A 110,294-nucleotide genomic window follows, 5' to 3' on the forward strand; every position below is an offset into this window, starting at 1 on the left:
TTACATGTCAAGCAAGAAAACAATGGAGATCAACCCTGACAATGGAATCATTAAGGAGCTTAGGAAGAGAGCCGAGGAAGATAAGAATGACAAATCAGTTAGAGACTTGGTGCTGCTTCTTTATGAGACTGCTTTGTTGACGTCTGGTTTCAGCCTTGATGATCCAAACCAATTTGGTTCAAGGATCCATAGGATGTTGAAATTGGGGCTTAGCATCGAGGAAAATGAGACCGATGATGACGCTGACATGCCTGAATTGGAGGAGGAAACCAATGAGGAGAGTAAAATGGAGGAAGTTGACTGAAAGAGAGTTGTTTGCGGATGTTAGTAGATGGTGGAGTTCATGCAACAGTGGCTTTTCTGGTAGAGTTGTTCTTTTCTTAAAGCCCTCCTGTAGTTTCTTTAGTAGCATTATGGTTACTCTACTAGCTCTGTGCTTTAAGTTGTCCTCTGTTCTTGCTGGCTGATGCTATATTTCTGAATGATTACCCATTGTAATATATAATATAATATAAATGCATGTTGTGGGTTTGTGTTGAATCTTGTCTCCCTTCGAAAACAGACAAATTAGCCCAGTGGCTGGGCACAAGTGGTAAGCGGTTTGTGAATGTTACACGAGGTCCCGGTTCGACTCTCGTTGTGAGCGCCAAGTTCAAATAGCCCAGGGCCAGGCCTTATTCCAAGCAAGAGTCAGACTCTGCGGGCGCAATCTGGACCGAATCCGGATTAGTCGGAGCAGCGGCTCTGGATACCGGGTGGTCTAAAAAAAAAAAAAAGACACAAATTAATCTCAAGATTGTTCTTGTTGAGTTTCCAGTCCCACGTCCTGGAAAGGAAAATGTGTAAGTGATTTCATATCTTCGAAACTAGCATTCTGGGTGGAAAACAGAGGATCTGTATCACCTTGATTAAGATATCAGGAGAATTATTTGCTTAATTTAATTGTTAGTATTAGTTTTGCGTTGAGAGGAGTGGCTTTTTGTGTGTTTTTTCACCCTTGTGTTCGTGCTAAATTACTTCTTTAACTCTTTAATTAATTTCTTTGACATTTGGTACGCTTGAAATGCGACGCGGTTTGGTTGACGATTGTAAGTTCTCTGGCACGTCAATTCTGGGACATTTTAAGCTCTCGAAGTTTCGTCCTCTTTGTCCTTCCTTTTCTGTGGCCGTCGGACGAAGATCAAACTTTATTTTGGCAGTAGTTGGGGGATTTGAGGAGGAGGAGAATGCCTAACCAAGAAAACAAGAGTGATATCTTTTTCAATTCTGACGATGTGGGGAATTTTATATTCCGATCTTTTATACTTTGTGGATCACTACCGGTTTAGGTAGATAGGATTTTAGGGAATTTTGTTTGCGAGGGCCCATAGACTTTGTCTGGATGGCTGAGAGCTGTTAATGGATTGGGTCAGTCAAGAGCTTGTCTGTATAATGGAATGGGTCAGTCCGAACTCTAGTGGAAAAAAATCTATGGAACTTGAGTTTTAATTGGATTGGATAGAGTTTGGATGTTAATATTTGATTTATTTTTAAATATAAATTAAACATGAGTTGAGTTTGGGGGATTATGATTGATTCAAACTTGATTAAAATGCGGCTTGTATACGATTATAACAACAATAATAATATCTATAATTTATAATTATATATATTATAGAATAAATATTATGTATTTAATTAGAGATTGGGCCGAATCTGAATTGAACTCGAAACTCCCTTTTAATTTGAAGTCGTATAATTTAAGTTGAAGCTGCACTTGTCGGCATATCCTTGTGTAAAGAGAGAAGATGCAACGGTTGGTACTCCGAGTCGACGGCGGCCATTAAGTACCACATGAGAAAGCAAAACTCCAACAAAAGGAAGCATGCATGTCAACAAATCCCGCGGGGTGACAATTAAGAAATGATGAGGAAGCCTGAACAGACTGCACTATAAATTAAGAGAGGGGCTTATTCAAACATCTTTCAATAAGCTGCAGGTATAAGTGGCCGATTAGAATATAGGGAAATTAATTGCCATGGTTTCGACTCTGGTAACTAAAGCTCAGTCCAAAATGGAGCTTCCTTCATCATGAAAAAGCTTCGACCGAGTTTTGAACCTATGGTTTTGTATTTGTTTGTTGTTAGATATAGAGTCGGCAGCCCTCCCTGAAAGTTGAAAGTTTATATGCAGGTCCTTTGCTGGCAAGACTTCAGATACACCTTCACCATGAACGGCGCCCGTTGGTTCCAAGGCCATTTCAGAATTGGTGCAAACCACAGATCGACACGGATGGATTTGAGATCAATCAGTTTAAATTGGACCCAAAAAAATATTAATTAATATATATATATATATATTTTGGTCTTGCCATCATGCCATGCCGCCCACCTGGTACCATCCAATTATAATGGAAGTGAAAAAAGCATCTATTGCTAGAACAGGTGTAAGCCCCTTCGCCATTCATAGCTCTGAAGGAAAAGTTTCTTCAAGTGATATATCATTTGAGAAATAGTTTCAAAAGTATTTGAGGCATAAGCAGTTGTTAGGGCAACCGTTTATGTCGATTTTGTTCAATTTTACAGGATGTATATACCTTTTTTTAAGGTGTAATTCATTTTAATATAAAATAAATATAAAATAAATTTTTATGAATTTATACATGCAATGATCTAATCCTTACATTTTTTCAGCCGATCATAATCGTGAACCGTCCAGGATAGTCATGATTGTCCCTGCCCGATTTTCCGTTCAAAAAGTTTTCTTTCCACAACAATAATATCATGGACGACAGGACAAAAGTACGTACCCTGGATAATTTGAATTTTTGTACCAAACCAACTATTTTTGGGGTTGCCCTTTTCTAGGCTTCCATATTACTGACAATATACGTAAGTTAACTTGAGAAACATTAACGAAACCCCTGAATCGATGAACGAAGCTTGATCAAACTCACACATCCTCACCAAATGTGAGATACTTAACAGAGAAAAGCAGAAATCACAGTGCAGGGATAGATACGACGCAGTTTACCAAATGCGTGCCCTCCCCATGTAAGCATGTACATGCACGTAAGAAACTGTACGGACATGTCATGTCCAACATACCTCTTTGTTTCATCATTTTCCTTTCCCTCTACCATTGTGATTTGGGACCAATTTTCTTGAGGGAAAAAAAATAATCTATTTGGTTTTTCTCCTGACCATTTATGAATAGGAAAAATATCAAACACATTTATTTATTTTTTTAAAAAAAAAAAGACGGGGAACAATATTGTATAATTCCAAATGTTATAAGATGCTTTCGCTTGATATATCAATGGTTGAGATCATTTTTATTCCCAAAAGCACAATATACTCTCAATTTTATAGATGGAGACCAATTGTAATATACATCCCCGTGCGGTTTATAGTGCAGAAGATTTATCTGAGCCCAATCAATAACTAAAACGCCAGCTCATAAATTAAAATATCATTCCACATTTGACGAGTTGGGTATATTATTGTACTATCACCAATTGGACACAGGGTAAAATGAGAAGAAGTGCCCGTTGATCATAAATTAGCATGTATTCTTTATTTCTCAGAGTTCTCTTGCTTTCCAGAAAACATCAATAAACACATTCTCGTCCCAATTCCGCTATCACACGATTTTAAAAGGGAAAAAAAAAAATTCATCCGACGTGAATGGAAAAAAAATAAAACCAAAAAAAAAAAGAAAAAAGCCAGCATTCCCCAAAGACAGGTGGTTTCTTCACCATCATCACGAGCTTTTCCATTTACAGAGGTGAAGGATACGATAGCATAGCTCCCATATTTGACGAAGAAGATGGTAATGATTCATCCCCGCCTAGTGGTCCTTGATCATCAGTTTGGTCCCAAAATAGGTAGCTAGGACATTGCTGTGTTGTTTCAACCCATTGATTTAGCTCTTGCCTTTGTAGGCAATCCAGTGTTGTTATTTCTCCCTCCACGTTATTAATGTTACTACAAGATTGCACATGATCAATATGCACCATATTTTCGACGTTATCGATCAATGGCGGCAAATAATTAATTGAATCCAATCCAGGCGTAAAAGATGCTGGTTGGACCAGTACTGTTGATTGATGGTCTTGGTGATGCTGGTTCATTTGTGGCCAGATTGAAGAATTCAGTACTCCTGCCGTTTCTTGAAAGAGCTGATCGTGATCCGGCACCATTCGATCAGCATTACTACCATCACCAGTTAGTCCTTGTAGCACCGATGAAGAACTAGAAGTGTCAAACATGAATAAGGGTGGAGATGTAAATAAGGTATCTTGAATATTCTGTGGCTTCATTGCAAAGTCTTGTTGATTGATCAAGTCTAGCTGGTTTGTGTTGTAAGAGAAAAATTGGCCGGATTGCTGATGATCTGTACTAGTTGCTGAGATGTTTGGTGGAGCTGCTGCTGCTGATGGTTTGCGTATTTTCTTTTTGATCCATGAGTTCCAGTAGTTCTTTATTTCATTGTCTGTTCTCCCGGGCAAGTGACTTGCTATATGAGCCCATCTGCAAAATTCCACTCCTTGCTATCAGAAGCTAATACAAAGAAAAACTGTATCTAAAATAAACTGGACAGCACTGCACTCAAAAAAACAAGAAAACAAACGTAAATAAAATCATCAACTGATTTATAAATATACATGCGACAATGAGATTTACACAAGTCATCAAATGTAGGAAGGAGTTATCATTTTATATTAGGCAAATCCTAAGTTAGCTAATTAACTGGTTACTTTATTATTTTTTTTAAAAAAGTTTTGGTTACTATATGTTGAACAGGGATGAGGAGACACATTCTTCTGAGTAGGTAGAATCCCAAGGTCGAAGGAACTATGCATGATTGTGATAGTGTAGATTTTTTGCAAAGTGAGATACATTTTGAGTATTACTCCCATCCCATGTAATATTAGCATTTATTGCATGAGGAGAAATTAGGGAGTCAGAAGCAATCTCATGTAGTAGCTGGAATAAGTTGTATTATTACAGGTAGACTGAAGGAAAAAACCCCCGACGTAAATAGCACAAGTAAAGCAATATTCAGTGCATAGAATAGACATGTACTTTCAGCTGAAAACCTGAAGTTCAACTGTTGACATTGCCTACATAACGTCTTCCAAATTTAAAGTTGACAATTGATACCTTTAAACTACTCCGAAAGCGAACTTGTAGTGTCTTTTGGCACAATGTGTCTACATGAAAATATACGTTCTTGGAACTTCATCTAGAAACTTGTTCCGACACTTAATTTACAAGCCTAAGTTCATGAAGAAGGAACACAAGAACATTTCAAATCAAGAATGGGAAGTTGTCCGAGTGAAATCTGTGCTTCAAGTTGAAGCCAGTTTGCTCAAACCTGATCGTATGTGCAGATCAGTTCATCACAGATGAAAATGCCTCAAAGAATTGATGAGGTCTTCAACTGGACAGCTGAATGCCGGTAACATCTCAAACTAAAAGATTCCATTACACGTTATCTACTGTATCCTAGTTTAATTCATCAGAAACAATGGGGTAAAAACGCTAGAAATCTTATTAGCTATGTCAGAATTTGACATAGTTCCATTGTCAGAAGAAGTTCCTCATTTCTAGTACTGAAAGGAAGATCCTCACCATCATCATTCCTCTCATGTCCTCCTTCCCATCCCCTCCCTTCATTAACACTTCTTGGAACAAAAATTTACTCCATTAACTAAGATTGCAAACCGATGGAATAGAAATTACTAAGTTTACAAGTGATCACTAAAAACCTGTTTCCAACGGCCCCATGAAGGCTGATGATCAACTTCTCCTCTTCGGGAGTGAACCTTCCTCTTCTTATGTCCGGTCTCAGGTAGTTAATCCACCTCAAGCGACAGCTCTTTCCACATCTTTGAAGTCCTGGAATAATCAAATGTAAACATTACGTGACAAGAACCAAAACTACAGCCACAAGTAAAATGGAACATGCGAGCACAAGGGGAGCTGAAGAGAGACCAGCTTTCTCAGGAACTTCACTCCAGCAGCCATAGCCGTGAGTAGTAATGTATCTAATGAGCTTTTCATCTTCTTCAGGTGACCAAAGGCCTCTCTTCACCTTCTGCTGGTTGCAGCAAGAATGGTGCCCCATATATTCTCTCTTGTGCAATTAGATTCTTGTGATGTATGGATGGATGGAACGCTAAACAAAGAGAACCCTCTAATCCAGCTTTAAATATGTTGGATTGGGATTACTACTGCAATACAAGGGAACCGACATCCTCAGTGAAAAGAATCCCTAGAAAATGGGCCCATGTTCCCATCTAACCTTAAAACGACATTCCATCAAACCCTTCCTGTAATGTTAATATATATGATGGTCTCCCCCTCGAGTTTCTACGTAGACGTGTAGTAGTAGTAGTAGGAGTACTATTCTGTAACAAACTTCACGTACCTCATTTCTTTTCTGAACCATGCGGTCTGTTGGGTCATTCATATTTAGTCCCCTTTCCGCCATCCCCGCCCTTCCTAACCAACGTCTTCTTTCACATCTCAATCGCCCAGGAAAGAAAAAAAAAAAAGGGCATGCTCGTTCTCAAGGGTCCTGAATTTAAATCCTCTTTGCTCTTTTTCGCTCTTTAAATTCCACCTTTTCTCTACTGGGAAAAAAACCGCTAGTTAACCTGTTTCTTCAATAAATTTCGCGTTCTTCTTGATGGATTTGTCAAAATGGTGACGCTGCTTCCATTAATTATCAGCTCATCTGTCGAGATCAAGTTTTATGTCCCATCATAATGAAGTTAATAATACTCTCTGGGCAGGCTTTCACAGCTCTTACTGAAGTGTTGGCTGAGGACCGAGGAAAGCTTTCTACTTCATTTGAAATAGTATACTGATCAAGCTAGTAATGAAAAATTACTGCAGTTAATTAATAAAGTCGAAATAAGAATATTTAACGATTGAGTTCCTGCGTACTCTGACAATCCTAGCACTCAACAATTTCACATGCAAAAGAGAATATTGCACGACATTGTCTTCTGTTCGCCTGTATGGGCCTTCTAGACCTATCTAGCACTCCTATATACTGGGTAGAGAATCCATTATTAATTTGATTCCTCTATCAGGTAATCAATAAATGTGCAATATGGTAAACTTCCCATATATATATATATATATATATATATATATACATTGCTTCCTCCGAAGAGAATCAGGATCCCTTCTAATATACTTGACAAAGCCTAGCAACTTCTTCAGAGAGCTTTTATGCATCTCGATCCAAAATGAATAGCATAGTCAGAAGATGTGAAATTGCATAAATATCCCCTGACAATTTAATTATTTCGTTGTCGCCGCATGTTTTTGAACGATTATCATGTTTGTTAACAATAATCACACTGTAATAGTCAACTAATTAATAAAGCTATTAGTTCTGAAAATCAGACTACAAACTTCAATTATGTTTCAGTTCAATGATACACTCATGAGCAAACTGAGAATGCTTTCCCCATATTGTGCGGGTGTCCGATCGATGAGGACTATATCTTGTCAGTCATGATTCTTCTGGTCATTCATGATATCAAGAGTTGATTTGACGAGAAAAGCTTCAAAATAATTTAGTTGCTACTTTGTAGAGGACAAAATCTGGGACCTGAATGGATTTAACGGAAGTTTATCCTTCCTTTGTCTGCAAGAATTGGAGTTCAATCAAGCACTTCGGCTGATCCATCACTCTATTTATCTGTCATTTTTCGGCATTTATTTTGTTGGACTTTTTATTTGTGAAGTTTGTCGTTGAAGAGCTGCGAATGCAAATATTAATAACTAGCTAGCCAAAACTTAACGTCATCCTTTATTCAAGATTCGTGAATGAAACGTACCTTACGAATTACTCATCGTAGCTCATGCATCGAAAGTCTCGTACTCCAAATGGAACAAATCAAAGTTTCGCGTGATTTTTTTTTTTTTGCTGATAAATAAGAGATTTTGAATTCATAGTCTCTTTTTTTTTCCTTCAAAGAAATAAACTTTTGAAAAGCGGGGTAATTTCTATTCTTTTTTTATATATTTTTTTTTCGTCACACGGCCGCAGACGATATTTGTCGGTCCCTTAAGTAGAAGAGATTGAGATTGCGTTAAAAAGTGCCGTCCCCGGTGAATCCAAATCTTGTCCCCATGGACGCTGAGGAATATTGAACAGCGAATCACCTCTCAAAGTTTTTGCCGTGCCAAGGAGGAAACAGAAAAGGAAAGCCATTACATAATTTGTCGTCCCAAATAATTGTGGAGAGAAAAGAAAGCCATTACTATTTGCAAGTGTCCTCATAATTGAACGATTGTGTGTTCGTTAAGGCTACCGGTGGATGGATTTTTCGGCGGCATTTATCTTTCGGTTCATTAAATCATTAATTATAGTTTACAAAGTCTAGAGGTTGTAATACTACTCTTATTCCAAGTGTTTCGATGATTGAGATGCTTATACGTTTCAAAAGATGATTAATCGTACATACACTATCAGTGTATACACTATCACCATTAAATATATGATACATGTGCAAAATTTGAATTTAAAATTTAAAATTTGGTCAAATATCATCAATCCAATCGTGACAGTATATACACTGACAGTGTATATAAAATTTACTCTTAAAAAAATGAATGAAAAGTTGAATGATATGTCCTAATAATATAGATTAACCTAAAATGTGTGGGTGCATTACAAAATCACCACAGTCAATTGCTTGGTTGCTTGACCTATCTTATTCGTGCTTCGGTAATTGCTTTGGCTTTCAAATCTATTAGACATGAATGTTCTTCAAATTAAGTTGTCAAATATAATATTATCTACTTCGTCGGATTTGACAATTACATGTGAGTGTGAACAGTTAATTAATCAGTAGATCTAACGATTAGAGATTTGCAAATGTTCTTGGGGTCGCAGTGTTATGAGTAGATTTGTAAATGTTCTTGACCCATCTTATCCATGCTTCGGTTGCTTGTTGCATGTGCGTATGTATGATGTAATTTTTGCTATAGTGAAGATTTTATTATTTAGTAAACTTATGATGTTATTTATATCGCAAGAAAAAATAAAGTCCCTTATCCTACCAAGAGTCAAGAAATTGGATTTATTTTATTTTATTTTTTTGGGTTTAGACCCTGGAAAAATGATTCGAAGAGGGCGATTCCGTGGAACCCAGATAATACGGCTGCATTGTGCCATACGTAGTAGTAATAGTAGTTTATCGCAGACACATTTTCGAATCACTTTTTTTTTATTTACAAACATCAAATCATTATAATATTTTTTTTTTTTTACAAAAATTTTTAAATATAGCAATTCGATCGGACTCCATCTTCTAAGATCATTTCGCAAGTTGCTAACAATCTCTATCGTTCTCAAGGGAGTCCAGCTGGGAGTCGCCAAAAGAAGCAAGGTGGATCCTGAGAAGGTAAATCGCTTTCCCCTTGCTAAAATATCACCAACACCAAATTGGCCGTTCCCTATTCCAAAAGGTGATTTTTGGCTAAAACTGCTTTTAGTCACCCTTACAATCTTGAATAGGTGATAGCTAGTGTTGGCAATTGAAGGCCCTTGAAATTTCCATATAAGTGCAGCATAACACGAAACGAATTTCAAGGCTTCAGATTTTGAAACTTTCCACTTAATGAAATACTTCCAATTGGCAAGGTGGTTAGAGCATCACAAACGTACGTGCATGGTATTCCATTTACTTTCTCAGTATACACGCATACTAATACTATATTATTGAGCTCGTGTTTTACATGTGCATATGTATACGTATTTACGTCGACCCACAACAATTTAATATAGAGGAGGAAAGAAGAGAGAAAAGAATGATGAAATTGGCAAAGGGGGAGGGGGATCTGTTGATTGATGCAAATCATTCACCATATTTGATGTGAGAATTAGTGACTTTTGCTTGGGATGGATAGGAAGCTGAATTTGAAAGTAAAACTTTTATCATTTGAAAAAAGACTGCTAATGAGGAAATGGAAAAGCAGAATGATTATTCTTAGCTTTAAGGGGGAGCAATGGAGTGGGGGATTGGGCCTACGTACCTTGAGATTAAGAAGATAATTAGTGGGAAAAGACACAGAGACTATTCCCACAAAAGCAAGGCTGGTTAATTGCTCGTGGATGAAATGTCTCCACCAAGAACACATAAACAGCCTCTAATTTCATTCAATTATAAAAATCCCCCGTCCTCTATGATGCTACTGCATGTCCTTTTTTATTGCTTTCAATAATAGTGCGACTTAATCACATAACCCCTTTTTTTTTCCCTTCATTAGAAGTTTCTCATCTCTTAAATCTAATCACACTTGGACCCCTAATATCATGTTTGATTAAATTAAAGACAGAAGTAACATCACTTAAAACTGTCCTTATGCTTCAATTTTGACGTGCTAGCTGGGATTCCACCAAAGCTCATGTTTTGGTAGTATTGACACTAATGGTGCTCTTGAGGTTCTAAACAATTAAAGGTTTACATTTCCAAGAATATACTCAAGATCGATTTTACTACTGTCGTACTCTTAGATGACCTTGTACTTCTCCCTGCAGGATCATCATGAGGAGGACAACTCGAGGCTCAAATGTGAAGAAACCTTGGTAAAGTTGACGACGCTGCAACTAATGCTCTCGATCATGATTTACGCTAATAACGTCCTCAAGTGGTAGCTAATTAAAGATGCTAACTGCTGCCATAAATGGAAGCTCATGGTTTTTCTTCGTCAATTTGTCACCTCTTAACTACACAGACATCAATTCTTTTCTTCTTCTTTTTTTTTTAAATCTTTTACCTCCTACTCGTCCCCTCGCCCTTCCCGCTCGTACTTGCTAAGCCCAGAAATCGAATCCCGAACGTGGCAGCAATTAACAAATTTAAATGTATAGTTAATTCGGTATCCGAATTTCCTCTATTTTTCTTTTTTGGGGTTTGGTATTATTTAGACACCATTTGGAGTTGTCTTATTTTTGGAAGCTAAAAGCAGTTTTAACGTGTTTGGTGAGCATCAATCTTAGAATTTGCGAGTAGATCTTTTGGCCGTTAAAGCATTTTTGGCATAAGGGTAAAATTTGTGCTTTTAGAGTAACTTTTATGTTTCAAAAAATAAAAAGATTAATTTTATCAATTCTATTATAAATTTTAAACTAAACGAAGAGATAAATATATGTTTTAGAAATTCAAATTCACGTATTATCAAATTGAAAAAGTACTCGTGCAAATATGGGCCCAAACAATATGATTAAACACTTAATAAGTACTTTGATAAACAAGTCTACTAATTGAAGTGTTTTTTGATGAACCACCATAAGCTCAAACGGGCCTTAATGATAATGATCCAGGCTTGGGACAACGATTAAGATAATCAATACTCCAATTAGATTCCGAACCATCAAATTGCCGCTTCTGTCATTCGACTATGAAATTAACCACCAAAACTGGTTTATTGAAGTATGCGGTGTAGATTGTTTAAGACTCTCTCCGTCGACGGGTTAAAAGTTGAAATTCTCGCCGGAAGCGTAAAAAATTGCATTGCTGAAACTCAAAAACGAGGCTTCATTCCATCATATTATCCTTTTTAGAAAACCCAATTGATTACAAGTAGTTACAATAGTTGTAAATCTTTGTTCCTTGCTCGTAGTCGTGGATGGTTAATCACATTAGAACGGACTCTTAATTGTTCTCTATCTATCAAATGGGGTCTCATTTGACCGTTTTGGTTATTTTAGCAGAGAAACAAAATAATGGTCCAGTGGGCTTTGTTGGTGGAGCAAATGTTGCAGGCTAAGCCGATGATAACCAAAAAGACTTCGTCTAGTGTTTAGAATTTGTAAATAGACAACGAATTATTCCCGGAACCAATCCACGGCCTGAAATTGGCCTGGAATTTGGATCCAATTTCACAAGTTTGACTCTTTTGAGTCCTGAGAGACAAGGTCAAGACTGAAATAGAAGAAAAGAAAATGGAAAAAGAGAAACAAGGTCAGAACGATTGTCACTGCAGTGGAGCGTTGACCATTGACCATGTCCTGCCAATCTCCAAAGGTCCCATGGCCCCCACTTCACAGCTCACCCCCGTTATCCAAAACCCCCGAAGGATTTAGAGCAGGAAATCAGAAAAACGAATTCTACAACAGGAGGAAGGTCGAATGACGAAGAGATCGCATGGGATCCTAAGCTATGTATTTCGGGTCAAGGTCAATAGCTTCAAAAGCCTTTGACTTTCAACTCGTCTCCTTTGTACGCTAGTGCAACCAACTTGAATGGAGTATTATTTTTTCTTCGATACCGTAAATTTTATTTTACACCTACTTCATCTTTACAATAAACTAAAGAAAAGGTAGACCCAGGGGCCTTGAATGGAGTATTAGACTGTTATCTTTGCCTGAAACAAACTTGAGTTGATGTTTCACTCATGTTAAATTGCAGCAACTCCTATCACAAATTTGCCAAATGACTTTTGATGTTTCGCTCATGTTGTTGGCCACTGCTGTTGGTAATTGACATTAATCAACGTAAAAGTAAACAGTTTTGAAAACATGAATGACTAGAGAGGTAATTTAGAACCCGTTTGAATTTTTATTTTTTAGAATTTTTATAAGAAAAAAAATGTAATACAACGATTTAATGTATGTAAAGTAAGAAGGTAATTGAGAACGTAAAAAATTTTTGAAAAAAAATGATGATCCAAATGAGAAACAGCATGTGACGAAAACTATTAGGGTAAAATAGCAGGATAATCCACTCCAAGTTATTACTTACTTGGTGCTCGTGGGGAGATTGAAGCAAATGTTCAGCAAAGAAGTACTGATCCATGTGAGCAAATCCTTTTAACAAAATTGGTCATTCAGGCCAGAGAGGCTGATGAACTGGTGATTAGTAGTGTGTGATTAATTGACTGAACACTGTCACTAGTTGAGTATAATTTTTTTAACTTGAAAATTTCCCGGCAATTAAGTTAATCTGATTTGATTAGCCTGGATAACTCCTTTGAGAGATTACATGGTAAATTGACGCCGTCAAATTCGGTTGCGAAATATAAGGGTCCACCAAGTGATCATCATCATTGGGAGGAATAATTTATGTTGTAACTTCGTCTGGTCTATAGTGCTTTCCATGTCTATGGATTCAGCTCCCCAAAATCTGCCCTTTGCTGATTAATTTATTCTGTAGCTCAAGCCACTTCTGTCTGTGGTCTGCCAGATTGGTGATCTTGTATCTATGAATATTCCCCCCACCTGCTGATGCAATTATCTCTAATCTCTTTTTTTTCTTGATAAAACATAATTATCTTAATAGCTATAAGACAATCTTGATCAACCTTGTGCTTGTTTATCCCAATTCTTATACGTCAATGGTCGTAAAAGCATGGTGACAGAGGGAGCCTGTTATTTTGAACAAAACAAATTCACAGTTTAAGAGTGCCTCCCCACCGCCTACAATATAGTAGTATTTCAGGATAATCATATGCTATCTTGGCCATTAGTTTTTAAGTCATGATTAACCAATGAATCCGAAATGAGTTTTTTAAGCCATCGCCTACAATATTTGCTATGAGGCATTACCACAAGTGTGAAGATTTCTTAAGATGCAGCGATTCCATTTGTCAGTATTATGATTGAGTGAGAAAAAGAGTTGTGTAGCGATCATCAACAATAATTGTTGACTTCCAATTCACAATTTTGGAATATTGATTTTAAGTTTAGGAACATTATAGGGAACTAGCCCTTCAATTTAAATTTAATGACGTGGATTGGATTATTCAAAAAATAATAGCAGTCTACATTTTTTAATCAGTGAAATTAAATTGCATCATCCCTTTTAGAGAACTGTTCCTTAAATTTATAAAACATCATCCAATCCATAGTTTTAACAAATTGAAATCGCTACATTCTAAGTTTAAAGGACTCTAGCATCTATTAAGGTTTATTAGTATTAGTAATTTAGTATTGGAATGGGGCATTAGTTTAAAGTTTGTGCTACGGTTGAAGCATATGATATGATATCGACGGAGATTGAACCACTATATTAAGAGGAAAGAGGTCCAATGGGGTCTAAAGAATCTGACAGGGATCGAACTACCGCCGAATCAGGGTGCAACGATGCAATACGCACACATATAAATTTAGAAGAAATCATGTATAATGGTACATTGACGGGAGATAAGGTTTAAAATTCTTGAATTTTCACCCCCCACAAAAATTTAAAAATAGCCCAAAGGGTTGTTGGTTAAGCATGTGACATGATATGGTGCAACAATAAGTTCACGGCTTTAACCGTCGAGTACCTGTCGTCCAACTGCTAACTCCCAAGTCCGGATCGTGCGGGAGATGTTACAGGAATTGGAAGGCCTTGGCCATTCAATTCACTCAGTCAAAGTAGATGGACATTCCATCCCCGACCACAAGAAATTGACATCTCCTGTTTGGCTTTCGCTTTAGAATCTTTTTTTTGGCTAGTGCATGTGTAGATCTTTTTTAAGCAATTGAATTCGTCGTTACGCGAACACTGTCCATCTGGCAATAACAACGCATTCAACGCCTTGGCTTTTGTGACTTTCTGTGCTGATGAAATGTTGAAATTTGCAAATATCGTCTGCTAATTTTTACCATTTTCCTGAGTGTCTTTGTTACGTAGGATTTATATAGTTACTTGAAAGTCATTTAGCTGCCCGGCAAATTTAGTGACCTTTGATATTAGTGAAATTCGCCTATTGAAAGCGCAAAATTCAGAGGCGGGTCGTGATCAATGTTATTAATAACTTATGGAAAAGGAAACGAAATTTCAAATAAATTAAATGATGATTTCATGTTTGCAATAGAATAAGACCTATAGACACACGTACATTTCTGTCTGTTTCTTTTTTTTTTTTAAATTCGAAAACAATAGAGATACATTTTTTTTGTGGGTGATTTTAATAATTTCGGCCCCAATCACCACAACTAATTATGATATGTTTATAGATTATAAGACAATTTTTAAAAGAAAAAAAAAAGAATATAAGTCACTTATTTACCAATCAATATAATTTTTACACCCATAATTTAATTCGAAGACACGACCTATTGTGTCAAAATATGTACTTCAACAGCCAACACATTGCTATAATATTTAAGAAATGTTAAGGCATTTTGTCAAAATTTTCGAATTTTATTTTTCTCGCACGTGGTGCTGCATATATGGAACATTAAGCAATGTCAAAAAAATTATTTATATGTAATTAACTTCAAGAAGTGGCACTAAAATTCAACAAATAAGAAACGAGATAAATCATTTGTAATACTCACGAATTAATGACAAGACTGTCGGACGCTCATTGATTTCCTTACTTCGGAAAATTCAAAAAAAAAAAAAAGAGGAGAAAGAAAGAAAATAAGAAAACAAAGAAGTACCCAGTCAATGTCCAAAGTCGAGACAAAGAAGAAGAAGAAATGGTCTGATACCCGACAAAAACAAGAAGGCAATTCTCCATCCATTCATTTCACTTCTCTTCCCTCCGCTATCTCTCTCTCCGAATATTAACTGCCAAAACCAACCCCTCCATCTCCTTCTCCTTCCCTTTCTTCATTTCCCTGCATTTTCTCTCCCTATATCAAAATTCAAAACCTGAAATATAATCTCCACAGGCAAAACAGCCCCTGTAAGCATCATCATCGAGCATTCAAAAGATGCCGGCCACCGACAACCAGGGTTCATTCTTGAACCGCATCAGCATCCGCCGCAACCAGGTTGCCGACCCCAACCTCGAGCTCGAAGACCTCGAACTCTTCCAAAAACACGTAGCTGATCGTTTGTCCGACCTCCTCCCCGTCCCCACCCCCACCCCCTGCCCCGCTCCCGCTCCCCCTCCCGCGCATGCCCCTGCCCCTGTCTCCAGTACCCCCAAAAACCACGCCAACAACAATGATACTAACACTGACCAGCCATCCTCCACTTCCGTGGATTCTCCATCCGCTGACCACGGCCCACCACCGCCCCCACCCATGCTCTCCATCTCCTGGTTTCGCAAGCTCCTCGACGTTTTTCTCTGTTGCGAGGCGGAGTTCAAAGCCGTTCTCATCATGGGTCGTGATCCTTCCCAATTCTGCAAGCCTCCTCTCGACAAACTCATCCCTGATCTTTTAGACAGGGCCATAAAGGCCCTTGACGTCTGCAACGCCGTCACTCACGGCATCGAGCTCCTCCGTCACTGGCAAAGCCTCGCTCAGATTGCCGTCACCGCCCTCGAGCAACGTCCCATTGGAGAAGGCCAGGTCAGACGCGCCAAAAGGGCTCTCTCGACTCTCCTCACTTCCATGGCCTTTGATGACAAAGAAAGCAATAACAGCAGCAGTCACAAAGCCACGGAGCGTGCTTGGTCTTTTGGTCGCCGTGGTGGTGGTGGCGCCGCTGCAAATTACGGTCATAACCCCAAGGATAAAACTGCCGGGACTTTCCGGTCGCTGTCTTGGTCCGTGGCTAAGTCTTGGTCCTCTGCCAAACAGATCCAAGCCATGTCCTCTAATCTGGTGCCGCCACGTGGGGCGGAGGCAGCTGGGCTGGCGCTTCCGGTATATATTATGAGTGCGGTTTTGGTTTTCGTGATGTGGTCTCTGGTGGCCGCGGTCCCTTGTCAGGAGAGGACTGGGCTGGCCACCCATTTGCCCGTGCCCAGGCAATTGGTCTGGGCTCAGCCGTTGATTGGGCTTCAGGAGAAAATTGGAGAGGAATGGAAGAAAAAGGAGAAGAAAGGCACTGCTGGATTGTTGGAGGAGATGCAGAGGATGGAGAAGGTTGCGCTGAGCCTGGTTGAATTTGCTGATTCTTTTCAGTTTCCGTTGGAGGATGCAAAGGTGGAGGAGGTGGCGGTGCAGGTAGCGGAGATGGCAGACATTTGCCTTAAAATGGAGGAGGGATTGGTGCCACTTCAGCAACAGGTTAGAGAGGTGTTTCATCGGATTGTGAGGAGCAGAGCTGAGGTTCTTGATGTTATTGATCAAGTTGGTAAAATGTCCACACCAGTTCCATGTTGAGAGTGTAGGCAGGCACGTTTCAATTGAGATTTGAGCGTGTTTAGTAGATTCAAATGTTCTTCCCCAGTTGAATATGTAAATGTTTGTTGGTTCCCCGTTGATCATGAAAAGGTTTGATACTAGTTTTTTTTTCTTGAAAAGGTTAGCTGATTCTGGTTGAAGTGCTAGTACCATACTGATTGATCCCAATATTTGACTCTTCAGCCCTGACTGGGGCCTTGATGCTCTTGCTGCCACCTCCAACTTTTTGGTTCTTTTGGTGGTGAAGTGAATCATCCGATTAATTGTTTTTAGATACTATTAATGCAAGAATATTTCTTGTACTAGCAGGTATTAATAGATGGCATGTAATCTTTGTTCAATCCTGAAATTTGTGTTTTGTATCTGTGATATTATCCAGACTTGACAATCTAAACAAAATATCTGCACTCACAATGCATACATAAATTTATCCAATTTTTGATGGCACTAATTAGCCCAAATGAATCACCCTCCGAGTAGACTCGTCGTCATTCAATTTGGAATCTTGTGCCACCATGTATTCTTTCACTCAACCAAGAATAAAAAAAGGGTTTCATTTTAACATTAACTGAATTCTACAGGGAGCTTTAACTGCCCCTTCTCGGTGGATCTAAATTGGAGGCATCCTTGTTTTACGCACTGTTACTTGTTCATGACATTTGGACAAATGCTTCATAAAACAGAATGTACAGAAGCCTTGGCCAAATGGGATGTGCTAAACTATTAGGCTCTGTTTGATAACATAAAAAAGTGCTGAATCTGAATTTTTTCAGATATTCAGATGTTTTGAGCGTTTGATAAATGAAAATCCATTTGTTGAACTTGTTAAATAGTGCTGAACTTGTGTCTATTTTTTTCAGCACAAGAATCCTAACTAAATGCTTAATTCTGATAAGAATCAATAGAATTACTTCAATTGTCTTATCTTATCTACCAAATCTACCATTGTTTGTTAATTATGTTCAAAATTCTTTTCTAATTAAACAATCTAATATTCTCTATCTAATGATTTTCTATTTCTTTTTTCTCCCTTTTGAATGATTTTTACATCTTCTCCATACTCCTCATATAATATATTTCATCTTTTATATTAATTTGATTTAAAAATAAATATTGTCATTTTCATACCTAACCTTTGTAGCTAATTAAATCATAGGTTCTATTTCTTTTTTGGATGAAAAGATAAAAGGGCAAATTTGTCAAATTTAACTTATTAAGCATTCAGTTATAAATGTTTATCAAACAGTATAAATAGGTTTAACATTAAAATTCAGACATTCATATATTTCTTTTCAGTGCTTAAAATTTAGCAAATTAATTGTTTCAGTATTCAGATTTCATATTTCAGAATTCAGAATTCAGATTCAGTTTTATCAAACGGAACCTTAGTGTGTGTGTCTATCTATGTATGTATGTGTTTTTGTCATCCGCACGGTTGGAAAACATTTATGAAACAGTTTGCATGACATTCCACGTACATCTAATATCTTCTACAGTATTTGTTTTGATTCCAAAACCTGTAGAAAATTGAGAATGATTAATGTTTGTATCAATTGGTGCAGATTACGGCTGCAAACAAATCGAATAACTTACGAACCGCTCACGAGCAGCTCGAGTTCGAGTTCGACTTGAATTCGGTCAATATCGAACTCGAATTGATCAAGTCAAACACAAGTTTGAACTCGAGTTTAAAGATATTCAGTTTGTTAGCTCACGAGTCGACTCGATTATATATATATTATATATATAAATTTTTTTATTTTAATAGTAAAGTTATATATATATCTCTAATATTTTATTATTTATTTAGAAAAATTACTATTTTGGTCATTTTTAAAAAAAATTAATTATTTTTTTTTTAAAAAAAAATAAATTCGAGTTCGACCTCAAACTATACATTGAAAGTTTGTCGAGTGCGAGTTCAAACTTTATGAAACTAAATTGAAACTCAACTCGGTTAAACCAAATCTCGATTCGGATAGTTTTCACCCCTAATACAAATTAGTTTCAGAAACTAACTTTTGTGCCAATAGTTGCCATGAAGCTCATAAATAACGGACAAAATAACTAGTTTTGGATATGTTGGAAGTTAACCACAGGCAACGGAATGGCACAGCATGAACAAATTAAAGCAAAGGAAAACAACATGAACCAATTGGATATCCATTCATCATGATGATACATGAAAGAGGACGAGGATCCACATAAATTATGGCTGCTTCCCCTTCGATCCCTTTTTAAGTATATGTACTAGTAACTACTAAGTTCCGATGTCAAGGACTCTGTCTATCCGTCTGTCTCTTTGTAGATAACTAGGAGGCACAAAACGCGCTGCGCGCGTTGGGATAAACAGAAAATATGCCCACTTAGACATATGGATTCATGGAACAAAAATGTTTGTCAGTTAATAATTTGTGTACACAGCTAAATATAAATATACATGAATAAGTAGGAGGCAAAATTGTTTCACGAAAATAGGAATCCAAATCAGCTATCTTATCTTGAGCTTCAAATCCATAAGCTTCATTTCAAAATTTACTCTATGGTCAACCATAGAGTTAACCCATATAGAGTATATTTGACCTGAATCCTGATACATGATCCATATCAAAATTTACACCAAATTTCCCTTTATTCATATAGCAGTTGTATCCATGAAATCCTCCTTGCAACCGGGAGAATAACAAAGAGGCCCGTTTCTTTGACGTTGACATGAAAATGAAGTCATCAATAAACCTTAAAAGCGGATATTTGCAGTGGTACATGACAGCTTTGTTCTCATGGTGGATTGCTGCAGACAAAGCATCACGTGTATCTTGGTTGCCAAATGAATGTGTGGGAAGCTCCACAAACTTTCTCCAGATTTGTATCCAAAAACTTGTTCCTACTTTTTAACATCTCTTATGAAAAATCCAAAAGAAATCAAACAAAACTCCAGAAAAGATAAAACATCAAAAAGCAGCAAACAATCACAGCCAGATATTTAGCATAAGGGAAAGAACAAAGCATACAAGGAAAAAAGATGAAAAAATTAGCATTAAGACCATTGCATAGCAGCATTAGTAAAGCAAGGATCCAAGAAACACATAAAGGAGTAGGGGGGAAAGGCAATTCTCTAAGATTCCAACTCCGTAAAAAAATTACCTACCATCGAACAAGCGAAAAATTTAGGTAAAGCAAACCAGCAAACAACTGCAACCTTGAATTTTGGGCCATGGTACAATTTAAGAATTCAAGAGGGCTAACAAGAGTCAGTCAAGCCAATTTAGCCAACATACCGCTTTAGAACGTTGATGGCTTCTATTGTACCCAACATGCCAACTACCCCATCATATTTCCCAGAATATGGTATTGCATCAGTGCGAGAACCTGTTGAAACTGAAACTGGAGCAAGCTCAGTTTTGGAACCAGTCCTACAAAAAACCAAATGACGATTTGGGTTAAGTACATGTATAACAAGCAGAAGAGAATGAACAATGGATTATTACAAAAGAATTTTTCAATCAGATTAAATTTTTCCTACATTAACATCCAACGTCATTCTGCGAAATTGAGAATAATTCTTAAACCACCAGTTCACCCTATAAATATGAAGTTTGGAGTTGATGATACTTAAAGTTCAAAATTTGGAACTTAACATCAACAATGTAATTTCAATTATACAACTTTTGAAGGGATTTCATCTTTTATTGCTTGAAATATTCTCAGTGCCAATTATTCTTTCTTATGGACCATAATTCACCAAATATCTCTCAAATAATATTTTTAAATAGTTCAAAAGTAGTCAATCACTTTTCGAATTTTCAGTACCTTCTCTTTAAAAAAAAATTGCACAAAGAAAACAAATGGAAACAAATATTTCTTTCAACGTTAAAAATGGCAAAACTATGCATCACTTCCAGAGAATTAGACCTCTTAAATATCCTCAAGGCCATTTATAACCTGGCAATAGATAGAGAATGTAAAGCCAAATTGCTATGCACCATGAACCAATTTTTTTTTTGAATCGGTGAACCAAATTTTTAAGGCAGTCGGCTGCATATATTACCTTATCAGCAATTACAACTTTGTCTGGAATTTCTAATTTGGTTCCAGGTTTTGCAGTTATTGTCACTTTCCCCTTAAAACAAGGGGAAAAAGAAAAGAAAAGAAGAAATTAATGCATATGCCATATGGACACTAAATAAGAAATAACAAACCACTGTACAACCACAAATTGCCACATCACAAGAAAATCTTCAAGGAACAGATACATCCATAAAGCTTCAGAAACAGGGTAACAGGGAAACAGAGTAATAGGGAGACAAGTAGTTAGTTTGTATTACCTTCAGGGTGATACCAGATCCAAACCACCATCACCACTCATCTTTAGGCTGTCTAGTTCAACAATACTGGGAATAGACTTGATACGACTTAAGAAGTTGCCTACCTAAAAAAGTGAAAAAAACAATTAGCTATATAAACAATTCAACCTGTGGAGAAAGATAGGGGGCTAAAATCTCAACCTTCTTAAATTCAGGTCCCAATTCATAGTTGGGTTAGTTGGATTTTTCCTAGCCTCGTTGCAGACCACATAGCCGTCATCAGACAAAGTGTACAGGTCGGACTGTAAAGGTTAAATGCATGAATAAATAGCAATTCATATAGTATTCAAAACAGAATTCAATAGCATGATCAAAGAACTGATTGGGGGTGGGGGCTGAAAGTAAATGATTTTACTTCTTACCTTTGGTTGTTGGTAGAGAGGAGACTGAATGTGAAATGCCATATTGATAAACCTAAATGGAAAGAAATGAAAAATAAAGATGTTTAAATGAATATCAAGAGATAAGGTTAATGTATCCTTATTTTAGCGCCAGTAGCAGTTTCAAGTTGAAGAACTTTCACCCCATCTACTTCCTATTAATCAGACAAAATTAAATAGAAGAACAAATACATTGGCAGAATGCAGAACGGATAGTTAAGAAATAGAACCTTTGGATTTGGAATAATCTCCATCTTCAGTGCACTTTCTTGTACAAGTCTTTTGATTGCTTTCAAGTTCACCCATCTATATGATAGCAGAAATATATCATTCCATTGCATTTTCCATGAAGGAAGCATTGCCCACAGTGTTTGAAGCAAATAATATTTTAGCTTCAAATGAGAAGCATAACACTTACAAGTTGTTGGGATTGAAAATTTTGAACTTCCCTATCAACTTGAATTCATTCACCTGTAAAAAAAGAGGAGCAGCATAATCCTTTAATATCAAAATGATGCCTATGAAATTGTGTAACCCAAGAAAAAGATGTTACATCAAGAATGGGCTAATTCTGGATACCCTTGTTTAGTTGCCTAAATAGGTCGATGGATCTAACTCCACATTAAGTAAACAACCATACTGATTAACCTAACTGGTTATATGTAACGTGTTTATACCCCTACATACATCAATCCTGGGACCTTCTTATGTAGAAATAGTTATTTAAAGAAACAATGTTTAAATTGCACAAGATTGCATGCAGTATGCCAACAGTTAAAAGCATTTCGCTAAAAGGTAAAGAAACCAGAAGAAATTGAATCTCACATGTTCATCAGGAACTTGAGCTATTTCTAGAAGCTGCAATAGAAGATAGAAAATGAATTAATAGCAACTATTAAGCATGAAAATAGAAACATTCCAGTGCATCATTGAATATATCCATCTATCTCATGGCATGGTTTAAACCATTTAGCAAAATACAAGTAAGAAAAATACCATGTAAACAATATAGCATGTTTATCAATTTTGTCAAAATTTTACAAATATACCAAGTTTGAGTAGCTATTCCAATTTTCTCATAAGTACAATTTTAAATGTTCAAGTATGTATTAACCTACAAAAGAGTGAATATGGCAGGTAATTGTCCCTTTTATCTTTTGTAGAGTATACCTGCCGGTTTTAGTTTGGAGTGGCCAAGAACTTTCATCAAATCCCCGAGAAAGCACTTTCTGCAGCTGAACCCTAATAGATCAACAATAATAGGAAAACAATAATAAATCATCTAAAAGTATAGAATACAGGGAAAACAAAAGGTAGAAAGTTAAAGAAGACATTATTCTAAATGCAAAGGCTGGTTCGATATTGAAAAAGAAGTAAATTTGCATCACTAATCGGAGGCAGAAGCCATACTAACACAAATAATAGTCATCTTTAGATGGATTTTATCGGACAAAAAACCAACAGAAAATTTCAAGGCAGAAAAATCAAAACAAACAACCATGAAACAAGCAAAAAGAACAGCTGATAATTACAAAAAGTAGCAACACCACAATAGTTCAAACATGGAAGGAAAAAAAATGGAGAGAAATGACAAAATAATGAAGGCAGTACCTTAAAGGACTTAAGATTCTTCAATGCTAGCAGCTATCACCACTATTAAAAACACCAAACCATCCATTCACCATACTATGCCACTTATATGCCCCCAACACCACCTTTCCCCTTTTCCTGAAACGAATATTGACCCCCATACCTAGAATAAGCAAGTTTGAGCCTAAGCTCTATCCTTGAGGCTTCATTAGTTCTGCATTTTATTTTTCCTTATAAATGGCATTATTGTAAAGAAAGAGCAATCAACATAAAAGTTAGTTTAAGTAGAAAAAACCCAATTAACTTACTAAACAAAACTTACACAGTCATCATGCCTTCCTTAAGAAAATTTATGTAGTTTGTAAATTTCAGTAAACATGTAAATTTAACTTAAAAATGCATGCAATAACTAAACCGCAAACAATTGACAAGATAATGAACAAGAATGCCTGAAATGATACCATGAAGATGATCTTCCAATGATCCCAAGGGCATGAACTAATAGACAAGTAGCCTCTGGTCCCTATTAGCACAGTAACCAATTAAATTTACAAGATTAGAATGATATAAAAGACTGAACATAAGAACATCAACCAAAAATTCCCGGTTACCTTAGAGTCTATTTCTATCCAATTGCTTAACTGCAACAACCTGTCCATTCCAGTAATCCAATTAATTAGCAATAATAAACTTGAAAAGCAGCCAGAAAAATTTCGGTAGAGGCATTTCTAATAAAATCAATATTGCCATTCTAAAAAAATTTCAGGAAAATTCAGAAAAAAATCCTATGAAATGAAATAATTAGGAAAAAAATTAGAGAAAATCGCACATACCTCACTCTACTACTTTAGCTTGAAGATCTGGGATTGAATATTTTCTTTCAGATCATCTCTAAGAGGGCCACCACATATCTACACTCTAGCTGCATTCCAGAAAAAACAAGACAAAACATCGACGCAACCAAATAGAAGAGAGAAAAATAATCACTAATTAACGGAAAGTAACGGAAGAACCGAGGTAGTACCTGAAACAATAGAGAGGAAGCAGCAGTCAATGCTTCACTCTCGGTTCTATATTTGACCGAAAAATAAAAGTCAACAAATCAAAAGTAATCCCAGCCAAGACAAAGTCGGCAGTCTCTCAGCCAAGGAACGAAAATAAAAGACGATTGTGGAAAAGGTTAGGTATCGTTTACAGGGTTTGAAGCTTCAAATGTTAAATGAAAACACGGAACAAATAGGCAGTTGGCACGGGTAGTGGAGGCCTATGCTTTGTTCCTTCATCTAGCTGTAAGCTTGGGCCGGATGGACGCGTGGAGTGCTGTGGATAGAAAAGAAAAGCCTAGGGACCAGCAGAACGTGGCAACTGGTAGCTTTTAAATTCTGTGATGTCCGGAGCTGGGAGACATGACAAATTGGTCGTAGTAGCCGGTGTGGCGAGTTGAGTGGGGAATTGGGGACGGCAGGCAGGCACAGTAAACATGAGAATAAAGAAAAAAAATAAAAAAGTTGAAGTAATATTCAAGAATAAAATCAAAGAGTTGGAAGGAAAGGAGAAGGAGAGATAATAAAGATTTTTAGAGCAAGAGGAAGAGGGAAAGATCTGATCAAGGACTGTTGGGATGGGTTTAGCTTCTGAGGATAAAAGTGAGGCGAAGGAGAGAAGGGGAGAAGAGAGAAAGCGGCGGCGGCGGCGGCGGCGGAGGCGGAGGAAATTTAAGAAAACCCTAGAGAGGAAGTATTTGGCGCATTGCGCGGAAAAAAAGAGGCTGGTGACTCACATGTGCGGCACGTGAGAGGACGACGAAAACCATTCCAGGTCATCAGAGGCCTTCGGCTCTTTATCTACTTATGTTGAAAAATGAACCCCAAGAGGGCAACGTGTAATTAATCGTGGAATAGATCTTTTTGAGCACAGCCCCGTACAAATAGGTAATTTTCATGCACAGCCCATGCATTTAGCTCAATATGGTGAAATGAATAAAAGTACTTGCTGTACCTGACTAATGTAAATTTATTTATTTTTAAATGGCTTAAACCTCGTGTGTTTGTTTACAATTAACCTGCCAAGGTAAGGTGTTCAAGAAAGCATCCCTGTCCGATTTCGATCGGTTCTACAGGTTAAATTCTGATTCAAAAGTTTAATCATTTTTTATTTACTGTAGCATTAAAAAGTTTGAATAAAATTGAAATATTTATTTTAAAAAATAAAAAATTAATGAAAATTAATTGAACCATCTGATTTTTATCAATTCTTTACGGATTTATCGGTTGCGTACTGCATATAAAAAAAATTAATAACAAGAAATACCAGAAGTTTGGCACAAAAATTGTGGGATAATGGCTTGCGTGCTTCCAAGTTCCATCCACGGTGCGAAAAAAAAAAAAAAAGGAAGAAGCAATTCAGGTTATAGACGACGTCGTAAGACGTGGTTCGAGTTTTGACATTCCCCAACTGCCCTCGGAACCGTGGGAAGCCGAAACCTTCACCTGCCAAATCCTGATCGTCTCTTCCAAGTAGCCAATTGCCTTTGACTCTTCAACGCCTGCTAGAGCCAGCACTTGAATAATTAACGTTCACTCACTAACACAGTCATTACCAGTAATTAAATACTACTACTTTCTAGATTAATCCCCCGTGATGTCCTCCGGTACAACTCAAAGCCACCTTCTCTCCTCTCTCTTTTTATCTATACTATACTATATAGTAAGTATTCCGATCACTGAATCTGTTGTTCTTCATCCTTGTATTGCTTGAAATCCTTCGCAGCAGCAGTCCGTAGGGTACTACCAATGGCCGCCATTATCTCCAATCCGACGTCGTTGAAGCACGGACTTTCTCTATTTTGTCCGGAATTGCACTCCTCAGCTTCTTGTTCTTCTTTTAATCCTTCCAGACGCTTCCAAAGAAGAAACTTCGTAGCCGCTTCTACCTCCTCCTCCTTCGCCAACGACAATCGAGAGTCGGTTCTTTAACGATATCTCCTTTAATCAATTTTTTTTCTGGAGGAAAAAGAAGGAAAAAAGGTATTTTGAATTATTTATAATGTTGTATTCACTTAACAGGTTTGTGATTGTGGGAGGGGGAAATGCAGCTGGATATGCAGCTAGGACTTTCGTCGAGCACGGAGTGGCTAATGGAAAGCTTTGCATTGTCTCCAAAGAGGTTCTTAGCTTCTACCTTTTTCTTCTTGCTTCTTTTTTTTTTTCATTTTTATTTAAATTTTTGTAAGTTTGGTTGATTAAATTTTGATTATTTGAAAAGCGGATAATGTGTTGGTCCTCGGACCAACCAGCCTAGCTACTTGATATTCAAATTAAACTCAGTTAAATGGGAGCTGATCGATCAAATTTGGTTCATGTACCTATGATAGGATACTAGAGGAAGAAACGGCTTTCATTCACGTTTTGAGCTAGAGTTCGTATGTGTAAAAATCAAACTGTATGTAGTGTATAAATAAATCAAGCTACTTGAGTCAAACTAGAAAAAAGCTCATTTGAGCTCAAGCTCAATTTAGAATACCACCAAGCTTAAACAGCGCAAACCAAATTTGAAAACTTTGGGTTCATATGGTTAGGCTTGCCAATATTCTAATTGTGTAAGATGCTACTGCAACAAAACAGTATCACCAAATGGACCATAGGTACTTCGTTTTTACCTCCATTTATAGTCTGATACTATATATACGGCTTGCTATGTCATCCTTTTATGCCACATATTTAGTGTTAACGTTACTGTTTCACTAGAATAGTGCAATGATGATTATTCAATTCCTAGTCATTTTACACCGGCTTCGAAGCTAATGTTTCTGATTTGTTTTAAGTTAAATTTGTGGACTAAATTGAATGAATGTGAACATTTTGTTTCCGGTATTAATGCAGGCACATGCACCATATGAACGTCCAGCTCTGACAAAAGCTTATCTTTTTCCTTTAGACAAAAAGCCAGCACGTTTACCGGTAATCTCAGTAGAAATTTGATGTTTCTTGCTTATATTGTAAGTCGATGAGATTGGTTTTTTGTTATAAATTTGACATTGAAACCACGTTATCTGTAAATACCTGGTTGTGATCTTATTTTTCGGTAATTCTGTTAGCTAGTTGGGTAGTTGCTTGAGTTTCAGCTTCTATATGACAAAGTACTATTTCTAGGTTTTCTGCAAATTGTTTATATGGATATTGACTTGTATGTTTCATTAATTGCTTTTCCATTTTTTGTTTACTCTTTGAGTAAGCAATAACCATCTCTACTATCTCAGGGTTTCCACACTTGCGTTGGCTCAGGTGGAGAAAGACAGACACCAGATTGGTACAAGGACCAGGGAATAGAGGTAGTCTCATCGTTTTTTAAGGATCACCATGTTCTTATGGAGTTGGGACACATTTATAATCCATGTAGAGTATGAGCTATTGAAGGGCATCTGAAATAATATAGATTATGATTATAGTCTTTTCTGAACAGTTATTTGATAATTGTGTGATTTACATTTCTGGTACGTGCATTATTGCTTTCAGTCATAGTATTCTGCTGCATGCATTAAATTTAGAATGGTTAATATTGAGCCCCTGATGCTTTATGTCAGTGACCTTTTTCAGAGTATTGATGTACGTTTCAAATAACTAACTTGTAGTAACACTTAATTTTAAGTGATAAGGATATGTGCTCAGTGTAATTGTTTTGGAAGTACAATAAGCTAGTTATTATTATTGAAATGTATGGTAGTTGCACTTTTTGTAAGTTGTTGCCCATGTAGCTTATTATTTTGCTGCAGATGTTTTATGAAGATCCTGTAACAGGCATTGACATTGAAAAGCAAACCTTAACAACAAATTCAGGAAAACTGCTCAAGTATGGTTCCCTTATAATAGCTACCGGATGCACGGCTACCAGGTATTTCTAGTTTGAATTCCTGATTTGAGGATTAAACCAATTATAGTCTTTGAACTGCAATCATGTAAATCCTATCTACTGGATTCAGATTTCCAGAGAAAATTGGAGGAAATTTACCTGGTGTCCATTACATCCGTGATGTTGCTGATGCAGATTCTCTGATATCCTCATTGGTAAATATAGTTTGTTTTGTTCTGTTTATACTCTGGCTGGATGACAATATGACAAATTTAAACCTAATGAAACATGGTACTAGCTTATTTTGGTTTTCTAGAAAGAAGGAAAATGCTGTGAACATGGCATTGTGCAAAATTGAGAAAACAGTTGTATTTCACTTTTTAGGAGAGATCAAATAAAATTGTTGTAATTGGCGGTGGCTATATTGGCATGGAAGTTGCAGCTGCAGCTGTTGGCTGGAAACTTGATACTACTGTAAGTTCTTTATTTGTTTCTGTTTAATATGTAATCTTTGTTGATAGTTGAAGTATCTATTCAGATATTTGAGCCTGGTGAACAACAGAGATATCGGGTATAGTAGATTAGGTATTAATAATAGCTTATGAACTGAAGATAAAGCATGTTACTTCCATTTGGAACTGATGTTTAACCATATTTGACCTTTCTGAGTTTCTGTAGTTTGGATGAGTGACCAGGTGTCATGTCATAATTTAACCTAATTAAATTCTAATTGTTTTAGCTTAAAGATTTAGTGCACAAAAAATCAATACTTTTGTCTAAATAGTTGTTTGACCTTTTGCAGCTGCCAACGCTCATGCACATTATAACTAGCTAGTAATAGCTACTTTCCTGACAAATGATATGTCTGAAACATGTCTACTCTCTAGACTCCTGTTGAACCTGATCATTAGTTAACTGAAATTCTTGGTATTATAACTACCTAGATATAGTTGACTGATGTTGTTACTTGGAAAAACAGATCATATTTCCAGAGGAACATTTGTTGCAAAGGTTATTTACTCCTTCTCTTGCCCAAAAATATGAACAACTTTACTCAGACAACGGTGTCAAATTTGTTAAGGTTAGTCCTTTCTCTCTCTAGACCACAGAACCCCGTACCTGCAGGAGCCCAAGTAAAACATAACTCATTTATGACATATTCAGGGTGCTTCCATAAAAAGTTTAGAAGCTAATTCAGATGGCCACGTCGCTGGCGTCAGACTTGATAATGGATCTACTATAGAAGCTGACACGGTAATGTAACACTTAGTTGTGTTTATAGAATATCCGTTGTCATTTCTAGTATTAACACCAAATTGATATGTGATTAATGCTAGCAGAATGTTTGCTTGACTAATCAATCCAAGTCAAATTGAAGAATTTTCTGAAGTATTTGTGTATTTATTTGCTCTTATCTCCAGGTTGTTGTTGGTATTGGAGCAAAACCTGCTGTTAGTCCCTTTGATAGCATTGGTTTGAATAACAAAGTAGGAGGAATACAGGTTAGCATGATGATCCTTCTGATTTCAGTGCAAAGGTTTAATGTGCCAAAACATCTCGGCTGATATTCTAAATGTTGCTTGGTTTCCCCAAATATCAAATTTTTAATCCACTTAGATTTATCCTTTTTTATTCTTTTCTGCTTTTAGCTAATTTAGGATGGATCTATGCTTGAAATTTACCTTTTCTACCTGTGGGGTCACGTCTGTGTAGCTTGGGCCTTTCCACTAGCAATCAAGTCTCTTTTGTTTGGAAGGGAGTAGAGCATCTGACCATATCATGTACATGTTTCTCACTTTCAGACTGATCGAGAAAAGAAGAAAAGGATAGTGAGATCTTATTGAACTAGAATATCTTTGTCTTCATAGCTAGAACTTATTTCATACTTCTTTGTTCAGGTAGATGGGCAGTTCAGAACAAGTGTTCCTGGAATTTTTGCTATTGGAGATGTAGCAGCATTCCCTTTAAAGGTATGATCATTACTTAGTTAGACACAAGTACTCTCTATCTATTGGCAGGCTGAAACTTGATATAATGTAATATTACACAGATGTATAACCGAATTGCAAGAGTTGAGCATGTTGACCATGCTCGGCGATCTGCCCAGCATTGTACCAAGGCATTACTAACTGCAAACACTTCCACGTAACGTGTTCTTTTCGTCTGAAAATTCTCACAGTTTCAGATGATCTATATATTCATTTCTAGAGCTTGCCATTGTCATTACTGAAATCTGCATCATATGCAGGTATGATTATCTCCCATATTTTTATTCAAGAGTTTTTGAATATGAAGGCAGCCCGAGGAAAATCTGGTGGCAGTTTTTTGGGGACAATGGTAAGCCATGTCTCCTTTCCCCTTAAAACATATTTGTTGATGTGATGCTTCTCCTAAATACTAGTTTGTGCCCTCTCATCAGTTGGAGAAACCGTTGAAATTGGGCATTTCGATCCAAAGGTTGCAACTTTTTGGATAGACTCGGGTACCCTCTCTCTCTCTCGTGTATGCACATGCATATCATTCCTCTGTCCCTGTTGGTCGGAAAGGGGCGTTTCTGCATTTGTTAATGAAAAATTTTAAGGAGAACAAAGATAGTGCGAGTTAAACGGTATTGTTGCTCTGCAGGTAAACTTAAGGGGGTCCTGCTTGAAAGTGGAAGTCTTGAGGTATATTTTCTTCTGAACAGTTAATCTGAAACTTGTTAAATGCATGAAATTGTGCTTATTAAACATCTAATGCTTCATACATCAGTTGGAAGTTCTGCTGGAGATACAATAATAGAAAAGACTTAACAATTCAGGGAAGCTAATTGCTTATCTGTACGTATGTCAAGGTTTAAAATTTAAATACCAATTATATGCTTGAACTCTCTTTGTTGCTTCAAATAGCATATAACTCTGGTACTGAAGGGTGAATTGGTAAATTGTTTTGGGTGATCCGAGTATTCTGTAAGCAGCTTGTGTAACATTATAACATCTAGCAGTTATCTTTCCTTCCACATTGAGGAGTTTCTCAATCTTGTTAGAAGGGAAAAAGGATATGAAAGAAAAGGAGACGGTAGTACCACATTTTTTTCCCTGAGCTCTTGTTGTAACGGTAGATACAAGAGGGTATATTCCATTGGTTCTGTTTCCTTGCATGCATTCTGCAATTAAGTGGGAGACCTTTTCGCTCTCTTTCATTATTATTCTAGTTGGAATTTGACAGTATACTGCTAATAGCAGCCAATTTAATCTTATTATTCTCCATGTTCCTCAATCTGGGACATAATTTTTGTTACTTTTTCATAGGAATTCCAATTGCTACCCAAACTGGCTAGGAACCAGCCTTTAGTCGACAAAGCCAAACTTCAGAATGCTTCTTCAGTTGAGGAGGCGCTTGAAATTGCCCGAGCTTCCTTGCCGGTTGAGGCTGTAGCTTAGTTAACATGGACAGGGAGTCAGACTCTCTACTCGGCACATGTGTAATGTTTTTATATATCTCTACGTGCCTCTTTGATGAATGCTTTGAGGGTAAAGATTGCACCACTATACAGTACTTCTACCTTCTTATTCTTCTGAAAACTTTGTTTCAGACCCTCGCGTGCATCACAACGTCACAGAGAGCGTCCTTGGTGATGTATCAGACCAAGCGGCTCAATCAATAAATCTTCCTTTTTGTTGTGGGAAGGTAGAACTTAGAAATAGGATCTTTGTCTGGAACTCGTTGGCTTTTATTTTATTCTCCTTCGGTGTTGCCTAACTTTTTCTCTCTTATGCGTTACGACCATTTGGCGGGGCACCAATCCGATTTGCCCAGAAAGGTATAAAATGTCTCTATTATGTAGCTGTTGGAAGCTTGGGTTCCTTTGTATACATATAACCTTCTATTCTGTATTAGATTATGTGTACTCCAGACAGCAAGATCAGTGTCTGCTCCCAAGCTTGCGAAATAACAATTTGATAACGGCAAAAAAGAAAGAGTGAAGGTTCTAAACCTGAAACTTGTGCCTCGTGTGGAGCATGTGAAGAGTAAATGCGAATCAAGAAACTTCATTTTTTTTTTGTTTTTTGGAATAATTGGCAATCAAAATGCGAAATTGCTTAAGTGTCATTTAATTAAAAAACCATTCACCAAGACTTCTAGCGCGCATAATTTTCTAATCAGTGATATGCAGTGATGGTGTCTCTCTCTCTCTCTTTGTCCCTGCTCCATCCCTTGCCTCCGTTCCCTCCGTCCTGTTTCTCCTGCGGGTGCTTACGGGTGATAATTTGATTTTTTTTGTAGAAACTTCTATTTAATAGCTCAAAATTAAATTCAAAAAATAAAATAAAATGCGAACCTGAAAAAAGTGAAAAAAGAAAAAAAAAACAAGAAAAGTGTTGCAATAAAACACCAAGAAAATTAAAAAATTCACTAAGATTGTATAGATAACATTTAGGAATTTCATAGAATGCATATCATATTTATGTTAAATATCAATAAGGAATTTGGATAGCAATGGGATAAAGGTTATATTTAGTTGTCAAATATTCTAAATTTATTATTATTATATTATATAATATATTACATTTATTTATAATAATAAATTGAAGCAGGGGATGGAGCGCGGGTATCGTCCCCCGTCCCCCGTCCCATTTAAAGCGGGGGAGAAAAATTCCCTTTGTCCCCGTCTCTGCCTCACCCCATCCCCCGTTCCATTACTCCCCTCGCGGGACGGGCATCCGCCCCCGTTGCTATCCCTAATTGTCATCATTTATATTTATTCCTACTTCTATTTTAGGAAGGGTGATCCAATCGGGTCATGAAAAATCGATGGGACTGAACCACTATCGGATTGTATATGTGCATTATGCAAGTGCAGTGATGATCTGGTATCACAATATCTATGCAATTTTGGCGTAGAAGTAATCCACAAGTCAAAAATTCGAGTGAAGGAAATGGGGCAGGGGCGGTCATTGATCGTCGCTGAGCAATTAAAGGTCATGATTTGATCAAAAAATTTTGTGTGGTCCAGATAACAAGTTGTGCATCGATTTTCACATCGTGTGTGAGGCTTGCAAAATTTTATACTAAAGGTACACGTTGTACAAATAAAATTATGCCGTGTGTAATCAAAGTTACGCGTTCCTTATCCTCGAGTGAAGGAGAATTATTTAGCAACATGATTGCATGACTTTATGATAAAGGTACTTTATCGCCAAGATGACGTTGGGCAGCCATAGTCAATCCAGAACTTTGCTTGGATACGTACCTTCACCATTAGATTTTTTGCATATCATCAAACCTGTCGATTTTAACCAAGTGGTGGTCTCCCAAAACCTTTTTTTTTTTTTTTTCAATTTCAAATCAAAATCCAAAAATAATAGTATTAACCATTTTGCGGCGTAATCTAGCGTCGGAACACTTTACTTGCTTGCAGTAACTTTTGGCATTTAAACCGAATAATAAAGTGACGGCCCAACAACAATATATGAAAAGGAGAGAATTAATTACGAATTAGTGCACCGGTAACAAGTGGTTTACTGACTGCTAAAGCAAGTTGTTTTTTTTGTCACTGTGCCTCCTTTGATAAAATGAAATTTATTTGCGTGCTTTGATTGCGTGCATGCGTATGCATTGTCAGCGGCCTTATCCCATGGTTGTCACAAAACTCCAAATTTTCTTTCGAATGAAAGCGTCCAATTACCCCTCATCTCCCTGGGGGATGAGTGACGACTTGTCGAGAATCGCATTAAAATTTGAATTTATCGTTGAAAGGGAAACAACGGTAGACAATATTTCATTTGGATTAGCTGTTTTTAAGGGTGTTTTTGAAAAATTTTACTATAACAGAGAGTTTTTAGATTATATTTTGGGATATTTTTAGAAAATATTTTGGAATATTTAAGAATAGAAGAGTTTCTAGAATATATTTTGAGATGTTTTTTAAAATTTTAAAAAAATTTAAACTAATTTTTAGATTACCTTTTACAGTATTTTTAAAAAATTTTATTGAATTTGAAAAACTAACGCTCCTATCCAAACAGAGATAAATCTGCACTGGCATAAATGACATCAAACATGCAACAAAATACAAATACTTTCCAAATTCAGAAAAATCACCGTACCCCCAATATATAGATCTTACAAGAATCTTTTCAAGAAGCTGATTAGATTAGTATAATTTTAATTGTTTGGGTTTGTAATACTCACAAAACACAAGCTGAGTGATTTCAAGAAGAACTTCTTGTTATTTATGGTTTTGTGGATGATCCATCATATATGTAATATGTTACGTTATCTTCCCGCCAAAAGAATCCTTAATAATACAAGAGGCACCACAATCCTATCAACCCATCACAGGTTAATTAATCTATCACAAGACAAAAAAGTTTGAGCGATAACAACAAAAGTTTTCGACAGGTCGGTTGATTAATATAATTAGTAACCAATAGAGAGCTTCGCCGCCTCCAATTTTTCAATTTCACTTGCAAAGTAGAAGTCGGACTCTCCCCTATTCATATTATTTTCGATAAAACTGAGCCTCAGGGGTCGCATCACGGTTTTGATCAACTCGAAGGTTACGATCAATAGCAGAAGCAAAGGAGGGTCCTACTCCTACGGGAGTCGCTATCCTCTAATAAAACCAACCGAGCTTAGGTTCAACTAAAATCACAAATTAGAGAGATGGATTTATCATCTCATCAACTAATATTAATTGAAAATTCGAAATTGGTGCCCTCACTGAGCTTGTCACCTTCTTGTCCTACTTAATCCGTCGCAAGTGCCATCGTCATCCAATTCAACAGCTTGTCAATCTGTTTAGTTAATTAATTAATTCTATTATGTAATGTAATTATGCCTAAATCAAGGTAATTACATATAGGAGTACGCAGAAACATTTCCTCGAGTAGGTTTTGATTATATCACAAAAAAGGGTACCAGCTTATGATTCCGCCAGTTGGGGCATTCGACCCCGTTTATGGATGACTATTGTGCTTCAACTCGATTGACCTTCATTATTTTTCTCCTTAATCTTCACCAAATTGGATTTGAATATCATTAGGAAAGCAGCAAGTTGGAGATTCGCAAGATCTTTTGGCCAAGTCTCCTTGGTCCAAATGATTGGATACACGTTCCGTAAAAACCATGGAACTCGGGAAGCTTCTTATTATGTACAGAAACAGTTCAATTTTCTATCTTCCAAGTAGCTAAATTTCAAAATTTATACTCAGACCAGAAAATTAAACGAATTGGTATAGATTATTAATGATTAAAAGTCTTTTTGTTCATCATCTTAAAACAGCGGTCCGGTTCTTGTTCAATTATACGTAGTATACACAAACAAAGCTTGAAAATGGTTTGACCCGAAATGATTTGTTATATATATATAGTATATACGTGGAGCAAACTTTCTCCTTAGAAAGAGAGGAGGAGGAGGACCGAGTCACCCCTTGTAGACCAGTAACATTAAATGCCTTGCTTGAGACGGTGTTTAATTATCGACGTATTTTTTCTCGACGGACATGAGTAAGGGTTGACCAGCACGTCCATTTTTATAAAGAGTCCATCATTAGCCTCTTCTCCGTGTTCAACAAGCAAATGCCAACCATCTTCCTTTTTCATGATTTCGTCACCTCCATAATTCTTTTTCTTTTGGGTTGTATATATATACTAGTATAAAAATTTGCATGGTTACTAAAAAACGACAATGACTTTGATAATTTGACACTAGTACTACGAACATTTCATATTACACATTTCCTGGTTCCCATCCTCATTTCTCAGTTTTTTCTATTGCCCGTTGGCGAAACCTCTCCATAATTCTCAAGTCTTCGGTCAAGTTCCCTCCCTCTCTTTCACACACACACACGTACAGAGCAAGCATGGCTGATATGAAGGTGCAATTTCCCTCTCTTTCTAGTAAATTTCCTATTGATTCTGTGCTTATTTGTTTTATACTAACTATCAATTTGTTCTTTGATCATCACTTTCGGTTTAGTTCGCTTGACAGACACATCTTGCACATAATATTGCTCATCTTAGTAGACTCTGATGTAATATATCACTGATTTATTTATAGATATTCTTTCAAAACTTTCCTTCAGGGGTCATCCATGATCCTCACCCAAATTTCTCAGTGAAGAAATCAATAAAGTATAGTTAACTTTCACCCTTCTTTTCAGGGGAAAAGAAAAGAAAAATGTTTAAAAAACCCAACTTTATCCCCATGCACAGCTCTTTTTCTTTTTCCCTGAACATGATCTTTTTTTGTTTTGGAGCATAAACTTTTGGGTTCATTTTCAAGTGCCGGTCCCTAATGATCTTGTTCTCTTCCTGTTGCATTTTGATGCCAAATAAATCCCCACTTTTGTAAGATCTGTGGGCCTCTGGATACAGTGAAAACAGAGAACCTTTAACTTTCTTCTCCTCAGACTTTTCTATGGTCCAAAAATTTAGCTGATGTCAATTTCTATAGATTCACGAAGATTGAAATCTTTAGAGATCGCAGACAACTATTGTTTTATGTTTTTGCCTGGGTTCTGACATTAGTTACTTTCACTGGACTCAGAAAGTGGTGGTGAAATTGGGCATACATGATGACAAAGATAAGCAGAAGGCCTTGAAAGCAGTTTCCAGCCTCTCAGGTACTACGAGATGATGACGTACCCCAGTTGAATCGAATTATAGATGGGATTTGTATGTTATTCAAGATTTTACTGACAAGATCTTTTTGTTGATTCAGGCATTGATTCTCTTTCTATTGACATGAAAGAGAAGAAATTAACGGTGGTTGGGGATGTTGATCCGGTTGATGTGGTTAGCAAATTGAGAAAATCCTGGCACACGGAAATAGTGACAGTAGGGCCGGCAAAGGAGCAAGAGAAGAAAAAGGAAGAACCCAAGAAAGAGGAGAAGAAGGATGATGGGAAGAAAGACGAAAAGAAGTCTGAAAGTGAACAGATTGCTGAGCTTTTGAATCGTTACAGGAGCTACAATCCCTATTTGACACAGCAGTATGTTGTCCACAGCGCAGAAGAGGATCCCAATTCTTGTGTCATCTGTTAAAATTTGACAGCGTGGATTTTGGAGAGTTGATGGTTATGGTTCTGGTGGACTTAAAAATCCTAGCACTACTTTGATTTTGTTTATACATATGGAGGATATGAAGTATAGAGAGGGTAAATTATTGGTATATGGAAGGAATAAATTTTGTAACTAAGTATTACTATTTTGTGGCTTAATTCCTTGGAGATTGTTGGCATAACGAGGGAGGATGCATTCTCCTTCCTGGATGAATTTGTTGCTATTGCATTGTAGATCGACCCGAAATGATACATTTTATGCATAACGAAGTTCTTGAAATTCACTAAGAAAGAATCGAGTTTGACACAAATGCATGGCATGAGAGCTTCTTGTCAAATGTGGATTTAATTATAGTGCTGTTGAGATATATTGCTTTCGTCTTTTTACTTCACATATATCAAATCGTTACGTTACATTATATTTTTCTACAAAAGCTCTTACAAATAGCAATCCAAATGACGTATCAGAATCCAGAGCCAAGACTTGATTAAAGAATTTTCAGACCCTCGGGTTGCTCAACCGACATTCCTAATTGATCATCCCATTATATTGCTTTTCTTGACAAATCACCAGTAAAAGCCAGAAAACGTCACTGTCGAGTGTTAAAATTTGATTACAACCTACCAGAACTGCACTGCGGCTGCTGGTATTTTTTTAAAATTGGAATAGTTCTATAATTCTATACAATAATCTCCTACGCACTCTTCTTATGCAATACAAAAGCAACTATGAACAGTGACTAGCAGTTTATCATCCTCCAAAGCAACATCCACCAAGTTTTTTTTTTTTTTTTTTTTAATTTTTTACAGTGTCACATTATGATGAAAACGCATGTTCAACTTCAACCCCGGCAATTTGAAGAAAACATGTGTTCAACTCCGGTAAAACTGACCAAGATGCAGAAACTTTGAAGTGAAGAATTTAGAAGTACCACACAGATGAGTTGTTTCCTATCGCTAAACTTTTTTGAATATTCAATCGTTTTTCTTAATGAGCAGCTATTAAACAAGTGGCATATTGACTTTTGATCCCTCGTCTCTAAGAACGCATATCTTCAGCATCATATCGCTGAACTTTCCGGCAGGTCCCTCAACTATTCATTTTGCTTGATTTTGGCCTCCTCTCAACTATAAATGGTTGCAAATAAACACTTGAATAATATATATATATAAAAAAGAGCTTAATTTAAGGATTTCTGTCAATTTTGGACATTAAATGTAACGGAATTAGGGACAAAATTGACGAAATTGAAAAATCAACTCACAATTTGATTAAAAAACCCAACTATATTAAGTCAACTAATAACATGGAGTTTAATGCTTCTTCCTTGTTCTTTATCTTCCACCTTCTCTACCCCTAACTTGATGAAACAATCAGTCAACGAGACTTTTTAGCCTATTTTCATGGGTTGATTTTTTTGGGCCTAATTCCGTCACCTCTGACGGCCAAAGTTGACAGAAGCCCTTAAATTAAAATTTTTTTTCTTTTGTTCAAGAGTTTATTTGTGATAATTTATAATTGAGAGGCCAAAATCGTACAAAGGCAACAGTTTAGGTGCTATTTAGAAAGTTTTCTCCATCAAAATCGGTTTTATATATGGGGCATAAAAATACAACTTCGTGATTTATACAGAATGCTTAAATTATCGAATGAATATATGGCATGGTAATGGGATAGTAGGCATGGTATGGATGGATTTAGCTGTATGCAGATGACTTTGTTATCTATCTCGAGTTTAGGACTCGGTTTCAGCAATGATACCCTTATTAATTACCTTTTGTTGTTGTGGGATTAGGATCGTTGCCATAGATAAGTAGAAACTTGCTATCGTATTGATCAAGGGTTCCAATATTAATGTTGATCAAGGATTGCTAAAACTTGAAAGGCACACAATCACATGCAAAATTTAATCAGTGGTAGTTAGAGCCATAATTAGGTTCTGCTGATGCCAGTAAATAAGGATCAGGCTGAAGGAAAGAACAAATAACTCGCACTAAATTATTATCCTACCAGAACATATATAGTTCAATTGATTTTCCCTCCAGAAGGATGATCAAAGGTGGCTTCAGTCAAGAACCAGACAATGCCGTCTTTCAAGTTCCGCAGCTATTAGGTGTTAAACATTTTTTAATTGACCTAATCTGTTCGGCATATATATGTTTGTGAATGAGGTGGTCCATAAGTTTAAGTTTAGTTGGACAAGGAATTAAATAGAGTAATTAGTTAGGTATTGTGTGAAGAAGTCTCTGCACAGTCAATATTTCCATGATGCTTCTTATACCGTTTTCTTTAGGATCCACGAATTATGCCTCCACTTTCATCTTTTAGTTTCGTTTATAATATGCATCAAACCCATCCATACAAATCACTTGCAAACATATATATATTTACTGTTATTTTTTATTGCTGTTAAAACATGGAGTAAAAGATTCCTGCTAGGGAAATATGGATTTAACAAATTGATTCTGCTTCAAAACGTTGAAAGTTGATGCCAAAAAAGAAATAAAGAGAAAAACTTTGAACCAAATAAAATACAAGATTAAATAAAGTCTGGTTTCCAAAATGTTGAATAGCCAATACCCATAATCTATACTAATATAAATGATCTGGATTTCCAACCTGGCCATACGATACTAAACAAACAAGGTCAGCAATTTAAGCAATACTCACAGGAGAACTGGTCCACTTCGAAAACATTAATACATTACCATATGATATCTTCCTACTTATTAGTTATTAAAAAAGAGAAAAAGTCTTCGATTATTTCTATTTTCCACTGTTCAAAAAAAAAAAAAAAACACCAACTAATAGATAGTTGAATCAAAGCAGGTTGAGTAGTCTCTCATGTAGAGAGACAATAAGGTCTGTGATTTTCTTATTTTTGTTCGTATGTGAAATCATGATGCAGATTTTCCCTCTGATGATAGGCATGAGGACTAATAAATAATCTTGCATCGTAATCATGTAGCAGTACGATACATAATCACTTATAAATTTGAAAAATCAAATCATTTTAGATAAAGATTTATTAAATAAAACGGGGTTATTTTCATGCCACGTTATCTTTAAGAGTTTCCTGAATTGCGTGTTCCTCCTCTTTGACCACCAAATTTCCCTCCAACACCACCTAAAATTAAATGTGCAGCACTACATAAGCATACCACCAATCACGCTTTCTAGATCCCAACATTTTTACCAAAATAAACTACATAGAAACCCTTGGATTCAACGTTTCTTATACTATTTTTTTTCTTACAGGGTCATAATGAAGATATGATACCATTCTGATATCTTTTATATTTCAGGTGAAATCTTGACTTATAATCCCAACATACCATTCTGATTTCTTGGATGTGAGCAGTAGTGAAACATGATGATGCTACAAGATGTGTATGAGATAATTCTATATATTCAAACTAAAAATGAAGAATTGAATGAACAGAAAAAGCTTTAATTTTTTTTGTTAGAGCATGATTACTATTATTATTTTTGTAAAGAGTTATTGAGAAATTGAAAAAAAAAAAAAAGAAATTAGTGGAAGTCCAGCCACCCTGCTAATAATGTACGTTGACAAGTCTTAAGCTTCTACTATTGTGCAAGCATAATTAAAACATGTACATGTGTAATTCCTCAAGGAATTGTAAAAGTCAGTCCACAAGAATTCTAATTTCTGGAAAGGTTTGAAAACTATGCCTCCAACACAGCAAAACGTTCATAAGCTCGCCTTATTTATTTATGCAAAAACACATGTGTCCCTTTTACGCTTATTTATTAGCAGTAGAAATATATGATGGGTTGAAGAGGATTGTGACTCCAGATTTTTAGATTACCATATTGACAGATTTTCGCAATTGACTAAACGTAGTTTTTTTTTAATCTAACGACAACAATTTACGCTACTTCTGTACTGTAACATTGGAGAGCCCAACTGCCATGTACAGGAATTAGGGAACTATATATAAGTGCGCTGCTACATTCTTTGAAATTTTTGAACAAAACAAGTAGAATGTTTCCTTTGAATCCCCAAACAATCTAGTGTACAGGGCCACAGGGCAATTGGACCAAAATTTCAATGGTTGACCAGACCAAACGTAGGTTGGAGAAATCAAAATCTGACGGTGACTATGTCAAAATTGGATAGAGATCTCTAATTCCTGTATCCAAATTCATGTTTGACCTTTTGGTGCCTTTCGTGTTAAATCTAAACCAAGGGGTTAATATATATATTCTACGGTTGACAAGTATACATACCACCATAGATAGGATTTTACCCAAAAAAAAAAAAAAAAAAAAGAGTCACACACTCGCACTACATATTAAAATGATGGAAAAATGATAAACTTTCATTTCAGAATCCTGAAACTATTGCTATTACAAAAATGATCTGTTACTAATAGCTTGAAACAATTGAGCTTCCTTCGTTTAACTGATCAACTGGAAGAAAATAATAACAAAGAAACAAAAAACAATGAGGACTGAAGGGCAAGGAAAACCAAGGTACACAAATGAATATGACAATAATAAAAGCATTTGATGCAATTTGCACGCATCAGATGGCCAAAAAATGCCTGTTACGTGTTTGTATGATACAGCAAAGAATCAACAACTCTCTTTTCAGTTATCCAGAAAGGGTTTCGAGTATTCACTCAGGAATCTTTGCTATATGATCTGATCAAGAAATGATTTATGTAGCCCGAACCAAAGGTGAAGCCATCGGGGAGTGAGGGGACATCATATGCGATCCCATCACCCTTTCGTCCAATCTGCGGAAAGATAAGCTGAGTTGAAGTTTGCTGCTTCCGCAGCGACTCTTTGGAGTTGTTGGCTCTGTTGCCTTGCCCTGAACAAGCACAAATTTGTGGATCCTTCTGAGAGCAACCCTCACACTTTCGTCGTCCATGTTGGCAAAGCAAACTCTGAACCATCCTGGTTCTGAGCAATGGAAAGATAAGCCTGGTGAAACATTGAGCTTGACTTCATGTATTATGATCCTCCAAAGTTCCATTTCTGCCTCAAATGTGGACTCCCTGAGGAGTCTCCTTAAGTCCATCCAGAAATAAAGGCCCGCACTGCTTTTTAAGGTGCCAATGCCTACTTGAGCAAGTCCTCTTGTGAAAAGACCATGCCTTGCAGCTAATCTCTCTGAGCTCGTGGAAATGATTTTGTCCATAAATGCTTCGTCCGATAACATTGATGCAATCAGATGCTGAGTTTGTGTTGAAACAAGGCCGAAACTCGACATTTTTCTAGCACAGCTGACAACAGCGTCATTATATGAATACAAAATGCCAACTCTGAATCCAGGGAAGCCCAAGTCCTTGGACAGGCTATACACAAGATGTATGAGATCACGGTTGCATTGAACATCATGCTCAATTATTTCAGAGATGCTGATGAATTCGGGCTGGCTGAAGACGGTGGCAGAATATATCTCATCACAAATCAAGTGGATATTTTTGTCATTGATGAATGTGACTATATCAATCAAAGTTTCCCTGTCAAGAACAGTTCCCAATGGATTTGATGGATTATTTAAGAGGAACCCCTTTACTCTGATGTTGGCTTCTTGAGCTTTCTGATAAGCAGCTTCCATGGATTCTTTAGTGACCTTAAAATCATTGGAGCTGTGACAAACAATTGGAAGAAGTTGCATCCCTGTTCGCCACCTCAAATCCCGATCAAATCTGCAACAGAATACCAAAATAATCTTTTAAACAAACCAGGGATTCAGATATTCATAATCGTAAGCTATAGTTATAGGTAGTAGCGAGTAGTATTAATAGATACTTCCAAGAGTCACTCTCGTATTCGTCGAAAGTTTGAATTACGGCCAAGTGGCTTTAAGGGATTCTTAATCAGAGGACCTACCAATTTGTCTTTAAGTTGAAAAGTTGTTCTCATATGCATCAAGAATAACTTAATTGGAAATGCCATGATAATTCCTATCTGATTAGAAATTTTCTAGTGGAAGTTTCGAAGGACTTCGGGATCACTTGGACGTTAATTGACCAAGGAAAACATATACTTGTCGTATCAAAACTAGACTAATCAACATCAAAGGGGGGAAAAAGTTACAGCAAGAAATTTTACTAGAAGATAATTAACTTACCCTGGATAATATGGTGTGGGTACCAAAAACGCATCTTCAGGGTCAGCTAAACAGAAGGCCAGAGTTTCATGAGCTCCGGTTGCCCCACCACTCATCACAATGCGGTTGGGATCGAACTTGACTCTGTCACCTCTCACCTTCTCCATGAACCTTGCTACAGCCTGCAGATTCGTATGTCACAGTCAGCGATTTTAGTAGATTATTATGTAATTGAAGGCCATGAGGTCTTTTGAGCATTTACATTTCTGAACTCTGGCAAGCCATGATAATCTTGATAGATAGCAACTTCCATGAATTTGTTCGCTCCTTCTGCTGTGCAAATGGAAGCCTCTGGATTGTTCAGAACCCATTCCTCGATCAAATCAAAGCATAACTACAAAAACCACAAAAAAGATACGATTGTTAATTGACTTCATCATCACATTTTGCCTCTACAAGAATGAGCTTCGAGGCTTCAAGGGGGTAATTGCTGGAACAAGTTCTGTACCTGATTTTCTGCGAGTCCCATCTGTATAACACCATTAGGATTTCTGGTGGGATGGTAAGGATCACTATCATATGCCTTCCAACCATCAAAATAAGGCGAGTTTTCGCCATGTCCATCGTTGGTTGCCATCTTCGACAAGAGTTGTTGTTGTTCGTTTTTCAAACTGAACTCCATTGTTTTGCTTGAATTTTCAAGAAAACTCAACCAACTTCTCCAGACAATGAATGAAGAAAGAATGAAAAAAATGGCTATATATCAAGAAAGAATGAAGAATGCAGTGGCCTTGTCAAGTGAAGAATGAAGAGAACGGTTGATTTTAGAAGAGATTACAGTTGAAGTTGGTACGTCTTTGCAATCTTCTAATTCTTAGATCTTTATCATGTGTATACCCAGATGATGGCTATTTATACTTGTTGAGTCTCGATCGGCAGGAATAGAAGACTTGAGGTAATGAGAAGGTTCCCACGAAAGGCGACCCACTAAAGCCATAATCCCAGTTTTTTATTCAAAGCCAAAACCCTGTTAAAATTAGATTTTCTTGGGCGGCTTTTAAACTGAAATTTATTTCGTTAATAGGATACTTGGAAAAGGTTTTGGGGCAAAAATTTATGTTTTGGGGGTCGTTTCTTTGATAATGAACTCAAAAACAATACCAAGTAGTCTGTGTAGGTCACTGATCACACATAGCATGTCCAGCCAAATTGGGCAGGTGATGCGGAAGTTCCTCTGTTATAGTCACTCGGGTAGAACCTTCAAGGTGTACTACATACCCGTAGTCAATAAAAGAGAACCTTCAAGGTATATTATCACTTCCTTATTTCTGCCACAGAAATTTTTTCGGATTTGCGATTCCTACAATCATAGATTTGATTGCAGGTACAACTGATAAGAGGGAGGCACTCGGATTAAAATTGGGTAGCCAAAACTAATTGTGAGATACAATAAATTAAACAACTTAAAGAGAGATTTTAGTCAAATTGACTACTCAATTGTGTAGTGGAAATTAAAATGACATCTCTACTGGGAACTAAGATGACATACGGGCTGACGCAACCAGCCTTGAAAAACTTTGGTCAATTTAACGACAGTGAAGGCACATCAGAACTGTGTTAAGGACACTCATAGTTGGTAATTTTTCAAAGAAGAAAAAGCAAAAAGAATGGCCATATGGTATTTGTTTAAGCGTTTCACACAAGTGATGGATTCACTGTACAAGAGCAACAGCATAAAATATATCACTAATTTACACAAAAAAAACTGCATTTGGTTTCTGACATCAGCATCGCCAATTAATCTACCAGGATTAATCATTGCTTTAAAGGACTCTTGCAGTTGGAGACTTCAAAACTGAATAACCCACGTATGTCTAGAAGATTCAAAATCAAAAGAACCTCTCCAGATTAATCTACAGAATTTGAAGTGGTGTTAGTCGCTCGATACAGATGAACAAAATGTGCCTCCATCCCCTCCTTTGACTGCAGGGCTGCTGCTACTTCTATGATCTTACGTATTGTGTACCTTCCTTCCCTTCATCTGTTGCAATCCAATTCCTGCAAACAACGATAACATTTGTATAATCTAATCTATTGAGAAGCCTACAGAGAGGCCGTATAAGGGATTAACAGGTATACAGATCTAACTAGATCACAGAAATACTATAGCACCACCTTTGAATTATTTTCGCTGCAAGTGGAGTTTGAATCCCCGACCTACAGTCTAAGAAGGAACTCGAGTCCCTTTGACTATTACATTTGAACGGACCAAAATTAATGGCACCAATATTGAAATCTACATAGACTAACTTTTGAGACATTCTGATTTGTGCAATAATAACTCCTAACCAAAGTCAATAATTCCTCAAGTCCCGGTCTCTCACTTTTGCATAATACTCCCTATGTGATTAGAAGATACGTCTACCCATTTATGGATGCGTACAAAAAAGCATCCACCAAAGTCACCGACTAACTTTGGCAAAAACACATTGTGTTGAATGTTGGTTGCTGTGCTGAATACATCATAACCTAGCTAGGCAGTTACTTGTTTGGATCAGCAACAAAATGGTCGGTCAACACATGATTCATGAACTGGATAGATTTGTTGCCCCAGTCAATGTCATCGACGTGTTCCTTGCCTTGTGCGACCAGCGTTTAGGTTAAAAATTTTCGAACCCTAGTAAAAATTTGAAGGGAGCAACCGAGCAAGAAACACAACAATGTGATCCTTGGCCGTGTAACAGAGGGAGGGTTGAAACTCCAGAGTCCGACTGATACCCAAATCCAGCATTGAGAAGGACGACAGAATCTTTCGTACCATGTACGTCTGTCAAAAGGGTTACCATCTTGTCGGTTGATAGAAACACAAATCAGAAAGGAAAACAAAGGAGGGTCATTAGGGTCTGAGTCCGCAAACCACTCCGATGCTTCAAGACGAACAAATGAAGGATTGGGGTTGAGCGCTCCGACCAACTCCCATGCTTAGGTTAGTGGCAAGATATATTTTTTTTGTTAGTTATCGCGATTATGTATCGTATATCATCGGTAATACACTCATTGTACTTGTGATCCTGTGATAGGTTGCTCTGTTTTTTGGTCACCTCTTGGCTCTTGATTTGCTTCGAACCCCTAATGCTAGCTAAGATCTATTTCAAGGTGGAAAAAAAATCCCCGCACAAAAATAGAGTGTTCCTTGCAAAACGTATGCATGCGAAAAGTGTCAAAGGGTGTGCCAGATTCAATGTTTCTTGTAGGTTTGAGCTGTAAAATATATCCACATATGCCACCTTATGTTTCACAACATATAAATTCCTCTTGTCGTGTCAAAAAAGAACTGCATTAAGTTGGCGAAACTTTCCTCGTGTTACCATAATTTGGGAATATTTGTGTGTCGTGAGATGGAGACTTCCAAATTATTTTTTACAAAAAAGGTGAAGGAGAGGGATACAAGAAAATCTTGGCGGAATTGCATTGCTACTTGCTCGAAATAAATGTCAAACTCAATTAAGCTACATTATCGAGTGGTCCTCTGGCGTCGTGGAAATGTCCCGAAATGTCAAATTCTATCTTCCTTTTTATTTGGAGAATTGTAAATTCAGCATAATTGTTCCGGCCACGTTGGTGGTGGCTGTTTTATGTCTAGAGAATAAATGAGGTCCTCTAGATTATTCAAGGCGTCTCGTGGGTGTCTTGGTCGGTTAAAACTTCTGAATTCTGGTTGTTTGGCCAATTAGCATTCTTTTGGTTAAGGTTTGTAGAAATGTAGACAACAGGTTCTTGTCAAAGTCAATATATGGCAATCTTGTCAGAGTTGAAAGGTCTAACTTCCCCCCTTCCTTAGTCAAAATTTAAACTAGTTAAAAGCTAAAACATGGACCATGTGTTATTCTTATTCCTTTTCCTCCTAGAAATATTCTCCACCGGAGTAATGATATCCAGGATTAAAGAAATGCTAAACCGGCTTTGAGAGGACTTTTTTTTTTGTTGCAACGATAACAGTTGTATAATCTATTCTAGTTTAATCTAAGGGGAAGGGGAGTCAATGAAGAACTCCGTCAAAGGAAACCACCCGAAAATGACAGCCACAATTAAGTGACAAGTTTGGTGGGAAGTCAAGGGTTCATCCCAAGACTTATATTACCAACAAACCAAGAGGCTGTTGGCTTTGAGAGTACTTTTGAACTAGAGAAAGAAAGCGGAATGGTAAAAATTGGAGACAGTTTTTCGCGAAGAGAAACAAGCTAAGCCCAAGTATGCAAGTGACACAGATTAGCGGTCAATGTTTAGATATGTTTTGGTGGGTAGGTTATTGATCGAGCTCTTAATCATCTGTCCAAGTAGTTTTTTTTTCTTTTTTTTGTCGAAACGATAAATTCTATAGATTCTTTGGGGGAGGGGAACCTTTGGGAGAGAGGAACCTAAAGAGTTTAAAGGGAATCCGGTACTCCAACTCTGCATTAGGAGGAGGGAGATCTAAAAAGGTCAAGAGGAATTTGATGAACCAACACCGGTTCAGACGGGTGCTTACGCACCTGCTAGCGAAATATTTTCAGGAAAGTCTAAATTAGAATGCAGATCAAGGGATTTGGTTAACTTGATCTCTTAACCTACACCAAATGAGAGCTTTAAAGCTCTTTTGGTAGCCAACTGTTCAAAGTTTTGCAGTAACTAGTCGGCATCTTTCTTCAAGTTCTCTTGTACATTTTGGCTTCATACATTTGTCTTAGAGATTCTACATTTACTCTTCTCCAGTCTTATTTGAGAAAGTACAGGAAGTCAAGATCGACAGTGACAAAACATTGTGGAGGAAAAGAATTCAGAAACTACTGCAAGGCACTAACCAAAGTTGGATCGGATAGAATCAAAGTCTGTTTCATCCTCCTTGGGATTCAATTGCCAGGCAGGCTTCCACATCCACACCGTAACAGCATAAATGACACAAGCTCCCTTTCTTTTATACTGTTACCAGTCTACTAGTAGATGAAGGAATCTAAGCCATTCCTAAACAAAGATGCATTCCAAATAAACTACGCGCTAAGAAAAGAATTTGACTTCGTGGCTGGGAACAAGAGAGGGCACAGGAACTGGTGGCGATCTTATTAACAAGCTTGCGGCTGTCTTTCATACTACAAAACCTGCAGAACTTGGGCTTCAAATAGCGCTAAGATCAGTCAAAATCGACCGATAAGGGGACATGGACCCGAAAACAAGATCTTGCTATATTGTCTATGACATGAACTAACAGAGTAGATATGAATTCACCTCGTGGAACCAATCACTTGAACAGCCAATTAAATGGTACAACTTACTTTAATTCTTAGTGCAGGACATGCCATGGACAATCACGGAATTTATATAGACGTGGAAATAACGAGAAAGGATGACTACGAAGAGGTGCCTTTTTCCCCCTTTTCCATTCACTAGCTGACAAATTCATGTAGGTTCCCACTTCCCACTTAATTTGATATTGTCAAAAAATACAAAAGTAGATTTTGCCTTCTAATTGCAATTCCATTTACTCACTGATAAACAAAGAACCCGAGACTTCCATCAGTTTCTGTAAAAATGACGCATGCTTTTTTCCCTGACATGGGACCCTTAAAGTGCTTACTACGAGGATTTTAATTCAGCAGCAAATATTCAAGTGTTGGGTGCACGGTACATTATTGAAGCAGATATAATAGTATGACTATAGTATTGACTTTTCGAGTATAGAATTCGCTACGTTTGGGATGGGAGAGGAAGGGGAAAGGGGAAGAGAGGCGGAGATAGTGAAAACACGAGGACATTCAAACTAGAAAAGATACACAAGTCTAACTTTGATACGCAGGTAGAGAATATTTAGGCTGAATTCATCCACGTGCGCAGTCAACTCAACTCCTTTGACATCAGGACCATGGACTTTGGACATTCACGAGGAGTATACATTTAAGTTTGACGACTTCATGAAATTATTGAAGATAACTTTTATTTTGAAACCTATTATCTGCTACTTCCTCATAAGAAGCACCACAGTGTGTGCCGCAATACTCCTATTCTCCCCAAGGCTGTCAACCTTCTCATGAGTTTTTGCTTTCAAATTCACAACAGAAGGATCCGCGCCAAGCAGCTCGCACAAATTGGACCTGATAACCTCCTTGTGGGGGCTCAATTTTGGCCTTTGCAAAATCAAAGTGGCATCCAGGTTTCCTAGTTCATAACCTGCCTCATGCATCAGCCGCACCTGATATAGATCATATAGCAGAAATTCGTTCGGTTATACTTATACAGAAACAGTCAACAAGCAAATTTGATCCTCTGCCGAGGAACTACCTAAAAATCAGTAGAACAGATATCTCATTCACCAACTGACAAGAAATTTGTACGCTTACTTGAGCATCTATGCTGTAGACCAAAAGACTAAATGGTCCTATCTCCTGATCCTTCTCCCAGTAAAATTTGTCAATCGAGGATATTGTCTTGAAATGATCCAAATGTATGTTATTCAGGACCAACTTTTGATAATATACATTCTGACACCTCAGTATAATTTGTGGGGACACTAGGACAGATGAAATCTAATGATTATTCTTCTCCAGTGATATATGGTCTAAGAACCGGGCTAAGCGAGGATATTAAAGCTATGGGTGAACATATTGTCACATAAACCAGATACAATTAAGGCTCAAACATGGGGCACGCCACTTCTAGTAAACTTTAAGCAAGTTATGAAAGTTCAATTATATCGAGGCCATTTGAAGATGGCCAAACAGTTTCAAAAGTTTATTAGGCTACTACTGTGGTTTACCTTCGTTCTCAGGCATCTGAAAGTCCTCATCGCCTGAGATTGATATCGGTCGTGTAAAAGTATAGGTTGTAAGAATGCAGCTTAATTGTTGTATCTTTTCTTTTTTTTTTTTGTAAGTATTTTTGCATGATCTTAACGTTCCATCTAATCTTTACGACCATGATACTTTAGCTTTGGAACCAACTCCCTATGTTCTCACTTGACAGTTGTTACTGACACCCCTCCTACCCATTTTCTTTCCTCATCTTCATTTCATCCCTGGTAACTAAGCTGAACAACACACAAAAGAAAGTTATAACCGAACATCACATTTTCTTAGTCACATGTCAAGAAGAGAGACTATTTGAACGGAGAGCAAAAATCTTATAGCTTAGGTGATTTTGCATTCAAACAGTAGGCAAAACGATCCAAAGGTTTGTGCATTACATCATTTCTACGTTTTTCTTCTCTCCTTACTTCTTTTTCATTTTTTTTCTGATGAAAGTTGTACAGTAAAAACAATCTTTCAAATAAACTATGCGGGGTAAAAGCAAGAATTCTTCCAGATACAATCTTTTCACATCTTTGACTTGGTCATTTGTAGACCAGGACAATAATTCGTAAAATCAAACATGGAGTCAACAGTTGAAACTCTAGTCCATAATCCCAGCTTCACCTAGTAAAACTTTCTTAACAATCTGATTCAAAAGAATACAAGCTTGGAATTCAATTCCTGTTCTGAACAACAAAACTAGCATTTCTAGAAATATACGTAGTAACTTTGTAAGACTAATTAACATCCGCAATCCCACAACTTCGACTAATCTCACTCAACACAACAAACCACATACCCATACAAGACCTTAAGATGCAAACCAAGATCAAACTGGCTATTAAGAAAACAGGAACCAACCAAGTATCAATAACTCATATTATTCAGAAAGATAATGGGTAAAACTTCAGCAAGTACTCCAGTTCTAACTTCTACCAACCATAGGTACCCCTTCAAGCAAGAATTCTGCAATTGTACTCTTTATCATCTCGAATAGGTAGCCATAACAATTCACTTTAGCAAAACAGCTAATATATCATCATTTCCTAGTAGTGATCTGCTATTAAATTCAGCAGAAGAGTAGCTTTAAGATTATTCTCATAGCGCCATACAATCAAACTCAGAAATAATCAATGTGCAACTCTGAAAATTTTTAATGCAGCAAAAGTAAATGTTAAATTTTTTTAGCAGTAGAGAGAGAGAGAGAGAGAGAGAGAGCAGCATAGCTAATAGCCCGTGAGCATGACCATAATACCAGATATGTATTAGTTACCTGACCCAGAGAGGCCAAGGGTAAGCCCGTCATTATATATTTTACATAATAATATAGCTGGGGCTGTAGCTGAAAGGATTTTGTAATTAAAAACTCACGGCTTCTCTGATGAAAACAGAAGACGCAGCGCCTTTCCATTTAGGATCCGAATCCGGAAATATCTGCCCGATATCTGGTAAACCTAAAGCTCCCAAAATTGCATCCACCACACAATGCAGCAACACATCACCTACAGGTTACGACCCAGCCACAGCTTAATTATTAGTAGAAAATTACTGCAAAATTAAAGTAATAAATTCATCCTTGAACATAATATAAGCAAGCAAAAAAGAAAAAAAAAGTCAAAGCTGTGGTAATTGAAGAGAAATAGAAGCAGGAGCAGCAATAATATTACCATCGGAGTGAGCTTCGCAGCCTCTTTCATGAGGAATATTGATACCTCCGATGATCAGAGGGTATCCAGGTTCCAAGCGGTGAAGATCGAAGCCGTGACCGACGCGGAAGGGTAGGGATTTAGATGAAGCGGCAATAGTGACTTGAGGGTCAGCTTCCACGGCGGCGCTGGTGGCTGAGACTACCAGTGGCAGTGGCTGCGAATGTTGTTTACTCGCGGACCTGAGAGCAAACGACGACGTCCGATTCAAGCATCTGGTGACAGTACACATCCGAGGAGGAGGAGAAAGAAAGTGGATAGAGCAGTCTCCTCTGGTGGTTTTGAAAGGAATTTTTGCGGTGGCAGATAACGTCGTCGTGGCCATAGCCATTGGCGGGAGGGGTGTCGGTGACTCTGCGGCGTGGTTTTGGGTGATTTGTTGGTGGGGATACTGATACTGGTATCGGTCAGCTGATGAGGTCTCAGGTCATTCGCGGTTGGCGGGTGGGCATAGTCAATTTAATTTAATCGGATGTTTTTGCTTTCATGTTTTTTGAGAGGGAATCATTCCGGGGGCTCAGCTCGTGCTGCACGGGAATTTAGGATTTGGATTTATTCTGACACACGTGAGACGTGTTGTCTTCTACTTGTACTGTTTATTTTGACCGTTGAAGGCTTGAATTCTACCCCAGAAGAAGGAAGTGAAAAAAAAAAAAAAAAAACACGTTGAATTATGTGGCTGCTGCAGCTGCCTTTGCCCTTCGCCCTTTCACTTTTGCATCAGCAGCCTCTCAATTTTTTTTTTTTTAAAAAAAGTGTAACGGTAAGCTCCCACAAATGAATATAATAGACTACGTGCCTGTGGGAGTTTAAAAGGGACAATTGCAAGTGCAAAACTAAGCTTGACTAGCAATTGTTATATACTACTATTGCAAAGGCTAATTGAGAGAGGTTCCTCTTCCAAGCTACCCTCGAATCGATTGATATGGAAAGAGCTCATGAATTCTTGATTGTCATTTTATTGTCATAAGCCAAAATCGACCAAAAAAAAAATTCTTTACTTTTGAACACAAATAGGAATTGTAGTATTGTAATTTCTAGTTTTGGATGGGATGGATGGATGGATGTGCGCATACATGCCAGCCCGCAAGCTAATATGAAGAATATTAGCAGCACTGAGCAAAAGGCTCCAAGAGGGAAACAAGAACCAGAGAGAGAACAGAAAGCTAAACAAGATTGCGGACAGCGATCAGATATTGCTTTGGTGGAGATTGCACAAGGATCATGTATAAGAGTTCAGGAAACTAAAAGATTCCCAAGAGAAAAGCCAAAGTCGCAGAACATGGACTATAGCTAAGATATCAATGTCCAGGATAAGGCTCATCTCCAGATGCAATTAACTAAGCAGCTGTGAGACGATCCAGCTATATATATAACCTATTACATCTCATACCATCAAAGTTGGCAGTTTGAGAAGTCTGCTGGTAAGTAGAACAAGTCAACTAACAGTTTACAGCAACAGCGGCCAAAACCTATACTTGGTGGAAAGTATCTACAACCAGATCTTAAGACTTTCAGCCATAAAATCTCAGAAGGGAGATTCAGCAGTTGAAGTCCTAGGATGCTTGAGTCCTTGATCTGTGATCAAAATTTCAGATGCAGGCCTCTTAGATCTCAGCTGCAAAAACCAAGCAACATGAGCGAACTCGTCCACCAAATGTCAAACTTTTACAACTTCACACAAACTTCTATATATAGGCATACAATGCCATATAACCTAACCTTGTCTTCGGTGCGCTTATACATGTTCCTCAGAAGTATATTTCTTGATTCTGAAGCTATCACTGGAAATTGAGTTTCAAGACAAGTCAATGATGCTGCTGTCATACTTGCAATATAAATTAAACAAAGTTCAAAGCAATGTGACCATGAAATGTTCCAAGTACATATATCTGTGCAGTATAATCACTGAAGGGCAAGGCTTTCTGGCTCAGAAGCCTACCAGTAACACCCTTGTATGAATTTATTCTAACATGGAGATCAAAAATAACTTCAGGTAAGCAATTCAGTCCAACCAAGAAGCTACTGTGTCAAAAAGTTTGCGAGACAGAAAGGGAGTCATAGATTAAGGGATTCTCAACTAATCATAGTGCAAAATATAACAAACTAAAGAAGATGGGCCAGATTTTGTATGAAAGGATATCTGATAAACGTTACACAACCAACTAGTTGAAGATATCTCAGCCCAAATACTGCATCTTTTTCCACGACCAGTCAAAACTCGTAAATGACAATGTGAGATGAATATACATATCTCCTCTCAAATACTAAATCTTTTTCCAAAGTCAGTCAAATTTTCATAAATGACTCAATGACAATAACTGGAAGCACAATGAGATAGAACTAACGTGATCTTTATCAATTTGTATAATTGACGTAAATTACCTTGGTTAGGTGGTGGCTGGCACCTATCATGAGTTGGACAATATGTAACAGGTGTCATTCTCTGTGAATGAGAAAATACAGATTTAGCAAAGAGAGAAACCATGTTCTTTTCCATTGGTGATACAGTTCTATTTCTCAGGGAAAGAGAGAAAAAGGACTAGTTTTCATGTGTCATAAATTCCACATTTAAAGCATAAGGAAACATGGAAAGCTATCAAGTTAATGGATTTAAGAATAAAAAAGCAAGGTGGACATTTTACTAAAAATTAAGGATTTTTAACACACGATACAAGGTACAAAAAGCGAGAGGAAGACATAAAGCACAGTTCTTAAGAACTAGGTTGAAGCTAAACAAGCAGAGATAAAGATACATATAGTGCGATTAGTCTAGCTTAGAGATTCAGAGTACTGAAAACTTCCTTAAATGAAAGGTTAGGATTAACTTATTCTGCTCTGCAGAAAATGAGCGAGAATTACTAATTGCAGTCAATATTTTCTAACTTTCGGTCTACAGTTGCTATGAAGACATAGATTCAAGGTGCCGATTATATTGGACTTTCTGATATCAGTCACTTGTATACTTTGAAGTAATTTAACTGCTAACAGATAGGGGACCCCAAAACCTGGCAAAGTTCAATTGCTTCTTTTAACCATCACTGCAACAATGCTGCATGACTTGTTTTAACCATCATATTCATGGCTTAATATGTTAAGTTAATCCTTCCTCCAGAAGACTGGAGTGTGGGTTGATGTGAAGGCCAAAGTTTTATGAAACATCTTTTGTCCTGAGCACTATAAGAAGTTCAATAATACCGTCCTGCAGGGAGCATTTGTATGCTCATAAGCATCATTTCTTAGCCATCCCCTGCAAAGATTAAAGATGAAGAAAGCCAGAATTCAAGAAAACACAAGACCACAACTGGCTCATATTTGACAGGTACATTTGAAGGAACACCTTTTAGTGATGTATCTTATTCCTCTTATAGCTTGCATGTTCAACAAAGTGTACAACTTGTGATTGTTGAATCATTATCACTCTGTGAGTTACAAAGTTTAAAGCTATGGAGACAGGTATTTCCTGGACTTGAAGGTATAGAGGAAATTTCTGCTAGGTAAATGTGCCGCTGCCCTCAGAATAGAACCTGACAATAACTTGTTACTTTGTCATCGTTAATCACCTCAATACGGGTTCCTACTGTCTTACCTCCTGATAAACCACTTAGTTTGAAAAAAGTTCACTTTTGCACAAAATTTATTTCTTGGCACCCCAAAGTCTGATCTTTAGCTATACTTTGAGCAAGTGACAAAATCGTCAGCCTTTTAGTTCAGAAGAATCTTCTCAAGTTAATGGTTCCTAGACATGCTCTCTAGACCTGTTTCTATTCAGAAAATATACGGCTTGATTTTGTTTTCCAAGTTGGACGAGCTCTAAGATATCCTCAGCTGACAAAAAGACATCGTGCAACTGCAGCCATAAATGCTGATTCCAAAAGTCAAATAAAGTACATTGCCTCTATCCACATTAAGAAATGTGCTCAACATGTCAGACAAGTGTAGAGCACCATGGAGTAACTAACAGATTACTATGACCATCACCAATCTAAAATGTTGATTCATTACCCGAAAAGCTGGAGCCCAAGTCCTGTGCTACTCAGACATTAGGTGAGCTCCAAGATATCTACAACCGACAAAAAGAAATCGTGCAAATGCAGTAATAAATGCTGACAGCAAAAGTAACATAAAAATGCTTTGCCGTTATCAGCACTACGAAAAGTGTTCAACATGTCAGACAAGTGTAGAGCACCATGAAGTAAGCAACAGATTACACTGATCATCACCAATCCACAATGTTGCTTCATTACCCAAAAAGCTGGAGCCCTAGTTACATTCCATTCTCATGCACCTGATTTGAGGTGACATGCATATTGATAAAAGTCTAACCTTTACTCAAAATGATTTACAAACAGACACGACAAACCGCTTTACTCACATTGCACATCAACCAACTGAATTTAAGTCAAATGTACATTGGCAAAAGCCTAACGATTGACAACATCAAATAATTCAACAAACAGACAGAACATAGTCGGCACAAATCATGCTTGTTTCGTATTAATTCCTGCACCAAAAGAAATCCATTCTGATATTTTTCTTGACAAATAAAGAAAGGATGCAGCAAAGTTGTTCTAGATTTTGAGGCACATAGCACCAATCATGCCCCAAAGGATGGATGAATGCTGCTCATGGCATATAAAAAACTAGTCCAAGCATCAAGAGTAACCATCACTGTCAGCAAGCAGGAATCAAATTTAAGGAGCCTCAACAAACAGAGGTCAATTAAACGGGCGTATAACGTAATGAAATTCTTCAGATTCCAGTCCAACTACCCGAGCATAATAAGAACTTCCAAAACATGATACACACAAAAATCATCCTAAAATGCAAAGCCTCCTCCGCCCAACCCATCCCACTAAAACCTTACAGCATGAGGGAACCTTTTGTCCACCTCCGCCCCTCCAACCAACACCCCCCCCCCCCCCCCCAAAAAAACCAAACAAAGAAAAAACATAAAGGGTAACCATAATCAAGAGCAGAATAAAAATAGACTCAGCCGACCAACTATAATCAAACAGATTTCTCTAAAAACCAAAAGGTTCGCAAAAATAAGAGAAAGAGTGGATTTTTATGAAGTTACAGAAATTCCACCTACCGAAGGGCTTGAAGGATCAGATGGTCGGAGTTGGCTGAAGTTCATAGGGTCGAAAGAAGGCCAGTCACCAAGCATTGACCCCATCCGATCACCGGAAAACCTCTGCAGTCTGCGCCTGGAATCCTAGTACTAGAAAAAAATTGCCGATGATGCCTCAGGGTTTCAGGTACACATAGCTTGCTTATATACACTCTCAACAACAATGCCACGAGGCGGTAAACTGAAGAGTAGCAATTGACAGGTGGGCTTATGGACTAGCTCGGCAAGGCAAGTAGTAATAGTTGTAGTGGGATTTGTATCAAGTTAAAGGAGGAAATATTTATTATTACTGCTGGCACAACTAGTACAACCAGTATGGAATGCCAATCCCATTACCTCTGCTTTTGGGTTTGGCATTCATTGGGGGTGGGGGATTGGATTGGAATTGGAAGTATCTGTTGAATTTTACATTTTAACTGTACTATATATTTTTTTATATGTATATATAAAAATATCCCGGGTCTGTTCTTTTTCTGCCGTCTGGTTCTAAGCAAAACTTGTGTGTGTTTCAGCAAGATGGACGTGAGCGTAAAAGTTACTCGTCAATGGCTTGGATTCTTGGTGAACGTTAAAAGTGGTAGGTCTGTGATCTGATGATTTTGATGGAGCTGAGACTAGGTTATATTGAGCTCAACTTTGGTGATTCTTTAGCTAGAATATTCAAGAAGTGTTAACATTTTTTTAAAAAAAAGTTTTACCAATTTCTTTTACAGGATTGAGCAATAAAGTTTTGTGGAAAGAATGTGCTAAAAAAATTTGAAATACTTCTGTAATGTGAATTATTTCGTGAAAATTAGAATCTATACTTCTCAAAGCATCCTAAACTATGGTTTGGTTTCTTTTCCCAAATTGATTGTTTGCGTCCAAAAGAATAATCCCAACATAACAAATTATGAGCCTGTTTTGAATGGTGTGTTTGTTTGGCATTTGGAAGAAAACAGACGATCCAAACATGCCCTATTATATTGCTAGAAAGTAAAAGTAGTGTACATGGTTTGAAAACAAAAGTAAGAGTGAGAATTGGAAAAAGGAAAATTCTCTCATTTTGAAGTTTGTATCCTTACATCAAAATCTTTCATTGAAAATTAGCAGTAGATGAGTTGGTGCATAATGTTTCAAAAGTAAATTTCGAATTTGGTGAAACTATCAAATTTCAACCAAAAACCAAGATGTGATGATGAGAATAGAAAAAACTGATCCCTACTCAAAACCATCAACTTAAAATATGTCAATCAGAGGGAAGAAAGCATATATATACTTAAAATTTGTCCTCATTTCGTAATTTTTTCCATTGGACGAATAAACACAAGACAAAAGATCTGCAAATAAACTCATCAAACCCTTCCGGCTGAAGAGAAGGCAATAAGATAAAAGAAGCCAAAGGACCAAAAGCTAATCAATCAGAGAGATTAAGGGAAGGGAGATGCCGAAACGTTAGATCTGACGGCGTAAAAGTTTTGAACGTGTCAATTGGTAAATTTCCATTTTTCTGCTGCATTGTCCATTTTGGTAAAATAAAATTGACAAGATGTTAAGATGGCCCCCCATATTTCTGAAAATTTTCTGTTCAGTCCTTGAGGTTTAAAAATTAAAAAGTTTATCCCTCATCCGGCAACTATGCTACATTAGTCACAGCTCACAAAACCCCACTCCATTCATATTTTCAAAGATAAAACTCCATTGGAGCTAGTAGTTGCATTTGGCTTGATTTATTATGCAATGAGCGGAGTTAATTTTAATATTTTCGACAAGAAAGATGTGTTGTTTGATTTCTATTTTATATTTATTCAAATAAATGTAATAGTTAAAGAAAGATAATTTAATTATATCATTAACATATTTTTCAATAATTTGTTAATTTTACATATATCACATCAAAAAATAGTTATAATATTTTTTTTAAAAAAAATTATTTCAAATAATCTACTATCCAAACACGTTTTGCTGGCATTATAACTTAAATCCAACGGTTTAAATATATTAAGGACCAAATTTCTTTCATTTTAAGTGCAAGGGACTACAACATTAGTTTAGGAAATATGAGGGATCTCTTTATCAATTTTGCCAAAATGGCAAAGGAAAATTCTGGCATTCGGTTTCGAGTTTCCAGGGTTTTCGGCCTTGAGCTGCCTACGCTCCAAAACCCTCCTCCTTTCCTTAACCCCTCTTCCCCACTGTCTCTCCCTTTCTGAAAGGCATATCAACCATTGCATAGGAGAGAGGGGAAGAGAGGAAACTTTGCTTTATATCCAATCCAATTTGTAGATAGTGTAAGCCATGTCGGCACCCGAAGCTCCGGTTAATTATGTCGGTGTCGCCCGATCCTCCGCTGCCTTCCGCCTCATGAAGCAGATGGTATTGAATCTTCCTCTTTCTGGACTACGGTTACGAATTTATGCATATATAGATACTTATCAACGTGTATTGAATCGGATTACACAATTCCGATTTACTTGTTTCATTTGCCATTTTTAATGGATTTCTATTTTGGGGGTCTTAGAGTTGTAAAGCAGAAGTTTAAATCTTAATAAACGAATGTTGTTAGGGATGGGAAGAAGGAGAAGGCTTGGGCAAAGATAAACAAGGGATCAAAGGATACATCAGGGTTAAGAACAAGCAAGATACTGCGGGTTTGTATCTTTTTTTTTCCCCTTATTCTCCCAATTATTGCTAATCTCATTCTACCTATTTGCTTTTTATTGTTTGCTAGGCAATTGATGTTGCCAAGAAATCCTTCTGTTTTGCACTTGAGCTGGGTTTCCATCTGGAAATATATACTAAATGAAGCCCAAATAGAGTTTGGAGCATTTTTAACTACGTACTATTTAACTTTGTGAATTTGATAGGTATTGGAACTGAGAAGCCAAATAACTGGGCATTTGATACCACTCAGTTCGATAACATCCTCAAAAAATTAAAAGTGGTAATTTTGGGACCTTTTCTCGAACTTATCTTTTTTCTTAGTTTTGATTTCATATGATCATTTTTCCGCTAATCTTATTCTTAATTGACGTGGCAGCAAGCAGCTAATGTCATGAAGGACGAAGGTATGACCAAAGTACAGTAATTCACAGTCATATTTAATCATGACACAATAATAGTAGTGATCTTAGGAGTCTTTTGGGTGGACATAACAGGTGAAGGAGAAGATGGGGCAGAAGCAGATGCAATTTCCAAGAGCTCCAGTGACAATCAGGATAAAGAAGTGAAGGTTACTCGGCCTCAGGGAAGGTAAATACATTGTAGCTGATTATAAACTGAAATGTTAGGTTGTGAATTTTTTGCAGTAGAGTAATCTTTTGTTCATTTCTACTACTGTTAGATACAAGAAAAGAGAGAGGGGGAAGCATGTTCAAGCCTATTCTTCTCAGGATCTTGAAGGAATCCTTGTAAGTAGTACATCCTCTGTATGGTACCGTCAGGTTATCCATGGTGGTGTTTCCTTATATTTGGTTGGTATGAGACTATTTTCTATATACATTAATCTTACGTTGCTTTTTCTCTTTGATAGTTTTACAATCGCTTTATACAAACTCCTGCACATTTGGTTCTCATTTTTTATAAATGAACTTTGTGTATAAGCCGGAGGTGATTATCATGTCTGCTGCCAGACTGGCATTGTTCATTTTGAGCATTTTACTCTGCTCCATCTCTTGGGGATGATAGAACTTTTATTGCTCCTGATGAAAAATACTTTACTTCAATGCTAACTGAGAAGTGTGTGTTTCTGATGAACCTTGATGTGGTCTCTTTCCTTTGATTGTATTATTAAGTTAAATTTGTTGTATGCTACATTCTCTTAGTCTTTGATTTTGAACTTGATGGTTGATACGCTAGGTGTCCAGTGTTTCTGTTTCATCTTCAAATTTATGTGGCTTGCATTGCCAGTTCATTTTGCTTGCTTGCTTTGTAGGTCAAAAGGGCAGTTTCTCCTATTCCACATATAGAGGAGGATGTAGCTAACTCAGAGGAGGATGTGGCTAACTTAGTGGAGAATGTGGAGAGCCACATACCGGATAGTGAAGGTAATGCTCGATCCACATTATAGATCTTGAGAGTTACCATTATCGTAAACCTTGATGTTTGTCACATTACAATTGTGTAAGTGCATGCTTTTGGCTGATGGCTGATGCAGTTAGAACTTTTAATGCTCCAGACTACCATGTGCTGAATGAACTGACTGCCTTCTTGCTCTGCTGTTATCTGAACTTTTCTATGCTGTATGAATTAGATTATGCAGCTTTTCTGCAGTTTGTAAATGAGCTAGATCTGACATATGCATATGGGTCCAAGCAGATCCTTGATCTTTCTGATATGCTATATCGAACTAGCATATAGAATTTAGATTTTTGGAGTAATTTTTAAATGCTGAAGTTTTGCAGTAGCTCTGCTCAATGCGATGAAAAATATTCCGCAATGAGGAGACGTAGGTTTTGGTTTTTTGCTGGTTTCTGGGCCACATGCTAATTTGCAAGTCATTGGTTTGCAGTTTCGATTAGTATGATGGAATATTCTTGGTTATCTCTCTGCATTAACTGGGTCTAAAGGCAGGGGATATAGATAAGGATCTTCATTTTAACTGCATGAGTTGACTTCTGTCTTCTGGGATTTGCTTTATCAATTTGCTTGACTAGTAGTTTGGTTTTGATAACTTCTTCTAATCATATTAAAGAAGCACACTCAACTGGCCCACTTTTATAAGCACACATGTGCTGTCTGCTTAAATTTAAAGTAAAAAATAATTGATTTTTCTAGAGAAGTGAGTGTCATAGAAAAAGTCAATCTTATTTATGAAGACATAGTTGTAAATATTTATTTGCTTCAGCAAATGGTAACACTTGTAAATTTTTGACGTTAATAACTTCTGCAGATTGGATATTCATATTTGAATGTTTGCTTGGTAAATGTCATAATGTATTTCCTGTTTTCATTTTGGTTTTCATTAGTGCATTTTTTAGCACCTTTGGCTGCTAAACGGTGTTTTACCCGTCACTGCATTATTATTGTATATCTGATCATTATCATCTGAGGAACTGTCCAGTACAGATGAAAACTGTTTCAATTCTCAGCATAAGCTCTTCAGTGAACAAACTACTGTCTATGCAGGGAAAGCAGATCAACATTACCAAGTAGTTTCACCCGAATGGTGGGGTTTCAAAAGAGGATTTGTTTCTGGTGGTTTTCTTGGAGCTGAAGCTCGGAGAAGGAAGGCCATAGAAAGAACTCAGAATGGTGATCAAAGGACTGCATTCCATGAAGAGGATCAAGAAAATCTTTATAAACTCGTCCAAGTATGTGTTAATTTTATTAATCAAATAAAGAATTTGCCTTCTTTTGCCAGGTAAATGTTAATGTATCATGCTTTTTGCAATATCCTTGAAGCTCTAAATAGAAAGTAGCTGGCTGTTGATATATTGATTACATGTCTATAAGCGAATAATAGACATTCTTTGTAGGGAAACCAGGAAGTTACTAAGTTTGACGTCCTTCACTGCAGAATAAAGCTACAACTGGGAAGCAAGGGCTTGGTATGAAAGACCGAACAAAGAAAATTGCTGGCTGCTACTTCCAGGGAAAAAAGACTTCATTTGACGACAGTGATGGTGAGGAATCCACAGAATCCCGTTCTTCTCCAAAAAGAAAACATGATGAATTATCAGAGGTGGCAAATGATTGTAATTCAAATGTGAAGCTGAAAAAGTTATGCAGACAACTTATCAAGCAGGTCTATCTCCCAACAAGGCAAACTGATCCAAGATTCTTCTTGTTCTCTTGCTAATTGATTTCCTGTTGCAGGCACCTGGACAGTCATTGAAGCTGAAGCAACTTAAAGTTCTTATTGATGAGCACTCATCAGACGTTTTCTCTAACTTCTCTTCTAAGAAAGAAGCACTTGCTTTTTTAAAACGCAAGGTATGACTAATGTGGCACTTTTTTGATGAATCATTGTTAGCTTACTTGCTAATTGGTTTCGTTGTGTTTCTAGTCAGATTTGTATTGTCCGTTTTAAGTTGACGTTAACATTTTGTTTGTTGCTGCAGCTTCAAGGCAGTGACAAATTAGTTGTTGAGGGAAAAAGAGTATCTCTATCTGTGAAGAAATGGTGAAAAGTTAGTTTTGACCCGATTTCAGATGCATGTAACGTTATGTACATTGCTGCTGAGACTAGTTGGATGGTAGGAACATTTTGCAAGTGGTTCCTCATTTATTTTTAATTTTTTTTGTACACCTCTTTTTAGTCCTTAATTTCAGCTGCCACATAATATGGAGTTTAGTTTTTTAGGCATACAATTGATGGCTGGGAGATAATTGCATTTTTTCTAGTTATATGAAAATTGATCCGATTGTTTACTGCTTCTGTTGGAACGTAGTTCTAGCCACATTATCTACGCCTACAGAGGTTTATTTAGCACTATAAACATTATCCTATTGTCTGCGGGGTGAACTGTTGGCGTTTGCTTGAAGCAAACATCTTTGGCTACTTTAAAAGGTCTGTTAATGTTGTTTAGATGCCAAGAATTTGCAGCTACGAAACTGGGTTTCATAATCTAGTGGAGAATGGAATGCGTGCTCTGGTATGAACGCATTTGGGATCTTCTTTTTGCTAGAACGTCTTAGAAGTTTGCATGATAGATTGGAGACTTCAGCAGCCAATAGGAGCAAAAAAGAGCGAAAATTATTTGCATGCTACAAATTTAGCTTCATAAACTCTTCTGTTTTAAAAAAAAAAAATTATGTGAATATACAAAATGAGTGGTGACTGGTGAGTTTCATGCCATATTAGTAAACTAGTATACTATGAAAGGGAGTGTATGAAGCTAAAATTGGGCATAAATCCCAAAGAAATGGAAAAAAGACATAGTCGAAGAAATGGAAAAAAGACATAGTCGAGTTCCTACATGCGGTATTGCTGTGGATGCTACGAATAGAAGGCCATCGTAGCCGACCCAGCGGGATAATGGATAATGCGCTGGCAAGAAAATGGGAATCACCGGTGTTTTGTTCCCAAGAATGCAGCTCTTTTTGGCTAAATTCGAATGCATAAAAGCTTGATAGTCTACTATACTAGATGTAATTGGCTTGCACAATTTTGGTTGCCAAGTACTTTCCCAAAAATTCATATCCATGAAAGTACAGAGCTTCAATTTCTGCTCTCCGGCCACTTTCAACCATCGTAGCCAACTCTTCTTTGTAGCTATCCTGCAAAGACAATGCACCGAGGCATTAACCTCAATAGTGAAACCATGTACAGGATCTGCATTTTGTCAGGAAATTCACCTGCAATACATCTGAGGACAACAAGCTTTTGGCAATTTGAAGATCCTTAGGCTTCAAATTGATTAAAGATTCTTCAGGGACAAGTTGACTTATGTCGTCCATTCTCATGCCTAGCCACTTCACGTTGCAAGCTGATATAAAGGAGATAGAGAAAGGCATAAATAAATTGGATTCCAGCACCACCCAAAGTGCATTTGGTGCAATGCAATCATCTGTGTAGATAAATTACCATATCTGTAAGCCTCCAGGCCCATTCCTATGCTTCCGAATTTGTAGGTGCACAGTATTGCTAATCCCGCAGGATTCCTTGCAAAATTTGATTGAGCAAGTTCTTAGGTGATTAGTGACAAAAAATGCAATGATGTGTAATAATGCTAAGTAAGCGATACCAGTCAACGAGCCCTAAGATTGGCATTTCAGGAAATGCTCGACTCATTCGATGCAGAAAGAACCTGCTTGACAATCAGAATGTGAAGGTGACGTCCAACGCACTTCAATTTAAATCAAAAGAACTCACTTGAAAAATTGTTAGATTTAGCTACCTTGTAGCAATATCTGGATATCCTTTGGCTGTAATGAGAATGCTCGGAATATGATTGAATACACAGTCCTCAGCCAGCCTCTGGAATATAGCATGCTGAAAAACTGCAGCTCTGTCAACAGCTGATTGGAGGAAATAGGCTGAAGTAATCATAAACAGAAGTAAGAAAAAACCTTCTCCACTACAATAATATAACGAGCATCCGTCTTCATGATCAATTTCTCTAACAAATTCAGGTCCCCTGAAATAGCATAACCAGAAGATCCACAAGTAGAGCAATCCACTGCTTCCTTGTTTGGCTCCTGCTCAGTGAAGCAAGGGAAATATATACAGTAGTCATCACTGAGTGGATAGAACTGTCTTAACACTTGACAACGGATACATGAAATAATTCCACTGAAATTCAACCAAGATGGAAAGTACGAAAGGCAACATTCAACAAATGATAAGTACTATGAAGCGACACGGGCCAACAATGCAAGAAATCCCAATTTGTAAATAATAAAAGGCATGACACTACTGAGGATTGAAGGGGGCAAAAGATAAAAAAAAAAAAAAAAAAAAGGGGGCTATTGTTATGCATTACTTTCCAATTATCTAAGGTTAAAAGCAAGAGTTGACAAGAAGTGTGCCTGCAGCAATAGGCGGCCAGCAACCGCTCCTCTGCCAGATGCCATAATCCCAAGGCTGAAACGACTGCATCGAAGCAATGCCACTAAATCTGTTTGGCAACAAGTCCCAAACATTATATTTTAACCCAGATAAATTATAGATGAAGTGCTGCAGACATTAACAATAATAACATTTCAAAGATACAAAATGCAATTTAAGATTGACCTTGGATAGTCCCGTTGACCTGCAATTGAGAAGGGAAATAATCTGGTGAATCGCAAAGCAACTTGTAGAATAACTCTCTCTGAGTCACTCTTTTCTCCTGAAGCAGTATCTGGTAACACATCTTCATCACCATCCACACTTCATTCCAAAAATTCCAAAACTATAAGAACTCTTATTTATTTTTTTTTTGAAGAAAATGTAAAAACAAGAGATCATTGCATTTAAATAGTTACCTCTGACGAAGGATTTGGCAGTATTTTCTCTCATCAAAGACCGCTTGCAAAAGGATTGAGATAAGAAAATCCAGGATACATCCGTTAACAATCCACGACTCACTCTGCTATTGCTCGACTTTCTACTAATCTGTTTAAATTTTTCCGCGAATTAACTATAATGAGATACTGATAAAAGATTTCTTCCTTCTTCTTCTTCTTTTTCATTTGAATGTCTAATTCCGTACAATTAATTTGTAATTTTTCATAATGTAATGTCATGAAATATGGAAACAGAACATGAGATCAAACCAGAGGAAGATCGGAGATTTCAGGAGTCGGAGCGTTCAGAACTTTTATGAAATTGAGGACTGCAACTTCAATTCTAGCTCGAACCTGAAACAAAACCAACAAAAAAGAAAAAATAAGGAATTAATGTCAATATACGTCGTAAAGAAACACATATAAGCTAAGAGTGTAGATGTGATTTATGCAATGGATACCTCCGGGGGAGAGAGAATATCGGCGTAGCAGAGGCTTTGATCGGAGAAGAAAATGGAGGATTTACAGAGCTCTTCCATTTGTTTGATGATTTCAAATTTGGGGATTCTGCGCGCGCAAATGGGTGATTTGTACTATAGCGTGTTTAGGCGGAGTGGGCCACTGGACGCAGAAGAAATTGGATCAAATTAGGAGTTAGGACCCAAGGTGATCTGAAAAGGTTACAACGCCAGCTGTGGACTGAGCCCAAATACACCTTTGTCTTCTTTTTTTCTCTCTTTTGAAAGAGTATATTATTATATAGATTTTTTAAAACTTTTTTTTTTCAGTAAGAAAGAGGTGGGATTAGAAAGACGAGAAGGAAAAAAAAGAGAAATTGGAATCGAGGATCTCTCGTTCCTAAAATTTTAATTTTAGCCATTAAACCAAAGTTTTCTCGGCTACTATATAAATCATTGTTACACAACAATGCTCATCTAACAAAAAATATGTTATTTACATGAACTAGAAATGACAAAATATGTTTGTGTATATATCTATTAGTAATATGTTTGTGTATATATCTATTAGTATTTTGTCTATAAATTTCAGGGACAAGACTCATGATCCTGTAGTCATACTTTTGTAGCGTTATAATTATGTAGATTTTTTTTTCCATCGTAATATTGTTGAACTGATATTTACTTGTAATTTTACAGAAAAATTTGTAAAGGCCAAATCTTTTTAGTGTCAGGGTTCTATTACTTTGCCATTCTCCATGCGGATTGTGATAAAGATAGAATCAAGGCAATGAAGGAGAAAACGGAGCAAGCGGGTGAGACCGTATACATATCTAGTAGGGGTGTATTCGAGCCGAGTCGAGCTCGAGTACCGCTATACTCGAGCTCGACTCGGCTATAATATAATTATACTCGAGCTCGAGCTCGAGCTCGATCGAGTCGGAGAATCACAGCTCGAGCTCGAGCTCGATCGAGTCCTTAAAAAGCTCGAGCTCGACTCGATAAGGGTACTCACCGGTAATTTCTCAAAATTTATTTACCTATATTAGTAATTTTATATATAATTTTTTTTATTTTTTTATGTGATACTCGATAGAGCTCGTCGAGCTCTCGAGTATTAAATTTCTGAGCTCGAGCTCGACTCGATAGCTCTAACGAGCAGCTCGAGATCGAGCTCGAGCTCGATGAAGCGAGTTCGAGCTCGAGCTTCTGATCGAGTACATATCGAGCTCGAGTCGAGTAGCTTGAATCAGCTCCACCCCATATGTACATAGGGCAATAAAAATTTTTGGCAGCACTCAATAAAGGTGATGGTTTTGACCAGGGAAAAAAATGTATATAGATAGATGACGGGAAAGTATGGGATAATTGCAGAAATCTCTCCTGAGGTTTCTGACATTTGCACTGACCTTCCCTGTAGTTTGAAAAATTACACTGACCTCCCCTGAGATTACTAATCCTTTGCAAATTCAGTCCAAACGATTAAATATTGTTTTAGGGAGTGAAATTAGAATTTTTTTACCAAATTTGTCCTTTGTACTACATGTCCAATGAATGACAAAGTACTACAAATCAATTAACAATTAATAAACTTTAAGGAGTATAGTTTATAGGCAAATACATATTACATATTTAAAGTACAGGCTCTTTATGGGTATTTTATTTTCAAACATCTAATTTAATACAAATATTTACACTCAAATACAGATTTATATTTACTTTCAAATATTTAATTTTTGTTAAATACAAAAACTACTAATCTCTCTTTCGTAAAAATATTAATATAACACTTTTTTAATTTTAATTACAAACATTTATGTATTTAACATAAATTAAATGATTCAGAATAAAATGCCCATAAAGAGCCAATACTTTACTCATGTAATAGATGAAAGCCATAAAGAATTAATACTTTATGGGCCATTTCTTTTTTTTAATATTTAATTTATATTAAATAAATAACCTACCGATTTCTTTTTTGCAAAAATATTACTGTAACACTTTTTGAATTTTACTTACAAATATTGATATATTTGTCATAAATTAAATATTTGAAAGTAAAATACCCGTAAAAAGTCTGTACTTTAAATGAGTAATGCGTGTTTGCCCATAAAGAGCCGGTAACTATTTAAAGTACCGATTCTTTACGGGTATTTTACTTTCAAATATTTAATTTAATAAAAATATTTACGCACAAATACAGATTTGTATTTACTTTCAAATATTTAATTTTTGTTATATACAAAACCTATCAATTTCTCTTCCGTAAAAATATTAATATAACACTTTTTCAATTTTAGTTACAAACATTTATATATTTAACATAAATTAAATGAATAAAATACACATAAAGAGCGAATACTTTACTCATGTAATGGATGAAAATCATAAAAAATTAATACTTTATGGGTCATTTCTTTTTTTTAAAAAATATTTAATTTATATTAAATAAATAACCTACCGATTTCCTTTTTGCAAGAATATTACTGTAACACTTTTTGAATTTTACTTACAAATATTGATATATTTATCACAAATTAAATGTTTGAAAGTAAAATACCCGTAAAGAGCCGGTATTTTAAATGAGTAATGCGTGTTTGCTCATAAATTATACTCCTTAAAGTTTATTAATTGTTAATTGATTTATAGTACTTTGTCATTCATTGGATATGTAGCACAAAGGGCAAATCTGGCACAAAATTCTAATTTCACTTCCTAAAATAATATTTTAATTGTTTGGACTAAATTTACAAAGGATTAGTAACCTCAGGGGAGGTCAGTGTAATTTTTTAAATCACAGGGGAGATCAGTGCAAATGTCAGAAACCTCAGGGGAGGTTTCTGCAATTATCCCGGAAAGTATTTACTACGGAAATGTCGCAACTGAAATTTTCTTCTGAAGTAGGGAGCGAGGGGCCTCTAACCCACCAACTCAAAATCCATGGTTCCTTTCTTTCTTCTTTTCCCCCCTCTTTTCTGGACTAGACTTCCCCGCATGCATGGGTCAACAAAATGCATATCCGACTATTCAATTCGTCACTAAAATGGAATATGAGTGCCGTACGAGAAACTTTAACCGATAGACACGGGTTGAAGAAATGACGGTATAATTTCCCAAGTCTCCACTCCAATCCCTTAAACATCTTCCCTTTCTTTTCTTTTGGTCACAGAACCCATCATAATTTAGGGTGCGTTTGATAAAACTGAAATATGAAATTTGAAGTCTAAATTCATCGAGCTTTTGAATTGTTATATACTAAATCTGATACTTTTAAGTGTATATTCAATTAAGTGGTGATAAGTATAACTTATCACTTATTTTTTGAAACAAATTTTATGTAAAAAATTCAGTATCATTCAATTAATTTAGATATTCTATTTTTTATTATCAAACGCATCTAAATATATTAAGATATGAACCTATTAATTTTTAATTTTAAATACTGAATCGGGTTGTCAAACAATTAATATAGTCCCTGATAGGTTACTATACAAAAGGTGGCTTTGACCTTTTCTGCTAACCTAACATTGACCTTTGAATAATAAATAATTAACTACCTCCTAAACTCACAAGTATATATATTCGGCAACTACGTAAGCGTTCAATAATTTGATTGCCATTGTAATAATTCCTGTATTGAATAATAATTTATCTGATACCACTTAGTCAAATTTCTTATAATATTTAATGCCTGTTTAATTTGACAAGACAATATGAAATCAAGGTCCATTCGAGCATATTCAGGTAGCATTAATCACCATATCACGTGCTGCTGCCTCAAGTTATAAGATACTCCCTCCGTCCCATTTTCTTAGTCTTGGTTTTTTTTTCACACAGATTAAGAAAGTGTAATTAATTTGGTTGGAAACATAAATTTAGATTAATAATTTCCTAAAATACCCTTATGCTAATGCATTTATCTATGTATTGGAAAAGCTCAATGCATTTAATATAGTGGGTTAGTATTTAATGACAATGTATTAATAACAAGTTATTTAATAAGGGTATTTTAGGCAACTTGAAAGATTACTACATTCCTTAATGGGAAAATGGACTACAATTTGGGACAGACGAAAAAGGAAAACAAGACTAAGAAAACGGGACGGAGGGAGTAGTAATTTATTTAGTTCGGCTCTTTCATCTAAGAAAGAAAAAATCTTTTTTCTGTTTTAATAGTTCTAAACGACAAAAATTATATGAATTGAAAGTCCAATTCAGACCGACATGTCTCGAAATAAATGCTTTATATAAAAAGAAACTAAAGTTGTTGATTTTTTTTTTTTTTTTTAAAAAGTAAACGAAAGCATGCCTCGGCCTTGGGCCTTGATCAAAAAGTCTACACTCGGTGAAGGATTAAAAAGTACGTACTTTACTTTAGTAGTGTAAAATTTTGAACATGGAAGACCGACTTGATGCGAAGCAGCATGGCTAGATATTAGCAAACAACGCGGTTTTGGAATGATCTTTTTAGAATGGCTAGCCAAGTTCGCCCTTTGGCCATTCAGTCCCCACATCCAAAACCAGTAGCTATCAACATCTTTGGGAGCCCCCTATGGCCTATACGGCTCTATCATACATGCATGGAAATTTTTTTTATTTTTTATTTTTTTTGGTTGGTCATATAAGTAGTTACTACATGTATAGATATGTAGAGTAGGGGCATGGTGATAGTGGATTAATAAGGCCAAAGGAGAAGAATGGAGAAGGGGGTTGTGGACTGTGAAGTGAGGAAAGGATAATAGCAAATCACAATATATACAAACATGCATAATTGGACGACGAAGACGGTGATGGTCCCAAAAAGTCCATTCCCCCCTTCTAGTTCCCGGTATTTCAGGTAACGCCATATTCTTCCCACTACTGGGAGTCATTTTTTCAAAGTGGATCATTTTCAGCCCCAGTTGAGGAGTCGGTCGTGGCATTGCCAGTCACCCGTGCTGCTGGTCTGGTCAGCTTAGCGAGTGAGAATACATATGCAAGTTGCAAGCATGCAGTATTAATGTCAAATCCTTTCACAATAGTGGTTTGGGATCTTGTTTATGCACAGGGACGTTGCCTTCAAACTGTCCCATTTCCATCATCAACAATTTGCATATTCAGGTTGATCTGTATATGTGTGTATGTATGTATGTGTATATTGCTAGGCCAAATTTGGTTTGGAATCATAAATTCATTAATTTGCTGTAATTTTAATGTTTCGTGCAAAATTTACTTTGATATGTCACTAAAATCATTGAAGACCCAATCCAGAATCATGCACCATTAACATGTGTTAATGTGATTCTCTGATGATTTCATTGACACAGTGCATTTTAGAGACAAGCCATGATTTGTAGCTTTTAATTTCCTTTCTATATTAACCGAAAAAAATAAAAAGAATTGGGTACATGTGAAGTTGTTGATGTAGATTTAACATTATGTATGTTAGAGACAAAATGTACATACAAATTGAATATGTACCCCAAAAAAAAAATATCTTAGGCTCTACTTGGGTTTCTGTTTTTCCAAATATTAGTTATTCAAATATAATGCTATAATTACATACCCTAAAAATATTTTAAATACTTCTCAAATACACCTAACAAATGTACAAAAAATTAACTTAAAAAAAAATCTCGCCGCCACCTGTCATTCTCCACTTTTCCTCTCTCCCCCACCACAACCACTCATCACTTCCTACTCCTCTTCCCTCCTCTACCCATCTTGGGATAATCTTTATTTTTTTTTTCAAAAAAAAAAAAGACACCCTAAAAATTTTAAAAACACCCCAAAATATATAATGCAATTTTTAAATACAATGTCACAATAAAATTTTTAAAAAATATCTTGCAAAACACTTGATTTATACGCAGCCTAATGTTTTGGCACCCTTCTTGCTGACATAAGCGTGATGTGAATATAATATAATGAAGCTACTTTTGTTAGTGTACAATTATACATTTATCATTTCTAATCTAGTCCTGTTAGCCAGGTCAGCAATGAGAACTAAATGGAGCTGGAACTTAATTAGAATGGACAATGAGATACAGCCTGTTCTTTTGGTTCCCCCCTTTGACATTTTAACAAGGTCAACCCCATACAACGACTGATTCTTCGTATGTGTGCGTGTGAAATATGAACTACAAAGGTAGGATCCTTAGTCCTTAGCGCTATAAAAATACAACACACTTCAGTTTCCTCTTTTAATATCCATCCCCATAAGCGAAGTCAGCGCCACCAATCTGCTTCTCGGTTTCTTTCTGAGCATAACACACAACTAGCAATAAACTAAGTAGTTCAGATAATTATGATGGCAGACTTTGGGAGCTTGGAAGATTGGGGTTTGCAAGCCATAGTTAGAGGATCTACCGGTTATTATTGCAATACTTCTGCGACTGGCAGCAGTACCGAGCATCTAACTTCTTGTTATGGTCTATTGGACACCCCGAAAGATGAACATCATGATCTCCTTCTCAGTTTTCCTGGTCCTTTCGAGACTGCAGCCATGTTAACCGATGAATTGCAAGATCTTTACAAGCCATTCTACACCGTTTCGCATTCTTCACCTGCACAAAATAGCCCAGTAGGCCCAACTACTCCTTCTGATTCCGTTTCTGTCTGCAAAGAAACGAAAGAAGAACCTGAAGAAGTTCATCAGCAGAAAGTAAAGGTTCACGGGGACCAACCTCCTGCTGCTACTGCAACCTCTACCTACATGCCAAAATACAAGAGAAGGTTAGTAAATACTAGTAGCTTGTTCATTCTGGATAGCCATGAGTATTCGTTAACTCCTTGCTCGATTGATTATGCTGATTGACTTGTGACATCATGTTTCGTTGGTTTTATCAGGAAGAATCAGCAAAAAAGAGTTGTGCTCCAATCAACAGCCAAAGATCTCTCTTCTGATAAGTGGGCTTGGCGCAAATACGGGCAGAAACCAATTAAAGGCTCTCCCTACCCAAGGTATAATTTCTCCCTGTAGCAAATGTCAACTTAATATCTAGCCGGAGATGCATATGCTTTCAGGGTAGGCAATTGCAACCCCCAACCCCCCTCAAGTTTTAGAATTTTATATAAAAGGCTTAAAACTTTGCAATATTTTCAGTGTTTCATCTTATTGGCCCCTTCTCCATCCATTTTGTAAAAGCACATTGACCCTTTCAAATTAATATACAAAGTTCACACCTTTATATTAATTTTCTTTTTAAAATATATAAAATTCTCTCATCTATGTGAAAATTTTGTAAAAATCACTTGGCTTATGTATCACTTTATAGCTTTTAAACTTAATCAAAAGTGTGATTTCATGGTAAACACAAGGATATACAATAGTCCATGAAGATGAATCTTAATTCCATTACAATTTTTTAAGTTGATAATTGCCACTCTAGCAATAGGATCCTAATTCTACCATCGTATGCAGCATCTAATTTTCATTGCCGTGTAAGTGTAAAAGTAATTTGTATGAAGACGTGTTATACAAATACACGTACATGATGACATCTAGCTAATATCTCTTTTCCATGAATCTATAGATACATACCTATCTCTTGATTCTTTTCAGCTTTTGAGTTTTTGATTTTATGGGTTTTATTTCATACACATTGAACTTAGCTATGACTAAACTACATACTATTTTGATGTTGAAATGAATAGGAGCTACTATAGGTGTAGCAGCTCAAAAGGATGTATAGCTAGGAAGCAAGTCGAACAAAGCTGCACGGATCCGAGTATATTTGTCATAACCTACACGGCGGAGCACAATCATAGCCAGCCAACCCGCAAGAATGCTCTTGCTGGTACCGTCAGGCACAAGTTTTCTACTACAAAGACCCCTACCGGTAGCAACTCGAAAGCAGCCAAAAAAGGAAATTCCGGGGGATGTTCTCCAAACCCCGGTTTAGTTTTGTCCTCGCCAGAAACCCGTTTGCTTGCAGACGAAGAAGAATCTCAGGAAAGAAATATAGAAAGAGAGATCAAGGATGAAAATGATGGGCAAATAGTTGATGTGAAGCCTGATAACGGAGTTTTAATCCCAGAAGTTATGTTTGATGATGACTTCTTTTCGGGCATATGCGACTGGAATGCATTTATGTCAGAATTGGGTGATGGCCGTCGTTTAGCCGAAACCGTTTCCTCTGACTCTGACCTTCTACAGCCAATCATACCAGTATAATTACTCTGTTGGGGAAATCAGATACTACTATTTAAATGTTTTTTTTCATTTTGTAAAGAGAAAAATACTTAGTAGTAGTGTAACTGATATCATCTATACGCCAAAAAAAAAAAAAAAAAAGTGTAGCGCAATAAGTTGGTAGCTTGTAATAAATTGCTTTTTTCGTCTGGATTTTTTTTTCTCTGGGGGCTTTCGTGTATGTATTAACACTGTAGTAAAGTAAGTTTTAATGTGTAAATATTTTCTGGTACAACGATTTGTAGTCTTTTCTGGATTCTGTCTGGAGATCACTTCAAATCCAGGCATTGGCATATTAAAGAAAAGCAGCTCCAAAGGAAAAAAAAAAAAAGAAGCAACGCCAGAAACACCACGCTCGTTCAACAGCTGGCAAGTTTCGGGTGGTCGTTGGAGTAATTTACGAGGTAATCCACAAGTTACTCAATGACTATAATATAATAAAGCTTGCGGTTGATCATTTCATAGATTTCAATTATGAAATTGTTTTACCAAATTTGCGAGAGAAAATTTTGAGTTCCTGCCGGGGCATGTCGTAGCTCTAGTCTGGAACTACATGCCTAACATATATAAGATGATGAAAATAACTCTCCCTCTCCGGTCAAATTCCATTTTGACCCTTATGTTTACTATTTAATTAAATTTACTCCCTTATACTTCACGTTAAGCACATTTGACCCCTCACGTTCGAGAGAGAGAGAGAGAGTTTTGAATTTATGTCCTTTGTATCTGATACAATAAGTTCTAAAAAAAATTTTGTTTGAAGTACGCAAGTTGTATATATAGTACTTAAACTTTATTAAGCATGAAGCCTTTTTTTTTTGTGATAATGATTAAGAATGGAGCCTTTGATCCCGTCATTGTGGCTGTAATTAATGCTAGTATATATTACATGACTTGCAAACACTCTTCCTTGATCTGGCCAAGCAAAGCAGCGACTGATCCCACAAAAGCAGCATTCATGTAAGTTGTTGGCTCCAAATGCGAGTAGTCTGATCTCAAGTCGTTAAACTGGTCGTTGGAATTGGGGCCGCCAACAATAGCTCCCTCATGAATGTTTGGATTTGGTTTGCTGGAGGAGTACCATGTTGAGGAGCCATCGTTGCATCCCACCTCGGCTGGTAGAACATGAATGGAAGGGATGGATGCACCTCTATGATGCAACTGCGTTGGATATTTGCTGCCGAAGCCAACCATGTATGACATCTTGAGGGGATTGTTTCCAAGAATGTAATCAATCTGCAAAAAGTAAATACCATATTAAACCTGTCCGAATTAACAAGATGAGTATATGACATGATTTGGTTGTGAAATGAAAAGGAAATTTACAGCTTACCTGTGACTTTGCAAATGCTTGGATTTTGGCAGGGGAGAAAATCACAGAACCACATTGGACTCCCTCAGAACCAGCTGCGGAAAGGATGTTGGAGTAATAAAGGAGTACCATGGTAGCACCCGTAGCATATTGCAAATTGCTACTGTCTCTCGTGTAAAGAAGACCGCCTGCGTAATCATGGTCAAGGAAATTATGCAATTAATAATAAAGGGCAACTTAATCAAATCAAAGCAGTACCTGGGGTTGTCTTAATCTGTACAGAGCTGCTCCCTGGCATCAATGCGCATACGAAGGAATCAGCACCACTCTTAAAATTCGCCAAACTTGTCTTCCCCAAGAAAAAGTCCTGGAATTTTGATCCAAAATATTGTACCATAAACATAAAATTCCTTTTTATTCCCCTTTAAAGTTAATCTCTTAATTAAACAATGAGGGATACATCGACAAATATAAAGGTTGTTTTGGTAATACCTTTGCGAGCAACGTCTGAACTCCAGGAAATTTGTTGTCCCAACTGAACTCCGAGACTGCCTGACTCCAACCTTGATTGCTAGATACGTAGTTCAGATAGTAATTTTCTCCACTAGCCTTGTACAGCCAAGCAGCAGCCCACAACAGCTCATCCTTAGAGAATTACGATAGCATTATTGATCACTTATTCAGTATCTCATCGTTATGATAATTAGGACTACTTCGCTAATAATTACCTGATACCCCGAGTAAGAGCAGTAGAAAGGGCAGGAACTTTTGTAAGATCCTCGATAGTTGTCAGCAAGCTGAAATAACTGGGGAGAGAAAAAAAACAAATCGAGAAGAATGACCAATATTAGATCATGTCAACTTCTTCGACTAGTAGCATTAGAAAAGTATGCAATGCATTCGTGACATATATACGAGATGCTCCATGGACATGTGGCTCGTTTCTAAGGGGAAAAAGAAATCATCGAATATCTATCACACAATTCCTACCGCTATATATTGAAAAATTTATCAGTTAGTGATTAGCCTAATTGTATTAACACGTTTATTTAGCGTCCGATTAGATCAAGTTAAAATAATTAATTCCTGTGTCAAGGTAGTCAGTTCTGAGTTAGACTGGCTGGAAAGGAAGCCAAGAATCTGTCTCAGAAGATTAGGCGATGCTTACAAGTTTTGACCGGCTTAGCAGCTGAGCGGAATATTCCGGTTGAGACTCTTTAAAGACAATTGAAGCAGCAGCAAGGGCAGCAGCAGCCTCGGCAGCTACCTCAGTTCCAGGAGAAGTAGGCGTAATCTTGTAAAGGGTTCGAGGAATATCCATGTCTTCTGGGCGTTCCCAACATTGATGATCTCTACTTGCATCTCCCACCTATATATACATATAGCATATCAAATCACCATCGTGGATGCATCCATTAATATATATGTTATACGTATAAAACGTGGCATGAGATTCTGACCTGAGTATAAAGCGTGGTCGCTGAAGTATGCGCTTTTAGTATGAAATCGGTGCCCCAGCGGATTGCCCGGCAGAGGTAGTCAAGCTGGTTGGCGGAAGATATTTCATCTTGGTGTTCAATAGCGGCCCAACTTAGTAAGGTGACGGAAAATGCCATTGGCCATCCAAACTTGACATTGTCACCCGCGTCATAGTACCCTCCTGCCAAGTCCACCTGATCAAATGATCAAGTACATTTTTACGAGTACAAGTTAGTGATCTTCCATAAATCAAGAAATTAAGACAGAACAGAACATGGACGATCAAGTGAAGAAGCACTAACCAAAAATCTAACCAGTACTAAATTATAGTGCGACTTCAAGTTACGCCACCTTACTTCTAACATGCGGAACAATAATTTATTTACCACATGCTTCACAAATGATTTTGTAGTCCTATTTTTTGGGACTTGGGAGTTGAATGGTATTGCTTTCGAGGCATTAATTCACGCTGCCAAAATGATAATAAGGCAAACATCTTACCTATCATTCAGGTTATATATATATATATGCAGGCATGCAGGTACGGATATGCTCAGCTTAATTATATATATGAGACTTCAGTTTAATGCAACTGCAAGGTGGAAGGGTTATATATATGAGAAAAAAATTAATGGTATACAAGTACGTGTGTTTCATACATTTTCAAGCTTGCCATCCGAGAGTGCGGAGTCCCCTCTCCAGTTGACTCGTTGGTCTGGTGGTAATTTTCCAGAGCGTTGTCCTTCAAAGAATAAGATGCTCTTGCTCAGTGCATCTTCGTAGTCATAAGTAGAATCAGAGCATAATTCATCTTTCATGGCTTGTGCTTTAAGTGGAGCTACGAAGATGCAGAACCACAACAAAAGACCACAGAGCATAGCACCACAAGACATTTTCTTCATAATCACCTTTTAATTAGTACAGCTAGCTGGTTATTATTACTCTATATTTGGCTGCTTGGTTTAGTTATATATATGGGGGGTATTTATAGAGAAACTTGATGGCAAGCATGGCTTTCTTATCCAGCATGGTGGGTACTCTTAATAGGAGGTAAAACAGCGAATAAGTCACAGGGACAATCAAGAAAGCTACTTTCACCCTAAAATCGCTTAACAGCATGGTGATCGAGCACTAGCTACTAGCTAGCACCTGAGCTTTATATGCCCATGGAATCTCAAATGTTGTCAGCTGTTAAGTATGAGATTGTCCAACCTAGAAATTTCAACTGGAATATGCTTCTAAGTTAAAAAAGTAAGAGATGTAGGTTTGCTGATAGTCTTTAGTAACTAATCTTAAAAATTCATATGCTCTGCCCATTTCTCGATTTGTGCGTGTCATTCTTGCGCAGGGCCATGCTAATCTTCCCTGTATCATTCCAATTTTATCTAACGGATATGCTCAATCCCTTAGCAAGTCTAGCATTGCACATTATGGGTGGAAATTCGGAATGGGGATGGCGTGAGAACTGGGAAATGTGGCATAGAAGTCTTGGCCAGCCATTATCACGAAGATCACCCTATGAGATCGAGACAAGAACCTACATCAAACCCATTCCTTGACCTTTACTACCCTTCCAACCCAGGAAAAAAAAATGGGGAGCAAGTAAAATAAAGAACCCATTCCTTGACATCATTTCTTGGAAACATTTCCACAGGTTACCGTGCTGTATAATTCCACAAGCAATAAACAAGACTCCCGTCAAACAATCTTAACCATTTTCCTTTCCATTTTATGCGTTTATATAAAAAAAAATTTCATAGAAAATTCCCCATACATCACTTTAGTAGTTTAGAAAAAGGATTATTGGTATGACAGGGAAAAATTTCAGCTTATTAACATTTACATGATTATTCATGTTCAACATGCTGTTCCGATTAAATTATAACTGGATTTAGAATGAGTAATTCAATTGTTATGTTTAAGGCCGCATGTGATGCGTAAAGCCTCAAACAGTCCTTTTGCCTCTAATCTAAAACTATGAATGACCAGATTTAATTTGTTAATAAACGCGAAAGCTACATATATATATATAGTAGTGTGGAAGAGTAATTTTCACAAGTAAATATGCATGTTCATGTGTGACATAATTTCATGCATTTGCCCATCATGTCTAGAATTGTTTTTGTTTTCTTCGGGGGGAAAGGGTTGGGTTCTAACAGTAAATGCTTGGCTCTTCTTCTTCCAGCCCAAATGCTAACTTACACGGCAGAATGGGCACATCCAACCATAAAAGAGACCATGCAGTCTGTGCACGCATGTTATAAAAGATTTCGTCTTCATATGATTATGACTAATTGTTGCATGGGGTTTTCACTTCCAGAGGAAGAGACCTAACCTTCATTTGTTGCGGGTAGGAGTGATGATATGTTTTTATGCATAAAAATGGACGCAGCAGATTCTCAACTTCATGTTTCAGCTTATTATAGTTTATTCTCATACAAGAATGGTAACAATATGTGAGTTACCAGGCAAAATAACTGGACCTGTCTCAGAGATTTTGTACGACAGAGCTGAGAGCTGAAACTCAAAGCTCTGCTGAAGACATGGGGGTCAATTACAAGTAGCCCCCTGAACTTGCGCCCACTAACGCTTTGCCTTCCAAATCTGAGAGATGAATGCTTAGTGCTTACCCTTTGGTGGGAATGAGTTCACATCAGACGGAAGTAATCCTAGGGGGCAACCTAATACTCAAAAAGCTAGAAAAAAAGATAGGCATACTAGCTAGAAAACCATCCGCGAAAAAAGAAATATATAAATCCCAAGAACTTGTATGTGCTGCTCCTCTTTCTTCCTCCAAATTAGTTACCATCTAATTAGCTTTTAATTCATGAAGAAATTGGAGGATTTAGAGTGAATCCAGCGATATTCGTTGGTGGCAAGATTTGGAAAGTAAGCAGTTCGATTTTCTAATGCTAAGGGGTGAGTTACTCATAAAGTATTTAAGTAGTGCGATCGACCCTTATTGTGAGAACAATAATAAATATAAGTACACTAGTTAGAGACCGTAGAATTTTGATGATTTCAATGTGTACATTTTTATGTTGTATTTTTCTTATGCAGTGTGTCAATATGATCCTGAAATCTTACTCTTTTGTTACTCTTTTGTTGGTTAATTTTGTTACGGGGGTGCATTTTGGTCACCCAAAATTTGATGAGCATAATGACCACTTAAAATGTATAATATATTATTATCTAGTGTGTAAAATGAATGAATCGAAAGTAAGAGGGCAAATAATTACTGCATCCAAAATTCAATGGGTCAGATAGTAATTAACCCTTAATTTGAAACAACAATTTTCATACCACTAATTTTTTTTTTAAAAAAAAAAAAAAAAGCCTTGACTTGCATACATGCATGAAGGCATCTATTGCGATTTTCTGTCTAATTTTCAATTTGTATAACTATTTTTTCTTTTTTCGGAGTTATGATTCACGGGACTCTGTTCATAAAAAAGACGCAATCATTTTTCCAAACAACCTTCAACGGCTGGAAGATTGGTTTTAACCCCACGAAACTAGAGTAGTTGTTTAACAAAAACACTGTACTTTTTACCTGATTTGAGCCAATCATCTTGCTCGCTTGATTGATTCATTCATTCTAGACGTCCACTCAATTTATCCTATATCCTCAATCTACTCACCGTCCTAGTGCCAAAGCATAAACTCTACATTCTTTCACATTACTGCTAAGAAGAATATATTTTGATCAAGTCTACACCACCTCTTCCAGTAGGGCAGTTGAACAGATGATGGTAGGTAATGTAGTTGGGTTTCTCCAAGGGACAAGCCATGCTCTTCAAAAAGGAAACTCCCTCTCATTGTGTTCATAATACCGTCCAACGCCTGCCTACCTAACACAATCTTCGATCTTGGAACATAAATTCCAAAGAACATTCTTCAGGTCCTCCTCTTGATCCTATAGTGGGCATAGACATCATGTTTATGGAAGAAGGATCGCCGATCGCAGCAGGAAACACTGTCCCATATCTTTTTACCCCCACCCTCTCCTCAACTGCTCCACTGTATCCTCCTTTGCTGATGAACCAATCCATGCAAAGCCCTCAAATTGCTTCAGATATGGACTGGGCTACTATCCTCTCCAGTACTGCCGTTAACTGCGAACAAAAACCAACCTCTCCCTGTTTATCTATGACATCTAGGAACGCCAGGGAAGGAGATAACCTTGATAAAAACAAAGTGAAACCTGGTAAAACCAAAAAATCTGTTCCACCAAGAATTGCCTTTCATACTAGGAGTACTGAGGATATTCTTGACGATGGATACAAGTGGAGAAAATATGGGCAGAAAGCCGTGAAGAATTGTGCCCACCCGAGGTGAGATATCTTCCTACTTCATTATCTCGAGTATTATTTTCTTAGCTGATCATTTTGGTTTCATGAATGCCGAAAATTTATCATTATTTTGTTCCATTCTAAAGTTTCTCAGAACCCAAATAAAGATATTAAGATCATAATTAGCTTTGTTTTTCTGTGCTTGAATTGTGAAATAATGAACTGAAGGAGCTACTACCGCTGCACACATCACACATGCAATGTGAAGAAACAAATCCAGCGACTTTCAAAGGACACAAGCATTGTGGTGACAACGTATGAGGGCATTCACAACCATCCTTGTGAGAAATTAATGGAGACTTTGAGTCCACTTCTGAAGCAACTTCAGTTTCTTTCCAGATTCTGAAGTCTGACCTCGGGCTAGTGTCTAATGGAGCTGACAGCTAAATGTTCATATATGACAAAGTTAAGCGGTATCAGAACACTGCATGTACAGCAAGCTAGTGTTTGTATATTAAGCACTCGTAAAGATCAAGATCACGCAACTTCAAGTTTGTCTTGATTGACCTTAAGCTTCATGAATTTATCCTTTTTTATTTTTTTATTGTTATTTTGGCTTTTATAATTATCATCAACTGCTCTTGCAAACAAGAAGTTCAGTCCACAGCCCAAATCAGCTCGTCAAAGTTTTGCCTTTTAGTCTGTTCAGTGTTTAGTACTTCTTGCAAACCTGAGATGCACCATTCTCAAGTACTACACTAGTTCATATTTTAGTCAGGACTTTTGAGTTGCTTGGGTTCTGAACCGCATTCTCCAAGCAATGAAACTATTACCTGAGATGCACCTTTGACGTACTTGCATAAAAAGAAAAGAAAGATGAAAGCATTGCACCGAGATGTTTTAGTTGTCATCAATGTACCCTATCGACCTTAAAGTATCAATCACATGTGCAAAAGAGAGAGAAAAAAAGAACAATAAGAAAGAAGATAATGGTTGTAATAGTAGTATTAAATCACAAGGTTAGCAGGTTTGTCGCATCTCAGGATGTTTCTACAATACAATATGGATCAACTATTTTACAAAGTTTCTACAACTTAAAAGAGAGAATTTTTCCATCAAAGTTCTACAAGAACTTGTAATCTTCTCGTGTCAATGAATACAAAGAATTCGGAAAGAAAGAAACAGGGGTTTACAAATATGAGTCGTCTGTACAGCCTACAATTCCATACAAAACATTGCCAAAATGACGACAGATAAAAAGTACTATTTAACACGACATTTAAAGACTAGGTAAAGCAAAAATGACCGAAAGAGATAAAAGCACACAACGAGTATAAGCAAGAAATGTATTTGGGGTGGTCACTGGGCTATGGGTAGAAAATTGGATCATAAAGACTAAAGGATCACCACCCCCCCCCCCCCCAAACCAAAACCCCAAAAAAAAAACCAAAAAGAAAAGAATTAAAAAATAAAAAATAGTAGAACTACTGGATCTGGAGGTCCTCAGCTACTTCAGCAGCATTGCTCTCCTTTTAGCGGGTTCATGCATCTATCTCTCTGTTCTGTTGAGAAAATGATGGTATCAAAAGCAGAAGCTTGAAACTATGAAAGATTTATTTGTGGATTTCTCTTACTTGATATAGCTAGCATATTGCACAAGTCTAAACCTCGGTTGCAACCAAAAGGTGGAACTCATAAGATGATATACCATTTCTTAGCACTGAAGTTAAGAATGTGCCTTCAAGATGTTCAGCGCAAACCCAGAAATAACGTGCTTATAACTGGAAAATGCCCAACTCACGCCCATGCTGCATGAGCTTTACTTTCCTTTCACCAACCCACTCTAGACGATAAGAGAGGTCAAGATGATGAACCAAAAGTTTCACTGAATCGATTTCAGTTGATGCTTTCTTGCTCTCCTGTAACAAAATTATCAAAAAGCAATTTGATATCTCATATACTTGAGTTGGACAAGGGCAAAGTGCTAAGTGCAACAAGATTTTAAGTATGTTTAACTATTGAACCAACTTCTGGAGCAACGAATTTTATGAAGAGTGAAGATTTTGATCATACCATAGTTGTATTTGCTCCAATTGTAGAGCTCATGAATACTACCAAATTATGTATGGTTAGTGCAACAGAGAGACTTAAGGAAAGAAACATGGAGCCATTCTAGTACTAAAGATGTTACCTGTAAATTGACCTGACCATCATTTGATGTTACACTTGCCATTATACTGGACCTGGAAGAATTAGGAGAAAATCCCTCCCATGGAGGAACAAATATAACTTTTGTGCACTGAACAGGAGTAAGATTTCGACTGATTTTCTCCCACCAAACAGACCCGAGTGACCACCATCTAATCATCAGCCCATTCTCGGAAAATGCCACTAGGCCCTGCAAGTGAAGATATTCAATAAAAACAAAAGAAAAAAGAATGACAATCATCACCCGATACAGCCCAAATCTCAATGTATAACCTCATCTCACCATTCCACAAGCTTTGTTAATCATACAATTGGCAAGCAGATGATATAGCAATATGAGCTGAAGGGGCTACAAAAGGTACCTCTCCATCCAGTGCAAAGCTTAGAGCTGAAATTGCAGTTGTAACTGCTGTATCTGAAGCTCCTCTGAGCAAAGTTGGAAGTCCTAGGGGTCCACTTGCATCCAACACCTTTATTTTGGCCATGCTACAATGAACACAGAAAACAAATGCTATAAGTACAATTTTGAGAAAAACTGCAATTAGTAACGTGCAATTGTATAAGTAATACCTTTGCATGTCATATACCCTAATACTGGCATTTTTAATCTCAGCAATTGCATCCCCAACGGCCAACCTAGTTGCTGTATCATTTAGAGCCACCATAGGAAACACACGTACTAATTCCTTTAATGCTGCCATTGAACTTTGAGTGCAACTTCTACGCAGAACTGAGTTACTTGGGTCCATGGTCTGCAAAATGAAAGTGACCACCTGCAAACCTGTCTAGATGTTAGAAATTTTAAAAGGAAATATTGGAGACTCTCAGCACATTAGCAAACCGAAGGAAACCGAAGGAAACCGAAGGAAACTGGGCAGACTCATGTGACTATTCACCCCAATTTCACAGTAACATAAGCTTCAATGACTTGGAAATAGATAGGAGACTGACAAGCAAGAATGCACAGAAATTTCACATATACATATTTCATATCACTAAAGCTAACTGCACAACTTATATGAATATAAAAGGAAAAGTAATATAAAGTGAATCAGCTAAATCAAGTTGTATGAAAGAGCAACTGATAAAAGATATTGAAGCATATAACCCAAAAAGCAAGTAACATTTTTTATACTGGTCTATCCAGTACTTTTCTTTTTCCCTTTAAGTTGCAACTGAGGGGAAGCACAGGATGCTGAAAGAGTAGGTAAAATCAATTATTACTGTCAACGGTGGTGCACAAAGAGAGACTTAAGCTCATGCTTGGATAATCACAAAGTCTAAAGTTCGGCAGTGTCGCAACCTATCACTCCAATTTGAATCAATCACAGACAATGAAATTAGATGTCACCATTTTAAAAAGTAGGTTATACTTGGACATATGAAATCTTTCTGCTCTCTTCTTTGGCGAGCTACATCTAAAGATGCCAAAATGTTATCTTAACACCCCTAGTGTCCATCCTGTGAGGTAAAATTACACAAACATCAAGAACTAAAGAAGGATAATATGATGCAACAAGAACACGGAAGAAGAAGAAGAAGAAAAACAAAAACGCAGTTACATCAAACTCAATACACAAACAGGTATGGTGGCTTAGATGAACCATGTGACCTATAGTTCCAATGGTATCATTCAAATGTGAGCTAATCATGTAATTCTCTGATAACACATTCTACAAACCTTATCAAGGTATTGCGCCAAGTTTCTTGGACAACCACGCACAACCCTAATGAGGGTCATCAGTGACACCACATGAACAGGCGAATCAGATGCAGTAGACCACACTTGGCTTTGGATTACATTCAGAAATCCAAGTACGTCAGCCATTGCTAAGCTTGGAAGAAGTACAGCCACCAAAATCTCCTTAATGTTATGTGATAAAGCTGACTTCTGAGCAGGTGCATTAGCAGATGCACCACTAACGCACTCAATCTGGAAGAATATGTCTGCTATCAGCCGAGGTATTTCAGAACCAATACATGCTTTCCAAGTGCTTTCCATACCTTCTGCCAAAATCTCTGCAGCAGTAGAACTGTATTTTTCATTCATAGCCATAACCAATTTCATCAAAGATTGAACGGTCAACAAGGCAAGATTTGGTTTCACAAGACTGGGATACCAAACTGCCAATGCTGCAGCAACAATTATATGAGAGGTCATGGCATCTTGAGTTGTTCCTCCAACACACGAGATCCAGTCTTGTGTGTCAAATGATTCCAACCATGAAAGAATCTCAGATTCTTCGCTCCGAGAATCCATCAGTGTTTTTGGCAGACAGTTAGGAGTCAGGGAGTTTGAATTTTCACGTTCTAACTTTGTTATTCCGGTCGAACGATCAAGAGATTTTGCAGGAGCATTTGCACTATTACAGCACAATGGGCGCGGAATAGCCCGTGATGCAGCACAATGGAAAAGAGAGCGAGCAGCCATTTTTACATGTTCAAACTCGTCTTGCCAAAAGCTTACCAAGAGCTGAAAGCAGGCAAGAGAGGCATTAGTAAAAAACAAAAATACAGTTTTTTGCACAAGTTAATATTGATTTAAGAGAAAAAAAACTGTAGCCAATGTAAGGGCTTACCAGCAACCTATAGGTCTTCCTAGGAATAACAACTATGATGCAGTCAACCAAGAGTTCAAGGAAATCTAATAGTAAAGATTTTTGTGATTTTCCTGAATCTTTAAGTAGGCATTGTTTGAAGATTAGCAACCTAGTTGGCAGCAAGAATATGTCAATGAAGTGTCTTTAAGTCAATGTAGTTTTACTCTTTGGTATTTACCAGTTTTAAGAATTTTGGGTCCTAAGGGGATTTTGCCATTTTGGCCTTTTTACTTGTTTGCAGGAAATTTCCAGCCATTGTCCATTTAGTCTTTTTCTTTTGTTATTTATTATATTAGGTAACTAATTGGAGTCCTTGTTATAAAAACTTCCGCAACTAGTTTACTTACCTATTTAGAATAGGAAATAGGAGTTTTAGGAAAGTTTAAAATTTATAAATACTTATGTTCTTATGTTATTCTAGGCAGAGTGAAATTGATGTATAAGAATTGAGTTTCTTTCTTCCCCCTAAATTTCCTTCTTCTTCTCCTTTGTTTTACCCCTTTGTTACTGTTCACCAGTATTGTTCACAGCCCCGAAACAGTCCCAAGATCCTCTCATTAATCTGCTAGCACTAGTACACAAGATCTCGCCTATCTTGTCCTACATCAGACAATGGAAACGAGAAAATAAAAATCCCTCAACATTCTCTGAGACTAAGTTAAATGATTAAATTCAACTAGAGATAAGAGGTTCAAAAAGTTGGAAGTTAAATGACAGCCAATAAAAATTAGAAGACTAATTTGAGATAAAACTAACAATAAAATACAATATTAATGGGTTTGTTTGGATAGAGTATTATTTGAACTATTAATTTATTTGGAATAATTACTGTAGCACTTTTTGTGATGTAATGTATGTGAGATAAAAAGGTGATTGGAAATATAAAAAGGTGGGTTGGGAAATATGTTTATGATGCAAGGGAAATATTTGGAAAATTTTGATATCCAAATAAAGCCAATATTTTCCCGGTAAAATACAATAAACTCTCCAAAACTAATAATGCAGCAGTAGATGCGTCATCATAGAAGGTGGCAGTCAGAAATGTTCAGAAGTTCCGAGTTAATTTTTTTCAGTGTCACATTCTTCATTATAAAATAAACTTTATACTAGATGGCCAATTGTAAATGTTATTACCATTAACAGAAACAGGGACTGCGATAAACTAAGAAGAAACAGTGTAAATAGAAGAATGTAACAACTAGATAACTTTCAAGAGAACTAATTTATTTATTCATGAGTCTCATGACAAATATAAGCACACACATCTGACTAACTTAAGAGAAATATGCTATTTTCTCAATATCTCCACAACACATTAATACAGTATTTCGCATAAAAAGCTTGGGTGATGACGAGATCATAATAAAAAAAATATTGCAGAGTAAAGCAGAGTTGGTTGCACTACGATAACACCATTTCTATAACTGTGTTTGGAGTAATTTTCTTAGGTTGGTGTGCTCTTTCTAGACATGTAACTACAAGAACAACGGGAAGAATAAATAAATGAGACGCTGAAAGCTCAGACTAAAACCCATCAACAAGATATGCTGCTACCTGGAGCAAAGGAGGCTTTATATCTGGGATTTTCTCTGCAAAGCTCCGAGCATAAAAGGCTGCTAAAGCACTGCAAAAAATAGACATCAAAGCCTTAAATTAGAGCACAGCAATGTACAGGGCTTCCAATACTCTGGCAGTAAAGGCTGTTCATGAGTTATACCAAATGCAAATAAAACAACTGTTTTCCCTTTTTTTCCATATGAAGATTTTGGAAGGCTAGTGTCGATCTTTTTTTAAAAAAAAAAAAAATTTCTTGCATAAATTTTGAAAATTTAACAGTCAAAAAATGCTTCTCAAGTATCATATGAAATGCAAATGTATCTGTTCAGATGATCACGTGCAAGACACTACAAACCACTTGTTATGATGTCAAAATACCACTTAATCCAGAAACACAAAGCACAGTTATGGATGATCTGCAATCTCATCAAAATCAATAGATGCAAGCAAAGTATGACAGCTTTGAAGTTTGCCTGGTCAAGAAATTACCTGCTGGCTCCAGAATACGAAGGTGATAAACTGATCATGTGCTGTGCAAGGGCCAACATAGTTAGTGATCTCAGAGCAGAGTACTCAGATGATGATCTCCAAAGCTGAAAGCCAATTACTAATCACTTAGCAATAAACAAAGAGGTCAAATTGATTGGTTTGGTGTACGCACTGCTCATAGCTTACCTCTAAGGTGGCACTTGAACCAGGAAACATCAGTGTCAAAGAGCCTCTATCCCCTATTAAACCAGAAGCTACATTGAAAAGTTCGGGTCTTTTGAGCTTCATTTCAGTTTGTAGCAATCTGTCAAGCTCATAATCCACATTCCATAAGTGCAAAAGAGACAAGCTGAACTGAAGCAAGGATTCTTCAAGGGAGTAAAGCAAGTCATGATCTGCTACTGTACCACCTGAGGTCCCACTGGAAGCAGAATAAATCTCTTTGCTGACATGGTGGGGGGTTGCAATATCTGTTTCCCGGTACATTCGCTGACTATCGATTTTCTTTTGGGGGCTGTCTTTTGGTGTGTCCTCTCCAATTACTTCTGAAGAAGTCTTTCTATGATCAATACTTCCTGCCATAGTCAAATCATGACTCTTACAAATAGAAATCATTGACTTAAGATCAAAGCACAAAGCGGTGATTCCTGGAAAAGGGCACAAGCCTTCAATTGGGGGCTTATTGCTTTGAAAGGCAGATACTGTAGATTCAATTGACTCAATGACAGCTTCTTTTGTAGCATGTGTTTGGGATCTATTTGATTCAGTCACACTTGTAGAAACAGGGAATCTGCTTGATGTAGAAGTCCCTTTTGCTGTATATCTTAAACGAGAATGTGAATACTTATTTTCCTCTGTCAGTGGAAGATTTAGTGAGGAGGCTGAAGTATTTCTGCACATTAAACTGGCAGGAGCAGAATCTTTCTTCATGACTGTACAGAAATGATCCAACATTGAATGAGCAGCAGCACCACGAAGCACCCGTTCACGAGCACCCGTTTTAATGTCCCATATGAATAATACATCAGAAGTGTCAAGGATTCCTGTATGATTAGGGCATAGACATGCTACATAACCTCTTGCACTATCCCACACAATTTTTGTGGGATAGTATGGCTGTCCAGGAAACATTCTCTCTACCTGCAATGTACCAAGTGAGGTAAGGGCAACACAGCAATCCTCTGCAACAGAGAGAAAGCAATCATTCCATGGACACTCAGTAAGAGGCGGTGGAAGAATTATCTGGCGTACTGGAGCTACATGTTGGTGCATTACAATAATCATGTTACCAGAGTCAAGATCCCAAATCCGAATGGTGCAGTCCATACTTCCTGATACTAAAACATGACTGAAATCTCTTCCCTTTGGCATACTCACCATCTGATGTGCAGCCAAACATAGCACAGCACCTGTGTGCCCAGAAAGATATTGTCTAGATCCATGTAAGTTTGCCTCATTATGTTGATTTTGACCATAGGAACCACTTCCCTCAAAGCACATGTCGAACCACACAACTTCTATATCACCATTACAGAAGCCATAAACAAGCGCCATTGGAAGACACCAGTTTTCAGAAATAACCATTGAAGAGGAGACGTACTTTTCCGAAATTTTTGAACATGAAGCACCAGTATGTAAGGATTCTGCTTCACCCTGAAGACCTATTGCGCTAGAGGAAATTTCTTTGATGGAACCTTCAGTTTTATGTATGGATTTGGAAATCCAATCATCAAAACATTGGCCTTCACTAAGTCTTTTGCAACCTCCAGATAATTCCTTGCTATGGTATTGCTGTGGCAATAACCAAATAGTCATATAAGGTTCCCAGAGCAAAGGTTCTTCATCTCGCAAGCAGATTGATTCAATACGAAGAAGATAGCAGCTGACATAAACAAAAGAAATGGATAACTTTAAATTGGGAGCACGTGAAACAGCAGGAATGTCTAATAGAGGCTCAAAAGCAAATGTGCTGCTTGAGTATGATACCCTGTATACAGCAGCTGAACCTCTACTGTTCCACACAGCCAGTTCTTCCGAAATTACATCATCATGTTTTCCAAAATTTAGTCTGATGCTTGTCTGATCATCCTCTAAAAACATGCCACCAATGACATGTGATTGGCCTTTAAGATAAAGTTGATAATCCAAAAAGAGAATCTCCCCAATTTTATTGCCATCATCAACCAACCTAAACGTACAGTGTGTTGAATATATAAGGACCAACAACTGTCCCTGATTTGCACATGCCATTAATGCTTCCCCCTCTTCTGACCCATCTAGCCAGTCCTTTAATACCAAATGTGAGGAATTTGCAGGAAAATTTGCACCAGTGGCTTCAGAATCCTTTAATATTGGCAAGCATTGCACCTTACTAAATGAATCAACCATCATCACCGAATGATTGTCCATATGACCAGCATACAATAAAATGGACATGGACTTCAAAGGCCCAATGGATAAATTCCCATGAAAAACTGTTTGCACAATAGTAAGACTATACGAGTCAACAATCACAACAGTGCATTTAGAAGATTTCCCATAATGCGATTCTCTATCCACCAAACCTTTGTTCTCCATATCAATTGACTGATAATCAGATGAATGAACACTATCAGCATCCCAACATGCAATGCACACATATCTCTTGTTTTCAGGCAATGACTGAATCTTGGATGGACTACCAACCCAGGGAGGCATTTTCCTCCGGCGTCTGCAATGCCCACTAGCCCTGCTCCATACACACAACACACCATCCTTACATACACTAATTAGTGCCCCAAAAACATTTGAACTCGAGTCAGAAACAAAATCGCTTGAGTGGTCTAATTTCCCATTTCCTGAAACTGCTGTAGGAAAACATATTGCTAAATCGGAAATAGGTGCAGTATGCCCACAAAGCATTGCAATCGCTTCCATTTCCTGAACAAAAATTGTACACATTATAACATCCCATTAATCTAATAGAGGTGATACTAAACATTTTTAAGTTCTAAAACAACAGAAAATATTCAGTGCCACAGCTACACCACATCAGATTATGCAACAGTGACTCGTCTATGGGTGAAATTCCTAAACTTTCGCGGAAGTGTAAGCAAAGGGGTCATAGATATGGTCAAAGCTTTAACTTATTAGGTCACTCGTCATTGATATGATGCATTTTTCCAACAACAGCCCCCAGTAGTTACACTGCCAGGACAGATGTGCATCCAGTTCTAACAATAATGTACCCCTAATGAAATAATAACTGGTTACCACTAAAACAACAGAGACAGCTGAAAATGTCTGAATTTTTAGGCCTTCATTCACAGTAAGTAATACTGGTCACTCATATATCAGGGATGAAAGCTGGAACAAGCTTGAATTTTTATGATAATCATTACACAGCTGGTAAATAAATAAAATTAAAAAAAGGGATATACATATTTGTGTTGGATTGGCTGACCTGGTTGGGGTAAGTACAGGAGGAGGGAAGGGTCCACCAGATGATGGAGCCATCGGAGCCACCGGTGTAGAGGGTGGGAGGGTGGTTAAGTACGGCGGTGGCGGTGACTTTATGAGTGGGTGGGGAGGCTGACCATATGCAGGCTACCGATCTACACTTCATTCGGCTGACTGGTTCAGTTCAAATGCAGGGCCGATTGGAAGAGCTTCGTGGACTAGTATCTATAATCTATCCATTGAAATTTGAACTGTTTGCAGAGAAAAAAAGGAGAAAAAAAAAAGATATTGAAACTTCGGAACAGAATCCGACGACAAAATGGCTACTGCAGCGCAGCTTACAGAGTAAAGACTGGCCTACAGTCTGATTCTCAAACATGAAATTGACACACTGTGTGGGAACAAAATGATAAAGGCGTGACTCAGAAAACTAGTCAAAACAGTTGCGGCATTCAAGGTCATGATGCGCCGGCTCTCCAAAGCGTGAAAAATGCCCAGTGCTTCCATCACGCCTTGAATGGGAGAAAAAAGTGATTGCACGTCATCATATCCAACGCCTTAAATATCTTCATGGATATACGAATTTTTGCATTGCATTTTTTTCCCCTTTTTCAAGGAAAGATATTCATTCAACACAAAAACAACTGCTTTTGATTAGTGTACTGGAAAGAGCCTAAATGCAGAATAAAGAGAAAAAGACAATTGCTTAAGACCGTAATGTGATTCAGTCAAAATCTATATATCTATCTCCCCTTTCAACCATCGAACTTTTTATTTCAAAAGAGAGAGGACGTTATTGAAACCACCCTTACTTGGAAACAACAAAGTAATCGGCAACAGCAAGGCCACCTAAGCATCAAAAAATAAGCATGTCTAATATACAAGACGAATCTAAAAGCATTTCATTGTCCACGAAATAGTAGTACTATATATGAAGGACTATAGGAGCTAATAACTGATTGTGTCCCTTCTAAAATGATTACAAGAATCGAAGGCTGGCGCCCGCCCGGGGGTGTGGCGCAAAAGAGCCTCGACATAAGCAGTAAAAAAGCAATAGATACCAGCGACTTCAGAAACAAAATTTGCCGAGTTATATACAGTCTTTTGTGGTTGAACAACGGTTTTCTCAATGCATCTCAACCACCTGCGGTTTTCTCAATGCATCCCTGTGGACTTCGGCGGTGAAACTCCCAAATTACTGGAACTGCTAGTCACTCTAGGGGATGGATAATTTATTGCCTGCTGAGCAGCCCTATTGGCCATCAAAATCTGCAATTGAGCAGACGCATTGGATGGATTTGCAGTTACGTTTGATGGTGGTCTGGCAGCTTGAGCTTGTTGAGTTGGCTGAATAATATATTGGTTCATAGCTTCAGAATAAGCTCTCCCTGATAAGCTTCCACGCATCCTACCAGACGGTCGCCAATCCTGATCTGCTGGCGAGTTCACCGAAACATCTGATCTTGGAACCGATTGTAATGTGCTTCCAACAGGTCCTATCTGGTCTCCTACTGGAGCAGTTGCATTCCCTGAATTCGATGCTGCTCTAGGTGTATGAAAAGCTCTTGCTCTTGCAGCCTGGGCTGCTCGCTGAGCCGACAGTAACTGAGCATGCGCTGCCTGGATAGAATGATCTTGTGAACCTGCTTGTTGACTTTGAGCACGGAAGAAGTTGCCAGATGACTGAGCAGAATGCTGAAACCTGCCCGCAGACTGATGAATTGGATGTGGCGTTCTCAAGTTCACTTGCTGTTGCTGATTTGAGTGCGGAAGTTCACCAGAGAGTCCTGATGAAGCTAGATAAGTACCTTGTGCTCGTGTTGAGGCCTGAAGGCTAGAGACTTGTCCAGTTGATCGACCAGAATAAATAAAACGGTCTTGCTGGCCCAGTTCAACAACAAAAGAACAAGGGAAAAACCATTACTGAGAGTATGACAACAGAGCTAAAGCATGTATACAGAAATGATATGCCACAATAAAATTATATGTCCCAGTTAACTCAAACGGCTAAAACCCTCTAGTTATGAATAAAGCATTTAACTCAAATGACTAAAATCAAGTAAAAAAGGTTGAGTTACCGGATCATTGGAGATCTGCTGCTGGGAGGACACCATCCGCGGCATTTGGTGTGCAACTGGATGAGATCTAGAAAGTTGCTGTTGCCTTTGCATATTGTTTGAGTTTCCACTGAAACCATCTCCAACCGGTGGCAAAGCAGAAGTTTGAGAAGCTGCCAAAGACCCATTCTGCATGAGTGTACTTGTACTATTTCTAACCCTTTGCAGATCAGTTGTTGGCGCCTGCGCTGGCAGGGCCTGAACTGCAACTGGCGTTCTGCTTACTTGCCGGGGTATTGATAGGGACCGGCCATACTCATTGCTGATTGATACATTACCAAATTGGAACCGTTGTAGTTGCAAAGCAGTGGGAGAAATTTCAGTCTGTGGCACAGAATTTGAGAGAAAGGCGTTGGATGCTCTAGCTTCAACATTAGAAGCAGGAGAAGAGGCATCAGTTAATAGAGGAGATGGCAAAATGCTGCTAGAAGTGGACTGAGGAACACCACCACTCTGTGCATCTGACATGAGACTAAATGTCCCTGATCCAAAAGTTGACAAATAAACACCAGACCAAAAGTTATCCTCCGTTTGAGATGAGCTGTTCTGGGGGACCTCATTTGTGATGTTAGTAGGTGGCCTGAGTGTCATATCCTTAATGCTACAATCTTTTTGAGAATTGACAGGGAAAACTTTTGTGTCTTCAGCTTCAGAAAGGTCAACAGTATCCATTACATCATCAATCTCAGTCAGATCCAAAAGATCTGGCGGAGCATTTGGCAAGCTAGTAGAATCTGGCTGTGTAGGCTGTTCCTGTTCTGCACTTGGGAACTTATCCTGTCGCTTTTCAGCATGATCATCACTTTCCACGATAGCTTTCCATGACCCATCTGATGAGATGATTACATCATTGACATTATCTCCAACTTCCTTCAATACCTTTACAGAATATAAGGCTGTTAATTGAAAGCAAAGGGCTATACGCTCAAATTGGAATACCAAATGCAACCACTTACTTTGACCATATTTTGGTCAATGCGGATGTCGGTAAAGCAGCAATGGTGATTGCAGTGTGGACAGCGCCAAGACGGCCTTTTTGAATTTATGTCCACGTAGTTGTCAAAATCAAAGCACTAGAGGTAAAAATAAGTCAAATTATGACTCAAAACAAAAGTGAAAATGCAAACAAGAGAAAAAGGCTAATAGCAAAAACTATTTGTTGATATTTAAACACTCTCCTGATAATAGAAAAGTGATAAAACTATTCCTTTTAGTTATCCTTCCCAGTGTGCCATTGTCAGTAAACTATCAGAACCTATGGCTAATCATCTTGATTGAAGCTTATGCATAACTCAGTTTAAAGTTGTATGCTAATGTGAAAAGGCCAACAGCTAGAGAGTGCCATTTGAGTGGGTAATGCAAACCAAAAATCCTAGTCATCTATGGTTCTATCATTGAAATCACATATATAAATGAAATAGCCTACACTAAGCTTCAAATATGTCATACAAGACCTGCAGAGACACTTGTTAAATTGATTCACGGCAAAGGAGCTCACCTGCAGATGCTTGCAAGTATGTCCTTTGACTGGAGTTCTGATATGCCTAAAGCTGTTCATGATTGGGAAACAAAATATACTGATCAGAAAAATATCGAAATAACGACCTAGAAAACTAGTATGAAATCTGTGTCTATTCCATTTGCTGGTGGAAGGAAAAATTCTATGAAACTCATTGTTTTATGAAGATTCCACTAAGACATCATAATTTGCCAAATGTTTTGTCCTACTTCAGGAGCATATTTACATCTCAAGGCTATTGCCATTGTTGAGAAGCCAAGGGTGGGAGGAAAAACTTATTTTAATTCATTTGCAAGGCCTAAATTTACTATTACTTTCTAGCGAGGGATTATCACGTCACAAGTGAAACATGGCATTAAGTATGCTTCTGACTAGTAACTGTTTCAGTTCTGAAATGGAACAAAGATTAAAGCACTTAATATCTCACTGCTACACAAAGTTATGAAATTCAAGGCACAGAAGATAAACTAGTATAGAAAACAGCAAGTTGTTGAACATCAGATAATATCATACCACATGAAATTTAGGTTCACGATAAAATTGTAGCCAAGAGTTAGCTGAATATCTATGCCAGCCTTTTTAAGGTACACAAACATAATTTTTATACTAATAAATTTAACAAATTAAATACACTTTCTCACGATAAAATGAACTGGAGCTACAACAAGGTATTTACAAGTTCGGAAACTCTTTGACAAATCAAATAACCTTACTCAATATCAAGAATGCTGCAATAAGAAGCAAAGAAGCTACATTGTGAAGTTCATTGTTTGCATGTTATAACTTATAAACAGCTCTAGAAGCATAAAACTCTGTGCATATTGCATAATCAAAACGTAAAGAAGGCCATGTTATCAGAGTTTAAAACAAGATGATTAAATATCCACTGCAACATACCCAAAGTCAGTTAATCACAAAAACTAAATCATGTACACGAACTAAAGTTAGAAATTTTTCAGTCAAGAAATGCTGAGCCATACCTTATGGGACAATTGAGCGATATTCTTGATGGCCCCTCTATTACCTCAGAATCTACACATGGATTAGGAAATAAAGAAATATCCACAAAGATGGATTACCTAAAGGTGCAATAAACCCCTTAAATATTTGTCTAGGAAATCCTCCCTAAGGAGTACCTGGATCTATAATAGCAGCAGCAGGCTGCACATAGTCTGGGAGAGTTGGATTTTCCCCTTTAGATATCTCAGCCATCAAAGCAATAACTACTATGTAGTTTCCTTCACAATAATGAAAAAAAAAGAATTAAAATATCTTAGATTTTCCAGCAATAAAGCAAGAATTATCACCCAAGCAATGACTGCAGACAAGCATACCATTGAAATGGCCCACAGCTTGAAGAAGATTTGATCCATATTTGAGGAAATGTGTCACAATGGTTGGTAATTGGGGTCCAGTGTCCTAGGAAAAGAAAAAAAAATTAAGAATGGACACCCTCTACTTTGCATAAATTAATAAGATAGAGCTGCATTATAACAACCCCATGGACTCAAAGGTGTAGCGCACCATGAATACATTAGTTCTCCTCTCAACTCCCTTGCCATTCAAGAGAAAACTACAAAAATCAGAAAAAAAAAGATAACAGTCAAGAGAATTTAATGCCATGGAGTAGGATTATTAAGTTGTAATGAAAACAGAATGTAAACTCATACTTGACTTGCTGTGGGTTTACAAGACATGACGATGTTTCTACATTATCTGTTTGTGCCACAAATAGCCTCTGCATGTGGAAGAAAATCAAATAATAAGACAACCAACAAGTGAAAAAGAGTAGAATATTTATTAAACATTAAATATTAATAAAGAAGAAAGCAAAGTGAAGAACAGAACGAGTAATTAATGATAAGGGAGTTGAAATACACATCTTGCCATTCTTTTGCTTCATATCAAGAAATATGAGTTCTTAGAACAATGTTTTCCATCTTATGATCATTTTTCTATGTGTCTAATGTCCAATTCAGATTAGCATCCATGAGCATGGTGTGCACATAGTCAACTAGTTTCATTTGAATTACAATTGTCAAGGCTGAAAAGCATACTGTTGTTTAGGGAACTTCATTGATCCAACATACAAAAGGTCTGCACAAACATGCAGCACAGTCAGTTGACCATTGGCAACCCTTTCATTCAAATAGCAAAAGGAACCACAGTACAAAATGATTGAGGGCATTTTATTTTATTCCTCTGCTCTTGAACATGTAGCATGATTGAGCTGATGGAATATCAGCACCTACTACTGAAGGATTCCCATGCTATCACTAACCTCTCTCCCTCTCTCTCCAAACTCATTCTTAAGTATTTTTAGGAAATAAACCACTCTACTACCAAAGAAACACTCTCTGGAAGTTGTGTTCAATAGCATACAGCTTCTCTAATGAAAATAAGAGAACAGCCTTGAAGTGGAAAGCTATATTCTAGCTAATTTTAAGGGAGAGGATGGTGTGGTCTTTATTAGCAACCAAAAGGAAGAAAGAGTTGAAAGTTATCTACCAATTCTTTTTTTTTTGGTACAAATCTACCGATTCTTAAAGAATCAAAGATGACAACAGAAATCTTATGTAACAAAACACTAAGCCAGTAATCATATCCCTCCAAAAACAGAATACTACTCAAAATTTTCACAAAGACTTTGCCCACCATGCGAAGCAATCTTATATGTGAATCCAACCAAGTAAATGAGAGGCTTACAATCCTTTCTTCAGGAGAATGTTTCATGAGCTTTGAAATAGCAAAGTCCTTGACATAAGCACCATATCCAGGCTACAATAAACATGAACAAATTAGTAAAACATTACTGCTTAATATTAGTTGAACGATCTACAATTTTCCTTTCCTATGTAGGGGGTATGTGGATGGGAAATGGTGTATCGTTGCAGAGGAGTAACATTACCACCTTGACTTCAAAGAAAGTGAGGATCTGTCCCATCTTCATCCGTGGATAGAATCTGCAGATATGCAGAAGCGAGACTTCAATCCACTCTATATAAACAGATGAAAAGTTTGACAGATTGAATGACCCTAAGCTACCAAAAAGTAACCAATGAAGGTCAAACAATGATTTCACAAATCAGACAAAGATGCCTAACTTGAAGGGAATCTGAAAAAGAATTCATCCCCCAAAAAAGATATACAGGCAGCCAGGATCTCTTGTATAAAGCAGCAAAATAAACTTCTATCTCCACTGCATTACACAGAGCAAACTTATATCTATGAACCATTGACTTTTCTATTGACAGTTTTAGAACAGTCTTGGGAGATTAAAAGTTGGAATAAGCTAAAGGAGCGGCAAATTTGGTGCAAGTTGCTATACCATTAAGTAAAGAAGAAAGGTCAAAAGTTCTGTTTGTATCTTGATTTTTTACATCACAATGCATTTTCATAGTTGCAAGCTCACTCTACCACACTTGTTAGTTCCTCTCATGCCTTTTCATTCCTTTCTTCTTTTATTTGACTTGTGATTCTATATTATATGTTGGTTCATTTTGGTTTTGTTCTTTCTCCATTTCATATAGCCTATCTGTGTGTCGATGTGCATGTGTATTCTGTCCATGGGGTGGTCGAGTGGAAGCTGCAAAGAGTTTATCTACCACCTTACGGTGCAGGCATCTAACCACTGGGCAGCCCAAAGGCTTTAACTTGTCTAAAAATTTTACATCCAACTACTATCAATTTTCTTCAGACTATACACCACAGACCAAGAGCAAAAGTAAAATTTCAAATTCATACCAAACATCAACAAAGAACAGTTTACGTATTGATGCCAATTCCATTCCTGAAAGTGAAACAAGAGAGGAATGGGCAGACAGATGCGACATTCAGAGCACGGTCCATGTCAGAAACTTCATCAGGGAATTCCAAACTTGTGTATTTATGCACAGAGAAAGTGAAGGAGAGTTTTATTCATCAATCCCCAAAGAGTGGGGTTGAATAGGGAAGGTAATCCAGCAAGACTTTGATGGTGCAGATCCAACACGACTTGAGAGAGATTTGAAATCAATGCACAAAATACAGAATTAAATAGAGAAAAGTAAATCTTATTACCTCGATATAATAGTCTCAATTATGGATTTGGAACTGCTAGGTTCAGTATTGAAATCCATTGAGGTGCAGAAGTTGCTTGCAATCTTAAAGAGAAGATGAAGGATATTGAGAATCAGTTAACAATTAAACTTCATGGGAACATATAACAAGCATATCAGCAAAACAGGAACATGTTATGAACCTCATTGGCAAGGCTACTTAGTTCCTCAGAATCTTTATCTGAAAACCATCCACTCTGACAGGCATTCTGCAATACAAACCAACAGACAATTAGAAGTACACAACTCAGCAGATATATGTTTCCAGCTATTTATACAGCATCCATAGAACTCCTCAGAACTAAGAATAGTTTTCAAAGAAAAATGCACAAAATTGACCATAAAGTTCACGCACAAGAAAATAAAACGCCCACCATGTATAGACTGTTAGAATTACCAAGTATACTATCCTTCTTTGTTTGTTTTCTGCATTTGACTAGAAGAATTTCACTTCCTTCTTTAATTAAGAGAAGGAAGCATAGACAATTTCCAGCTACGAAATGCTCCTTCAGGTCACTGTGCCAATGACTACGAACAGTTAAACAGTCCGTAGACCTCGAGTTGGTACAGCCAAAAAGGGACAGATAAATCTTTGCCATATTGGGAGGTAACAATTAGTTAAACAGGGGTCCCTCATCCTGTCTGTGTTACATATGTTGTTCAACCAAGACTTTATTTTCATTTGGCTTTTGTTCTTGAGAAACTGGATCAAGGTTAAAGCATTCTTTTTGTTGCAGTCTCCATCCTGGTGAAACAGTACAATTCCCTTTACTCTAGAGGTGTAAGAAATTAACAAGCACTTTTTAGTTGGTTCCTTTTAGTAGTTGATACAAAATCCAGCTAACGAGGAAATATTTAGTCGTTAAGACAGCAAATTAATCTAGTATAGCTTCATAAGCAGCCCAGAAAACATCATCTTGGATTGGATTATATTGTATGGAACATGAACAGGATGTACAGTCATTAAAAGTGCTCAACCAATTTGGTTCAGAACAAAACAACCAGCTAACCAATTGCTGACTTGTACATTTGCTCAGCCAGTATATATCAATATTGAAGCAACAAAAGAAATCACTGTCCTGCTAAATATTCAGATCTTTCAGGGAGAATGATTGCTTTGGATGAAATTTATGAAATATAATCTTATAAGCACATTATGCCTTAGTACTAGGCAACCGACATTCAAACAGCCAAAAGAACTGGATGGGACTAAGTAAGTACCTTAACTGATATCATGAGAACCATGACAGCTGCTTGCTGTAGGGCATCATTGTTGCACCTGCACACCTATAATGTACAGTGTTCTTTTTAAGGCATCAGATTGCCAATTGACTAAATCAACATTCAAAATCTCTATCTGAGAAGAGGTCTTTAGAACTGTAGCTAATGACAGCATTTCAAAATAAAAACAACTGTCTTGCATATAAATTTGGTTAAAACATATTGCATCAGACTCTGTGACCCTGAGGTTGATGAAATATTGCAAATAAGAAAAAAGGCTGTGTTCTCGTTTTATACTTTCACCTAATTTTAACTAATGTTGATAAATCAGCCAGCGTCTGTTTGGTTTGTACTGTTTGGTTTCTATTATTTGAGCACTATTTGAAAAATAATTTTTGGAACCTTTCTTAAGCACGTTTCCCAATCAACTTTTTATCTCACATATGACATCATGCTACAGTAGAAAACAATTTTTCAGGATGTTCTCGTTTGTTTTTACATCTAGGTTTTAGATGTTTTATAGCCAAGAAAGCCAAAAACCAAAGTCAACCCAAGAGTAACTTTCATTTCAGAGGAATATCCATCCAAATTTGATCAAATTATACAAGTACCAAGAGTAATATTACAATTTGGATTTTAACAAAAATAATGTCACAATTTAAATATGATGTTTAACTTTTTAGCAGCGTTTGTTGATAAAGTACATATATCAAATGCTATTTAGAAAGTTTAATTTTTAATTAGCAAACATGTGAAAGTTTAATTTTTAATTAACAAACATGTCAAATACAAGAGATACATCATGCATTCAGCATCCAAAGACATTTCAGCCCTTTTCTTAAATATGATGTTTAACTTTTTAGGAGCGTTTGTTGATAAAGTACATATATCAAATGCTATTTAGAAAGTTTAATGTTTAATTAACAAACATGTGAAATATAAGAGATACATCATGCATTCAGCATCCAAAGACATTTCAGCCCTTTTCTTAAATGAATAATCAGTTTCTATAGCTTATTTTCAGAACACCCGCGATCAACTTTTTCACGACAAAACGAGAATACATCCGAGATTCTGCAAAACCTGATTTTCTAGAATCACTTTTTAATGATCAGTTTTTGCAAAATTTACAGCAATCAAGAATGAGCCCAAAAACAAGCACAAGAAGATAGAAAATCACCTGTGCAAGCAAAGCACAGGGGTCATAGAAGCATCCCTAATAGTTGAACTCATTCCTTAAGGGTGAAAAAATACTGTACCACTAATTCGCTAACATATTACGGCAGGTAAGATTACAGCTAAAGCTGATAAAATCTAGCCAAGGAGAGCACAAACAAAGGGCCTAACATCCATCTCATAGCCTTCACTGACATATCTCTGTTAATTGCTAGGCAAAACCATGTCATGTTTACCCCATCTGTAACATCCATTTGCATGTAATTCTGAGTTTTGCTCCTCTGAGCAATATTTTTCTGTATGCTTGTGTTCTTTGTTTATTTTTTTCTCTTAAACAAAACTTGGAATGCTGTGAATGAAAGAATTTGTCTTCTGTCAGGTTTCATCTTCGTTGTTAACAAGTTAAAAAGCAAAAATCAGAATGTAAAATTATTCCTGACGGAACAAAGACATGGCATGGAGCAATAAGCAAGCTATATTCAAAAAGAGCAGCATCAACAAATTAAACACAAAAACAGACATGCAGCTACAACGTTGCATCTAAACCGTAAGTGAATTTGGCACAGAAGTCACTAGAAACTCAAAAAATGACAAGTGTAGCATTGACAATGAGAACCTGCTTCAATAATGCAGGCAAATCTGGGGCTCTGCTTGGAATCTCATGGTTTGCAATGGCAAAATCAATTCCTCTGCATTCAAAAAGCATCCAATTAATAACACTCTCCTTGAATGCAAAAGTGAAAAGGAAAAGATGCTTCATCTTCCCATTCTCTAGGTTTTATAAGGCAACAAGAGGCAGTGAAGAAAACGAGACAAGGTTCAACTACAAACATTCTTCTGATCAATATCTCCATGAACAATTGAGGACCAACCTCATTATAGATACAATGATAAATCACAGATTAACAAACAAACAGAAATGCTATATGTAAACAATGAGAAAGAGTAAATGGAGAAACAAAAGTCCCACAAAAAACAGTATACCTCTAATATTCAACTCAATCCTACAATAAACAGTTATCAGGCAATACAATATTTATATAGAAGTACTAACCTGGTCAAGTGAGCAAGTTACACAATATGACCAGACAAGCTGCAAATACACCTAGATGGAAGACTCACACAAAAAGACCACTTCAGAAGGACTTTGAGTATTCAACTCTAACCACCCAATGAGGGCCAGCCCAAGAATCAGTCATCATCCTCACTAAGTCTATCAATATTGCTCAGTGATTATGTAAGCAACTACACAAGGCTGTTGCTGACCATTTACAACCTAGCATGACCCACTTTCCAACTCATGCCTTAAATGATTTTTACTTCCATTTTCTTTACTTACTTTAACCATTTAACAATTCAAATGTTTAGCACGCCCAAAGACACAAACTTTTAAGGAAAAACAACTGATCTATATAAACTATTAACTTATGTACTTTTGGCTCAACATTGTTTGTATGATGTTTCAGCTAAACTTTGCTTTAAGTTTAATAGACTTGTTTGATTAACTATTTAACTTAAATCCACAAAGACCAATTAGAACCCAAATTCGTATGTCCAAGGATCAGAATTAGTACAGCAATCTAATGAATTCAAGCCAAGCAGTTATATATCAGGCTCCATTAGATAACCTTGGCCAAATTTATATTTTAGCTGACAAGAGACAAGCTCGATAATTTAAGCTCCAATAAGTTTAATATCCTGTTTTTGGGCTCAAGCTATGAAGAGAGGCTTCATCTTGTTAATTTCCTAATTAGGCAGGTAAATTTTTTGGCATACTCTTTGTGAAATTTATTAAAGCTCGTAAATCTAGAAAATGAAGACACGTATACCACAATATAACAAAGAAGCATTTACATACAAAAAGAATTTAAGATGAAAGGCCATCTGATAAATTCTTTAAATTGAGGTGGGATATATTACTGATTAGCACATGATATCCCATTATTAACATGTCCATAGGAAATGATTAAGAAAAATAATTAATTAGCAGAGCATTTCTCAAAAAAAAAAAAAAAAAAAAAAAAAAACTCACATAGGGACCAAGAAAAACAACCCCCCCCCCCAAAAAAAAGAATCAAAAAAAAAATTTACTAAACCAAAGTATCCAAAAACCATCTGCAACTGTTCGAACAAAGCATAAATAAGGGGGAAAACTAACAGTACAAACACACAAGCCTCGTTTCACACGTGCACAAACACCAAAAAAAGGAAGAAGAAGTATCTCCATTACATAATTGGAAACTCAAATAAACCCTAAACCCAACTGAAACTATTGAACATAAAGCAAAAAATTTTGGGAAAAAAAAAAACAGTAGAGGCACATAATAATGCAGAATTGATAAGTGCATTTCAAAATTAGGACTTAAAAATCGAGTTAGCAGGGTTTAAATGGACCTGGCGAGAGAAAGGCAGAGATTAAAGGACTCAGCGGTTTCGTTTTTAGGAGTTTGGTTCTGCATGCTTGCAGCTAATCGATCGAGAACTGCTGAAATACGAAAATCGTTCACTTGCGAAGCGGTTACTGAATTGTCAGTGGTATTGTTAGCTTCAGTGCTCATACCAGTCCCAGCCAGCTTCGCCGGAGTTAGTGCCGTCCCGGTCATCCACCTGGCTGCAGCTTTCTCTCCCGCACTAACTCGGCCAGTTGGAATTTTAGAAGTTCGAACTTTCTTTTTTTGGGGGCTTAATCACATTTTATCCCCTTAAAGAATACCCCATTTGTCAGTTTACCCCCTAACCTTTAATTTTGTTCACTTAACCCCCTTTATGACAAAATTGCTCTTGCATTATTTTGACTTTTTATTTACCTTGTTTTCCTTTCTTTTATTTCTTTTTCTCTTTTTTCTTTATTTAATTCTTCCTCTTTCCCACAAAAATCTTCACCTTAATGATTGAAATTAAAAAAGAAAAATTGCATATATCTATCTTCTCCTTAAATGATTAAACAAATATTCAAATCACTTTCCTAAAATACAATTTTTTTAGCCTTTCAATTCTTTTAATTTTAGGTTTTCCTCTTTCCTTTTTAGTTTCTCATTTTATTCTCAAGAAAATATCTTAAAATGAAATTGTGACCTGATTAATAATCATCAATTGAAATTTGTGACACGTGGCATCATACAATAAATCAAAATCAGTTTTTGATACCTTTTAAACCTTCACCCAGAAATATGCAATTACAAACTCAAAACAAAAATTTTCGTTGAAATATAATTTCTATTGGGAAGGATGAAAGAGAGGAGAAAGAGAAAAAGAAATAAAAGAAAGAAAAACAATTTCATCTTATGATATTTTCTTGAGAATTAAATGAGAAACTATAAAGGAAAGAGGAAACCCCAAAATTAAAAGAATTGAAAGGCTAAAAAAATTGTATTTTATGAAAGTAATTTGAATATTTTTTTAATCATTTAAAGAGAAGATAGATCTCTACAATTCCTCTTTTTTAATTTCAATCATTAAGGTGAAAATTTTTGTGGAAAAGAGTAAGAATTAAATAAAGAATGAAGAGAAAAAGAAATAAAATAAAATAAAACAAGGTAAATGAAAAGTCAAAATAATGCAAGGGCAATTTTGTCCTAAAGGGGGTTAAGTGAGCAAAATTAAAGGTTATGGGGTAAACTAAGAAATGGAGTATTGTTTAATGGGATAAAACATGATTAACCTTTTTTTGTGTCCTTTTAAACTTGGGTATTCAAAACATAGGTAGTGTCATCAACCAAACTCAAGTCGACGTCACAGCGTTCCAAACACCCGACGCCCATCCTTCCCGCATTCTTAACACTATTGGAATTTTTTTTATCGTTAGTAAGGTTGCAATAACACAAAGTGAAAGTGGAGTTTATGTATTTAGAATTTAATTAATTAACAATCTCAATGGTGCTTCTAGAGTTGTAAATGAACCGAATCGAACCGAGTATCTCATGTTTGAATTCTGTTCTTTAAGCGATTCGAACAACGTTCGTGTTTGTTCATTAATTTTCGAATTCCAAACATGTGTTCGTGTTCGGCTTGTTAAGCAAAATTCGTATTCGAATTCGAATTTGTGTTCAACTCGTTTAACATAAATGAGCCATTCGCGAACATGCTCGAAATGCTCGAATCCAAATTATTTTAAGTCTTAAATATGCCATGCAAATCATTAATCATTCTCAAAAAAGTACTAAGTGACTAAATTTTATTATTTATTAATTATATAACTAACATTAACATAAAAATAACAAATAAAACAAAGTAATTTGCCCTCCAAATATAAAAGTCTACCTATAAAATTAACTTTAAAATTTGTCAAATGTTAATTATGTTCATGTTCGCTAACGTTCGTTAAAACTCGTGAACATACTTGTATTCGCGAATGTTCGTTAAAACTCGTGAACATTCTCGTGTTCACTCGATTATTAATCGAACAAAAAAATTCGTTCGAACTCGGTTCGTTTAAGGTTTCGAACGAGTCTTTCACGAACACCAACGAGTCGAAACGAACCAAGCTACCGAACAGCTCGATTTGTTTAACAGCTCTAGGTGTTTCATTCGAAATATACCCAAGTTAACTACAACTAGGAATATAAATGAATTTAATTAAATTGAACACTTTGATAAAATTGAAATATGAAATTTCAATTTTCAAATGTGAATTCATTAAATTATTGAATTGTTAAATACTAAATTTGATATATTTGAATATATACCACATAAAATGATACATGAATGATTTATCACTTATTTTTTAAAGCAAATTTTATCTAAAAAATTCAGTATCGCTTAATTAATTCAAATATTCAATTTTTTTATTATCAAACATGTTTAAACATGTTAAGATCTGAATTTATTAAATTTAAATATTGAACTAAATTATCAAAGGAATTTGAAATTTTGTTTAAATTTGATTTATTTATTTGTTGAACTAAAAGTCCTTATCGAATCAAACTCGACTAACTTCAAATTTTTACATATAAAATTCAATTTTATACTAATTGAATCAAGTTGAACCGAACTTAAAAGTTTGTCGAGTATAAAACATTGTTCAAATTTAAATGAATTAGTTAGTGAACTAAACTCAAACGGAACTCTTACCAATCCAATCTCGATTCAAATATCAAGTGGCTTAATTCATCTTTCAACTCTAGATATAATATATACAATTCCCCTTCCATGGTCTATAGGGCATATCCTATCAATATTAATATTTTAAAGATGCAATTAGAAGTGAAATCTGAATTGAGATCCCAAGATAAACTTCCCGAATAGGACAAATAACACAATCTGTCTTCCAATTAACTTATCTGCACTATTACCACTTAATATCTCACTCACAAGAGATTGCGCGTTTGACGCCTTCTTATAGGGTGCTATTAAAAGTAATACCGCTAGATATATTATAATAGAATTCAATCCAAATGTCAATGGGTTAGATGTTATCCAAACTCAACCCGAACTTAATGTACTTTGGTAGAGTTTAGATTTAATTTTTTAAAATTAGATCTTATTTAAATTCAAATCCTATAAGAAAAATATGGGTTTTGATAGGGTTTGATTTTTAATTATCTACTAGTTTTTTCAGCCTCACGCGATGCGTGAGGATGCCCTGGGTCTGTGTTAAACAAGTTCAAATGAAGACAAGTTAATTAATATAAAATAGTTATATATTAAATACATAATGGGTGCTAGTAACTATGGGAAATTTAACTTTAGGTAAATTAGTTATTGTCGTTATTCCTTTACTCAATTTATTTATGAAGTTGAAGAGATTTTTGTACCTACTGGACTTGGACTACTAATTGACTTAATGTGAGATATCGATACGATGTATTAGTATTGATATATTAGTATTTCATATTTGCAATAAATTATCAACGATCTAACAGTAGTCATGTGTGAGAGTGTGTATTTTTTCCTAATTGCACTGATAAATAAGACCTTGAAATTAGGTTATCTAACATTCTTAATGTAGCATTAATCAGTAAGTAATGACTAAAATTCGGTAGAATTATAAGGCATGGTTATCTAACTTTTTTAATGTATCATTAATCACTAAATAATGCCTAAAATTATAAAATGGGTTTATCATTTTCTATTGTTTGCTATACTTGAATGAGCTTTCAAACATATTTAAAATTTTTTTTAGACCAATGTAAAATTAAATTAATTTTTTTTTGTATATTCAATGGCTTTTTTCTTTTACATTAATAGGTCTGGATGCATGACATATAATTTTTATTCAACTCTATCCCACCATGAGCTCGGTTTATATATACTATCATTTCTCCTAATCAAGATTTCATATTGGATCCTTTTTTTTTGTTGCAATTCAGATGATTGTTTGATTGATAGATTAAAAGTGTTCAAGAATGAAGGGAGCAACAATGGTTTCTTTGGACAAGACATCATCTATTGAAAATGAGTCTCGGACTCTCAATATTGAACGACTTCAACTTGCAGGAGTAAATATACATATTTTCTTATTTTTATTTTTTCTTCCCTTTTATTGGTTGTCTATTCTTTGTTTATTTTTGGAGATTTTAATGATTTTGGTTTTGATAATTTATGTAGGAGGCAGCACTTTATGTGGTGAGTACGAGAAGTATGGAAGAAGCTCTTTGAATTTTCACTAAGATAATGGCTTAGATATATACAATATCCAACGAATTCTTGAGTTAAAAATTTTTCCTTTCTATTTTCTAGGTTCTTTGGATCTATAATTCTTACTCATTTGATGATTCTTTCGGTAACTTGGTTGATTTTTTTTTTTGTTGTAATCTGTATCATAAGCTGCAAAATTATAGGTTATTTTGTATTCTTAAATCATGTGCTAAAATATGTGAGTTTCTCTGTTTCTTTTCCTTTTTTAATAAAAGTGGTATTCAAAATCAAGAGATAGTTGGAATCTTTAAATGGTGAATTCCAAATCGACTTGTGTTTACGGATAGATTGAAATAAAATGCTAAGAAATAAAGGATGGATCTATTTTAAAAATGGGGTGACAAACTCGTGTTTAAAATTAGAAAATATGTATTTATAGAATCATTTTTTCATACTTGAAAGAAAAAATTAGGACTATTGTAAAAGTTCAAAAACTATCTGTGTTGTCCACAAAAGAGAACAATAAGTCAACAAAAATTAGAGTCAAAAAATAACAAAATTACAAAACAACCAAGCAAATACTCCCTCCGTCCCACTTTGATAGTCCTGTTTTCCTTTTTCGTCTGTCCCAAATTGTAGTCCACTTCCCAATTGAAGAATGTAGTTGTATTTTAATTTTCCTAAAATACCCTTATTCAATATAAGTTGTTGTTACTATAAATCTACCCCATTTAATGAGAGTTAATTCTTTTTTTACCATCAATTCAAGTTCCCATAAAGTTGTACTTTAATTAATGTGAGGGTATTTTAGGAAAATAGCTACCTAAATTGATTGTTCTAACAAAGTTAACTATTTTTTCTTAAACTGTGTGAAAAAAAAACCAGAACTATCAAAGTGGGACGGAGGGAGTATAACATACATGTTGAATGAAAGGAAAATAAATGGCATGATTGGAAAATATGGCAAACACCTAAGGCTAAACTAATACTCGTAAATAGCTAAGGTGGCCTATCTCTCCGGATCACAAGGGGCAACAATGACTCAAACAAAAGAGGTACAAAGAACAAATAAATTACAAAGAAACCACAATACTATAGCATGCATCTTCCGGTGTCTTGAGTAAGAGAGAAACAGCAAATGGCATTATCGAAAAATGAAGCACCACTAAGGCTAATGCTAATCACATGAAGAGGAAATTGCTGACCAAGAGGAAATGTTTCCATCCAAGAGAGCCACGCGGACAGAAGTAAATTTCCAGCAAAGCCACCACTACTGAATGGCGAAAGACCAAACCGCCTCTCAAGTTCACACAAATTGCACTATAACCAGCCCAATTTCACTGTAGCAATCCGAACTCCCGCTTTTAGTATAGTAAAGATATTCAAATTATCCAAATTCATTATTGTATGGTCACTTGACCAAATACAGTAAAATTTCGTGTAGCAATCCGAACTCCCGCTTTTAGTATAGTAAAGATATTCAAATTACCCAAATTCATTATTGTATGGTCACTTGATCAAATACAGTAAAATTTCGTGATTGTTTTCTTTTTTCAATATAATTCTAGTTGTCATTATAATTAGTACAAACTTTTTTAGAAAAAGAAAAAAAATAATGACAAATAAATAAAAGATTGGACGTGGATACGATTGAAGTTTTGAAAATAAATA

General features: G+C 36.7%; 16 protein-coding genes and 1 non-coding gene across 23 annotated transcripts in view; 7 read left to right on the plus strand and 10 right to left on the minus strand.

Annotated features, from left to right (window-relative positions):
* LOC113779321 (heat shock protein 83-like) overlaps positions 1 to 540 on the plus strand; it is a 3,197-nt gene extending 2,657 nt beyond the window's left edge. The window contains exon 4 of the mRNA XM_027324873.1: positions 1 to 540. This exon is cut by the window's left edge and continues 1,244 nt beyond it. Within this exon, the coding sequence (XP_027180674.1) occupies positions 1 to 304 (304 nt within the window). The 3' untranslated portion in view covers positions 305 to 540.
* A 3,126-nt stretch (positions 541 to 3,666) lies between these two features.
* LOC113781651 (transcription factor MYB46) lies at positions 3,667 to 6,111 on the minus strand. Its single transcript, XM_027327610.1, has 3 exons — positions 5,979 to 6,111; positions 5,753 to 5,882; positions 3,667 to 4,511 (listed from the first exon to the last, which is right to left on the minus strand). Exons 1-3 carry the CDS (start codon positions 6,109 to 6,111, stop codon positions 3,758 to 3,760), a joined length of 1,017 nt encoding a protein of 338 aa, XP_027183411.1. The 3' UTR covers positions 3,667 to 3,757.
* Positions 6,112 to 15,477: 9,366 nt separating this feature from the next.
* LOC113781024 lies at positions 15,478 to 17,330 on the plus strand. Its single transcript, XM_027326851.1, has 2 exons — positions 15,478 to 15,825; positions 15,916 to 17,330. Exons 1-2 carry the CDS (start codon positions 15,661 to 15,663, stop codon positions 17,002 to 17,004), a joined length of 1,254 nt encoding a protein of 417 aa, XP_027182652.1. The 5' UTR covers positions 15,478 to 15,660; the 3' UTR covers positions 17,005 to 17,330.
* A 4,528-nt stretch (positions 17,331 to 21,858) lies between these two features.
* Positions 21,859 to 24,663, minus strand: LOC113780903 (UTP--glucose-1-phosphate uridylyltransferase 2-like). The gene is made up of 8 exons (XM_027326686.1): positions 24,193 to 24,663; positions 23,971 to 24,010; positions 23,821 to 23,882; positions 22,940 to 23,011; positions 22,595 to 22,620; positions 22,188 to 22,240; positions 22,000 to 22,075; positions 21,859 to 21,924 (listed from the first exon to the last, which is right to left on the minus strand). Exons 3-8 carry the CDS (start codon positions 23,852 to 23,854, stop codon positions 21,859 to 21,861), a joined length of 327 nt encoding a protein of 108 aa, XP_027182487.1. The 5' UTR covers positions 23,855 to 23,882; positions 23,971 to 24,010; positions 24,193 to 24,663.
* A 1,213-nt stretch (positions 24,664 to 25,876) lies between these two features.
* Positions 25,877 to 32,102, plus strand: LOC113779804 (monodehydroascorbate reductase, chloroplastic/mitochondrial). 2 transcript variants are annotated; one of them, XM_027325527.1, is made up of 18 exons: positions 25,877 to 26,009; positions 26,129 to 26,321; positions 26,425 to 26,524; positions 27,241 to 27,318; positions 27,618 to 27,689; positions 28,131 to 28,249; positions 28,338 to 28,422; positions 28,592 to 28,681; positions 29,187 to 29,288; positions 29,372 to 29,461; positions 29,629 to 29,709; positions 30,106 to 30,177; positions 30,258 to 30,352; positions 30,456 to 30,544; positions 30,627 to 30,689; positions 30,833 to 30,873; positions 31,498 to 31,670; positions 31,782 to 32,102. In XM_027325527.1, exons 1-17 carry the CDS (start codon positions 26,000 to 26,002, stop codon positions 31,627 to 31,629), a joined length of 1,512 nt encoding a protein of 503 aa, XP_027181328.1. In that variant the 5' UTR covers positions 25,877 to 25,999; the 3' UTR covers positions 31,630 to 31,670; positions 31,782 to 32,102. The 2 variants fall into 2 exon arrangements, with proteins under 2 accessions (XP_027181328.1, XP_027181329.1); XM_027325528.1 differs by having other exon boundaries at positions 26,132 to 26,321.
* Positions 32,103 to 35,859: 3,757 nt separating this feature from the next.
* LOC113779718 (heavy metal-associated isoprenylated plant protein 39-like) lies at positions 35,860 to 37,539 on the plus strand. Its single transcript, XM_027325414.1, has 3 exons — positions 35,860 to 36,069; positions 36,741 to 36,816; positions 36,915 to 37,539. Exons 1-3 carry the CDS (start codon positions 36,055 to 36,057, stop codon positions 37,235 to 37,237), a joined length of 414 nt encoding a protein of 137 aa, XP_027181215.1. The 5' UTR covers positions 35,860 to 36,054; the 3' UTR covers positions 37,238 to 37,539.
* A 4,041-nt stretch (positions 37,540 to 41,580) lies between these two features.
* On the minus strand, positions 41,581 to 44,207 carry LOC113779291 (1-aminocyclopropane-1-carboxylate synthase). The gene is made up of 4 exons (XM_027324839.1): positions 43,852 to 44,207; positions 43,606 to 43,737; positions 43,365 to 43,525; positions 41,581 to 42,939 (listed from the first exon to the last, which is right to left on the minus strand). The coding sequence occupies exons 1-4, from the start codon at positions 44,023 to 44,025 to the stop codon at positions 41,940 to 41,942; spliced, it is 1,467 nt and encodes a 488-aa protein (XP_027180640.1). The 5' UTR covers positions 44,026 to 44,207; the 3' UTR covers positions 41,581 to 41,939.
* Positions 44,208 to 49,110: 4,903 nt separating this feature from the next.
* Positions 49,111 to 52,401, minus strand: LOC113779292 (2-C-methyl-D-erythritol 2,4-cyclodiphosphate synthase, chloroplastic). The gene is made up of 3 exons (XM_027324840.1): positions 51,829 to 52,401; positions 51,533 to 51,663; positions 49,111 to 49,566 (listed from the first exon to the last, which is right to left on the minus strand). Exons 1-3 carry the CDS (start codon positions 52,196 to 52,198, stop codon positions 49,333 to 49,335), a joined length of 735 nt encoding a protein of 244 aa, XP_027180641.1. The 5' UTR covers positions 52,199 to 52,401; the 3' UTR covers positions 49,111 to 49,332.
* Positions 52,402 to 53,067: 666 nt separating this feature from the next.
* LOC113779923 lies at positions 53,068 to 57,395 on the minus strand. Its single transcript, XM_027325709.1, has 4 exons — positions 56,963 to 57,395; positions 54,253 to 54,313; positions 53,590 to 53,651; positions 53,068 to 53,485 (listed from the first exon to the last, which is right to left on the minus strand). The coding sequence occupies exons 1-4, from the start codon at positions 57,044 to 57,046 to the stop codon at positions 53,396 to 53,398; spliced, it is 297 nt and encodes a 98-aa protein (XP_027181510.1). The 5' UTR covers positions 57,047 to 57,395; the 3' UTR covers positions 53,068 to 53,395.
* Positions 57,396 to 59,116: 1,721 nt separating this feature from the next.
* Positions 59,117 to 63,367, plus strand: LOC113779907. The gene is made up of 11 exons (XM_027325689.1): positions 59,117 to 59,356; positions 59,547 to 59,631; positions 59,848 to 59,924; positions 60,021 to 60,048; positions 60,139 to 60,232; positions 60,324 to 60,390; positions 60,915 to 61,026; positions 62,108 to 62,292; positions 62,499 to 62,726; positions 62,798 to 62,914; positions 63,043 to 63,367. Exons 1-11 carry the CDS (start codon positions 59,279 to 59,281, stop codon positions 63,106 to 63,108), a joined length of 1,137 nt encoding a protein of 378 aa, XP_027181490.1. The 5' UTR covers positions 59,117 to 59,278; the 3' UTR covers positions 63,109 to 63,367.
* A 394-nt stretch (positions 63,368 to 63,761) lies between these two features.
* Positions 63,762 to 66,450, minus strand: LOC113781568 (meiotic recombination protein SPO11-2). The gene is made up of 11 exons (XM_027327523.1): positions 66,373 to 66,450; positions 66,182 to 66,265; positions 65,891 to 66,020; positions 65,658 to 65,795; positions 65,453 to 65,541; positions 64,994 to 65,122; positions 64,822 to 64,916; positions 64,669 to 64,731; positions 64,509 to 64,585; positions 64,280 to 64,410; positions 63,762 to 64,201 (listed from the first exon to the last, which is right to left on the minus strand). The coding sequence occupies exons 1-11, from the start codon at positions 66,448 to 66,450 to the stop codon at positions 64,067 to 64,069; spliced, it is 1,149 nt and encodes a 382-aa protein (XP_027183324.1). The 3' UTR covers positions 63,762 to 64,066.
* Positions 66,451 to 72,813: 6,363 nt separating this feature from the next.
* Positions 72,814 to 74,555, plus strand: LOC113781669 (probable WRKY transcription factor 27). The gene is made up of 3 exons (XM_027327641.1): positions 72,814 to 73,083; positions 73,198 to 73,311; positions 74,005 to 74,555. The coding sequence occupies exons 1-3, from the start codon at positions 72,854 to 72,856 to the stop codon at positions 74,522 to 74,524; spliced, it is 864 nt and encodes a 287-aa protein (XP_027183442.1). The 5' UTR covers positions 72,814 to 72,853; the 3' UTR covers positions 74,525 to 74,555.
* An 872-nt stretch (positions 74,556 to 75,427) lies between these two features.
* Positions 75,428 to 78,211, minus strand: LOC113780904 (endoglucanase-like). Its single transcript, XM_027326687.1, has 8 exons — positions 77,993 to 78,211; positions 77,315 to 77,527; positions 77,023 to 77,223; positions 76,583 to 76,660; positions 76,347 to 76,499; positions 76,113 to 76,221; positions 75,876 to 76,042; positions 75,428 to 75,778 (listed from the first exon to the last, which is right to left on the minus strand). Exons 1-8 carry the CDS (start codon positions 78,209 to 78,211, stop codon positions 75,428 to 75,430), a joined length of 1,491 nt encoding a protein of 496 aa, XP_027182488.1.
* Positions 78,212 to 78,635: 424 nt separating this feature from the next.
* On the minus strand, positions 78,636 to 78,738 carry LOC113781841. Its single transcript, XR_003469742.1, has one exon. It is a non-coding gene; the product is annotated as a U6 spliceosomal RNA (small nuclear RNA).
* A 2,531-nt stretch (positions 78,739 to 81,269) lies between these two features.
* Positions 81,270 to 82,031, plus strand: LOC113780905 (probable WRKY transcription factor 43). The gene is made up of 2 exons (XM_027326688.1): positions 81,270 to 81,667; positions 81,854 to 82,031. Exons 1-2 carry the CDS (start codon positions 81,270 to 81,272, stop codon positions 82,029 to 82,031), a joined length of 576 nt encoding a protein of 191 aa, XP_027182489.1.
* A 1,020-nt stretch (positions 82,032 to 83,051) lies between these two features.
* LOC113781396 (WD repeat-containing protein 7) lies at positions 83,052 to 92,210 on the minus strand. Of its 4 annotated transcripts, none has more exons than XR_003469594.1 (10): positions 91,922 to 92,210; positions 88,666 to 91,398; positions 88,480 to 88,583; positions 87,988 to 88,057; positions 85,515 to 86,306; positions 84,404 to 84,606; positions 84,196 to 84,319; positions 83,817 to 84,023; positions 83,334 to 83,544; positions 83,052 to 83,187 (listed from the first exon to the last, which is right to left on the minus strand). XR_003469594.1 is itself a non-coding variant. In XM_027327321.1 (9 exons), exons 1-9 carry the CDS (start codon positions 92,081 to 92,083, stop codon positions 83,401 to 83,403), a joined length of 4,539 nt encoding a protein of 1,512 aa, XP_027183122.1. In that variant the 5' UTR covers positions 92,084 to 92,210; the 3' UTR covers positions 83,052 to 83,400. The 4 variants fall into 4 exon arrangements, 2 of the variants coding, with proteins under 2 accessions (XP_027183122.1, XP_027183123.1); XR_003469593.1 differs by having other exon boundaries at positions 83,260 to 83,544; XM_027327321.1 differs by having other exon boundaries at positions 83,052 to 83,544.
* Positions 92,211 to 92,773: 563 nt separating this feature from the next.
* LOC113781571 (E4 SUMO-protein ligase PIAL2) lies at positions 92,774 to 104,670 on the minus strand. 3 transcript variants are annotated; one of them, XM_027327528.1, is made up of 17 exons: positions 104,608 to 104,658; positions 104,442 to 104,529; positions 102,664 to 102,736; positions 100,872 to 100,937; positions 99,794 to 99,859; positions 99,613 to 99,695; positions 98,462 to 98,516; positions 98,260 to 98,331; positions 97,224 to 97,291; positions 97,078 to 97,126; positions 96,888 to 96,972; positions 96,690 to 96,791; positions 96,534 to 96,585; positions 95,533 to 95,584; positions 94,991 to 95,107; positions 93,996 to 94,913; positions 92,774 to 93,798 (listed from the first exon to the last, which is right to left on the minus strand). In XM_027327528.1, the coding sequence occupies exons 1-17, from the start codon at positions 104,648 to 104,650 to the stop codon at positions 93,073 to 93,075; spliced, it is 2,715 nt and encodes a 904-aa protein (XP_027183329.1). In that variant the 5' UTR covers positions 104,651 to 104,658; the 3' UTR covers positions 92,774 to 93,072. The 3 variants fall into 3 exon arrangements, with proteins under 3 accessions (XP_027183329.1, XP_027183328.1, XP_027183327.1); XM_027327527.1 differs by having other exon boundaries at positions 98,465 to 98,516; positions 104,442 to 104,670; XM_027327526.1 differs by having other exon boundaries at positions 104,442 to 104,670.
* Positions 104,671 to 110,294: the final 5,624 nt, after the last annotated feature.

Source organism: Coffea eugenioides, chromosome 8 (genome assembly GCF_003713205.1).
Source record: "Coffea eugenioides isolate CCC68of chromosome 8, Ceug_1.0, whole genome shotgun sequence".
NCBI lineage: Eukaryota > Viridiplantae > Streptophyta > Magnoliopsida > Gentianales > Rubiaceae > Coffea > Coffea eugenioides.

Excerpts from the sequence above, each read along its gene's own strand:
- LOC113781651 (XM_027327610.1), bottom strand. The coding sequence starts at position 6,111 with ATGGGGCACCATTCTTGCTGCAACCAGCAGAAGGTGAAGAGAGGCCTT. Across the intron at positions 5,883-5,978 it reads TGAAGTTCCTGAGAAAGCTG|GACTTCAAAGATGTGGAAAG; the intron begins GTCTCTCTTCAG and ends TGATTATTCCAG. Across the intron at positions 4,512-5,752 it reads CATGGGGCCGTTGGAAACAG|ATGGGCTCATATAGCAAGTC; the intron begins GTTTTTAGTGAT and ends GGAATTTTGCAG.
- LOC113781568 (XM_027327523.1), bottom strand. The coding sequence starts at position 66,450 with ATGGAAGAGCTCTGTAAATCCTCCATTTTCTTCTCCGATCAAAGCCTC. Across the intron at positions 65,542-65,657 it reads GGTCAACGGGACTATCCAAG|ATTTAGTGGCATTGCTTCGA; the intron begins GTCAATCTTAAA and ends GTTGCCAAACAG. Across the intron at positions 64,732-64,821 it reads TATCCAGATATTGCTACAAG|GTTCTTTCTGCATCGAATGA; the intron begins GTAGCTAAATCT and ends ATTGTCAAGCAG.
- LOC113779804 (XM_027325527.1), top strand. Across the intron at positions 26,525-27,240 it reads TTTGCATTGTCTCCAAAGAG|GCACATGCACCATATGAACG; the intron begins GTTCTTAGCTTC and ends GTATTAATGCAG. Across the intron at positions 29,710-30,105 it reads ACAAAGTAGGAGGAATACAG|GTAGATGGGCAGTTCAGAAC; the intron begins GTTAGCATGATG and ends TTCTTTGTTCAG.
- LOC113779292 (XM_027324840.1), bottom strand. The coding sequence starts at position 52,198 with ATGGCTATGGCCACGACGACGTTATCTGCCACCGCAAAAATTCCTTTC. Across the intron at positions 51,664-51,828 it reads CTGCGAAGCTCACTCCGATG|GTGATGTGTTGCTGCATTGT; the intron begins GTAATATTATTG and ends CGTAACCTGTAG. Across the intron at positions 49,567-51,532 it reads CTGTTTTCATCAGAGAAGCC|GTGCGGCTGATGCATGAGGC; the intron begins GTGAGTTTTTAA and ends GATCTATATCAG.
- LOC113781024 (XM_027326851.1), top strand. The coding sequence starts at position 15,661 with ATGCCGGCCACCGACAACCAGGGTTCATTCTTGAACCGCATCAGCATC. Across the intron at positions 15,826-15,915 it reads CCACCCCCACCCCCTGCCCC|CCATCCTCCACTTCCGTGGA; the intron begins GCTCCCGCTCCC and ends AACACTGACCAG.
- LOC113780905 (XM_027326688.1), top strand. The coding sequence starts at position 81,270 with ATGTTTATGGAAGAAGGATCGCCGATCGCAGCAGGAAACACTGTCCCA. Across the intron at positions 81,668-81,853 it reads AAGAATTGTGCCCACCCGAG|GAGCTACTACCGCTGCACAC; the intron begins GTGAGATATCTT and ends AATGAACTGAAG.
- LOC113781571 (XM_027327526.1), bottom strand. The coding sequence starts at position 104,650 with ATGACCGGGACGGCACTAACTCCGGCGAAGCTGGCTGGGACTGGTATG. Across the intron at positions 98,517-99,612 it reads ATTGAGACTATTATATCGAG|ATTCTATCCACGGATGAAGA; the intron begins GTAATAAGATTT and ends GCATATCTGCAG. Across the intron at positions 98,332-98,461 it reads CTTTCTTTGAAGTCAAGGTG|CCTGGATATGGTGCTTATGT; the intron begins GTAATGTTACTC and ends TGTTTATTGTAG.
- LOC113779291 (XM_027324839.1), bottom strand. The coding sequence starts at position 44,025 with ATGGAGTTCAGTTTGAAAAACGAACAACAACAACTCTTGTCGAAGATG. Across the intron at positions 43,738-43,851 it reads TGGGACTCGCAGAAAATCAG|TTATGCTTTGATTTGATCGA; the intron begins GTACAGAACTTG and ends TGGTTTTTGTAG. Across the intron at positions 42,940-43,364 it reads CCCACACCATATTATCCAGG|ATTTGATCGGGATTTGAGGT; the intron begins GTAAGTTAATTA and ends ATTCTGTTGCAG.
- LOC113781669 (XM_027327641.1), top strand. The coding sequence starts at position 72,854 with ATGTTAACCGATGAATTGCAAGATCTTTACAAGCCATTCTACACCGTT. Across the intron at positions 73,084-73,197 it reads ATGCCAAAATACAAGAGAAG|GAAGAATCAGCAAAAAAGAG; the intron begins GTTAGTAAATAC and ends TGGTTTTATCAG. Across the intron at positions 73,312-74,004 it reads AAAGGCTCTCCCTACCCAAG|GAGCTACTATAGGTGTAGCA; the intron begins GTATAATTTCTC and ends TGAAATGAATAG.
- LOC113779718 (XM_027325414.1), top strand. Across the intron at positions 36,817-36,914 it reads AGCAGTTTCCAGCCTCTCAG|GCATTGATTCTCTTTCTATT; the intron begins GTACTACGAGAT and ends TTGTTGATTCAG.
- LOC113779907 (XM_027325689.1), top strand. The coding sequence starts at position 59,279 with ATGTCGGCACCCGAAGCTCCGGTTAATTATGTCGGTGTCGCCCGATCC. Across the intron at positions 59,632-59,847 it reads GAACAAGCAAGATACTGCGG|GTATTGGAACTGAGAAGCCA; the intron begins GTTTGTATCTTT and ends TGAATTTGATAG. Across the intron at positions 62,727-62,797 it reads GCAGACAACTTATCAAGCAG|GCACCTGGACAGTCATTGAA; the intron begins GTCTATCTCCCA and ends TTCCTGTTGCAG.
- LOC113780903 (XM_027326686.1), bottom strand. The coding sequence starts at position 23,854 with ATGCCCTTGGGATCATTGGAAGATCATCTTCATG. Across the intron at positions 23,012-23,820 it reads ATTGGAAGATCATCTTCATG|GGTTCAGCTGCAGAAAGTGC; the intron begins GTATCATTTCAG and ends TTGATCTATTAG. Across the intron at positions 21,925-21,999 it reads AGATTATTCCAAATCCAAAG|GAAGTAGATGGGGTGAAAGT; the intron begins GTTCTATTTCTT and ends TCTGATTAATAG.
- LOC113781396 (XM_027327321.1), bottom strand. The coding sequence starts at position 92,083 with ATGAAGTGTAGATCGGTAGCCTGCATATGGTCAGCCTCCCCACCCACT. Across the intron at positions 88,058-88,479 it reads TCGTATTCTGGAGCCAGCAG|TGCTTTAGCAGCCTTTTATG; the intron begins GTAATTTCTTGA and ends TATTTTTTGCAG. Across the intron at positions 84,607-85,514 it reads TGGCGCAATACCTTGATAAG|GTGGTCACTTTCATTTTGCA; the intron begins GTTTGTAGAATG and ends ACAGGTTTGCAG.
- LOC113779923 (XM_027325709.1), bottom strand. The coding sequence starts at position 57,046 with ATGGGGTCAATGCTTGGTGACTGGCCTTCTTTCGACCCTATGAACTTC. Across the intron at positions 54,314-56,962 it reads CTGATCCTTCAAGCCCTTCG|AGAATGACACCTGTTACATA; the intron begins GTAGGTGGAATT and ends TCTCATTCACAG. Across the intron at positions 53,486-53,589 it reads ATAAGCGCACCGAAGACAAG|CTGAGATCTAAGAGGCCTGC; the intron begins GTTAGGTTATAT and ends TGGTTTTTGCAG.
- LOC113780904 (XM_027326687.1), bottom strand. The coding sequence starts at position 78,211 with ATGCTCTGTGGTCTTTTGTTGTGGTTCTGCATCTTCGTAGCTCCACTT. Across the intron at positions 76,661-77,022 it reads TGCTAAGCCGGTCAAAACTT|TTATTTCAGCTTGCTGACAA; the intron begins GTAAGCATCGCC and ends TTCTCTCCCCAG. Across the intron at positions 76,043-76,112 it reads ACAGATTAAGACAACCCCAG|GCGGTCTTCTTTACACGAGA; the intron begins GTACTGCTTTGA and ends ATGATTACGCAG.